The sequence below is a fragment of the Coturnix japonica genome, chromosome 3, assembly GCF_001577835.2.
Source record: "Coturnix japonica isolate 7356 chromosome 3, Coturnix japonica 2.1, whole genome shotgun sequence".
NCBI lineage: Eukaryota > Metazoa > Chordata > Aves > Galliformes > Phasianidae > Coturnix > Coturnix japonica.
The window spans coordinates 56,159,756-56,302,514 of NC_029518.1; the positions used below are offsets into that span (position 1 = coordinate 56,159,756).

The 142,759-nt window shown below is 36.3% G+C and overlaps 1 protein-coding gene across 5 annotated transcripts; it reads left to right on the top strand.

Moving 5' to 3' along the window:
- Positions 1-41,177: 41,177 nt before the first annotated feature.
- TBC1D32 (TBC1 domain family member 32) lies at positions 41,178-112,059 on the top strand. 5 transcript variants are annotated; one of them, XM_015858750.2, is made up of 34 exons: positions 41,178-41,300; positions 43,160-43,314; positions 46,115-46,276; positions 47,064-47,241; positions 47,608-47,679; positions 48,752-48,877; positions 49,780-49,858; positions 50,006-50,106; positions 50,194-50,255; positions 50,721-50,865; positions 51,476-51,535; positions 52,739-52,838; positions 53,129-53,266; positions 54,204-54,296; positions 54,545-54,687; positions 56,231-56,358; positions 58,073-58,274; positions 61,906-61,976; positions 63,577-63,715; positions 64,417-64,507; positions 65,560-65,678; positions 66,611-66,727; positions 69,667-69,755; positions 80,332-80,454; positions 81,460-81,568; positions 82,365-82,458; positions 89,015-89,140; positions 92,905-92,988; positions 101,074-101,143; positions 101,949-102,064; positions 102,947-103,101; positions 104,464-104,604; positions 105,437-105,625; positions 108,731-112,059. In XM_015858750.2, exons 2-34 carry the CDS (start codon positions 43,160-43,162, stop codon positions 108,848-108,850), a joined length of 3,897 nt encoding a protein of 1,298 aa, XP_015714236.1. In that variant the 5' UTR covers positions 41,178-41,300; the 3' UTR covers positions 108,851-112,059. The 5 variants fall into 5 exon arrangements, with proteins under 5 accessions (XP_015714236.1, XP_015714238.1, XP_015714239.1 ...); XM_015858752.2 differs by having other exon boundaries at positions 64,420-64,507; XM_015858753.2 differs by having other exon boundaries at positions 105,565-105,625; positions 108,731-108,844.
- Positions 112,060-142,759: the final 30,700 nt, after the last annotated feature.

The window sequence follows — 142,759 nt, forward strand, 5'->3', positions numbered from 1 at the left end:
AAGAAACCCAGAGAACTGTTTATAGACTCAAGTTTATTATTTCATACATTTGAGTTTAATTTTATTTTTCTGTTCATCACAAGATTGTAAATTGCTTGTGGACGGCCTTTTTCTGTAGAAAGAATATTTTCAGGGTATACAGTTCATGCACATTTAGCTCCATAAACATATTCACTTACCTGCACACATTTTATGTTGGACATTTTAAAGTGTTCTCCCCACAAGAGTGCCATGGAAACAAAGAGGACTGGCTATTTTCTCTCTAAGTTTTTTTGGGATGCAGACAAGAAATTTATGACCTCGTGAGAGAATGGGCTTGAAATACATTATTTAACCAGATTTCTGAAATGCAGAGGCAGGGTGCCTGGGGTGTTCCTGACTGGAAGACAGAGGCACACCTGGTGAGTTTCTTGATGGCATCGCAGGTCTGTCTGTTGTTATCAACATTTCAAGGCTTCCCTCTTATTTTCCAGTCTGCCCCCTTCTACCGTTGCATATATGCCAGCCAGAATAATTTGAGGAACATAATTGCTCCTTTTGTTTGGCATGTCTGCAGGATTAACAGCATTGTAGACATGAAAGGGTCTGCAAAGAGCTGAACATCAAGAAATTTTACGTAAAATCAAAAAAGTGTTATTAATAGGGCTGACAGCTGGTAAAAATACAAACTGATTAAAAAATACTACTGATTAAGGGGTTCCCAGAAGAACAGCTTTGGGAAAACGACTGGAAAATTCATGTACTGAAATCAGCAGTTTCTGTTTTTAATAAGATTTTCCCAGAAAAGAATCTCCTAGTATAATCCCTGAGTCCCTTTCCCAGATGGTAAAGAACATCAACTTCGGTAGCCTGCTCTGAACTTAAGCATATTAATTTGTTTAATTTCTCAGAAATTTTAAAAAAAAACCCCCCCCCCCCCCCCAAAAAAAAAAAAAAAAAAAAAAAAAAGTCATTATGAATGTATCAGCAATTCAGTGGCATGTATGAACTAGGCAACTAGGCATGAAGAATGCAAAAATCCCTGACTTGACAGTTTAGGCTAGGAAGTGCTCGTTAACAATTGCTAACACTGTTGAACAAGCATGAATGATGCATAAAGGAAAAGCATCACCTAAGAAAAAACAATATCTTTCAGTTATTAAACTGTAACACAAATGATGTTATGTCAAAAACATTCTAAAACTGCACAAATCAAAATCAGTGGAATAAACTGAGGAAAAAGTAGTTGCAATGTACTGAGCATTAAAAGAAGGGTTTACTTCTATGTGTAAACCTTGAATAATAAAGCCCAGCAACTTCACAGCTGTCTGAGATGGCATTCAAAATAAAAAATCCTTTCAGTTACCTGCCCTCAACACTAACACTGGTATATTATCCATAACCATAGTTCCTGAAAATGTGATTACAGTGAAAAACAAAATGGTTACCAATAATCTGTTCCATATTTACAGAATATTTTCAGAAGATAGGAACGTAATAATTACTTTATCACAGTCAACAAAGATTCAAACTTGCAAATTAACGTCTGAAAGCTAAGCAGAAATTTGTAGGCAAAGCTGGTCAGATATTCAGACCTATGAAATACAAGTGTCCTTATAAAAGCAAGTGCTTCTTAGGTTTATTTGTGTGTTATGAGCAAAAATGAAGTGCTACTTCACCCACATGGAACAGAGGTGCACGTCTCCCAGTGTCTGACTCACAGCTTTCCTTCTATGATTACAGAGCTTTGTCATTATTCACTGAACCTCAGCAATGTCCAGGCAATGCTTGGAGTGCTTGGCCCAGTGTGGTGCTGACATCTGCACTGTGTTGTGCTGCCCAAAGCCCACTTCTCACTCTAGCTCTGACAAAAACTAGAGGTTCCCCTTCCTCCCTCCCATTCTGCCATATTTTTGGAACAAGTTCTTGCTGGGCTTCCCACAGTTCTTCCCAGCTGAGGTCACTCTTGCCCCAGCAGCGTTCAACTTGCCCGCAAACCCTGCTGAGGCCGTAAGCTTCAAAATTATAGTTTTCCAAGCTGAAGGAAAAAGGACTCATCTTCTGTTCCTGCAGAGAAAGCTGCATTATCTTGGGGAAAGGAAAAAAAAAAAAAAAAAAAAAAAGTAAGAAGTTAATCAATGAAATAATTCAGAAAGAAGAATATGAGGATATTTACAGAATGCTCGTAGGGTTCCATTTGGACCAGAACTTGGGCCCTACACGCTGTTTTTAAAACTACCAATTTTATTCTGCTTTTCTTTGACCATGCCCAGAAACACCAGGAGTAGAATTAAATCTCTCCCAGGGGAACTCTCCTTCATGCAGAGAATGACAAGCCAAAGAAACTCTTTCTAATGACTGAGAGATGGTATTGTATTAGTGCTGCTAGCAATTCAATACCACATACAGAAGCTATCCCCATGGGAAAAACATAGTCTGACTTCTCTTCACCCAGCTAAGTGCTCAAACCACTGTCTGAAAGTGAGGTTTTCACCTTGCAAGTATCTTCTTTCCCCACTGTTTTCAATAAGCTTCAATTTCACTTCAGAATCTCACATTTTCAGGCAGAAAAGATTATACATAGTAAATATAATATTGGATACATATCTGTATATATATTTGGTATATGTATATATATGAATTTATTTTGTGGTCAGAAGTGAAATTTGGGTAACCAATGTAATCAATTTAACCTTTTTTTTTTTTTTTTTAAAAAAAAAAAAACACCTTTTTTTTAAGGTTTCACTAACTGAAACATACCAGGCAGAAATCCAAAGACTTTCAGCACTCAGTGTGACAAGGATGATTTTATACTTTTGAAAATTCAGGATCCAGGACACCAACAACTTACTTTTCTTAATGTCTTTATCAAAAATACCCTTAAAAAAAAATGGGGTAAGTATTAATAGCATGGTGTTGAAGAAAACAAATTTATTTCTGACAACTTCTGATGGGTGCAGCTCAAGCTGATATGTGAGCCTGAGAACTCTCTTTGCTGCCCATTGCATGCTACTGCTTGGGAACTGTGAGATTACTGCATTTCAGATAAACTGTTTTAACCTGTCCCTATTTATACCTCTCTAGGTAAATTCCTTTTCTAAAACCTGAAAAGGAGTCAAAGTATGAAGCCAGCTAAGCTGGTTAGTGCAGAAGAAACTGCTAGAAATGCTTATTAATAAAGGAATATCACAATTTGCCAACTGAGCCAGCAAATGAAGGATATTCCTTGATATAAGAAGGTAACACACTATGAAAACTGCAAGGAAAACGCTAAAACTGAAGTAAAATCTCTTTGGATTATTTCATGAAGTTGCCACATAAGGCACAGATGATTTTATGCATTCATTTAGAGTCAGGGGATAGCAATGCACCTGCATGATTATTTTTTTCTTTCTGTGATTTTTTTCTTTACTTATTCAACTATTGTTCCCTGCCCTCCATACCATTTGATTTCAGTAGGAATTCCACATCAAGAACAAATAGGGTCTCTACTATCCTTTTAAATGGAAATGTAAGAGTCTCAGCGTGAAATTGTAAAAGTCCTTGACATGCAATCTGATTGACCTGCAGACTACATCTGAAAAGAGCTGGCATAAGCGTTACAAGCCCTGGTGTTAATATACCTCCATAAAAAGTCTAACTTCTATTTCTGTTCTCTGCTGTAACAACTCATCATGAGTTTTTAAAAAAAATAATTGTGCCCCAATGGTGGATACCTGTACATTTAACAAAGGACATGTGATTGAGAATTAAGCACATACTGTATATAGTTACTCTGAATATCCTTGAAATTTCATAAAATCTAGGGAAACACTTTTAAGATGATGAGTGCTAATGAAGGGGTGTAACATCTTTTGAACCTGCAGAAGAGCTGAAAACATATTCTTTCTTTTATTCTCAGTGTTGTCCTTAGGAAGGCTTATTGTCACACATCTCAGATTTAAACAGTTTTCAACTTAGGGCTGAAAAAAAGCAATTTAAAAATGAACAACAAATATAGCCTGTCTTATTCCTGAAGATACCAAGAATGTGCAGGAAAGCAATGAGCCTTGTAGATCAGATTTGCAACAGGCACTTAGCACTGTGCTGCAAATCAATCTGATCACAAAAATAAAGAACACCCATCCTCTCCTTCCCCTGTCTGCCTCCCAAAACTATTCAAATCCTTGTTTGTTTGTTTGTTTGTTTGTTTAAATCACTGAAGGACACTTTTCCTTGCACAGATGGAGACATCAAGCAGCTTCATGCTCGCAGTCCAGCATGCTTGTATGCATTCACGGCAGGAAGCAATTAAGGAATTTCTCAGAAAATTAGGTGCCTCCGGATACAGCAACTACTGACTTGGAGCTCCTGGGCTATTGCAACGGTACAGAAAGGCCTAAAACAATTCAGCACCAGAAACTTGTGTGTTTTCAAGCCAAATTTTTATCTTAATTCCGTACGTTATGCTGAAATGTAATCTTTCGTTACATCACTGTTAATTAGTGGTTTTACTACATGCTTGTATTTCTGCGCAGCTCTGTAAAGGAAGTTTGCAGATTGATATTAGACACAGTTTTTAGTTCATGCCAAGAAGAATAACTGCCACTGAGCAAAATGCCTGGAGGTTTAACATCCCAGTCCTAAATGGGGCTTAAGTTTTGGTGGCTTGAAAGAGTATCTTCTGCAGTCACAGCAAATTAACCTGTATAACACTGAAGGGCAGAACATACGAGCCTCCATATTATCCTTACTCAGATTTGGACCACATCTAAATGTAACAAAAGTATAAATAAATAAATGTACACTATAAGTCACTAATAGAATGCTTAAAAAAAAGATTTTTTCCCCCTTTTTTAATTTCAAAAAGCTTTAACACGTGGCTATTTCATATTAAATCATTTAAGAATAAAAGACGGTGTATGATTTTACTTAACAGTAAGACTTAGCAAGAAAGAGGAAGATTAGAAAAGGAGGGTTATGGAGGCTGACTCTTCCTCCGCATCCCGCTAGAGGGAGATGTGAGATAAAGGAGCACCTCGCTCACCCACGGGTGCCTTAGAGTGCCTGCGCTCCGAACGGGCTCTGTGCTACGTGAAGGTCGGGATCCGATTTACTGTGGGTGAAGGCAAACTGAGAGTCGAAGAGAGGTTGTAGCAGTACCTGCGGAGATGCACCCATTGTGGCTGGGATAGTGAATCCTCTGTATATTAAGCCGCATCATACTGAAAGGCACCTTCACAGACTGCTTCACTGCTCCCTTCTACCTCTGTCAGCCCAGTTCACACATACACATACAAACAAAAACTGTAAATATTACATTACTACACATTAAAAACAATATGTTTTTAAATAAATCTATACCAGTAATAGAAAGGATGATGAAAGCAAGAATTAACTGTGAAAGTTATAAAGATGCCACTTGGACATCAGAAGTTTTGGTTCATTCTGGCTAATCTCTCATTTCAGGCATGAATAGCTGAGAATTTGAAAGCTAGCAAGTTGTAAAGGCTTTTACCTGAAACAGTAATGATTCTTGAAATACATTTCCAGGTCTTTAACATCACGGCCTGTAATACCTGTTTGCCATAACATCTTCAGTCTTTGAAAAAATGATCAATCAAGATTAGGTTTGGTTTTATTTTTCCAGTGACTATTCCTCAAGATAAATCACAGAAATGTTCACTTTGCTATCTGTCAGCTTGGAACATATGCAAAATAAAAAAGCTTTCATCAAGAGCAAGTACATTTCAGAAGTCCATAACTTATTTTTTCCTCCTTTTCTGGAATTTCTGTGTCACATATGAAGTATAAAATGTACATAGTGATTTGGCTGGCACCCCAGAGTTTTCAAGGTACAACTAATTAGCTGTCATTTATTGTCTTCCAGGTTCTTCACTATCTTTACTCTCTTTTATAGTGGGTGTTGTTTTTTCCAGGTTACAAGAGATAGGGTGCAAGGAAATGGTCTCAACTTGCACCAGGGGAGGTTTAGATTGGATATTAGATAGAATTTCTTCATGGACAGTGTGGTCAAGTACTGAAATGGGCTGTTCAGGGAAGCAGTGGAGACCCCATCCCTGGAGATAGTCTAGAGACAGGGCACTCAGGGACATGATTTAATGATGGTGTTGCTAGGTCAAGTTGATGGTTGAACCTGGAGACCTTGAAGGCCTGTTCCAACCTAGATGATTCTGTGAGTCTGTGATTCAAAGTAAACTGTAGGAAATGTGTGGTCATTGGCAGATATAAGTAGTGGGAATTTAAAACCTTGTGTAATTACATCAGAGTCATCTACCCACTTATACTGTAGGTAGAAGTTAAGGTTAAGTCATGAATATTATCACTTCCATCAACTGTAAAAGTTTTGTAACAGTGAGGCAATATTGATTGCAATGGCCACAGTAGATAATATACATCATTAACATCGGCATTATATATCCTTCCAAGTAAAATTTGATAATTGTAAATGTTCAAAACAATTCATTTAATTGTTTACACTAATGTATTTTCACCTCAGGAAAGCTCCTGATAGTCATCTTTCCAACTCTTAATTCCATCCTGAGTTATTGGGAGACTGCAGTTTGTGATGGTTTTGTTTTCTATTACTTTATTGAATTTGTCTTAAACCTACAAGGGATTTTCTGGGAGATACTGTGATCTCCTCTAGTTCACTCCTAAAAGAAAGGCTTGTAGAAATAAGACGTTCATTTGATTTTAATATTTGTCTGTCAGAAAAAAATGCCTGCAGATAAGGCTTATCCTCCATGACTGTGTTTAAAAGGCCATAGAAAACAGTGTATGTGTTTTTGCTCAGTAAAAAAGCTACAAGGATACAAGCAAAATAGAACAAAAACTAAACAAGCTTAATAGCTACAGTGCTTATAAGGTCAAAATAATCTAATCTCCTCTGCTGGCTGTAAACTATCTGACCCACTGATGCTAGTGAAGCAGATATGGGTTTTAATTTAAAAATATTCTTTCAAAAATTTGTCCTGTTTCTGTGTTTTTTTGTTGTTTTTTTTTTTTTTTTTTAATAACTCTAATAAATCTGATGATGTTGTCTGCATCTGAATTACAGAGAGACAAATCAAGGCAGTAGGCAGAATTATGTAATGTAGAATCCAAACCAAATCCAGATAGAAAGTGAACTGGCTAAAGGCAAAGTTCAGGGTTTTCCTGTTCGTTGATTATTTGGTTTTCTGTAGGGAATATGAGGGGAAAAAAAAAAAAAAAAAAAAAAAAAAAAAAAAAAAGAAGAAGAAGAAAAATAGGAGACAAACTACTAAGGATGCTCTTAAATGAAGAAAAACCTTTCACAACAATCAGAGAATGGAAACTCTCATGGCTTTTGTTCTGTACCTCCTCAGTCTTTGTGTAGCCTGACTTGTTTATAACTAACTTGGACAAAAGTCCTTTTAAAAGATAGCAATTCTGCAATGGCAAAATTGTAGATGACCAAATGAAAGCTATTTCTAGTTCTAAATCTTCTGTTTTCAACAACCGAGGTCTGTCCTTTTCATTGCAGTGGAGAAAGATGAAATATAGGAAAATGAGAGATGTCTGTTTCTTGTGTCCTCTTTGAAGGCCGTGGAGACTTATCTCAGTGAACTGAACAATATAGAGAGATATTACCAAAGTCATGGGTGATTTTTAAACATCAAATCAAAGAAGGTTAAACAATCTGAAAAATAAATATATTGTATAAAGATTAAAACTGCTTATTTAAAGCTGCACACTGCAGGATGAACATGAACAAACTTGTTCAAGGCACATTTTTTACATGGCAATTTCTGGCTAATTATTGTCATAGAAAAGATGGTGGGATATTTCAGAATTTTCAGTAGCTGGAAACATCTGTCAGAGCAGAATTACATATAATAGTGAGGCTTCCTACAGGATGCTGAGAGTTTTGTGGGTTTTTTTTTGGTGAAGAAAAATGTGCATATATCTGTTGAATATATTAATGACAACAAAGAGATGGAGATATGATTAATGTAGTCTGATTTTGTGCTTGTAGCAATCAGATTAAGGCAGTTGCCTAACTATAGTCACCATACTGACTTAGATTCAATTTGCCTTTGTTTTTGAGGTGTTTTTGCTGTTGTTGTTGCTGCAGTTTTTTTCCCTTCCCTTCCCTTCCCTTCCCTTCCCTTCCCTTCCCTTTCCTTCCTTCCTTTCCTTCCTTCCTCCTTCTTCCTTCCTTTCCTTCCTTCCTGCTCCCTTCCTTCCTTCCCATCTCCTTGGCCATCTCCTTCCTCTCTCTCCTTCTCCTCTCCTCATCCTTCCTCTCTCTCTCTCTCCTGCTCCTCTCCTCTCCTCTCCTCTTCCTGTCCCTCCTCCTCTCTCTCCTCTCCTCTCCTGCTCCTCTCCGTCTCCTCTGCCTCTCACTCCTCTCTCTCGCTCTCTCTCCTCTCCCTCGATCCTCTCGCTTCCTCTCCTCTCCTCTCCTCTCCCTTTTCTCCTCTTTTAATATATTTAGCTTCAATATAAGCAATATTCCCTGCCCAATATTAAGAACTTTACTGAACTATTGCATTTTTCAAAATGAGATGGAGTTTCCAAATAAATTGTACACTGGATCATGGCTCAGGGTGAAGAAGCAGATAAATATATGTGTCAACTGTATTGACTTTGAAAGATAATTGCTAAAATTGTCTCGTTAATGTAAGACTTATTGGCTGCATATAATCAGTAAGAAATGGAGCTCCATTGAGAATTTTATGCAAAGTCATGGAGTGTGTACATGCAGTGTCCTGCCATTAATGGTTTGGGTAGATCTTGCTCATTTGTTTGTCTTTGTTTCCATGTTTTGGAAGTTATTCTCTTGTCATGAAACAAGGTCATATTCTACACACAGTACCTCTGACAGTGTGTGAAAGAAAGATGCAGGTATGAAAGCGGTTGGCTTAAATGACAGATTCAACTTCTTTTTCAGCATTGTACCTCCTGTGTGTAGGATAGATATAATGCCATAAAGCCCACAGCTAGAAAAATCAATTAGGACATTGTAGATAGATGTAAACATTTGTACAGAAGCAAAAGGAGAACAAGAAAGCCATTTGGAGATACCGGTAACTAAACAGGGGAGTATATTTAAGATCATCAGTCTCAGTGCCCTATTCCAAACCTGAAGGTTCCAGTTGTCTCTTGATCTACTTTCTCTTGTAGAATAGCCCTTTCCTTACTCCACTTTGTTATCCAATATCTGCTTCAAAAGCTGTACCTTTGCACTGATGTGTGCATTAATGTGATGTGACAAATGATCAGCAGATTCCTGTCTTAGCACTAATAGTTTGAAAAGAAAACCATTTTACTTTCCAAGAGCAACTGTAAGTAAAATTTCCTTTACATGGCAACAGGTGTGCATTTTTTGTTTATTTATTTATTTGTTTATTTTAAGCACTTTATTGCAGTATCTGGTGAAGTCTAGCAGCTGGTTGCATTACTTGCAATCTTTTTTTGTGTTGTAATCGCAAATAGAGGAATTCCTCTCAGGTATTTTACAGAATAACTTACCTATCAGATTAGCTTTCAGTTTGTTTTCTTTGGTGTTCTTCTGTCCAAAATATGATTTGCCAAAACATATGACTCTTGAATTTTTTTTTCCATCTCAAGCCTGGGCATGAGTAAACATTTGCCTCCTTCATTTTGGAGTTTTCTTACTAATAGTCTCAAGATTCTTATAAATTTGAATTTTGCTGCATTATTAAATAATGCTATGAGGTAACGCGGTTTCATTGTCTGCTAACTTGAAAACATGATGGCAATTTTAACAGTGTTATTAATAGAAATTCATACTGAGACCCAGGTAGCCAGCTAGTACTCTGAACAATTTCTGTCAAACTAAGCAAAGAATACTGATAGCTATGTACTTCAAAGAGTGCAGAACAAAATGAATTTAAACCATGTTAATAAAAGGCACAGCTTTCCCTTCAGCAGGATTTTACTTGAATTTTCTTTCAATTACTTACTAGAATAATTTACTAATCTATTGCAGTTCAATTAAAAGCCAGATTGGACTGAACCCATATTTGGAAGAACAGAACAATCACTTTCTTCTGCTGTCAAAATTCTATTTAATCAGCACTGAAATTTTCAGCATCTACCTTTCCATCTAAATTGCTGCAGCCAGATAACATGCAGTGTCTCCATACCTGTAAAATATGACTTCAATCAGTTTTCAGATTTTCCTTTGTATCTAGGCTGAGTACATTCACAAGCAAAACCTTTACCAGTAGCAAAGAAGCAGATCACAGACCTGCTATATATTCAGATCTGTTCCAAGGCAATGAATCTATTCACTAATTAAGGTGCGCTGAATCCATTACTGTCCCGGTCTGAAAGCAAATCTATTATTTTAATGTTCAGTGTGTTCAGTAGACCCCAGCTGGAGTGTCTGTATGTGTGTGTGCAAGAAAGAGCAAAAGGAAGAATCACTAACCACAGAAACATTAAAGCCCATATGTTCCCAACAGCTGCACAAGCTGGAAAATTGTCAGAAGTTGGGCAATATCGGTCTAACAATGCCATTTGCCTGAGTGCGCAGAGTGCACAGTTTTAATGTCACAGCCAAATTGCTGCATATGCTGCTGTCTCAATAATAGTTGTAGAGCTTTACCCTATTCCACAAGTACCCTTCATCTTCTAAATGGTTTTAGTGAAATAAATAGCATCTTTCTGCAGAGGAACTCCTACTGCATTTCAGTGGGATGACTTTCAGAATAAGAGACTTCTATATTGAAAAAAGTTTGCAGGCTTTGGTATAGTGAAGGAATAAGTAGCAAAAAGATGAGAAAACTGACAATGAAGATAACAGTCTTACTTTACTAAAAATATTTCATTTTCAATAACTTCAGTTATTGAAACATAGAGTAGCTGGAATTAATAACATCAGTAGCTGGAATTTCTGTCTGGGCACCAGGAATGTTAGTAAGGGCAGAGACTGTTGATGCAGGAGCAAGTTCTTATATTAGAGATACCTTCTTCTTGTCTCATCACCACTAACACTTCCTGTTAGTTCCTGGGGTTGGAAGCTGCAGCTGCAGAGCATGGGTTAATTCTTACTGTCAACCCTTGATATAGCTCAGGAACCTCAGTGCAAGAAGTAGAATGCCTAATTTTCAAGTATGATTGCAGATTCTTAACTGCCAGATTTAAATAATTACAACATGAAACAAACAAACAAAAATCTCATTTTGTTGCTAGAATATATATATATATTTCCTCACTGACATATCCTAAAGATGTTTCCTAGGTTTGTCCTTGAGTAGATTAAATTTTGTTCCATGTTTCCACCATGAAACTCCCACCATTTTGATGTACATTGGACCAGACCTCTTTCTAGGTCTGGGTAAAGCCCTAGAAAGCACCTTCAAGGTGAATTGAACTGTGCAGCTTTGAAATATGCTCTTGTATTAGGAACCTGACAAGTATCACATTTCTACCTTGTGCATTCATTCTTTGAAATATAACCACAGTCAGCTTCTAATATGCCAAACACCTAAACCTCTTTTTCCTGTCATCTATGAAGGAGTATTTTCTTGATATAGAAAACTGGCTGTCTATTTTTGTTTGGCTTCCCTGGAAAACAAAAACTGTTGGTTTTAATTTGAGTGATAACATCACTGCAAAATGATAAACTGTCACTGTAGTTTGGAAAATTCACAACTGCTAAGAATAACATACCACAATAGAGATGTAACTGATGAAAAACTATGACAGCAGGTTTTTTTTTCTGTGTTAAAAAGCATGTTTAACTAAACACTGTTAAAACTAAAGTGAACTTTGTGTAAGAAGTCTTAAGATCACATATTTCATTTCAAACATAAAGAAAAGGAGTTAATTGTTTTCAGTTTTCATTTGTTTAACGTCGATGTTCATGCCTTTGGTCCCACACTAGAATTTATTTCCATGTGTCTCTGAAAGTTAAGGGGAAGGAGTGTATTACTGAAAAGCAAATACACTGAACTACCATTTTGGACTTAAATGACAAGGCATTGTTTCATACACAGGATGTAGGAGTCTAAACAGGAGCAAAGGAGTTGTTAAGTATGAAATTAGATGTGTTAACTGCATGTCCTGAAACTGCCCATTTAAAAGATGGCAAGTGCTGTTCTGCAGGTTCACTTAGGAGATTCAAGATAGGATTCGGATCCACGGGGATGAGAGAAAATCATAGACATACAGGAGATGCTCAGCTCTCTGGAAAGACTTGCTTCTAAACTTGCCTTTACTTCATCTTTAATTCACCCTCAGTGAAGTTCTCATTGAAGAAACACGTGGCTTGGCTCAGTGGAATAAAATAGGCATCTACTGCCATTCAGAATGGCCTAGGGCATTTAAGACATCCACATTTGTCTGTCAGATATGACACAAAACAAACAGGATACACTTGAGGGCACCTTAACTGGCACTAGATCCTGTTTTAGACAACTATTTTGCTGTTTATTAACTAGTCAACCAGTTTTCTCCCTAGGCACCACTGGATGTATTACCTTATTCACTATCAAGTAATATATGAATCTAAGAAACTTAAGATGCATTTAGATACCCACATGTAGATATCTAAACTGAGATTTATTAACGTGACACACAACCTCACCTCACCTCCAGGTGCTGTCTCAGGAAAGGATGGGTCTTACACAGATCCACGTGGCTTGTTTAGCTGTATTATGCATATCTCAATCTTCCTAGCACATTTCAAATACACTAGGTTTCTATGTTTGGGCAGCTAAATTAAAATTAGTCCTTTAAAAAATGCCTGTGTAATGAAGTCTTAAACCCAGCAAAAAGCTCTGACTTTGCTCTAGAATTCCTAGGCATGTACATTCAGGCTGTTAGAATTTTCTCTGCTTATTCAACTGGTGTTTAGTGATACACGTCATTGTTGTTCAGGATGTTTGAATTGCCAAAAACAGGCTACAGGGTATATAGAAATCCCTTACCCTCCTAAAAACTTGTATCAATTTTTTTAGGAGGCAAAAGAAGGCTACAATTTACCAATGAATTTTAATGTAAATTTCTCAAAAACAGGGACTGATTTTATGGACAGATTATTTTCTCATTGTAATCTTACTGTTGTTCCAAAGCACACTCAGTACTTCTTCAGAGTAGTTTACTGCCCTCACTACCAATGACAACTTATAAATACTAAGCAACATAGCTTTGCATCACCCAATTCGGTACAGTTGTGTGCTTTGCATAGCCAACAAATTAACACTTGCCTTTATTCCCTCAGTAAGAACCTATATAGGAATGGAAACAATTTTATGAAACTTGAGTTCACAAAACAGAATGGTGTACTTAATTTTTAACTGTACTTTATGTGAAAATTCATGACCAAGATGTAGATAGAATGGAAGTAAAGGCTAGAGATTGTTTGAAAAGCCTCTGAATGCTGGTGCACTTCTGTTTCAGAGAGTCTCTAAGAAGTTACATACCAAAAGAGGGTTAGCAGAAAAACTGTTTAACTTGAAGTCTATGAATCCATGACTTAAGATGGACCACACCCAAGTTAATTCAGTTTGTGTATTCTTTTGGCTCCTGGTTATGTGATTCATACTTAGAGAGATTTTGAAAGTTAATTTAGGCCAGTTCTTTTAGCCAGGACTTCCATCAGTTCCAGTACTAGAAATGAAGGATGACTTCCCATGGACTAATTTACTAAGGTAAACTAAGCAAAAACAAGGGAAAAAATCAAATATTTTTTGATTGCCTGCATGTCTTCTACCCATTTACCAGTATGCTGCTAATCCCTTCCTAATCTGTTATGTTTATTCTTCTTGTTAGCAGCTACTCCATTAAAGAAAGCAATTTTTGCCTTGTTTGTTATTCTTAAACCTCTAGAATCATCTCAAATATGTGGCTTTATTATTTCATAAATCAACTGATTTATACACCACTTCCAGTCTGTAGTTTTCATTAATGTAAATCCTTTAACAAATTAAGGGTTCTTCCTTTATCAGGTCTGAGATTTATAGCTCTAAATGCCTTATTTAGCAGAGTACTTAAAGTTCATGTTAATGTGGAAGGAAAGAATAGAGGGAGTGAAAGGATGCAAATCAATGAGTTTACTGAGTTCAAACAAGTAAATTTAAAATCCTTGAGCACTGAGAAAGCCATGGTAAAATATTAAACTGAGAAGGCTCAGGACCGACAGTGCAACACTTTTGCAGAGACGTGCTAAATGTATGCAAACGTTTTGAGAGTAGAGTGACTGCTAGGAGAGAGCTATTTTATCACAGTGCCAAGCTGAAAAGCGCACAGCAAAGCCTATGAGAGCGTGGGTAGAAAATATTCTTCTTAGGAGTACAGACATAGAAAGGAAAACAATCATTAGAGAGATTATAATCTGACCTCCTTTAGGAAACCACAGTAAAATCTTAAAGAAACTTTCTGCTCCCTCTGAGAACCACCCTGCTTTGTGCTGAGAAACATCAATGTACCATTTCCACTTATCCCACCCCAACCTTCCTGGCCCAAATTGCTGGAATCTGAAAAATAAAACTATTAAAATCTTAAAATCATAGTAGTTAAAAATCACATACCTTGACCCAAGATCTACAATTAAAAAAAAAAGGAAAATGCCAGAGGCTCTTTAAATTCCTTTAGGGACGTCACTGTTGTCATTGTTTAGTATGAAAGACTGTGAGATGCTATGATAATAAGTTGCAGTATAAAACTATATTTTGAGTTATTTTCAAGATAAGAGCAGTGAGACTGGCTAAATCTGATTATCTGGCCTCTCCCACAGATTGTTGATTCTCCCACAGGAAAAAAAGAAAAAAATAAAGAAAAAAAAAAAATATATATATATATGTATATGTACATCTAGAAACACACAACAAAATCAGACAAGCATGCACTAGAAAAAACTCTGAATATCCTGTAGGGGAAAAATCCTTGACAGACAAGAGGCCATAGGGTATGACCTAAAGGGCCACCTTTCAAAGGGTTTTCAGCTTTGGCTGTAAATTGAGTATGCTGCCTGCAGGCACAGACAGGATCTATGCTTGCAGATAAGATTTTGTTATGCTCTCAGATCACTGCTGGGTCAGTCACTTACTTGCTTGCAGTGGATCTGCACAGAGTTTAATGGCCTCTTGTAAAGCTGGTATGACAGGTCATTTCCTCCTCTAATTCAACTGTTTCTTTGACAGCAAATGCTAATCTATGAACAGTTGATAGCATTAATATATTCAGGAATGTTCCATGCTCTAAATTCAGCAAGACACAGTTCTCATAAGCAAATGCAGATGGTACTACACAATAAGTTTATTCCATCAGAAGGCTCACAGCTTTGTGCTACAGGGAAAATTATGATATTATTTATTTATAAGCATAACTTTAATTTCATTGTGGCTCTGTCTTCAACTTACCTCTTTCACTGTAGGTCCTCCAAACCTTTTCCTCTTTTTCTCCTGGTCTTTCATGCTGGTCTTTCTTTCTTCCCCTCTACTCCAAACCAGCAGCATCTGTTCTGAGGCTGTAGGAGTCTGCAGGTTTTACTGAGCTTTCTGGCATCCCTACAGCTATGGCTTTATTTTCAAAAATAGTTAGGACTGGAAGAAGGAAAACCTTTAATCCAGCTTCCTTAAAAAGAAATTTCTACTTTCAATTTGCTGTTGTTACAGACAAGCACCACAGGATATGCTGGCATACTCACAGAGCAGATGCCATTAATTGGAGAGGATGGATATAAAAAGGAAGTTGGAGTGTTTTATTCATAAGGCATGTTTTTTCTTGCAATGCTACAGTGGCTCTTTTTAATTAGTTAGTTTGGTGAGGCTTCTCTCATCTCCCAGAGTCGATGCCAATAAAACTGGGAAACAGAATAGCATATATAGCCTGAGATTTTCAGACGTGTTTGGCAGTGAGGTGTGCAAAGGAGACATGCAGGGAGCTGCAGGGCATGGATGCACAGTGCTCCTAAGCGCTCAGAGGGAACTCTGAAGAACCATGCCTTGTCTCATGCTAGGGGAACCTTGTCCACACACGCCATCTCCAGTGTTATTTGGAATGAGATCTAAGCAGGCAGAAGAACCACTGGGTGGCTTGCTATCTTAAAGGAGCCACCCTGCTCACTTTTAATAACTGATACCACGTAGTACTTTATTTCATGCTGTTGCAATCTCTGCAAAATCCACAAGGCAAAAATGATCTCACCGGTGGAGCACAAGCTCAGCCGCCCTGCCTTTTCTCTGTCCTATCTTCTGTTATTTAGGACACAGATTGTACTTTCTTCATACCCAGTCTTGTCATTAAAATGTATTGAGACATCACTGTGTATCCATAATTCATTTCTGGTTCTCCTTCTCCTCCAAAGATATTGTCAGGGTAAAGCGATGGCTGACTTCTGCATAAGGGTTACAATTGTACTGAACAATACAGAAAACTCAAAATTAAGAGGAAATCTTAGCTAGAAGCAACATTCTAGAATGAGTTAAGTGTAGAAAAGATCACAAAGCATCTGTGTTAGAAATGTTGCAGATATAACTATATACTTCATTCATATGAGAGAAGCAGCAGTATATTCAGGTAGTCATTTAACAAAGCTTGATCTTGAATAAGACAGCATCTTAACAAAATTTGAGATGGCATGGTATATTTAAGTATTTACTGCCTGGAGGAGACTGTTGAACACAATTGACCAGAAGAGCCTCCCACTGAGACGCAAGGTTCAGTGGACTCCTTTGCTTTCTAAACTTCTTGAACCACAGAGGTCAGGAGCTGAGGTGCAACTGAATCACCCCTAGTTCCAGATTTGGCCAACAGTTTGTGTCTAAGTGATTATACATGCACAGTCCATCTAAGATATCATCTTAGTGAAGCACCCAAAGCCGAACAAAATATTAGTCACTTTCTGAGGGTCTGTATTTAGCAAGAAGTCTCTTGGCATCAAGGCATAAGCAATCATACTGGATACTGTGGTTTTGAGATAGATGTTAGTTCCTCCAAAATCGGGCTTAAACCAGACAGCATTCAGCACTGTGGTTAAGCTGGCACTGGCTCAGCTAACTCAGCTGCTGAGCAAGGTGCCAGTTCCTCCACCAGCAAGCTTGAGTTGGAAAGTGACCAGTATTGTGGTCCCCTCCAAGGCTGAGCAAGGTTGATGGTCAAATGTTCAGGCTGGGGAGAGAAGCATGAATGCAAAAGCACACCCTCCCAGGAAACCAAACAGCAACTGCCATGTCTATATAGCATTTTTTAATGAGCAAAGAAAACATATTTTCTCAGATTGCATTTTTTTACATGTCTGTTGTACACTAGTCTGTCTTTTGTTCATCTTTTCTTAAATGAATTCACGGCCTCAGCAGTGTTTTGCATTTGTTTATATCACTACGATGAACGCTGTTTAATGGGAAAGAAAAGCAGCCATAGTGCACTAAATTCACAACACAGGCAGAGCACACATGGCAAGCAAGTTATTAGCTTCATAGCAAGCATGCATAGATTGAATGTTTCACAGTGGGGAGCATTATACTTTAATTAATGGTTTAAGCATTATTTCTAATACACATAATATGAAATTAAAATGTTTGCAGTATATATGCATAGCAGAGGTGTGGGGCAGTATGGTGCTGTGCTGAAGGAAAACCTAAAGCAAAGGAAACACCTATCTTTCTACCAGCACCACAGCATCACACCACAATGCAGAGCAGCTGCTGTTGCACTCACTGGTAATTCACCAGTCAGTACGTGCACAGTCAGTACAGGCCAAATGACTACTGCTTGTTCTCAGATCCATGGCCACAGGCGTTGGCATCAGTGCAGATGACTACATAAGGTTTGCTGTACTATACACAAATCAGGGCAGAGCTCATCATCACCAAGGCAGATGCCCTTTAGCCCTGCTGGGATTCCACCTCTCATTCCTGGAAGCAGATTTTCATTTCAGACACCTTGCATTTAGACAGTGCAGCCAGGATTTAAAGTGGGGAGGGCTTCATTTCTGCAAATAGACCTCTTTATCCTTTGGGTAAATAAAGTCTGGCAGCTTCAGACAGACTCATATTGCTAGCACTTTGTGTATTTCCCCGCAAAAAAAAGTTAGTGTGCCTTGATCTGTGCCTACACTGAAATGCAGCTCAGCTGTCATTGCAGCACCATTTCCAAGGGCCTGGTAGACTTACTGAGTATTATCTGCAGGTGTGCTCAGGAGCACCGGAGAAAGGAAGCTCTTAATACTGCCTGCTCCCAATGAAAATAAGTGGAAAAGATTCTGCACCCCACCCCCCCAAAAAAAACAAACCTTGAAATACAAATGAAATTAACACTGTCTTGTCTAGTAATAATTCAGTATGTTTAAAGATAAGAAATTCTTTCTGGATTCTCCATCGTCCCCCTGGTAAATAAGTAGCTAAATAACTGTGGTTCAGATCTACTTTTTGTCCTGGAGGTCTCAGCAAGTTTTTTTCCCTGCTATTTTGCACAGCCTGATTCCATTCATATGGGAACAATAAATAACACCAGCACTCTTTGAAATGTAGTTAATGTTAATTAGAAAGTTATATTTGAATGTAAAATTAATTTTATTTTCCTTATTACTAAAGCAATGTAAAGCATCCTTCAGTAATGTATTGAAAATAGGTATATAGGATAACGAAAGAAAAGTTATCTATTTTCACATATCTACAGATGAAAACACAGTGAAACACAGTGCCTGTTCTGGAGAAGCATATCTGTGATTCAGAAAGTAGTAGACAGTTTTTACAAAGCAGGCCTATCTGCCATTCTTTCTATGAGGAAATTCTCTGTAAGGAATTAATAAACTTTTTTATTTTTCAGCACAGTTTCAGCCTTTTAACGAAGTTGTGCAGTCAGTGAGGCATCTTGCCACTGTGCTGCAACCATCTTGCTGCCTGTCTTGCTGATTTCATGCCTCTCTGTTCTCCCTCACTTCAGCCGACCACTAGACCACAACCACAGGCACAGTGGGGAAATGCTCCTGTGATGTGGTTTCTGAAATTTGGCTGTTTTTCTTCCCTTGGCAGAGGTTTATTCATTTCCTTGCTCTGAGCCAATCCTGTCCCCAGCCAGAAGTAGCTGTGTGAATGCATTTGAGTACTGAACTTGGCTTTTTGTGTTCAGAAAATTTCATGGTGAATCCAGCTAACTCAGTGCTCATTCAGGAAAATAAATTGCATTTTTAGTAAGTAAAATTGCTACTTAGCAGTTTTCTTTATTTTTTTTTTTAATACATGGGAATCACAGAATCACAGAATGACCAGGGTTGGAAAGGACCTCAAGGATCATGAAGCTCCAACCCCAGTGCCTGGCAAGGGAGAATTTCTGCTTCGCTTTGTTTTGTACTTTTTTCTTAAATAAGGAAAAAAAAAAAAAAAAGAAAAAAAAAAAGCCTCATTTTTAAGAGTACACAGTACATGAAATTTTCAGGTGTGAGTAACATTTGGTCAGTAGAAGTAGATTCTAGTGACTTCTGGTTTCTCATGTAAGTAGCTCAATATATACATAACACAAAAAGCACTTTCTAAGCATCTTTTTCAGAATGCAGTATTTGACAGTTGTACAAAATATATCCACTAAAGTACTTCAAACATCACTGGAGTTATCAATATCCTGGCTCAGAAAAAAAAAAACAGTTAAAACCTTTGGTCTGTGACAGCTCATATGCAGTTCAGGACTAGGCATGGACCCAGTATTTTATTAAAAATCTCAACAGAAATTACAGAAGCATAGTCACAAACAGTTGGACAGGTCCAAGTGCTCAGAATATCCACATCCCAGCCCTAGCAGTCACTCAACACTGAGGCCAGGTGGGGTGCTCAGAGCTGAGCATGTCTGAGTACAGCACAGCTTCCTCAGGCAGCTAAACCCACACAGAGGATGTTTTCCCCTGCATCATACACTTTGAACCTCTTTTGCTTGGTTCAGATGATGGCCCTTGTCACTCATCCTCACACCTTTCATTGCTGTGAAAAGTCTTGCACCTTCTTAACCAACTACATGTAGGCACCAGGGGTGCTGCTGCAGACTTAGGGGAAATACTGTCCATCATCTCCTTCAGGCTGTTTGTATGACTACTACTGATGTTAAACAGAATGTGCCCCAAAGTAGACCTCACCAGTACCCCACTGTTACCAGCCTGCAGATAAGTATGATCCATTAACCACTGTCCTCTAAGACCAACCATCCAATCAGCTTTTTACCTATCTTATTATCCATTCACTCGCGCTGTGATGCCACAGCTTATTTGCAAGATTACTGTAGGAGACGCTACTGGAAGCCATGCTAAAGTCATCATAAATGACACTCTTTGTTCTTTCCTTGTCCACAGAACTGGGCACAGTTCACTAATTTTAGCACAGAAGACAATTAGGTTGGTCAGACATGATTATTCCTTGATAAATGCATGCATGCATGCTGACTGGTGCCAGTCACTTTCTGCTCTTACAAATGCCCAGAAACATGTTTAAGAGGACTTACTCTATGACATTCCCAGGGATAAAAATGTCCTGGAGACTATTCTGTTGGTAAAAATCATATAAAATTCCCCATAAAATATATAGTCTTACATTTCCTTCCACTTCACTAGATAAATTTAAAGCTTAGGCTATGAAATCCCACCAAAGCTGCTGAGATCTGTGCATAAATGAGGGAAGCTTCCTCATGTGACCCAACCAGAAGACAAAGATGAGCATAGTTTGTTCATTTGAATTCACTAACAGAACACTCCCTTCTGTGTCATTTATTATTAGAATTATATACATACATTTATTTGCATGCTACATTAAATGGCTTGAAGTGTTCAGCATGAAAAAGTTAGGAAATACTACCCTTAACATTATTTTATATAGTAATACTATGCTACTATATTCTGTTTAAGGTAAACGTCCAATCCTAATATCCTTAAAGAGACTACTGAAATGTCTGTAAGCTTATTTAACAGGAAACAGTAATGTGACATTTCCAAACTTCAACATTTTTAAGCATTTGGCTTCTTGCTTGCTCCCAGTATGTATATGCTGTGGTTGTAAACTGTGACAAAAACCGTCATTCTGTTCTGTGTTTAGACAGAGCCTGGGGCAATAGAGTTCTGGTGAATGACTAAGGCTCCAAGCAACAGTAAAATTGAGAGATATAAAATAGATGTAGCTTCTAAGTTTTGAGAAGTTTCTAAGCTATATGTTACTGCTTAAACAGATTTTGCCACACATTACTTTCTTCCCTTCACCATACACATATATCTTCACATGACAAAAACAGCAACGGTAATTATCTGGTCTGCCTTTACACAGGTCTGGAAGATAGTTAAGAATAACTTAGATTGCATTTATTTATTTCTCTCTCTTCCTCCCTATCTATATCATACTTCAGGGAAATACATGAATCTTGGTGGGTCTTGCAGAGTATTTAGAGACAGACCTCACTCTACTCTTTTAAAAGTTTATTTGGCATCATAGGTGAACTGCATTAGAAAGAAGAAAAATGTTTTCTGTTTTGGCTTCTGAATCAGCCCAGACACAGAGCTTCATGGTTTGTGAATATTTCAGCTTGCTGCCATATTTTTTTTCTTGTGGTGCGTGGGTGAAAGAAGTAATATCAAGCATTTATACCTCAGTATAAGCCAGTCAGAATGTAATGCAACAAAGAAGAAATATTTCTTTAAATGTGAGCATTCCTTCTTCCTGTCAAAATCCTTCTGCAAATAATACGAAAATGTCTCATAGAAAAAGCTGCAAGAATGTTAATAATGGAATATGTTAAGGCCAAGATATATCATCCCTACTTCACTGGCTGTCCTTCCAAGGTGGGCAGAATCCTAATACTTTGGAGTCATAATGATTTGTGTTTCAGTGTAAGAAAAAGAGACTAACCATCACCATTATGAGATATTTTTCAGCAGTTATTTTAACTATGTCATTAGCCAACACAAATGAGAATGTGCTTCAGCACTATTTTCACCACTGCTTTTCTTAAAGAACAGTCTTCATTTGATTTAAAGTCCAACAGGAATGTCATAAAAGATTTTATAAGACAACAGGTTAGTTTCTATGCCTGGAATAACATAGAGTCAAATTCAACGGTGTGATCTCCAAAGATACTTTTGCTCAACAGCCTTGAAACAAAATGGACACAGCTGCAAAAGATTCTGTTTTACAGTATCAACTGTGCCTTCTATGAATGTCAAAAAGAAGCAAACAAAAAAAAAACACAAAAACCAACCCAAAAACCACAACACAGCAACAAAAAAAACTGAAAAGCTCAGGATGACCAAGAAAAAATTACAATCAGCAGACATCTCCACAGAAAATATTTATTTCAATTCCAATCTCCATTCCTCCATTGTTTTTTTTTCATGTAATCTGTTAATCATTTTTCAGGAATAGGGTTTTAACCAACCAACAAAAACTGACCTAGAAACCAGACTCAAAATCCTGCATCTGTTTGCCTTCTGCCTGTGGATAAACTACTCAGTTTGATAATTCAGGATACCTTGTCTTTGAACATCTTTTGGTTTTCATGACTTTGAAACAATTTTTATCATCTCCCTTGTGCACTTCAGTGGGGTGTCTTCCTCTTGCTTATAAAATACTGCTGCAGGACACCACACAAACATTGTCAGAACATCTGACCTCCAAAAAAGACGGTAATTTAACTTCCCACTTTTTAAAGCCTTGGATTTAGTAGGGACACATTCTTCAAATATTGGTTCTCAGAGTGATATCCAAACCTGAGGCTACAACTGAAATGATATCCAGTAAGGATCTTGAAGCGGGTTTAAAAAACAACAAAGCAAACAAGCAACCAAACAAACAAGAATGCAAAAATAATGGGAAGCTGCTACTTTCAAAAGAATTTCAGAAGTAAATTTGCCCCTAACTAAGAAAGACAAATTGCTGATTTGGGAAGAAACTATAATTATATTTAAAAGAAAAAAAGAGGAACCTTCTTCTATGTTTGTACTACTTGTATCAAACTATCACAGAAAGCTTGGAGACCTACAAAAAGAAACAGATGAAATGGTTCTTAATGAACCACGCATCAGTTACTAAAATATTTAAAATCATTAATAGGCTGGTAGGGTAAGAGAGGAAGACTACTGTGACAAGAACTGATCCTCTCATCTAATCCAAGCTACACTAAAATTTTTGCCAGCGTTTAGATGTACATGTCTGATTAGGAATACATACATACAGTCTTGTTATTAACACACAGCACCCTCCAGAGAGCATCACATCAACAGATTTTCCTCATGAAATTAGAGAGGAGACCAAATAAGTGCACAGAGAAGCCTGGATAGAAATGAAGGATCAAACATTCTAGTGGTCTTTTCATGAGGATTCATAGTGTTCCTTCTTTATTTGGTGTATAGCAACAACAGCAGATGTTGTTTAATGTCATTTCTCAACTCCTAGCGATACAGGTATGAATATGTCTTAAAGCAAGACTAGTAGGAGTCATACTGAAGCTCAAAATTGAGAAGCAGATGGAACAGTTCACCATTTACTGTCTGAATGAGAAAACATCAGAGACCTCTCCAAAATATTTGATTATTTTCTTTGTCTCATTCTCTTTACAATTTTCTTGGACTGTAAATCAAGTATGAAGAATTACTTGACGATGTGGTTTAGACGTGAATGGTTGTGTCTTCTCTCCTGACTCCAGTTCACAGTCAGAACTGAATATGCAGCTAACTATCTGCTACATATCACAATTTTTTGACGGTATAACTTTTGGCTGTTTAAAATAGCAAAATTATCACTGTTACAGCCACTCCTCTTTGACAAAGGATGATGCTGATTTATTTTCTTCTGAACTAAATTACTTTGAGTATATGTTTTGGCAGAGATACAGAAGAAGAAAATCCAGTGTTGTGAAGTCATAACAAAATGAAAACATTAACAATATCAACCAACAAAACACCATTTGTGGACGTGCTCGCCTAGATTTTGTACTGTATTCATTTGACGTAATTTTAACGCAGAGATCCAGCAGATGCAGCCTACAAGGATTAAAAAAGATATACAATTCTAGTTATTTGAAAGAAATAAAAGACCACAGAGACTATTCTGATTTAGTCTTAGAGCCAGGAAAAGCAGCAACATTGCACCATAGGGTCAAAAATAACTGGCAAAATAGATTACAGAGAAGAAGTCTTCAGATAATTAAGCTAAGAACTCATTTATACCCAGGTGTACATAGTTACATGTGCCAAGAATAAAATTAGGAGCTCCCAGCTTTGCAAAGTAATTTCTTCAATAGTTCATTAAAAACATAAATGTCAAATGCCCACCTTGCTGCACCGATTTATCACTTACGTGATGAAATTTGAGTGAGACAACCTGACTAACATTTTGAAACTTTTAACTCTGGGAAGCAGAAGTGTGTTACTGAATGAAGAAGAGATACAGTGAAGAGCAACAGCAAGCCTGAAGGCTTGGACTAATAATCAACTAGAGAATATAAATACATCAATTTTAGCAAAAGCTAATGGGTAGTGCAACTGTTGTCACAGATACTACAAGAAATGTTAACCTCAATATGATACGGATAAAGATATGCTAAAAACCACCAGTAAAAAGTAAAAATGAATACTTTCTGCTTTTCATAATAAAAATTAAGTTGCACAGACTAGGGGATATCTGGTTGGCCACTGCACTAGAAGCAAACAAAAATCTTTTTTGCAAAAGGAGCAAAAATTCTTAATATTGCCACTTCTGAGAAAACAATTTTCATACAGCTCAAGGCCTGATTCAAATAAGAGCTCCTCATTGCAGTCACCATTACTTACCTGAACAAACAAGTGTTCATGGGAGTTAGAGTGAACACTCTTCTCAATTGCTTGACAGAGCTACTACAGTGCACAGAAAAATAAAAATCCTGACCAGCAGAACTATTCATATTGTCTCATGGCCATTATCCAAATATTTCAAATAATCAAAACTCTGTCCAGTGACTTAAATAGACTCTGATGTTCTTTCGTAATGAAATGAACTTATGGCTAGCACCCAAAGCTCAGGAAAGTTCAGAGGACAAGGGACTGACCTTTCTATCCCAACTTAAGGGAAAAGAAAATTAGAATGGGAGAAGACAAGGAAAGCCTTGTAATAGCAACCTTGGGGCTCTTTTCCTTGAGACAAATCTTAATGCTACTTTTTTTTTTTAAATTTATTTTTTATTTTATTTTTCCTTTTTTTTTATTTTCTTTTTTCTTTTTTTTTTTCCAATCTCACAGAATGGCTCTGCAGGTCATCTTGTCCCCTTTATAAACAAGCAGGGACATCCAGAGCAGGTTGCCCAGGACTGTGTCCAGGCAGGATCTGAAGGTCTCCAAATAGGAGACTCCATAGCCTTTCTGGGCAAAATGTGCCAGTGCTCTATCACCCACACAAGTACAGAAGTGCTCCTTGATGCTCAGACAGAATCTACTACATTCTAGTTTATGCCCATTGCCTCTTGTCCTCACACCACGGAAAAAAGCATGGCTCCATCCTCATCCCATTGGTTTCAGCCCAGCTATCCAGCCTGTCCACATCCCTCTGCAGGGTCTTGCTACCCCTAGGAAGAGCAACACTTCCAGCCAACTTGGTGTCATCTGCAAACTTACTGAGGGTGCACCCAATGCCTTTATCCAGGTAATCAATAAAGATACTGAAGAGGACAGGCCCTGAGCACCGACCCCTGGGGAACATCACTCATGACTGGTCACCAGTTGGATTTAGCTATATTCACCACCACTTTCTGGGCCTGACCCTCCAGCCAGTTCCTTACCAAGCCAAGAGTGTACCCATCCAAGCCACAGGCTGGCAGCTTCTGCTGGAGAATGTTGTGGGAGTCAGTGTCAAAGGCTTTGCTTAAGTCTAGTTAGACTACATCAACAGCCTTTCACTTGTCCACCAGATGGGTCACTAGATCATAGAAGGAGATCAGGTTGGTCATGCAGGACATGCCTTATGTCCTTTGTGAACCCATGCTGGCTAGGCCTGATCCCCCAGCTGTCCCACACATGCCTCAAGACAATCTGCTCCATAACCTTCCCCGGCACTGAGGTCAGGCTAACAGGTCTGTAGTTCCCTGGATCCTCCTTACAACTCTTCCTGTAGATGGGAGTCACACTGACAAGCCTCCAGTCTTCTGGGTCCTCACCAGTCAAGAAGGAGCACTAAGAGGTGATGGAAAGTGGCTCAGCTATCACCTCCACCAGTTCCCTCAGCACTCCTGGGTGAATCTCTCATTCAGCCCCATGGACCTGTGGTGGTTCAGTTGCAGTAGTAGGTCTGACTGTTTCCTCATGAATCACGGGGGGTTTTGTCTGCTCCTCAGCTGAGACTACCAGGTCAGAGAGTGGAGTACCCTGAGGATAACCGGTATGACTTTTAAAGACAGACATAAAGAAGGCATTCAGAACCTCTGCCTTTTCCTTATCCTCAGTGGTCACATTCCCAGCCTCATCCAGTAAAGAATGGAGATTCTCCTTGGTCCTCCTCTTACTGCTGATATATTTGTAAAAGAGTTTTGTGTTCCCTTTTACCCCAGCGTCCAGCTTGAGCTCAGGCTAGGCTGTTGCCTTTCTGATTCTCTCTCTGCACATCTTAACAACTTCTTGTATTCTTTCAGAGTTGCCTGTCCCTTCTTCCACTGGAGGTAGTTTCTCTTTTTCTCCTGGAGCCTGAAGAATAACTCCTTATTCATCCACACTAGTCTACTTCTCCGCCAGCTCATTTTGTGGCTCAGGGGGACTGCCTGCTCCTGCACCTCTAATACTTCCTTCTTGAAGAGTGACCAGCCATCTTGGACCCTATTACTCTCTAAGACTGAATCCCAGGGAACTCCCCCTACCTGTCTACAGAACAATCCAAAGTCTGGAAGCCCAAGGAAGCAGTTTTGCTGTTCCCCCTCCTGGCTCCACCAAGAATTGAGAACTCTACCATTTTATGGTCACTCTCTCCAAGACAGCCCCCAACCTCCACATCTTCTACCAGACCTTCTCTGTGAACAGCAGGTCTAATGGGGAAGCTCCTCTCATAGGCTCTCTCACCAGCTGCATCAGAAAATTATCCTCCATACACTCCAGAAACCTCCTAGACTGCTTCTTCTGTGCTGTGTTGTATTTCCAGCATATATCAGGGAAGCTGAAGTCCCCCATGAGAACAAGGGCTGGTGATCGCACAGCTTCTGCCAGCTGCTTGTAGAACACCTCATCTGTCTCTTCATCCTGGTTCAGTGGTCTATAACAGACGCCCACCAGAATGTCTGCCTTGTCAGCCCCTCTCCTGATCTCTACCCATAGGGATTCAACCTTATCATCCCCAGCCATAAGCTCAATAACATCTTGGTGACCCAACAGTTGTAGGAAAGAGAAACTGAGGAAAGTTGAGTCAAGGAAAAGGAAAAAAGACCCTGGCTGAGCTGGGGGGAAAACAACACAAATGTAGCCCTTCTGTGTAGCTCTGAGTAGAGTTGCGAGGATTTAAAATAATCCAAGTACTTTATGAATCTTTCACGCTTTCTTATTCCTATGACGAAAGTTTAAAAAAAATAATCAAGCAAAGCTGTGCAGAATAAGAAGATAAGAAGACAAAAAGGAAAGACATTGCTTCGGTGGTAAATGGAAAGAAATCGGCTGATACTGACAAAAAGCAAATTACAGTCAAATAAAATACATCTTGTATTTTACTACTACAGTAGTATACACTGAAGTACCGTTAACTTCAAGGTTGTTAAGAATCCAAAGTTTCTGTGAACTACATACAGCCTGGAAAGATCAGGAAACGTATATGACAAAATAAATGGAGATGAAAGATAGATTCTCAAGTTTGATCTTTTTCAGTAGATAATGACTTCTCCCCCCGCCTCCTTTTCCCTCCCTTATTCAAGCACTGAAAGCAGTAAATGTTAGGTATCAAAAAGATATATGTCTGGCTTTTGCCCTAAGAGTCTATCTGAATACAGCTCTGGAGTATTAAGGGAAGGGACTTCAATACTTCTTCTGAAGCTTCCTGTCTTAGAGAATACTGTTCTGAACACATCAAGAACTGTATTTGTATCATCCCAACATAGTTCATGGCTTGGCTTTTCCTAAGAAAACGTATAAGGACTAAATAAGCATACAAAGTAAAGAAAACTCACTGCAGGAAATGCAGCTTCTTTTCAGCACTGCTTAAAGAAGATGGAGAAGAGCAGAGACACCCCCAACTGCAATTCATTGGCTTAGAGATATAGCCAGAACCTCAGAGTGCAAATTAATCCCAAAGTTACCAATCAGAGCATCAAGAATAAGAAATAAATGAATTGCAAGTGGCATGCACTCAGTGGAGATTTACCATATGCAGTTAAAAGGTGAACAGTCCCCTCTCTTTGTTGCTACCTTGAGGGAGCATCCTCAGTGAGGCCCAACCAACCTCTCAAGAAGGCCCCACCTCACAAGGGCAGCTTTGCCTCTGCACGTGCCACTGATTGGCACTGAAGCACGTAACACTCCAGTTCTTTTACAGAGTTTAATAGAACTCCCTGGCGTGGAGATTGTGCTTGATATGAGCAGAAACTTGCAAGTGAATCTTCCACTGAAAAAAAATCACATCATAGGTCTTCAGACACCACAGCTGGAAGCACAAAGCAACTACAGACTACAAGCATCTCCAATTAAGTAAAATTTCCACTCCACTGTGATAAAGAGTTTTAAGTTAATTTTGTTGGTTTTTTGTTGTTATTATTGTTGTTTTCCAAATGCATCGATTTATCTAATTCTCTAGATACAATGTGAGATAAAGCTAAAAAAAAGGAACAATTTCAGTCCTTAAAACAGGGAAACCTGTCTGCCAACGAGTAAAAAGCAAAAGGGTCTTGAGTTATGTATAAATGAGAGCTAGTTTTGGTAGATGAAGAAAGGAAGAAATGGTACAATTATTAGTTTCTGTTCCGTGTACTGCCATTGGTGTACCTGAACATGTTTATTAGTTAACACAGAAGAGAAGGTTTTTATTCAGAAAAAGACATTGTGATTTTAGTGAAAGACCTGTAATCAGAAAAGATTATACATGGACATGGAATAAGTAAAACAGTATTAGGGCATTACGCCAGCACACTGGAAGTAGAATGGATTGTCTTAGAAAGGAATTAACCTGAGAGTGTTTCAGGTCTATCAAACCTACTGCACAAGGACAGCTTTAAAATGTGTCATACTAGGATGCAGCAAGTAACAGACTAGCTTTCAACTCCTGCTGTGGCTACAGGCCCTCACCAAGGCACGCATCATCTCCCACATGGCAGGTGTGGCATTCACTAGCAGCGACTGCAGGGGAAGGATTTTGTCTGCCTCCTCTGCCAGCCAGTTCAGCACAAACATTTATTCAAGTGGGATAATCAGCAGAAAACGTTTGGAAGAAACAGAAATTCAGTTTATTAGGACTGTGGAAACAGTGCCAGAAATTTAGAAGTATAATCACACCACTTAAGTCCAGCCATAGTGTTTAGATTTTACTTAATCCTAGCATATTTTTGTAACTTATTTCAGATGAATCAGCCTTTTAAAAACCTCTACATAAACTGTTCTTTGGATTTACATGCAAATAATACCCTTTGTAAGCCTAAAGTGCTGGAATATTTTATTACTACAGTTTACAAGTAGTGTAAGTATTTGCCTTGCAGATTATTCCAAAGTCTTTTGATGATAAATTGCATTCAAAGTAAGGAGTGCTACCTTCTGGTACATTACAAAAATAAACAAGCTTGGGGATCGTCAAAGTCCCTCTGCTAACATGCTGGCAAGAAGGCTAATCCAAACAAGACTAGTTAGCTTGATTTCATTCTGATTATTTGTTTAGTATATGCAGTAAGAACAGTTCTGGCAGTTACTGCATTATAAACGAGATACTTCAAAGATTACTGGTGTGTATCAAAAGTCATTTTTATTTTCTGATGTTCCTGGTTGACTTAAACAGTACTCAAGAGCCTAGAACTGAAGTGAAGTATCTGCTTATAAAGATTTCCTATTCTCTTCTGTTCTGTGAAAGGAGAAAGAGCTTTTTAGTCTCCAGCCATGCTAGAAATATGCATCTACATACTCTCCATGATCACCACAGAGGAAGAAAAACTTTACTCCTATCCATCAGCTTGGAGTGATCCAAAAGGTCAATAAAGTTACGGAAAAAATAGTAAGGACACAGTGCCAGCCAGTTAGATCCCATTCATAGCCTCACCTTTTAAGAGGAGCTTCAAATATTGGCTTATTTTGCTTCAGACTTCCAAGATATTTTTCCACACCCTTTTCTGCAAGCAAGAGTCACGGCTATTTTTTTTCACTAAAATACCTATAATATTCATACTGTATTTTGGTGCAGGCTATAATCAGGTGCTCATATGGGAGGTGTCAGGTCTGCTTCGCTTCCATCATGTATTTGTCATAGGCAAATTCACAAACACTCCCTCTGAGTAAAACCTGTACAACTTGCAGAAATATGTAAATCCCCTTCAGTGACACATAGAATCATTGTTTCATTAAATGCAGAACTGCACCCTTAACACAACTCACACTGTTTTCAGTTAGTACATCTCATATAAATACCTTAAAGCAATATATTTGAAGTGCAAACACACAAGATATAATAATATACCATATCTCAGTATAGTGTAATTTTATACAGCAGAGAGAGAAAGCGTTACTTTCTTACCGACAAATTAAGCCTTGTAAATTGGTACTAAAAAAAATTATAAAAAATTAGACTTAAGAAGTCAGGCATTTTAAAGAGTTAAGATAAATCTCTATACAATAACAAAATTAAAAACAACAAACAAACAAAAAACCCCACAAAAACTAGCAAACATAACAAGGTTTACCTGGGGAGAGTTTTAGCTCACTCCCACATATGCTCTTTAAATCTACTTTGTCCCTTGGTGGTGCAGAAGTAAATTAGCAACATGGGAAAAGTACTAAGGAAAACAGAAGGTGTACAATAATTTCACACCTAATTATTAATTAATTTGCTCAGGCTCTGCTGCAATAATCAGCTCCTGAACAGCTTCACTTGTTCCCAATGAGCTGCTGCAATGCCTCTGTTTAAAATTCCAAGGGGGTCCCAGTTGCAGGCAGCTGAATAGTAATGATTGCAGAGGACTTGATTTTGGTCCTACGTCGTATGCTTTCTGCAGTGCCAGGAATGGCTAGGTCACTAATGGGAAGGCAGATATGATTTACTCCTGATTGTTGTGTTAAACCTGCTTAAAGCTGAAAACAAAAGGGATTCAGGTAATATACTGCTGTTCTTGTGTTGCTGTTAAGTCATAAAAGATTAAGACAAAACTCATATTATTGATATTGGAAAAATTATCCAAGACAAGCAAATTTGCATAACGTACTATTAACCAATGCTTTGGTGCTCTGATATAATCAATATACCCTGTTAAGAAATGGCAAGTTCTGCTAATGTATTAAATAACATACAAATAATCTTTGAGAGACAGATGCTGTAAGAAACTAGCTGAAGTTTGTTGTTTTTTTCATATGCTGCTTCTCTTTCAGATAAAACTACTAAAATATAGTACAAATAAGCAGTTCCTTGTGCATTTGATCCTATTTACCTCTCTCATTCCTTTCTGCATGCTCCATAGCTTATAACTTACTCTAACATCTGTCTCATAAGAAGCTTTTCTTCTACACACACATAAAACAAATTGAAAAAGACTGTATTCTTCACATCTTTATATTAATACAATGTTGTATCTTATCCTTATTATATGTTATCCTTGGTATCAGAAGTTGGTATAAGAACTGCCATTCATCTTGAGAGAACTGAGTTGAGAAACAGATACACATTAAAAAAAAAACCAAAAAAACAAAAAAACAAAAAAAAAACATTTAGGAACAGGTGCAACAAGAACTCTGGGATAAAGAAGATTAGGTAGATTTTAATACCCTAACCCAGGTATGTCCATACTTCAGGCTGCATGCAGCCTGGCAGAGCTTGCCCTGCAGCTGCCCTCTGCCCTGTGCCATTGCGGTGGCAGTTCTGCCTCTGCCCTGCTGAGCAGCCTGCCCTCATCCCTTGGTGCCAACTGAACATTGCTGCACTATTAACCCTGTCTGTGCTGAAACCTGGGCATGGAGTGCAGTGCAGTGCAGTGCCAGCTGAAGTGATGGCAAATAAGCTTATGAATTTTGATGCATTGGCTAAATGTAGTCCTGTGAGCAGCAAAAAATATGCAACTATACACATCCATTTTTAGTCAACATAAATACATTACTTGAGATTTTCAAATAGGATGTAAAGAGTTGCAATTAAATTTGTGATCATGTCTCTTTACCAGACTTTTACAAGCCCTCTATTGTTAGAGAGAAATAACCCTTACTTCACAACCACACTTTATTTGTGTCACTACTTTTTGGTAGTACTTACACTTGCTTTGAGTTGGGAATTCAACACAGGCTTCTAGGAAAGCATGACTTTTAGTGAGAACATTGGGCTGAGCAAGACTTTCCCCTTCCCCAGATGAGGATTTGTGAGAGGGTTCAAGATTTACCAGTGAAGAAGCATGACTCTGCAGAACAGGCTAAAAGGCCTGGGTGAGAGTGAAGCAATGGGACTGAGCCTCTGCTGTCAGGACAAGTTATACATTTTATATTAACCAGTCCTTGGATTTTAAGAGCAGAAACAGGAAAAGTACTAATGCTCCCACACCAGTACTTAACCAAAACACTACACAGTCAAGCTCCATCCTGCTAGAGGAATTTAGCACTGTTTTGGGCAATATCCATTCCCTCTCTGAGGTGCTGAGTTCTCTCAGGCTGGAGGATGTCAGGATGGAGATAGGTAGATCTACCCCAGCAGGTGTCACCTCAGATGTAGCTAAGGCACACTCTGTAAGCCACACTCTGTACGGCTCCCCAGAAGTTTGCAGTCTTTGTGGGAACTTACCATCAGGAGTGGATGTGGATTCTCCATATTGGTAGCAGAGAGCCTGCAGCCCTAAACAAGGCACCCAAGCTCTAGAATGGGGTTAGATGGGCAGTGATTCACTTTATATTTTCTGCTTGCATCTTGCTTGTTCACTGTTTTGAGGGAAGGCAAAAGAATGAGCTGTGGGTTGTGGGTCACTGCCTACAAAATGCTATTTCATTGTCCCTGTTGGGTATCAGGTCCCATTCTGCAATCAAGTCCACAACATGAAAGCCTTGCAGTACATTTCCATAAGGGATTACAATCATTTGCAGAGCACAACTCATCTTAGTAAGCTTAACTAAGACTTCAGGACTCTGATGGATAGGAATTGGTGTGCCCTGGTTTAATTGCAAAAATAAAAGAAAAATCAGCACATGAATATAAAAGAAAAAAATACATGTTTTAGTTCTACAAAATGAGCTTCTTAGCATGCATTACCTTCAGAAACAACTGAGAATGTGCAATAAGCCTCAGACTGATCTTCAAGTAACCTCTGAGGAAAAGCATTACAATCATAAGCTAATTTTAAAAAGCAGGAGTAAGAACCATAAAATTCTTGCAGAGCTTATTTACTATTTTATACCAAGATCTATGTATGTATAAAATATCGTGAAAATTGCACCTAATTTACCACAGGTCATTTCTTGAATAAAAAGTAGGAAGAAAGGGAATAATAATTTGCACCTGTTTTTATATTATTTTCATCATAGTAGGAAACCTACCTGTAATAAAAAATGCAGCAACTCTGTTTTGTAATGCCGTGTTTATGGTATTGAGTTATATGCAATATAATATGCATCAATGCCATATGGTGCATAAACAGTAAAATAAAGTGTATGAAACACAATGACATTACAATTATTTAGTGCTATAAACACTATAAAGCATCAGAGAAGCTAGTGAAATTATGCTGAAAACTAAGCAGCTATGTATTTTCTAAGTTCTGAGAGAACTTTACCAAGATCTATTCAGAGTTAAGTATGTTCTACTTATAATTAGGGGTGAATCTTCCACTGGTAAAGCAGCTTATTGACTATATCTACGCAGATTCTTCTCATGAGCTGCTGCACTGCTCTCCAGTGCAAGCCCAGGAACTACTGTTAAGCAGAAATAGTGTGCCAAATTGACTTTAAAATAGTAATTAACACAATATTAGCATACCTTACATTGCTACCAGAGCTCTCCAAGAAGATTCCAAACAGATTAATCAGTCCTCAAACAAGTTATTACAAGTTCACGAAACACGGTGTTATAGACATTCACTATGTGAAAGGATAGAAGATTTGACTTGGACTTATCTGAACAGACGCATTTGGGTGCTTGTGTTTTCTTCTTGTCCAACTGAACATACAAAATCCAAAATTGCTGGCAGAGCCCTAATAATCCCTGTTATGTCTAGTATGCAGGTAAATTTCCTAATTCTGCTGTAAACCATATGACTTCCATAAAAACTGCATTTTTTTTCCTCAAAATATTAAAATAAACTAAAATAAAACTAATATTTTATTTCTTTCCCATCTTTTGGGAATGAGTTAGTCTAGGACAAAATAGGTATTACAAAATTTGTCAGTTACTGTGGAGGTATATCAAGAAATAGAAGTATTTTTGTTCTTCCTTGCTGAAACACATTTGACTGATAAACCATGTCTCTATTGGAATTCTACTCAAGTCATGAGAGCACTGAAATAAATATCAATGAAGATATTAACTGTTCTGTAAGTTATTCAAATATTATTAGTTGTGTCAGAGAAATGTATTTGTAGATGTATCCTTACTTCATTGGAATTACATAGAAGAGGGTGTGGCCTATTGACTGTAATAGTACAAAACTATAACACATGATTTTTTAACTTCTCCAAAGAAATTACTTTAATTGTCCTAAAAAATGTCTGTGCATTACCAGTCAGATTCCATTGCATAACACATTATGTTACACAACAATCATAAAATCAGTTTCCTTTAAAAGACCTTTTATTTTTTTTTCTTTTGTGTGATGGCATTCAGAACCTATATTATTTTTCATAAATCTTTATTTACTTCAGACACTGTACTTATTCAGATAAGCTCCGAAAACTTTTCTGTAACAATCCCTACCATCATCTAACTGAAATAAAAGAAAAAAAAAAAAAAAAGCGTTTTCCAGAATTTAAATAAACACTGTTGTTACCAAGCAGTGCTTTTATGTTTTCTTTAAAACATCACTTTGATGTTTGAAGCAGTCATAGTTTGCTAGGACAGAAGATATTTGAAAAACAAAGCACACAGTCTGGAAGTTCACGGAAGAACACAGCATGGCAAAGCAAAGGTCAAATTCTGTCTTATCGGGCAAGTATTACAAAAGGCCATAGCTACAAACAAGCAGTGAGGAGGACAACTGTCTTACTTTTTAAGTATTTAACAACATTCCAAATATGATGATAACAAAGATTTCTGCAGGCCATATCTGTCCAGATTAATCTGTGCTTCTAGAAGAAACCCTGAAAACAAGATTGTACATTGTATCAAGTATATAATATAAAACAAATGCTTACAAATTAAATATTTGAATCCCTGCATATATCGGGTTTAGAGAAAGCACCTGATATGATAATGAAGAGAGGTATTTATATAGCAGTATAAGCTGTTGGAAAAGAAAAGCTGTAGAATTTTCTGGGATGGATGTGTTTTTAAGAAGGATGGGAAACAGGATAGAGAAGATGTGATGGCTCCACGTGCCTTATAGAATCATTGAATCATAGAATCATACTATTACTTGGGTCAGAAAAGACCTCAAAGATCATCACGTCCAACCACAGCCAACCTGTGCTGGTGTGAGATACTGCTGGCCTGAATGACTCTAACAGTTAAGATGAAATGGAAGAATGGAACTGAAAGAAACCCTATAGACAGACTATCATCTTTCTTCAGTGATCACAGATAACTTTTGTTGTGTTTTTAAGTGCTAACATAATGTCCCCAAACCAGCTAACAGTTCAGTTCAGAAAATGTACATGATCCAGGCTTCACTGAAGTCAACAGAATGAACAACTTTACCTGTAATCAACAGTACAATGTTAATTAAAATTATTTTTTAGTCATATTCCTTTAGCTTCTAAATTTTTACCAGAAGATGCAGCAATTTGCCACTCCAAGTCGACATATTTTCTTCAGTCTGCACAGGTATTGCATATCATACGTGCAAAACTACAATAACTATGCCATCAAAATTCGACCTTATTGTACTATAAAGTAACAATATATACAAATGCCTTAACACTGAAAGAAATGCCAGGGAGGTCAGCAAGTTCAAAAGTCAGACACACATGCAACTATTGAGTACTGCTGCCACCTTCAGGAAACATATGAGAAAAAACAAACAGAAATACTAATTAGAAAAGAGATGGTAAATAAATCAGATTTATGATGACACTTGCTAATCACTTTGTACTTCTGTACCATTCATTTTCACAATGGCACATAATGATCATTCTATTTTCCTTAATTTCCAAAGAAGTAAGTCCAATGTTAAGAGATTTAGGTAAGGCTATTCTGAATCAGTAACACATATATCCTTAGCTCCTTGAAGTTTCACCAAGAAAGATCTGTGGATCAAAAAACCATTTTATTGACATTTGGATACTAATATTGTTATTGAAGCTTAGTTTGTTTTTTATTCACTGAAGCAGTCATTTTGCATTGCAGTGTAGATTTTATAGTCCAAATCTCTATCCTAGTGGTCACTTATAAAGGCACACACAAAGTATCTATTAATGCAACCTGCTTCATAAAATATAGATGGTAAAATCAGTATCTATACATTCACTAAGTTAAATTTTTAATCAATAACATTCCTGGCTGTTACTGGATAGGATGGTTCTGAGGTGGTGCTATAATGTTATGAGAGTCGTATTGATTTTCTATTAGCTTTCTACTGATAGAAATCAGGAATAGCAATGTAAGATCTTCGGTCTTTATGAAGTATTAGTATTACTGAAGCGTAATCACCAAAGAAGTAATCCTTAAACTCACCCAATTTTTTATTTTTTTTTTAATTTGTCTAAGAGCTTACACAAGGATTACATAGGCTTAGCTCTCACTAGTAAGATTCAAACTCATGTGATATAACTACTGTAAAACCATGATAGTTCAGTTCTCTTTTACAATGGAACTGATGTACATTCTGTGTAGACATGTTTTAACATATGTATTCCAAGTTCACTTGGATGTATTAGATGATCTAGACTGCTATTCTCCTTGTTATTTATTTTAGAAGGAAACATCCAGCAATGGGTAAGAATTTCCCCAGAGAACACAGGGAGGGGAGAATAGATTATTTCTAAAATAGAAAATTTCCTTTGGAGATTATTTAAATAGACTTTCCCATCAGCAGTAGTATTTTAAGCCATTTCCTTTTTGATATTTTTGATTAGATTATCATCTAGTGAACTCTTAAAACATGCTCATTGTTCCTTTAAATCTGGGAAATTTCCATGAATAATGATGTGAGAGGACAATAAATGCCACACTGATCATAGAAGGGTTGATGATGTCTCCATCTTTTATTTGGGGTCTCAAGAATTGCCTATCAGATATAAGTGTATTCAGAAAAGAGAGGTAGGTTTCTTGTGTTACTTCCAGACACAGATTTCACACTACCTCCATTCCTAATATCCAGTTTGTGAAAAGCCGAAGTGGGGATATACTGGCTCCACGTGGCCTCAATTCTGCTTGGGAACTGACTGTAGAAAGCTGATTAAAAATAAATAAATAAATAAAATCTTCTAGAGTTTATTTCTTTCTATATTTATTTTTGCTCAAGTACTGTTTCCCCACAACTCTTAGTTCTTCTTTAGTATGTGCTTCTATGAAAACCTTATCAGGCAAGCAAAAGCATGTTGTCAGCTTTCAACAGATACTGGTTATGGTAACTAATTCTACCAAAAATTCAAAAGCCAAACCCTTTAATTTGCTATAGCAAAGGTTGTACTTATGGAGTTGCTGGGAATCTTAGTTAAACATTCTTAGAGACACTAATGGATGTGTATTAACTACATAATATCTTTATCTCTACAGATCTTTACGTGCCATACACAAAAGGATGGTGGTCTTGCAACAAAAGAAAAGAGAGCACTGCTATCTGTAAAGAAGATTTCTTTGTGGTTTTCTTATTTCTGAACTGCTGTGCTGGAGACACTGTAGGAATATTTTAGACTTACAGAAAGTTCATAGAATCACAGAATCACAGAAACACAGAATATCCCCAGCTGTAAAGGACCCAGGACGATCATCAAGTCCAAATCCTGACTCCATGTAAGACCACCTAAAAATGAGACCGTATGTCTGAGAGCACTGTACAGACACTTCCTGAACCCTGTCAAGCTCCACTTCTCTAGGGAGCCTGTTCCAGTGCCCTACTGTGGTCTGGTGAAGAACCTTTTCCTAACACCCAAAATAACTCTTTTCTGACACTGCTCCATGCTGTTCCCTTGAGTCCAGTTGCTGTCATCAGAGAGCACAGATAAGAACTTTCTCCTCTGCTCCTGTCATGAAGAGCTGTAGGCTACTATGGGGTCTCCCATCAGTGTCCTCTTCTTTGGGCTGAACCAAGAAACCTAGGGACCTCCACCCTTCCATACACATTTTCCTCTCTAGACCCTTCACCATCTTCATAGCTCTCCTTTGGACACTATCAAACAGTTCTGTGTTCTTTTGTACTGGTGCCCCAAACTGCACTAAGTACTTAAGGTGTGGCTGAACCAGTGGAGTAGTATTGAAATTATGGTATTGGAAAATTTGGAATAAACTGTTTCCAAAGGTTGTAATTCAAATTTTGGAATATGAGGAGAGAATTTTATTAATCAAAAAATCATAGAATACTTAGAATTGAAAGGGACCTTTAAAGGTCACCTAGTCAAACCCCTGCAATGAACAGGGACATGTATAGCTAGATCAGGTTGCCCAGAGCCTTATCTGGCCTTGCCTTGAGAGCCCCCAGGGATAGAGCACCAACCACATCTCTGGGTAATCTGTTCCAGAGCCTCACCACTCTTACTGTAAAAGACTTTTTCCTTATATCCAACCTAAATCTTTACACTTGAAGCCATCTCCCTGCTAAAGAGTCCAGCCCCTTCTTTCCTGTAGCTCCTGTTTAGATACTGAAAGGCTGCTATCGGATCACCTTCTCTTCTCCAGGCAGAACAGCCCCAGCTCTCTCAGCCTGTCATCGAAGGAGAGGTCTTCTATTCCTTCAGTCATTTTTGTGGCCCTCCTTTGGACATGCTTCAGCAGGCCTACATCTCTCCTGTACTGTGGACTCCACATCTGTAGTAATCAAATGACTCACATCCCTGTAGTATTTCACATTTTGAAACTTAGATTATATGCTACACATTTGAAGAACTGGTGCATTTGCTTGTTCCTTAAGTTTCTAAAATCACTGAATTTAGCAGCTTGATGTTCTATGAACCTGGAAATCCAAAGAAAACTTGTTTGTATTGCATGTCTTTTTGAGCTTCCTGAAGAGGGTTCTTCCTGTTTGTACTGCTCAGAGAGAACATGTGGAGTACATATTTTTATTGAGAAAGAAGACTTGGCTATAAGAGGCAGTGGAATTTCACCACTGTGAATTCTACATTAATAATTTTAGTGATTTCAACATCTCATATGGCTGATATCCATTTATGTAAATACTATAACATTTCTCACTCTGGAGCAACACCTTCCAAAGGTACTTGCCTGCATGCATGCTAATGATCATGTCTAATGGCACCTGAGATCTGCCAGCCAGCTCTACTCAGGAAGAAAGGCTTCAGCTTTCTGTTGTGGCTAAAAGTATCTGGATGAAACACAAAGTGGATGAGATTAGAAAGGAATAGAAGGGATCTGGAAGCACCACTGGTAGAATAACCACTTCCTATGATGCCACTAGAGTTGCAGTCAGCTGTTTTGTAAGATAGCAAAGGCATGCTTAAAATAGAATGCCTTTCAGTAAGGACTAGGAATCCACAATATTTCAATATCACATCAAAATGCCTTTGCTCTATTCTGTTTTGCATTTATTTGTAGGACAAAATCACAGTATGTGCCCATTTTATAGGGGTCCTACCTCACTCTGGTTATGAAACCAGGCCTCTAACCCATGGTAAAAGTTGACCAGAAAGGTGCTGTAAACCCCATCCCTGGAGACACCCAAGGTCAGGCTGGGCCAGGCTCTGAGCAATCTGATGTAGCCATAGGTGCTCCTGTTCACTGCAGGGGAGTTGGACTAGTTGACCTTTATGAGTCCTTTCTGTAGGGAATATCCAAAAAATTTATCAGGAATCACTGATAGAGAAGATTTTATTCACAATTGCAATGGAGAGCATCCTGCAAGCAGGAGCGCTCGCAGAAAATAGCATTATGTCTTTTATGCCCCATTACCCAAGGCTTATCTCTTCCCCCCTGGTTCCTCATTGGTTGAGTACTTCAGGTTCATAACTGTACTGATATTCAACTAAATGTATGGATACTGGCTAAAAATAAATTTTTGCTAGCTAAGCATAAACCACTAATTATTTAACAACTGCTCACTAACATTTCATCATTATTTCTGGGAATCTGTTTGACCTTGGATAGAAGTAAGTTTGGAAGGAGGGTAGAGGGGATGCCTGCCTGCTGCACCCCAACCTACCCACAGAGTGAGGCAATCCAGCCTTGTGCAGGGGCCCTGCCTGTTTTGATGTTTGTTAAGTATGTTTTTCTTTTGCTAAGGGTCTCTTATCCAAACAGAATAGCCTTACACTATGCTTTCTAGTCCATAATACTATACCTGTACTATTTGCAACGTTTAAAATCTATTGCCGTTTTGCAAGCAATAATGAATCCCATCATTCAGCGACTGTATTTCTAAACTGTGCTACTAACAGAGATGGTATTTCTACTTGTAAACATCAGCCGTTTTTAAGGAGAAGTTACGAAATACAGAATCACAGAATCACAGAATTGTAGGGGTTGGAAGGGACGATACAAACACACTGTGCTCTGTTTCTTCAGGTCAATTCCCCCCTTTTGATATCTAAAGCAGAAACAGCATTCCATTCCTACATGTCCAACTCAAATGATTGCATGACTTTAAGCTACAGGGCACTGGAAAAGATAAATACTGCTGTAAACTGGAGTAATATCACTGAACACCTATGATTCTGATGGAAGACCTGCACAGTACAGAGGGGCTGGAGCTGACAGGGACAGCCAGAGGTGCGCCCTCACATACAGACAAGGACAAGACACCAGCAGCGCTTTCCGCTGCCGTGCAGGGAGGATCAGGGAGGAGCAGGGTGCGGGCTGGGCCCTCCCCGTCCCGCCGGCCTCTCGCGATGTTGCTAGGGGCCCTGCGAGACTCGGCAGCGGGCGCCGCTGGTTGCTACGGGCCGGGACTTGGGGAGACGTGCGGCCGCCGCGAAGGGAGGGCACCGCCGCCCCGAGGTGATTGTGCGGGGCCCGGGGCTCCGTGCGAGGCGGGGCGGGGAGGCGGCACACTGTGCCCCGCAGAGAGCCCTGCTGTGGTCGCGGGGCCTGGCTGGGCCTGGCTGGGCCGCTCGGAGCTTGGGGCTGCACGGGACTGGTGGTGCGGGAGGGGATCGGGGCAGGGTGTTAATCACAGTGCTCTTCTGACGCTTTGAAAAACAAAAGTTGTTTTTGTATGTGTCATGAGAAATCTTGTTGCTCCTGAACCTGATGGGCAGTTGAAGTGATTGACGGTAAGAAATGGGAGAGGTGGGGCTTCTGACAATCCGTTCTTGGTGGGCTGGAATCGGTGATTTGTTGCTAAACGTCCGTGTTCGGTGTCTTGCTCAGGCAAAGGTTTATGTGAAATGTAAGTTACATAAGACATTTCAAAGGGAGCTAGAGATAAAACTGCAAGATTTCCATTATCTGTTTCCGATAATAATGTGAATGATGCTTTGCAGGGATTGCTAACTGGTATTCAGACACCTACACTTCTAAAAATGCCTCCTGGATCCAAGTATAGAGGGAGTTTTGGGTATTTGTGTTTGTTTTTTTTCCCTCCAGGTGTTTAGAATGATGTTAGGGTCAAAATACAAGATTTATGAGAGTGGTGTATATAGGCCTAAAGTGAATTGACTTTGATTAAATGCCAAGAGGCTGTGATTCTTAAAACAGAAGGACTGCAAGCCAGGGAGTTAGAATAATATCACAAAGGATGGGAGGATTTTGGGTTTTTTTAAATCTATTTTAATACTGTTTCTGGTAAGATGCTTGTGTTGACATTGAATTATGTTTGATCAAAATAAATTGTTTACCAACTCTACTATTTGCTACAGAGAACTACAAACTCAGCTACCCCATACCTTTATTAAAGGGTAACTTCTCAAATTGGAGCCAGATGACTGATTTTTATTTTATTTATTTATTTATTTTTAAGTTCCATGAAGTGATTTATTACATTGTCTCTTCCAAGTTTGCATATAGTTTATTCACAGATGTTTGGAGCATCTTTTGATTGACTTATTTTTTTTTCCTAAAGTTCTCTAAAGTATTTTTCCTCAAATAGCTTAGGAATACATAAAGTAGAGCTAGCATTAGGGATTGGAAATGTTCCTTGGCATATAAAGACATTTAAGCTGTGCATGATTTTAGGCTTATTATGTAGTGAACTAGAAATTGAGGGGTTTTGTTTGGTTGGCAACCCTTGAAAATTGAACTAGAATGCTGTCTTCTGGACCTAACATATATTTCCCACTTCTTCTGCTCTTTGTACAGTAGTTGAAGTGTTTAAATGGCAGGACTCTGTCAGGTCACTTTGCTGTTGATACCATGGGGAATTAAAGCATTTATGACAATTTCACCTGGTTCTTGTTACTTGCAAAAGCTTCCAGCACTGTCCATGACATGCACTGCTCCAGCTCTGAGTAGAGGGATAACAAAAATCCAGGCAGTAACAGTGCTTGAGTAGAAGGTGAGAGTCTTCAGGAGGTTTCTCATCAAGATAGTCATTACATCTGTGGAACGTTTTTTTTTTCATCTCTAGTTATGGGGTAGTCTTCACGCAGTTACAAACAAAAGCAAAATACTTGGAATTTTCTTAATGCATTAAGAATGATGCACTAAGATAACAGAAAACCCATTAAAACTGATTTGGTTATATTGATTCCAGGAAGATGGGCACTATCAAATGCTTCATGTTTGTTTTCTTGTGTTTTTGTAGCATCATCTCATGCTTTTGATAACAGGCACAAAAACCGAGGGTTTTATTGAATCTTAAGGTAAAAATGAAAAAGGGAAACAATTAAATCATATTATTCTTAATTTACTTCTTGCAGATGTCTCAGTTTACAAATGAAGATGAAGCTCTGTTACAGTCCATGCTTAGACAATTACTGCAAAGCGTGAAGGAAAAAATCACTGGGGCTCCGTCAGTGGAATGTGCAGAAGAGATTCTCTTGCATTTGGAGGAAACTGATGAAAATTTTCACAAGTAAAAATATTTTTGCTATCTTTAACATGCTGGAGGGAGTAAAATATGTTGAATTGGTATTCAGGGAAAATGTTTGCAGTTTATATCGATGAGTATGAATGCATTTTTTATAGAGAGACTCCTATCAGTAATCAGATATCAGGAGTTGTTAATTTGGAGAGTACAATGAATTTTTTCACTGTTGGTGATACTTCATTTTTACTGTAGTAATTTTGAAAGTTTCTCACAAGCAGCTCCTCATTTACTACGTAATGCACATGCACTCATATGGTGCTAAATACAAATACAAACAGGAGTTCAAAGTCATCCTTGCTGAAGACAATCAGGATGTTTTTGACACTTGCGAGAATAAAGTAGAATTTTAAAAAGCTACCTGACTTCTATATTTGTTCGTTCTGTGTGGCTTAGTTTACCGAACCTTTTGTGTATCTTATCAGTAAGTTTCTAAAATTAACTTACACTTTGCATAAGATGGAATTACATTAAATTTTTTGTTAAGTGAGACATGAACTTCCACGGTACTCTAACATGCTTGCTTTTCAACTGTGGAGGATTCTTAGGATGCGTCTATGACAAGTCAAGGGAATATCAAGCTTAAATGATCTTAAAGATATTTTTATATGGACTTGATTTCTCTTGAGAAAGCTGACTACCTGGTCAGAACCCCTCAGAAATGGAACTGTCTGGAATTTATAAAGTTAAAATGATGCAAATTTTAATGTTGTGAGTGGTAAAAGTTTTGCAAAAGTAATAATTTTAAATTTTAATTTAATCTTAATTAAATTTTAAATCTGTTTCACAAGCTGTATCAATTCTTTTAATTTGTTAGGAGTCTTTAAGATTTTGAGCACCAAATGTGAGACAAACCTGAGAGTAAAAAAAGCTCGTTATAAATATATCAAAATTAAAAATGTGTTTTTATAAGCAGCACACTTTCATTTAGAGGACATGTATTGCAAAATAAAGAACATAACACTAATTCTATTTTTTATCTGCAAAGCTACTAGAGGAATTATCAGGGTGAAGGGGGTAAAGCCTACAACTGGTGGGAGTAAAGAATAGTATTCCAATTCTGAACTCTGAAACTATGGCATCCATTATTATTTCTGGTATGGGAATACACTGGGATACGTACAGATACTTCATTTACGTAGGTGAGGTTTTGACCTAGAATTAATGAATGGGTTGTTAAGTGATGCTGTCAATACAGGATGAGAGCATTGCTTTCTGATTCTTGAATATTTCTGAAGGTATTGGAGTCTTGACACATTCACAACATACAGTTGTGTTGGTGTGTTTTCATTGAAGTGCAAGGAAACTTTCTCCTTGACACTTATACCGTCCATCCAGACTGCAGGCTCCTCTGTTAGCAGCGTGTGCTTTTCCTTTGTTTGCCTCTGTGTTCTCATTATTTCTGTTTTGTAGTTACTGTGTGTCAGCATTTTTACCAGGTTTTGAGGTCTCACTTTAACCTTTTCCACTGTGTTGTGGAAAAGAGAGACACAAGGTCCTCAGGAAGCAAATGAAAAGGAAATTTGAATCAATTTGAAGTTTAAATGCAGTAATAGAAATCAAGACTTTTTTGTTTTGGTAGATTTTTATTGTATAAGTAGCTTATACAGTTCTGATACATATCAAATTTAAATCTTGGAATTTTCTTTACAATTTTTATTTTATTTTATTTTTTTCCTGCTGGAACTTCCTTTGTAAGACCAGCCAGATCAGTGTGATTTACCTTCTGCATGTGAAGAAATATTTTTGAAATGTCTGAAACACTTGTTAGAAAATGTTTTTTAAGGTGCAAAAGGTAATGGTAAGATTTTGAGAAGGCATAAACTCAGTGATTGTTGTGCATGTCAGAGTAAAGCTGTCACTATGTAAGTGTATATACAATGGAAATATTATTGCCAATAAGAAAAGGAAAAAAAAGGAGAGTTTTATGAAATCTATTATTAAATGTAGAGTTGGACAATTTCATTATTGCAGAAGTAAAAAGCTAGCCTAAAACACAGGAGAATGCAAATAAATGTGTTTACATCTTCCTTGAAATGAATTTCCATTACTTTCCTCAAGAACAAAAATGAGATAGGAAGGGAAATAAGCAGGAAATTGAGGGAAAAAAAATTAGAGCTGTTTCACCCGATAGAACATGAGATAGGCAATTGAGTGATAAAGTATGTATCATAATACAAGATAAAATTTTCTGTGCTTTTTTTTTGTATCTTCAGTATAATGTGATTTTTTAATATATCCGTGAAAAGCAAGAGCTGCTAACTTGTAACAGTTGCTTTTATTTACACTATAGCCGTGCCTCTGTGCTTACATGATAAAGTGGTTGGGAGACTGGAGCTTGATAATCTTTAAGGTTCTTCCCAGCCTAAGCCATTCTGTGATGTGGTTTCTATGATTTCTGTTTGAATTTTTCTTACTGTAAATTTATTGTGACTAACACAAAGTAGTTACAGTTCTGCGTTTGATAAAATGAAAATAAGTCAGTGATATATTCATGATGCTCAAAGTAATGTGTTTGGGTTTTTTTGATAGCTTTACATTTGAGATTTCTTGATACTTTGGTTTTGTCTACAAAACCTTAACAATTTAATACTATTCTTTCCTAGATTATGTTGAATATTGAAGAAAAATAGTCTTTATTGTGTATTTTCACAGTTGAGGTTCATTTCTCTTTAAATCCATACCTTAAAGTAAGATACCTATGGGGAAAGGTAGTAATACAATGTTGAAAATGTTTGAGAATGATCTCAAAGTAATGCTGCTTTTCAATTTTGGATGATTGTTTCAGCTATGAATTTGTGAAATACCTTAGGCAATATATAAATAATACCCTGGGCTCTGTGATTGAAGAAGAATCAGAAAAATGTACTTCTATTCAAAATCAGACTGAAGTTTCTGGCTATGATACTCTTGTCCAACACGTTACTAAGAAGACGCGTGAATCAAAGCAGTGAGTATTTGCATTAAATTCACATTTTTAGTACTTCTCGTTCTGTCTTACTTTTAATGATAGGACAAGGGACAATGGTTTTGAGCTCATGGAGGAAACGCTTAGACTAGATGTCAGGGGGACATGTTTTTAGAGAGAGAGCAGTAAGCTTCTGGAACAGGCTGCCCAGAGAGGCTGTGGATGCTCTGTCTCTGGAGGTGTTCAAGACCTGGTTGGATGGGGCACTGGGCAGCCTGGTCTAGTACCAGATCTGGAGGTTGGTGGATGGTTGAGATTGGAACGTGATGATCCTTGGGATCCTTTTGAATCCAAGCCATTCTATGATTCTGTGATTCTATGAACTGTGTTGAATCAGAATGGCATGTTCTTTTCAGGTTCTGTTCAAGGCTTATAACAGGCAAACTGAAGAAACTAACATTAACAATAATTAGAACTGATCTGTTGCCTCAGGCACAGATTTTCCCTTCAAATTATTCACATGGTTCCTGCTTAAGAACCTCTCAAGATAGATAGGATTATACTGATGATGCTCTCCTTGAATGGTTTTAGAAGGGCAAAAGGGAATCTTATTAAAATTTTGAAATACAGTTTCCTGACTCATGAAGGATACCTGCATATTTTGTTGCTCATTTTGGATTTGCATTTTTATTTTCATTGTTGTTTATCCTCTGCATTCAGATCTAAGTAACGTTATGCCATATTCACCTTAAGTGACCTGACTAGTTATGGGGGGTTTTTGAATTTGTTACCTGTGTGCTCTAATATGAAAATCCTCTTTACTTTGAAGATACAGAGAAATGATGCATGCCTTGAAGAATGTCATGATGGTTGTGGTAGAGTCTTTAATTAACAAGTTTGAAGAAGATCGGATGTGTAATAAGGAGCTGGATAGTAAAACCAAGAAAAAATGTCAAAGTGATTATTATACAGACAACTATTCTGACAGTGACTCTTCTTTCAATCAAGTAAATGCATTTTCTCTCTATGTTATGAAGTAAGCACGATACTGCAAAATTTCTGCTAGCAGAGATTAAGAGGCAGCCTTAGAGAATAATTAACGCTTCCTATCTTTCATGCAGTTGAAAATAAATGAAATGTCATTCTTATACCTCGAACTACTGAGCTTACACTAGCTGCTTGACCTTTAGACAGCATATACTAGTGATGAATCCTGTGTAATATTCTAACTATTCTATACTAATTTAACATTAAATTCAATATTTTGAAGCTCTAATTATTAAAAGTCAATTAGATAAAGACTGATGATTTTAATCTTCTGCTATGCAGCTTAATAAAATACGTGAGTGTTCATTGTGTAATGTGTGTTACAGAGTTATACATTCATGAGTCAAGAACAATTGCAGCTGCTTGTGGAAAAGCTTGACCCTATTCAGCCTAAGGAAGTAAGTTTAAAAGAAAAAGGTTGATAGAAGTTAATGTTTATGGCATACTGGAAAACAGATTACTTTGTGAGCATTCATCAGACTGAGATTCAAGTGGAATCTTTGTTCATGTATCTTGAATTCAGTGCTGTAAGTGTGTGGCACTGCAGTATTTCATTCATTGTAACAATCTGTCTCAAAACCTGTAGTTGCAGCAGGTATCTTTATTTTTTTGATCAGGAGTATATGTGTTGTAGATAAGCATTTTTAGTTTATAAAAAGTTCTTATGTGAGAACTTAAGTTGAACCATGCTTTCCTACATTCATAGCTTTTGGTCTTTTTGGTAAAATCCATGTTCTTTGCATTATCCCTCTGAGGAGAAAGATGCCTGCAGATTTCCCAGAATCTCAAATTGAATGTGTAATGTCCAAGTTAGATATGCCTTTCTGTCAGTGGCAGTGCTAATTTGGGTCTCTGACCTCCAGTGAGCTGCTGGTGACTTTGAAACTTGGAAAAACTGGTATAAATGTGATCACGTAAGCCATGTTTTCTTAGACACCTAGGTAATGCATCTGATTTTATTAAATACTGTTGAAATTTCATTTGATTTCAGTCATATGAAGTAACTAGAGATTACAGTTATCTAAAAATAATAAATAATAATATTTAAAATTATTTAGGTTATGAAGCTGATGAAATCAGTTTAGTAATTGTATTTACAATTTTCCTTGTAGACTTTTTAAAGGACAGCTAGGTGCAATTGTAGTATTTGGTGGTGTTTTTGATATATTCCCTGATAGCAAAATACTTGATGACAAACAGAAAGTAAGACAGAAATAAATACAGTCCTTTCATCTAGTGTTAAAAACCTAGTGTTATAAAATGTTTTTATTACTTCATCATATCTATCTTCTTTTTTTCCATCTGACTGACATAGTGTTTTTTCCTAATCACCATGGGAAAGTATTTTGGGACTCCTTATCTGTCTTACAGCCAAATCAAGTTCTTCCTTCCTCCAAATTAAATTGTAAATTACTTATTTGAAAGGCTGCTTTGGACAGACTTGTGTTGTCTATCTTACTGACCCTTCAGGTTCGCCAAGAAGCATTGCAGATGCTGTGCTTGGCCCCTCCATCTGATGTACTGAACTCTGAGTGTTGGCCGAATCTGCGTAAGCACCTGATGATGTCTCTGTCTGATCCTGATGCGATATTCAGTGTAAGTTAGTGTCCTATATGTAGTTATTAGATATATAGCCATAGTCAACAGTGCTGAAGAAGAACAAGAAGTTACATGTATATTATGTGGAGTCCAGCAAGGTCTTAAGAAATTTGTTATTTGTGTATGTGTCAGATAAAGTTTTTGAAGCTAAACAAAGACCTGTATGGTTCCAATAAGTCTTGATTTAAAGGATTACAGCAGGACTTCAGTAGATGTTTAGACACCGCAGTACTCTTTTATGTGTTTTTAGTGAGGGGTGAAGAGGTTTGAATATTTTAAAAGAAATCAAAATGCTGGCAAAAATCTTGTGTAAAACACATTGTGTTAACATTTCCTATTTAAGTCAGGCATATAATCCATGATGATGAGAAAATAATACACAGAAATATGGCACAGGCAATGAAGAGGAAAAAATACACTAGCTCCTTAAAGCACTCTCAGATTATTTATTATGCCAATTAAGCCTTTTTTTTTTTACCCTTCCGTTTCTGAATTTTAAAGTGATTTTCAAATAAATGAATGTTGCCTGAGCTGCCATCATGTATTACTCTTTCAATTTAGAGGATCTATGGTTGTTTTGTTTTAATGCTGTTTACAGTCATTGGCATGTTTAATGACATAAAAAGCATTAATGTTAACAGAAAATTACTGTAATATTTGCCAATCAGCTACTTTGTACCTTAATGTGGCTTTGCTTTGGTGCTGTCAGTTGAAGTGTTCAGGTAACATTTCTAGTGTACTGGTGGTTTCTGTGATTAGCAAACTATATTTATAAAATATACTTCAGATCTGTGGAGACAGCAGTAAATTAAGAATAATGCCAATCGTATTGCTTATTGTGCAGTACTGATACGCAGTTCTGTGGCTATGTAATGCATTGCTTACTTTTTCTTTCTTAGGAGAAAGTTCTTAGGTTTTATGCAAAAACTTTTTCTTCATCTCCATTTAATATGACGAGAGAAGTCTATACAAGTTTAGGTATGTGCATTAAATTACATTTTCAAATTTGTGAGTCATGTACTTCCTGAAAAACATTTACCTTCTGCTGTGAAACTGTATAATGTCTGTTTTGCCACTCTTGTCATGGAACTGGCCTGTTTTCTTTTTTTTTTTTTTTTTTTTTAGCACAGCATTTGGAGCTTTACTTCCTTTCTGGAGAATATTCTCTTCGTATTTCATCAGGTCTGGATGTATCTAACGCAGATGTAAATCATATACTTAAAAAGGTATAAATGAACTTTTCATGCCTTTTGTCTTTTTTGTTGTTATTGAAATATTGTGGATAATTTTAAAACTTATAATATTGTTAACAGGTTCGTCTGCTAAATGAATACCAAAAGGAAGCTCCATCTTCCTGGATTCGTTATCCAGAAAAGTATGTTGCCTTCAATAATCCATTGTTGTTCCTTAATGTATATATTATTTTTGACATATAATTGGATGTGTGTAATTCTAACAAACCATTCTAAAAGGGTGCACAAAGGAATTGTCAGTGGAAAGGAATAAAATAATAGATGAAAAGTGGAATAGGGTAGTTGCATAGGAGTGACCATGGATTATATTAAGCTGTTTATTAAGCTTTCAGAATATATTCAGAATATATTACAAAGCTTACAAAATATGTAATTATTTAAGAAAATACATCTTAATATTGATATTCATTTCTTTTTTAATAACAGAAAGAATCAATGTCCTTATAAGATTGAGTTAAAGATAACTTAGTTGATACTTGTTTTACCTAAACAGCAAGGATTTACAGTAAGTTTTAGGTTTAGAAAAGTATTGATAAATTTAAGTGATTTTTAGGTTTTTTTTTTTTTAATCCTACTTATGTTTTAAGGTACATGGAGGAAGTAGTGGAGAGTACCTTGTCACTGTTGTCAGTAAAACATGATCCTAATCATCCTGCCTCTCCAGACTTCTTGAGTCCAATCTGTTTCTTGGCTCTGTTGGATATCAAGGCTGTATGGTTTAAAAAGTGGACGGTAAGCAAAAAGAAAGCAAAAGAAAAGCCCACCAAACTTGCTGATTTCAGATGTATCTTGAAAACTTTGCTTAGTACTGATATTGTCACAGACCTACTGGGGACACGGATAACAAGCTATAGTAATATAAGTAATGAAATAGTTATAAAGGAAATCTGGGTTTCTTCAGGCATTTAGGTCCTTTGCTCTTTAACACTAGTCCCTCTCTTTCTCAGGAGTACTGTTAAATATTAAGCTACACAAATTGTCTGCTCCAATGTATGCTAGAGATTTTTGCTGTCATTTTTAAACTTACAATTTGCAATTTACTCAACAGCGTAAAACATATAAAATACTTCAGCCTTGTTACTGCTTTTCTGTTTTACTTTATGTTCTGCTGCACGTTCTGTGCAGTTTTCTGTTTTTTTATTTTTTATTTTTAAATTTAATCTACTGCAAACAGAGGCCAGGTTGAATATAATATTAGTTTAAGCAATGAGTTCAATGCATTGAATATATATTTTGCACAATATCCCTAACGGGACAGAATTTGAAATAATTTTGACTTTTTTGATTCAAAAGTAAAATTTGTATATTTGTAATTGACACTACTTCTTCTGTGTAATTTTAGCATGCACATTACAGCAGAACAGTGATACTTAGGCTCTTGGAAAAGAAATATAAATCGTTGGTAAGTATTTCCCAAGGATATTTCTACATGTTTCTTGTTTTTGCTTTGTCCTTTCTGTGAGAGCTGTTCCATGTTCATTGTCTAGATGATGCCCTGGGCAGGCAGGTTGGCAACCCTACCCATGGCAGAGGCATTGAAACTGGAGGATCTTTGAGGTCTTTTTCAGCACAGGCCATTCTGTGATTCTGTGAGCCATTTTTTCCCCCCTAATTTTGTCTTTGATTAAATGTTCCAATTTTTAATACAGAGAAGATATTTGGCCTGTTCTGAGTATTTGAATGAATTTTGAGTGCTTTACAGCGAGTGTTTAAGTAGGATTATTATCTGTTAATACCTTATTTTGCATCCCTATTTATAATTATTTCTGTCATCGTATAAAAATAGAAAATGTTGCATGAAAAATACAATAATAACTCCCTGTTGAATTTGGATGTAAAGTGACTTAGAAAAAAATGGTATTCTTGAAAGTGTCATATAAACTGTTAAGGGTTAAAAGTGTCAGCATGTTGAATCGAATGGCTTGCAGCTAAAAGATTATGACAGGGAGTCCATAAGCAGGGTAGTTTTGTGTGATGTATGAGCATACAGCAGGGTAGTTTTAGGTAATGGTGTGAAAGTAAAGGTGGCATGGTGTTTTTGTAAGTTTTTCTTTGTCAATGTGAAAAAATCAAGAGATCCAAAATGGTAGTGTCTAAACATAGTTCTTCTTTCATGTGCTACATTGTGTTTCATTTCTAACTCCGTGGTGATAAATTTTCAACTTTTATATATAGTGATTGTATTATGTGAGTACATAATAAAGCTAGAAGCACGGGGTAACCAACCTGACATTTTAGTAGACGTAATCTCAATGAAGTTTTTCACGTATGTATAATGAAAATCTTCCATACTAATCATCATGTGGCAATCGTGGATTGTTATTAACTTCTCAAAATGCTTACATGTTCTCTGTATTCTTGCTTGTAGATTAGTTGATTGATTTAGCATGCTTATACAGCTGAAACTTGTGTTAATGTGTTTTAAGAGCTATGTAAACTTTTGCATCCTTTCTTTTACCCCTTTCAAAGCCCTGAAACATGAAGTAGCTTCAGTGATGTGAATTTTTACATTCTTTTATTAAGGGGCAATACTAGGATATCAAAGTAAATACATTTCTTGTAAAATGATGAGTATTGTGTTATTATGTGCTCTTTTCTCCTACAGATTAATGCAGCCGTCCAGCAATGTTTTGATTATTTTGAATTTTGCAAGGCAGCGGTTGGTAAAACTTCCAGAGTCAATGACTTCTCTCAGCAGCATTCTTGTGAGTCTATTGCATAGTCTAATCTATTGCATTAAAAGCTCATGCATTCACATTCTCAGTATCTTTGAGCATGCTGCCTCAAGAGGAAGACATCCTGTTTGTTCTTTTTCTTAATCAAATATTTGATGTCTAGCTTTTGAGAGACCACCAGTAGTAGCTGTTAATTATTTATACTCTCTTTGTATATAAAATGGTCTATATGTATTATAGATGCATTATAGGTAGTAGCCACCTATTGTAAAGTAAATTAATAGAGTCAAGTACTGATTTTGTTGTTGTTGTTGTTGTAGGTAATGAGCAGAAGTTTTTTTATACGGGATCAGATTTGCAGTACATCTGTTTTGTTCATTCACTATGCCTTTTAGGCAGATTGTTGATTTATAAGCAAGGCCGAAATCTCTTTCCAGTACAGCTGAAAAACAAAAAAGGTAAGGGGAGAGGTGAGGAAAATAGAACCTTTTGAGCAATTGTATATTTATATGTATATATGTTTCCACTGCAGTATTGTAGATGTTACAGGATGAGGTTCAGTTTTAGCATTTTTGTGCCTGCCAAACTTTGTTAAAAGATTACGTAGATAATTTTCAGCTTCAGCACTGTTTTTTAATCTTTGATGCATATGGTTGAATAGAGCTTTTTTTTTTTTTCCCTAATACTTAACATATATATTATTTTCATGTTGAAGGAGAGTTGGATCAGTCTTTCTAGCTATGAGTAATATCGTCTGTCAAGGCAGTTGTTATAATTGATTTAAAAGAGAAGTACTTGGAGATTTCACATGTGAAGCAAAAGCAGTACTTCAAACTAAATTTAATTTTACCAATTACTCTGGGTTTGACTTAATTATATAATAAAACGGTATAGAGGAAATGATCAGTAGTTATGGAACAGAGGTGTTAGTAAGGACAGGAGTGATGAGATGGAAAAACCCTTGAAGTCCAGAGAAATCTACACTTAGTGATACACAATGTGATAACAGTCATAGCGTTCCATTACATTAGTATCTCTATTAATCCAATATAGAATTAATTGCATTTCTAGATAGCAGTACTTATGCCTATTAAAGATTTTTCATAGCTCCAATTTGAGGATGAGACCTTAAGAGACCCAGTATAGGACAACTGTGAGTAAGGAACATCCACTCACTGAATCATTTTTCCTTTTTATATTGTCTGTATAACTCCATTTAAGCAATGATTTTGATGATGCTTACTTTTTTTCTCTCCCCTGCAAAAGCAGCAGTCTCATCCTCTGTGTTCTAAGTGTCTTCTGCTTCATGGATACCAACGCTTTCCTCACAAATTGATAAAATTGCAGTCATACTTGAGTTTCCTGAGTGCTCTTTTCTGTTTTTTTTTTTAACAGATTGTGTATCCCTAACTGATCTGTTGGTATTATTTACTCAACTTATTTATTACTCTCCAAGCTACTCAAAGGAGGCTTTGACAGCACATACAGGTAAATGTTTTTAATATATACTAAAATGTATAATATTAGTGAGACCTCTGGTAACATTTAAAGAAATAATAATTTGAGTCTTTTAATTGTGCAGATTTTAATTTTCCCTTTCTCTATAACGTTTTCTCCCTCCCTCTAACTGCTAGAACATGGCTTAATGAAAGTGTTATTTGTATAGCATTTACATAGGCTACATACATATGTTTATGGAACTTAATACATACATTCATAATTCTTGTGTTTTCCAGATAGTTATTCTCCAGCAAGTCTCGTTATGGAGATTCTGCAAGTTTTTTGTGATCAAACAGGGTGTGCTGCTGACTGTTTATACACAGATGAAGTGATGGATGCCCTACTTGATCCTCTTCAAAGTTTACTGAATGGTACAGAGGTTTGTAATAGTCTTCAAAGTAATTTTTAAATGTGTAGTATGTTATAATTTTATATTTTTTCCGAATATATATGTTGTCATGAGGCAACTACAGTACTATTTGCTATTATAGTATGCCTTAAATAGTATATATTGTCATTGTCATTTAACATTTAATGTCATTACCATTTGTCAAATGGTTTTCTTGAAATCTTGTGAATAGTAGAAAAAATTGAACTGCAGTGAGACCATTCCCTTTGGAAACTTCTTCTTTTTTTTTTTTTTCTTTTTTTTTTTCCTATGCTTTTACCTATTTTATATGTTATCATTCTGCTCCACTCTGTCTGCTATTTAAAATGAAACTTGCTTTTATTAATTTTTAAATTTGTCTCACAACTTGAGAGGAAAAGTTTAAAAACAATCTTTGTAAGAACTTTATTAATCTTGTGAAATACTGTCTAACTGTAAGTACTTGAAAGTTTAGTTGAACTTACCTGGCAAGGTTTAAGTTTCAGCCTATCCTGTTGTTTTTGTTTTGACAAAATTTTGTTGCCTTAGGAGACTATAAATCTCAAGAAACAGAAATTGAGGGCCTGGATCTAGTGTGCATTAAGAGCGTGAGCTCTAGTATTTGAGAAAAAGTAATAGCTAAGAAGTTCTTAGTTTCCTGATACTCAAATGTACAAAAGACAGTTCAGATTCCTAACTTTAATACCTTAGCCAGATTCTTAATTTTTTTAATACCCTCCTGATTATTTTTTCTGAGCAGTTTGTGATTTTTTAAATAAGATTCTTGGTATTAATGACTATAAATATCTTAGTTTGTAAAAAATATTCTACTGCTTACAATATTTTCAAGTATTTTAAAGCATTTATATCTATAATGTTTAAAAGTGTACTGCTGAAAATCTTTAGCATGTCAATTCTCTTAGCTCTTTTGCCACTGTCTGTACTGAGTTGAGTATCATCACTTACACGTTTTATTTTATAGTTATGGATTATATAGTTATGGAGCTTTGTTGCAGCTCAGTTGTTCAGTGCTCTGATGTGAACAAGAAATTGGCAGGTGACTTTTGTTTTGCTCCAGCAGGGAAGACTTCCTCATGATTACAGAGCAAGTGGCTGTTTAGGCGTACTGCTGCCTAGATATGAGTTGGATGTGAAAGACATGCCTGTGCAACCGGAATTCCATGTCTTCACAGAGTTTCCAATGCATATGCAGCAAAACAGTGCTTAGTGTGTTTCTCACCTTGACTCAGATAGGAGAGGGCTTATCAAGAATCTTTCCACGTTCAATGTGGGAAAAGAGTTTAGAAATGTCTGTTCTTTGTATTTTGTAGTCATTAGACTTCTTCCATAATCATTAAAAGTGGCAATTACTGCCTTCTGTGATGTAGATTTTTATGTGATGGCATTTGAGCATAGTCTGCTTGCCTTTTGTTTAAACCATTGAGCAGACATCAGAAAGGTGACCTTCATTCAGATTCTGCATATATAAGCCAGACTTGAATAAACAGCTTTTACTAAAGCAATGAATTTAAAACTTTTTTTGGCTCCCAAACAGGTATATATAAATTGCCCAGAAACCACTTTAATTGATTTAGCTGATATTTTGGCAAGGATTGCTGCTGCAGAAGATGGTCTTTCTGTTCTTCTTTATGGAGGAAATAAAAACTGTGCAAAAGAAAATAGGTAAGAAGACATGAGTGAATAACATTAGTGGGAAATCTAATGAATTGCAGTAGTCTTATGAAGAGAGACTCAGTTTTAAAAATTTATTTGTAGCATGTTTTGTGTTTGAAGTTAAAATATCTCCTTGTCAAATAGGAAGTGTTTCAGAGATTGTATAAGAGAGATATTTATGTGTGTAACCAGGTAAAAAGGACACTTTAAGATATATATGTGTTGCTCCAAAAGCAATACCTCCTAGTTATTTTCATGGAAACTAAAACAGATAAACAGAACACAATAACACTATTTGATAGAGAAATTCTCAGCTACAGAACTCTAAATTTCAACACTGTCACTATGATTAGCAATGCATTTTCACCAGTGATGAAAAAGAACCTGCATGCTGCACTTGCGAAGGTCTGCATGGCTGTATGGAATGTGGTTTGTCTTTCACACCGCTGCTGCCACTGCTGAAACATGCAACTACCCACCATCTCCCTATGCAAACATCCACTGTTTTGTCTCCATAAGCACTCAGCAAGCATTCTTGAATGGCAGTGGGTGCTATATTTTCCACATGGAGGAATCCAGTAACACACTTTTGCTTCATACATGCTTTCATATCAGACACCATTTTGTCAGACTGCCCCTCTGCTGCCATCTCTTAACAATGCAACAAAATATGGTGGAATGCTGATGGGAAGGTTCAGCCTCTACTGTCTTAACAGCAGTATGTCTCTGACATCAGTGGCTGACATTAGAGAAAATAGGAGGCATTGTCTTTGGATCTGCTATTGTATGTTTGTTAAGGAAGATTTATTTGTTTTAGTCATTTTTTTTTCTCCATGTGAGAGCCTTATTTTCTCTAAATCTAGTTCCAGTACATTTGTAGTACTCCTTTTCAGGTCAAAGGCCTCTATTCTCTATTTTGCTTGTTTTTAGAATAAATATAAAAAAAAAACAAGTCTGCAAGCAACAGCCTAATTTGATGAAAGAGTAGCTTTTGAAACATGTAGGGGAGACAGGTCTTGTATCAGAAACTGAAAGTAACACTATAGCTATTTTGGGATCTGTGTAGTACTGTAGTACTATGTGTCGTACATGTATGTGGCTCAAGTGAAACGGAGCACTAAAACTGAGACTAGCTTTTAAAAGTATCTAAACTGCGGGTCATGAAAATAAGGTTAAAATCCATGACTATCCGTTATTTGGAATATATATCTTCTGAAGCGGGGGAAGCTCAGAAGTTGCATTCATTTTTAAGGAGGTAAGAAACACAAAAGCTTTTCAGAGAAAAGTTTTGGAGAAAATTTTCTCTTTGGAGAAAGAGTTGTTCTTTCCATTACTAATCTAGAAGTCCGTTGTCAAGTAGGAAGACAAATTTTGCTTCATGAGTGAAAAGTACTGATATCCTTAACTCTGACAAGCTAAGACAATCGTCTTGTAACTTCCTCCAACAGGGCTTCTATCAAAAGCACAGTTTGTGTAGTTCATGGCCATTTGGGCTAGATATTGGACAGTGATTGCATTTTTGTTTTCTGTGGACCCATAGCTAAATTAAAATCACTCGCTCTACATCTTTTATTTGGACTGCTGTTGGAAGTACCCTCCATGGTGGGTCATAATTTCTTTCCGCTACTCCTAGAAAAATTTAACTGAGCTCTGACAGTGGATGTTTTTCAATGCTCATCGAAGACTACAAACCAACATTTTAAAAGTGTTATTTTATTTCCAGTCCTACAGCTGTTCATGTAATTGTTCAGTTTACAAAGAAACTTCTTCATGACGACATTTCTCTTTTATCTGGATCCGAGCTTTTGCAAGTTGTTAAAGGAGCTTTCATTTTTGTATGTCGTCAGATGTACAGAACATGTGAAGGCCTGCAGATGCTAATTCCTTATGGCTTGCATGAATCAATTGGAGAAGCCTGGAAAAAGGTAAATCTTACTTTGGACTGGGAAGTTGAGAAAAATCTTACCTTGAGAGGTTTAGCTCAGTTTTTCATTAGTGTAGATTCCTTTTACTTAAGAAGAAGTGAGATAAGAATGTTTGGAATTGTTCTAAAAGTGGAGTTCTACTCTTCAAAATTCCCTTGTGTATGTAAATGTAGCAGAAACTTAATTTGAGACTTATGTGTCTTAAGATTAAACCAGGAATTTTGAAGATGTATAGGTGGGCCTGTCATTCATTGATCAGCTCATTGATGCTAGAAATCATCTAATGTTCACTGTTTGTTTGCTTGGATTTTACTAAAGCATTGATGCTGTTTCCCTCAGTATTCTGGAGAATGTTTTCATAGTCAAGCACTAGAACAGTCTACCTAGGAAAGTGGTGGTGGCCCCAATCCCTGAATGTTTGATAAGTGTGAACATGCTACTAGGTAATGTGGTTAAGTAATGTGATTTGGTAGGCCATGTTCATGATTGGTCTTGGTTGATTCTATGATTCTGTATTTGTCAGTGTCTGCTAGAGATCTGTTCTACATTCCTGGTATGAACCCTTTTGTGAGGAAAAACTCCTGAGATGTGATCTGAATATTTAAGTTAAGCCAATTAGTTTTGGTGGAAAGTAGAAAAATATTTGATAAATATTTGACTTAAATGGTTGACTTAAATGGTTAGATGCTACTGAGATATTCTTGAGAGACTGTAATAAGGTATGCAGTCTGGAGTTCTTGTCTTAGAGTATACACTTTCACTTCCATCTGATTACGAGTCCAGTGCATTTTCTGCTTGAAAGATCATGGGACAACTGTGAAGTCTGTTCTGCTTTCTGTTATAAATTTACTGTACAAGATATGTAGATCCCTGCTTTATTCACTAATTTTTTTCTATTTTTATTGCTCCTATAACCATATGCAGTGTGAAAATTCTTACAGATTATTATGTAGGTTGCTCTGAAAGTAATGCCTTCTATTTATTTCCATGGAAACTGCAGCAAGTACAGAGAGCATAATAACAGTATTGTACAGAGCAAATTCTTAGCTACAAAACACTGCTTTTCAGCATTGTCATCATGGTCAGGTATGCATTTTCACCAATGATGACAAGCCTGCATATTATGCTTGTAAAAAATCTGCATGGCCATCCGGAATGTGGCTTGTTTTTCACACCACTGCTGCCACTGCTGAAACGCACCACCCACCACCTCACTGTGCACATATCCACTGTTTGATCTCCATAAACACTCAGCAAGCCTCAGTGAATGTCAGTGGGTATAATTTTTTTTGCATGGAAAAATTCAGTTACACAGGTTTGTTTCATATGCACTTCTATGTCGGACACCGTTTTGTCAGACTGCATTTGCTGCCACCTGTAATAATGCAACAGAACACAATGGAATATTGGTGGGAAGTTTCAGCCTCTTCTGTCCTACTGCCAACATCTGTCTCTGACATCAGGGGCCAGCATAAAATAAAATAGAAGGCCCTACTGCTGGAGCAACCTTCATGTTATTATCAAGATGGCTGAATGATTCCAAGTGCTGCTTGGAAAAGCAGTTTTCAAAAAGTTCACATTGAAGTAAAATTCAAACAAGTGTTGAAATCATGAAAGTAACTTGGGCGATATTTAGATAACGTACAGAACTTATGTTTTGGTTTCAGTCTAAGCTGAAACATTGTATTTGAACTATAGATACTAAAATCCTTAGTGGAAACAAATAAAATTAAGCTGTATTACTTCGATTTATAATGAAAGATGGAATCATCTTCTCCCTCCCCACCAGTGTTTGTAAATATTTTCTTAGAGGAGAAGGATCAAGCCAAGATGGAAATAAAAATTTAGTAAAAGACTAAAGACTTTTTTTTTTGGACACAAGGAAGCAGGAGAGCAATTGATTACAAGGGAAACAGAATGGAACGGCTATTCTTGCCAAATGCTGTATGCTTTAATTATGCTTAGAAATGATCACAATGTATACTAAGGCAGAAAATATCAGATAAAACATGAATAGAAGACTTAAATCATTAGCTTTTGGATATTTCTCACTGCTTTCATGTAAGGGTATTATCATGGAAGCATAAATTCTGATAGAAAGTAAAATATTACAACTATAATTATTATATCACAGGAAAAATTCCCATTATAAAATGTTGGTTTTGAAAATTACATTCTTCTCTGCCTGGAGAACTTCAGAATTTTATTGAATTATGGAGTTTAGTTCAATTTAACCATGCTGTAATTTGTATAACTAAAAAATCTGTCAGTCATTTTATGCTTTCTTGTTATGTGAGCAGTCAATTCTACTTGAGCTAACCTGTTTATCTATTTAATGTTTATCACAGCCAGGCTGGCATATGCTTTTGATGGGCACTTCCCTTTATTTGCTCTAAAGCATCACATCAACCATGCAATTTCAAAACTTGTTTTGCATATTAAAAAAAGCTTTATGATGATACAGGCCGTCATTTAGACAACTTGTTTTGACATACAAAAGGAAAATAGCATGAATGCTTAGAATCAAATTGTGAGTCATCTAACTGGCAAAATTCTATTTCTTCACTTTACTTTGAAGGTCAGAAGGATTCTATGTATTCAGGACTTCAGGAATCAAGATTTTAGTAAAGCAAATTCTCACTGCTATATTGATTATTTTTTATTTCTGTCATCGTTTAATTTTAGAGCATCTACATTTTGGATCCTCAGTAAAGTAAAAATAAAAATGAAAAATTCGATCCCAGCATTAGTTACAGGTGTTTGAAAGAAAGATAGATGATTTATTTACATCTGCCTTACTTGTCTTTGTGTTTTAAGACTGATGGAGGGCAATTTTTAGTGAAATTCTGAGACACAAGCTAGCATTTTTGTACAGATGATGATAAAAGGGAAGCTTAAGCTATCCAGGATAGGTAATTAGTTTAATGTAGGAATGTTTTGTGTATGTATTAGATTATAAGAGAATAATTCCACTGTGCTCACTGAAATTAACAACTGCTCTCATTTGAATGGTAAAGTGTACTCCTTATCTTGAGAAACGTTGCTAAGTATAAAGTATTTTTCACAAGTTATTTTGGAACAGCTTTTTAATTAGAAATCTCACCAAATGTATGTGTTTGTGTATACACACATACATAGAATCTTTGTTTGTAGCTCTGCATATATCCATACCTATATATATGATTTAATATAATTCATAAGTAAAATAAAAATTGACAAAATTGCTCAATAAATTTGATACTGAGTTATTAGTTCTGAAGACTGCTGTTTCTCTTACTTGGAACAGAAGCAGAATAAAAGTCATTTCATTTTTTTGCATGACACTTTTTCTACCTAGGAGTCTAATTAAATAGCAAAGATATTTTTTAAGGAGAGTTTTTATAATTAAAAAAACGTAATAGCTTTAAGTTAGTTTATATCTGAGGGAAAAAAATAAAAACAGCACAAAGAAAGAGCATTCTGAGATAAAAAATGTAAGTGGTGTGGTATGTTTTATAACAAAAGTCTAGACTACAACCTGATCACTGGTGTTTTTTGATGTATTATGAGAGTGACCAAGATTTGGAAATTTAAAATGGAGTAAATAAGCAGTAAGAGAGGTTGTTTATTATTATTGTTTTTTATTTCACAGGCAAGTTTGCTTTCAGAAAGAGCTACTGGTGCAGACTCCACATCATCGATAAGTCTAGACTCAAAAAATATGTAAGTGTTTGATATTTGAATATGTACAAATATGAATGCACGCAATTATTTCATTTGGAATTGAAATGTATTTTTTTAACACTGTATTTTTTAGGAATTCTTCCAGAAGCAAACTGTGAGTGATGTCATCCTAGGATTTGTATCAGTTGAGTCACAAAATTGTTCTTGACCTTTAATGATTTTTTTGGTTTACACAGTTATGTCTAATCTGTGTTAAGCTGACTTACAGTTGAGTTGATTCTCTTCAACTTCAGAAATTGGTTTGAGGAAAATGTGAATTAGAAAGCATAAAACAAAATAGCTGTCAGAATTTATCTAATGGCTTTGACATAGTGTTAATTTAAAGCTCTTTTTCTGAATCGTATCTGTGCTGTCAAAACGCTGTGTAGCAAAATTGCCTAAATTCTTGCTCAAAGTCAAGTATGTGTTAAGATTGATGTCCTCGCTTTTGTACTGAAATATATTGTGCCTTAGAGATATTTGTGCATTTATCATCTGAAAACATACAGACATTTGCGAGTCTGAAAATTCAGAGCGATGGTGAAGACCTGGTTAATCAAGATTTTTTTGTTTATACTTATCATGAATTTAATGTATAATCTGTAAATATACCACAGCAGTTAATATTCTGATCTTTAATGGTAGTTTGTGAATTGACTATAGCAATTCAAAACTAGTGATAAAAAGAAATTCAGAGATGTAGAGCTCTGAGTGAAGAGGCTATCACTAATCAGTACCTTTGGCATATGTTGCAATTTTGTTCTGTCATCTAGATTTTTCATAAGTAAGAGTAAGTTAAGCTGATGTATTTCTAGGTGAAATTTTTGCTACTGAACACAGCATGGCAGGGATTAGAAGAAGTGTTTAAATTTTGGGGTAATGGATGATTACTATGAAAAAAAAGCTGCTTTCTTCTGTTAGTGATAGGAATCAAAAGTGAGAAATGAGAACTAGAGGTGAGAATCCTGTAAGAAAGTGCTTTCAGTGGAGGAGAATCATATGATTCTAGTGATGCTTGCAGCTATTGTACTTTGCCAAAGGACATTGATTCATTTTGGTTTGGGGCTATAGACTACTTTGTAGGGCAGAAGATATCACATTTTCTTCTTGTAATGGCTGTTATTCCTACCAGATTTGTAGGAAATGTTTTCCTTTTACTGCTCTGTGTATAAGAAGCTATTACAAATATGGTGCCTTATTTTCATAGTTCTGTACTAATTTCTAGCAGGAGCTAGAATGCAAATTTTTATTAGTTCCTCACAGTGTTTTTACATCAGTGACAAATTCCGTGCCAACTTTGCCTATCTGTAAATGCCGCAGTAATGCCTTAAAAGTCTTAAGAGCATGTAAGAATGGTGTGTCTTTTTGGGTTCCCCACTGCATTATTTTGTCTATTCTGTATTCCTTCCTTACCATTTAACCTAATCCTTCTGTCAGGATGAGTTTGGTTGTTTGCGCAAAGTAAGAGTGTTATACATAACTTTCCCAAATGTACTTTTTTTTGTTGTTCAAAGGAGAAAGCTTTTGATTTTTAAATTATGTTTGTTTGTTTTTAAACATGTTATAATGTCTTTTTTAAATTATTGTTTTCTTCTTACAGTTTGTTGTGGGAAGAGACTTTGCTTGATGCCTTGTTGAATTTTTCAGCCACACCTAAAGGACTATTTTTGCTTCATAGTACTGGGGCCATGAGTGACTGTGTGAGCTTTATGTTCAACAGTTTATCAAAAAAACACCAGGTAAGAGTTCTAGGACAGGTACAGTGGTTTTATTTTTTTAATGATGATAATAACACAAAGAAGAAAGAACATAATAAGAAAACAAATTGAGAAATCATTTTGTAATTTAAACACTGTGAACACTTAATTTAAATTGTAGATCTTCAAATTTGATTTTAGTGTTACGTACATTTAATTTTGTTGGATGTTAATCATCTTAAAATGCCAGGTATACGTTATTTATTTTTACTAACTTTTTTCTGTAAAGACTTTTTTATTCTTTGAAGTATTCTGTTCTTTTCTAGACCATACAGGTAAATGGTTTTGAGATCTAAATGTGGTAGGCAGCACTTGAAATTTTAATGTGTGACCAAAGATCAGATGATACGCTTTTTTTTTTTTTTTTTTGGAGAAAAATACTATGTCCCGTACATCCAATTGAATATGTGCAAAGAACATAACAGTACTAACGCTTTTATTCTTTGATGTTGCATCTCCCAGCCATTATATTTTTCATTTAAATTTTTGTATGATTGTTTACTTGATAAAAGTGTTTGGTTAGGAATCTGACCCTGGCAAGACTGTAGAGGATAAAATGTGAACTGTTCAAGTCTGATGATACAGTGGATTAAATTCTGTAAACAAGTGTAGGAAAAATCAATAGCTGCAGAGATCATTTGAGTTTCATGCCCTCTGACATACTAATGTTGTGTTGTTTCTAGCAGACAAATGAACGTGAAGAATTTGGTAATGGAGTGATTGTTGCACAAATGGCGACGACACCAGCAGCTGCAGTAGCTCTACAGAGTTCAGGTAATTTTAGGGAAGATGTTATTATGAGTAGCTAGATGCTATAGCCTAGCACACTGGGGAAAAAAATGATGAGAAAGATACTAAAATTGTTGACCGTGTGGAATAATCATGCACTATTAGCAAAGGCTGTTTAAATGCCTGTTAATTAATTAATTTATTTTCTTGATGGAAATGTACTCCTTCAGGCATTTAAATAATTAGCTTGATGCAGATTTTTTTTTTCCATACGTTACATAAAATCTTTATTTCATTGGTTTGGATTTCTAGAAATTATGTGTTTGTACATGGAGACATTGAAGACTGCTTAAATAAGAAAAAAAAAAGCTGTTAATAATTTGCAAATATTTTTTACTGATCTGCAGATCAGAATTATGAAGCATTGGTTCCTGTAATTTATATGTGCTTTTCCAGGGCTACGGACAGCTCAGAGTGTGAAACTGAGCTAAATGTCATATACTGGTGTGTCACTGACACTCTTGTACAAGGGTGAGATGGAAGTGAGTCTTTTTGAACTGATGGTTCTTCATTTGTGTCAACCCATATTCCTTCAGAACTGTGCTTAAAGAAATGAACTGGTGTTGATTAGGCTGTGTTAACTAGATTCTTATCAATAAAGTAAAGCTTGGCTGAAATACTGTTAGAGATGCAGGGAAATTCTACGAATTCAGGAAGCTGATTGTTAGTTATTCGTTATGCCTCTGGGATCATTCAGAAAGCAGGGAGCAGATCTACTTGAGTAACTCCATCTGTCCTCATTAAGTTTCTTAGCCAGCTTGCTTCTTATGGGCTTTGGCATCAAAGAAAAATGGTAGGCCAAGAATAATCTGTATCGATTTTCAATGCTAAGAGCAGGTTGAGTAAAGTCTATAAAGTTTATACTTATGCAAACTTTATGTTTGTAACTTACACTTGGAGATTTTAAAGATAAGTGGCTATTTCTCCTTTCCTAGAATTGTGGTGTAATTTTATTTATTTAGTTAGTTACTTTAAAATGAAGACTGTTTTTCTGGTATTCTTACTTTTTTCATGGCTAGAACAAATATTTATTTTAGGGTTTATAAAGGCATTTGTAGCTGAACTGTGGGCTCTTCTGGAGTGTGGAAAAGATGATGTGAGAATAACTCAGCCCAAATCTACTCCAGTTGACGCTATTGACCAAAGCTGTCAGAAGGTGAGAACTTCATTAATAATCATTTTTACTTGCTATCTTTGATAGTTTTCTTTTATTATTATTATTGTATCCATACCTACTTTTTAGTGTGTGAGGCAAAATTGCTGTAATATGCTTGTCAAATAATTATTGATTGAAAAAATTCTCCCGTTGCATGGTAGGTCATAATGCTAAAGATCCATTTAAATACAAGGTAATAAATGACAAGAATGACAGAAAAGAGAGTGTTAAAATTCTGGCTTCCAGTTCAAGTCTCCAGTTACTGTAGTAAGGTCAGAGAGAATAGTGTGTTTTAGAGTATGCTGTATTTCAGAATTTTAGAATTACATCATAATGCAAATATTACAGTAATCAAGTATTTCTAAAGTTATTTCCAGAATTGTTGTCTGCCTGCACTTGTATAAGGCCTTTGGCATGGTTGCACACAACTTCCTTATCTTAAAATTAAAAAGACATGGATCTGAAGGCTGGGCTATTTATTAGGTGGATGAAAAAATGCTTCAATGATCATAACCAGGGGGTTGTTGTCGACAGCTCTGTGTCAGAAGTGCTGTCCCCCAGGGGTCCATCTTGGGACCAGTACTCTTCAGCATCTTTGTAAATTACACAGACAGTGGAATTAAGTGTACTCTTAGAAAGTTTGCTGATGAAACTAAGCTGAGGGATGCAGTTGACACAGTAGAAGGGAGAGATGCCATCCAGAAGGACTTCCACTTGTAAAATGTGATAATTTGTAAGTATTCTCCAGAGGCTACGGCCCTTTTAGATTGTATATACACTTTTCAGTCTGATTTTGTAAGCTCTGCTCAAGTCAATTTAACAACAACAAAAACAAAAACCAAAAATAAAGAACTTAAATACTTTTTACATATATTTGTTTATGCTTACCTGACTAACAATCACTCCTCTCACTTTTGTTTTTCTTTCTACAGTCTTTTCTATATCTGATAAACTTGCTCACTTATCCTGCAGTTTTTGAGCTATTGAGTAAACAGGATATACCAAATAAACCAATGTATTCACACCGTGAAGTACCTACAGACATTATTGTAAGTATACTATTTATTTTGGGGGAAAAAAAAGTGTATATTTTCTGACTATAACAATAAAATAAGTTACAAAGTTATTTAAGCTGTTTCTTCTCTTTACTGACTTTGAAATTTTCTGCATTTTGTAATATATACAGCATGAGGGCAGTATATGCACATATCAATTCACATTAAACAAAATTTTCATTTTGAAATGCTAAAGATAATATTTTATGCCCAGTTTAAAGATCTTACTTCTTTGCTTGCACAAGGATGTATCATTCCATAGAATAAACTGGCATACATAAGTATTTCTGTGTGCACATAGAATTACATTCTAGAAAATGTCAGTATTTGTTTTTTCTACAATAATGCTTAATCATACTGTGGATTCAAACAAACAATCAAAAAAAAGTAGAAACACCTCAAGCTTTCTTAATAGTATAGATTATGCATACAGAAGTGCAGAATTGGAAAATTACTGATAAAGGCATATTTCAATCTTAAGAAAAATAATATTACTGTAGAATTGGTTTGAGTTACTTCATTCATCAGACACAATCTTTTTTCTCTTTTGCAAAGCATCGGCAAATTTAATCTGTGACCTTGAGTGACAGTTGAAATTAGATCTTTGCTAAATGAGCTACCACTTCTAATCACTGTTGTAATTTAATGTTTGCTTATTCTAAGCTCTGGATTGGTGACAGCTTAAGTTGTTATTTAGACAATGTATATCATAATTGTGTGTGTTATGTTTGGAAGTGATTTTAATTTCCTTTGTAACACTGTTTTGGTGATTTGAGGAGCAACTGGGGTAAAACGTTTTATTTTTTCAGTCCACTCAGTATTGGCATGTACACTGCTCGATTTTAAGGTAATCTAAGACACCAGAATCAGGGGAAATGTATGATGGAGGTGGTAAATACCTAAGAGATTTCATGCTAAAGTAGATCTTAAGTAGTGGTTTTGTTGTTGTTTTTTGGTTGTGGGTTTTTGTTTTGTTTTGTTTTGTTTTGTTTTTCCCCAGTTTTGAGGAGCTTCCTCTAGTTTGGTCAAATTCTAAATGTTTCTAGGAATAGCAACGCTGATACAGTTATTGAAATTCCCTGAACAAAATCAGATAAAGATATTTTGAATGTGCCTTGTCTCATTTAAGTGCTTTACAAAAATGTGTATGTCGAAGTTAGGAACCTAAGGTTGTATAGTTAACACAAGAGAACCAGGCAGTTAAGGGGCGGATCTTCATCTAATATATAATATATTATGTATGTATTTATTTATTTAAGTTATTTTTAGATATATTTCATATTTAATATAGTATAATAGCTGAGTCTAAGTACTCAGAAAAACTTTTGGTCTTTAGCAGGCCTACAGATTTGTTGAAACCACATTTTTTGGGCAGTTTTTGATTGCAAAAAGCTAAAGATTAAAAAAAAATTAAAAAATGGACCAGATAGAACTAGATTTGATTAGTAGATCCTACTGCCTTGTGTGTGTCCTAGTTTTGACTGGGTTAATTTTTTTTCATAACAGTTTGCATAGAGCTCTACTTTGGATTTAGGATGAAAATAATGTTGATAATACGTCTTATAATCATGTCACATCACCATAGCATCTGACTTGTAATATATATGCTGAACTATATTAGATATTGTACAGAACTTGATCACCTTCATATGCTTTTTATTTCATTAAATATTTAAGCATTTTTTCCTCCTTCATATTATTGGCTAAGTAGTTACATCATCAACTGACCAGATTGCCAGTTGGGCCTTTATTACTTTCAGCTTTTTAATAATAAAAGCTTTTGTTTTTTTGACTTTAGGGAAATAGAGAAGACATATGCATTTTTTCTAATAAATACAATTTTTTTGTTTGTTTTTTCTAAAAGTAAGTTTACCATATTAAAATATTTTAGAAAATTGAACAGATAAATCAGGCTCCTTCTACCCTTGATTCCTCTCCTTTTTATAATCCTCGTTTAAATACTGGAAGGCTGCAGTTAGGTCTCCTTACAGCCTTCTCCAGGCTGAACAAGCCCAACTCCCTCAGCCAGTCTTTGCAGGGGAGGTGCTCCAGCCCTCTGATCATCTTTATGGCTCTTCTCTGTGCCCTCTCCAACAGCTCCACATCTTTTCTGTACTGGGGGCCCAAGATCTGGATGCAGTATTCCAGATGGGGCCTAACAAGTGCAGAGTAGAGAGGAACAATCACTTCCCTGTCCCTGCTGGCCACCCATCTTCTGATGGAGCCCAGGATACCATTTGCTTTCCAAGCTGCAAGAGCACACTGCTGGCTCATGTTCAGTTTTTCATCCAGCAGGACCCCCAGGTCCTTCTCCACAGGGCTACTCTCATGGAGTTCTTCTCCCAGTTTGTATATGTAACTGGGATTACTCCAACCCAGGTGCTAAACTTTGAACTTTGCTATGTTGAACCTCATTAGGTTCACGTGGGCCCACTTTTCAAGTGTGCTGAGGTCCCTATGGGAGGCATTCCTTCTAATGTGTCAACCGCACCTCTCAGTTTAGTGCTATGTTTTGAAACATACAGTACTAAACAGTGTTAGCAGAGGTGTTATATGTAAAGATTTGATGCTTTTTCATTAATTTAGATGTATGCACATTTCAGACATTAAAAAATCCGACGACAGTTTGATGTTTGTGTCATGATTTAATACTAAATAAGAGGATATACCAATATGGTAGGATTTATTTGTATGCTTAATTATTTAATTTTTTTTTTTCTTTTTCTAATTGTAAAGTTACTTCTTTTTCTAACCTTGTGCATGGTTTCATCTTAGCATTGTCTTTTTATTTTTATTTTGGGGGGAAAGCACCTCTTACTGCTGATATAACTTAAAATATATCTTGTTTTATTGTAAACATTCCTGTGGAACTGTTATCTTTATGAAAGATAGAGTTGTTGTTTTTCTTTTTTACATTTGTCTTTCTTTGGCAGAATATCATTGACAGAATTATAATCTTGAACTCAGAAGCAAAAATTCATTCCTTATTCAATTATGAACAATCACATGTCTTTGGTCTACGGTAAGATACTTATTTTTTTTATTCACTGTTTACATTAATGAAATAGTACATAACATGCTTGAATGTGTTGATTCTGAGAAGATAATATTGTTTTGCTTTATTATTCATGAAGGTGAAATGCCACCCCCATATCCTCTTTTTTTTTCTAACGTAAAAAGATTGAATGAAAAATGTCATACAAAATGAAAATATCAATGACTTTAATCTTACTACCTGCAAGTAGTTATATTGTAATACGGTAAGCAATATTAAAAATTGAATGCTCTTATTCTTTATAGCTGTTTGAAAAGAATGTTACATCCATTGTGTGTTAAAAAAAATTCACACTAAAGTATTAAAATAAGTAAAGATTTTTAAATTAAACCACCAATTTCAGCAAAACTGAAAATTGCTATTGATGACATATTTCAAGTACCTGAAGGAACACTTAATCTTAGAAAGCATGAGTATGACATTGAGAGCATATTTAAAATACTGTGTAATATTTTAATATACAAATTACAGATTCAACATTTATTTATTTATTTTTCCTTTTTCTAAAGTAACATTAATTGAAATTAAGTAACATGCAATTGAAATACAAACTGTATTTGTAGTATGGAAGATGCTGGCAACTGTGCTTGTGCAGAATATAACCTGGATAGGTTATACATGGTTGAGTACTGCAGTATTAGCTTTCTGCAGCTATATCTGTTCAATATTATGGTAACATTATTTCATATTATATATGAAGAAACATAAGATACGGTGTGATCTGCTGGTAAGGGTGACTGTGGAAGGGATGAACAATGGTAGAATTTGTGTGTTTTGTCTTGTAAGTCAGGAGTTATAAATGCTGTTTTGAGGAAATCAGCAGTTAGACAGGAACCATCAGTTCTAAGATGTTACTTGACAAATAATATGCCATTAAGCATTTAGGATTATTGTGACTCCATAAGAATCTTGACAGAGCTTGTGTTGATTTAAGTAAAGAAAAAGAAAAGTGAAATGTTTTAAAGTTTAAAGTAGTAGTTTGTGCTTAGATTGTACTTTACCTTTCTGAGGTAAAAAAACATGCTTTTTGTACCATGATATCGGGAAAGCTTTTGGTTATCTGCAAAAATTAATAGTTGAATCTGAACATGTAAACAGTTGACTCCTGTGCTGTATTATAAATATATAGATCATGCAGTGAAGTTGTGCGTAATGCTTAAAGCATTTTTAACATGGCTTCTATCATGTGAAGTGACAGAACTATCTGTAACTACAGATACAAGAAACAATAAGTTCATCTACTTAAAATAAGCCATATTGTTAAACAGATAAGAGCTTTGGAGGTTATTATGGTAATGACATTTTCTGTTGAATACAGGCAAAGGAAAAACATGGAATGTCAGATATTCCCCTTTTCAGTTCATATTGAAAGCTAAACCACCAATTCTGGTAGTGGGTTTTTTGTTTTTATTGTTCAAAAGCCCTTTTCCTTTCTTAGACCTTTAATGTTTTTCCTGTAAAAGAAGATGATGCAAGTCTAGGGATTCTAATATAGTCCTATGTATAAAAATTATAATATGTATTTCTAATGACCTAATAGCTTTCTGTTAGCATGTGGGACTCACTTTATAGTTATTTTTTCCCCCCAAATAATAGAGAATTAGCACATACAGTCCATGTATTATGAAAATTCAGCTGCTTGCACAAAGAGAATTTAACCTATCATGCAGTTATTAAAAATTCCCTAGTGGTATAATACACAAATTCTGCATTAAACTTGTATTTGCCATGCTTACTATATTGTTTGCATTATTAAGGCTTGCATGGAAACCTCAGCCTATTATTTTAATATGAGAAGTATACAGTTACTTTTGAAACTGTGTTCCATGACCTTTTCTGTGAACCCTGCTGAGCATGGACATGTGTTCTGAAAAGTAAACTTTGTCTCATTTAGTTGGTATGGTCTTGACCAAATAATATCCAGATTGTCAAGTTCATCAACACTTAGATGAAAAACAATATCAGAAGTTGATCAGATTTGAAAATGTAGACAGCTGGCTAGAGCAAAAGAACTACATTTCTCATTGCTGCTATGTAGAAATAAAATATGTAAATGATTGTGATAACTGAAAGACTGAATAGTTTTGTCACAGTATGATTTTGCTGATTTTTCCACTAAATTTAATACTAATTATACAAACTGCATTCCTTAAAATGTTGCAGTATTTACATATCCACACAGATTTTCCTTTATGTAGTCAGGTATCGTTGTAGTGTAGCTGGTCCAGCGCTGAGTGCTCAACTACAGTCTGTTGAACTCAGAGGTTATAGACTGACCTCCTGTAAATTACCCTATTGTTCACAAGTGTATAATAAAAGTGTAATTTACAACTCCATTTTTTTCCATGTGTATACTTTATTTCAGAGATTGAATATAGATTTGTTTATTAATTGTGTAACTGTATAGAATTTAAAATATGCAGTTGTTTTCTTAGTTAATTTAATCCAAAAGCCATAGGTTTTTCTATTTGTCTTTCTAATGCTAAAATTGAATTTTTTGTTTTGTTTTTTTTATTTCGTTTGTATTGAGTAACTGTGAATTCTAAACTGTCATCTTGAGGGGGAGTTCTTCAGAGTCAGCTTTTCTTTCCTGTTTGTAACATGTGCCGATAAACTGTTCCTTAAAAGTGGGGTTTTGAGTTTGTTTGGGTTTTCTTTTTGTTTTTTTTGTTTTGCCACTATCTCCTGCTTTTGGCCATAATTCATTAGAACTCCTTGATGTTGTGAAGTCAGATCTTTTGCACATAAATTCAGAAGTAGAATAATCTTTGTTGAGAGTGCTGTACTTGCTGCACTTGTTCACTGTTATACCTCACAATAGTAGATACTAAGCAACAGTGACAGTACTCTGTTCAACAGTTTGGATTTCTGAAGGAAAGTATATGGAAAACTCAGAGTCAAATGCTTTTCTTTCAAATTTTCAAAATTGCAGCTGTTTAATTTTAAAGACAGAATGTGCTCACTTAGTATTAGGTACTTCTTTTTATTTTATACAATAATAATTTAAACAGCAATAAAAAGATTTGTTTTAGGTCCATAAGTCTGAAAAAGAAGTATGTATACAGTGCTCTGTATAATTCTTCTAAAAGTGTTTATATAGGGTTAGAGACAAATATTAGTCTTAAGTAATATTCATCAATATAAGCTTCAGGGTTGTGGATCTACAGTACCTACTGCAGGTGGAAAAGGGGTATTGGATTATTAGTTTCAGTTTTGTGTATTTTGACTTTTTCTTGTTGTTTAATAATATAGCGAATAATAATACAGCGAATATGTTCTTTCTTATAATACTAATTTTTTACTTGCTGAACTGCTTCAGGATATTATAAAAGAAGCGTTAAATCTAGGTAGGTTTCTCCAAAAGTAATGCCTTCTTTATTTCCATGGAAACTACAGCAGATAGGAAAAGCAAAGTAACACTATTTGATAAAGAAAATTCTCAGCTACAAAACTCTATTTTCAGTATAATCGCCATGATTAGCCATGCAGTTTTACCAGCTACAAACAAAAACCCAAATACCATGCTCATAAAAATCTGCACCAGTGGAGGTGAACCACTGACTCTGTCACCATTGCTGAAATGCACTACCCACCACCTCACTACGCTAGTATCCGTTCTTTGGTTTCCATAAACGTTCAGCAAGCATGGAGGGGTGTCAGTTGGTACGACAGAGGAATTCAGTGACTGCCCTTTGCCACATCAGATGCCATTTTGTCAGGCTGCCATCTGTCACACTGCAACAAAATACAATGCTATACTGGTGCAAAAGTTCAGCCTTTACTGCCATACCACCAGCATCTGCCTCTGATGTTCTTGTCCAACATCATATGATAGAAGGCATTACGCTTGGTGCATCCCTTGCATTTCCACTGTCCTACAAAACTAGGAAGGCAAAGATTTATGAAAGAGAACTTTGATGTACTGACATCAAAATCAACCAGTCTCCTGAATTTTGCCTCAGTATTAGTCAAAACTGAGAGACAAACAAATATGTGATTGTTAGGTGTGAGATAGCATAGGGCTCTTAGGAAACAGAGGTAGTAAACACCACTGTATTCTTTTCAATCCCTAAAATATAATTGCATTTTAATAATGAGGCTGTGGTATAGGAGATAATTTGTTCACTTTAATTGTACTTACATTATGTGTACTGTTAATGAAGAGCATGTGATTTGAAGGAGTATTAATTATGATGCTTTATAATTATGGGAGATATGAACTGCAATCATTCTTTTTCCTCAGGTAACCATGCTATTTAGATGGGCCACTTTTTCTATTTATTAAAAAGCATTATGATTAGCAGAAGGTTTTTGAGATGTTCTAGAGTAGTTCTTTAAGAACTTAAGATTCATTATAAATTGAAGCAAGTCTTTTTATTTTAAACCAGTCTCTTTATATAACTTTTATTTAAACAAATTATATTTCTCATTTGGAAAGCATTGCATTCTTTTGCTGGTTTCATGTTTGCTTTCCACCTTTCTTGTCTCTCGTCTTCCTCATTTCTTTCCTTTACTTCTCAGTACTGCCAGAGTTGATGAACAGTGTTACATAATTTCTCTAAAATCTTCTGATCACTAACATTTTAATGACATGGCTCAGATATCGACTCTTGCAACAGATTTTGGGATATTGGCAGAATGTACTGAAGAAACTTTCCACATGCCACATCCTATGGCTTTTGGCATCATTATGCCTTTGGGAGTTAAAACAAGTCATGTCCATTGAGTTCCTCCTCTTGAGGAGCGGGGAGAATATGGTAATAGCAAGGAGGAATTGTGTCTTGAAAAAGACACAAGGAAGGAAGAAAGAAAGAAAGAATTTCTTTATTTCCCTAATTCTACCAGAGTCAAATTCTGTAAGTGTGAAGACCTAAATAATCCTCCAGTTATTTTCTACCAACCCTTTTGTTGTTTCTGTTACACAAGAATTGATTCAATTAACGTTAATTAACAATTTATTAATTTCTACGATTTTAAGCATGTTTTCTGTTTATCCAAAGGTAGACAATTCTTTAGAAATCAGTGTCTTACCACTAAGTGTGCATACTGGAGCAAGGGAAAAGACTTTCGTTACCTGGAAAGTTCACATGTCCTACAAATCATTGACTCCTGTTTAATAATCCAAATATAAAAGAGTCCACATTACTTGTGAAGTGGAACTGCAACAGGATTGTCTGCTTTCACGTATAATTACACGATTAACTGGTTTTTTTCTTTTTATTTATATGTTAGTGTATTTGTTAGGTTTATGTCATGGTTCACCGTGGTTCAGCCTACTCCTGTGACAGTAAAGCAAAGGCACCCATGGATCCATGCCCCTAGAAAAGGAGAGGGAAGGGAAAAGATAGGGAGATGGGTCTGGACTAAGTATAGCGGTAACAACAAACTAAGGAACTTGATTTACTAACTATAGTAGTGGAACCTGAGAAAACACAACATAATACAATATAATTAGAATTGAAATTAATCATTCAGTTGAAATGAGAAAGTGAGTCTTTCCAAAATTGAAGTCCTTGCTGTAATGCTGTAGGTGGAACGACCACGGTGCCAGGAGGAAAGTCTTGTGACTCTCAGTCAGTTTTATCTTTCCCTCCAAATGGAAAGTGGAAATGGAAAAATGAAGTCTTCTGGAAGTTGTAGTTTATTCTTTTCTTTTGAGACCAAGAAACTGGAAATATCAATAATCCATGGAACTCTTGAACACCAAGTACACTGCACGATATTGTGATGTGGCTTTGCTTTCAGTGGGACTGTTATAAGCTTTGGTCGTTTAGAAAGAAGATGTGTGGAGGCATGTTCTCTCATTATTATCAACTTTCGTTCAATCTGCAAAGGGAGTGTGAAAAGCTTTACATGGTTGGTGCTTCCACGAGTCTGTTATGCTCCAAAGCTAACTAGGTGCCTTTCAGTTTCTCTTTTTTATAGCCGTTATCTACTGATCTGGCACTCATGATAGTAATTGTAACTTGCTTTTTGGATTAGTGTTCTCATTGGAGCTCAGGGAGTTAAAAAGGGCTCAAAGCATAATAAAGAATAAAACAAATTTATAATGTAGGCTTTGATGTTAAGTGTTTTGAGGTTATTCCCCATGATGACAACGCTGGAATTATTTCATGAAAATTTTGCTTCGGGCTTCTCTGGTGGTATTCATATACATTTATCATGAAGGAAATTTTCCTATGAGGTCCCAATCTTCATTTTTCCCCTCATGTTTTTAGTATTGATTTCTGAGAGAGAAGCAAAGACCGTAACTTGTCCCATAACTGAGCTTTCTACAAAGCATTCTGTGTATTATCATTAAGCTGAATCATCCATGCCTGCATTTATAGCTGGCAATAATTGCAGGCCAAGAAAAAAAAACCTTTTCTGGAAATGAGATTAGTCCTCCATTTTGGGGTCACATCACTAAAATGCCTTATAGACAGCATATGCTTGCACATTTCAGGTTTGGTCAACAGTTGCACACTGCCTGAACAAACAGATTATTGAGATAATGGTATAGATTACTTTGGATGTGCCAGATTCCTTTTTCTCTGTGGTGGATGTACCACTTCTGCTTATAGCATTTTGTTTTATTTTCTGTTGCTGGAACTATGCACTGGGTCTGGCTGAGATGAAGGTAATTTTTTTGTTTTTTATTTGTGGCTAAAATAACGTTGATAACACACCAGTGTTATGGCTGGCACTGTGCAAGCGCTGCTCAGGAATTGGACTTTCTCTTTTTCCTACTTCCCAGCAAGTAGGCTGAGGTATGCAAGAGGTTAGGACAGCTGATCCATATTGGCCAGAAGGGATATACCATATAATAACGTACGTGGCAATGAATGTGCCAGGATTTGGTCTTGAAAGTAACTGTTGCTCAGAGGATGGCAGAGCGCTGATCTGCTTGTGGGAACTGTTGTGTGACTACCTTTCACACGCTTGTGTTTTTTTCCATCTTTACTTACTAAGCTGCCTATCTTGACCCATGTGTTTTCTCACTTCTACTTTTTTTCTTCTCTCTCCATCCCACTGGGAAGTGAGTGAAAACTGTGCCACTGCTTAGCTCAACCCGCTACAGACAGTGCAACGACAGTATTCTACTCTATCCAACATTATTTTGCATCCTTGGCTGCCATCTGAGCACTTGCAGGCACCTCTGAAGTGAAGAGTATCAGACTGAGGCTGGAAAGTGTATGTTAAGATAGTGAGAAAGAATAATCTATGAGGGTCTAGTGAGAGATGGAGAAAACCAGAATTGAGTTTAACAAAAAAAAAAAAAAAAAAGGGCGGTGTATCATTTGAAGTTGGGAGAACAAAAGGCTGNGTATGTTAAGACAGTGAGACAGAATAATCACCGACCGTCCAGTGAGAGAAGGAAAAAAAAAAAAAAAAGTTTAAAAAAAAAAAAAAAAAAAAAAAAAAGGGCGGTGTATCATTTGAAGTTGGGAGAACAAAAGGCTGAGGAAATGTGAGTAGAAGGAACATCTAATATTTTGTGTTTTTAAAAGGAAATTGTATGGAAAAAAAAAATTAGAAGCACAGGAATAATCTGTCTTCATAAACTTTTTAGTAAGTCAGAAATTTTAATGTTTATGAGGTTATATTCTTTTCAGGTGAGAAAAACTTAGAGATTATTATTACTATTGGCATCTAGAATTATTTACTAGCTGTTTTATTTTCCATAACGGACCTTCTCTTCTGCCTTAATTGTGGAAGTCATTATAGTCATTAACATGCTTTTTTTCAGACCAGATATTTCTGCTTTTAAGTAATAGTTGAGAAATTATAGTTGAAAGCAGATAACCCAGGAAGCACCCTTCAAGAAAGACAGGTATCACATAGGACAGGAAATGCAAAACTCCGAGAAGAAATTATTTATGTTGCCATATTTTCACAACTATAGCATGTGTTCAGGTTTTTAGTTACTGTTCTATAAAAGACTGTCCTCTGTTGGTTGCTTTTTTTAAAATTTAGTCTGCATTTGAACTTTCTCAATTGTACAAATGTTTGGCATTGGAAGAGACCTTGGAGACTGTCTAGTCCAACTGCTCTGCTCAAAATAGATTCTGCTGGAGAGCATTCCTTAGAGCTATATCCTGTCTGGTGCACAGTATCTACAAGGCATGTCTAGGTAACATGTTTCACTGTTTCACCACTGTCACAATATGTTAAAGTAGAATTTTCCGTGTTTTGACTTGTGTATATTTTGTCTTTCATTGAGTCCACTGAGAAGAGTGGCTATATGATCCCTGTGCTCTCCAGTCAGCTCTATTATATATGCTGATAAGATCCCCACATTGCCATCCCTTCTTCAGACTGAACAGACGCAGTCTTCTTAGCCAGTCTCCTTGTTAGATGGCCTAAGACATTAACATTTCATTTGAATGCCCTAGCAGGGGCTGCTTATTTTAGGATCTGTCATATTTTGTCACTTATTCTTCTACCAAATTCTGTTTGATTGTGATTTGCTGTTTTTCTGCTTTGCCTTGTGTGTTGGAGATGTTCTAAGCATCCTTAGCCAAATCAGTCTTCTCCTGGTAACCATTAGCTGCTGGAAACCTCAAACAGGTTTATCATATCATTATCATATTTAATAGAAGAAAAGGTCTGTTTTCATGGTCATGGTTTTGTTGGTTTACTTTTGGTGGAGTTGGAAGGGACCATTAAAAGGTCATCTAGTCCGACTTTCCTGCAATGAACAGGGACATTCACAGTTAGATCAAGGTGCTCAGTCTGGTTCAACCTGACCTTGAAAGTCTCTGGAGATGGGGCATCCACCACATCACTGGGCAGCCTATTCCAGTGCATCACTGCCCTCCATGTAAAAGACTTTTTCCTTACATCCAACCTAAATCTACCCCTTTAAAGCTCAAGACCATTTATCTTTGTCCTATCAGCACAGATGCTGCTAAAAAGTCTGTCCCATTCTTTTCTGTAGCGCCCCATTAGATACAGGAAGGTCACTATCAGCTCACCTCAAAGCCTTCTTTTCTCCAGGCTGAACAGCTCCATGTCTTCCAGTCTGTTTTCATAGGATAAATGTTTCATTTCTTCGATCATTTTTGTGGGCCTTCTCTGGATGCACTCCAACAGGTCTGTGTCTCTCCTATGCTGAGGGCTCAGCATCTAGATACAGTACTCCAGGTGAGGTCTCACCAGCACACAGTAGAGGGGCAGGATCACCTGCTAGCTGTGCTTCTTTTGATGCAGTCCAGGAAACTGTTGGCTTTCTGAGTTGTGAAGGCACATTGCTGGCTTATGTTCAGCTTCCCAAATGCCAGTAACCCGAGGTCCATTTTGATAGTACTGTACTCAATCCTTTCATCCCCTAGCTTGTATTGGTAGGAGATATTGTCTCAACTGAGGTGCAAGACCATGTATACTTGGATTTATTGAACCTGATGAGATTCTCCTGGGTCCTTTGCTCAAAACTGTCTAGGTCCCTCTGGATGGCATCCAGTCCCTTGGGTCTGTTGACCTCACCACACAGCTTGGTGTCATCCACAAGCTTGTTAAGGGTGCACTTGACCCCACTGTCTTTGTCATTGACAGAGCTATTAAAGAGCATCATTCATAGCACTGACCCCTGGTGGCACCACTCCTGAATGATCTCCATCCCGGAAATTTATATTATCTTGGGTATTTATTCCTTGGTCACAGCTGTGAATTTTTGGGTGTTAAATAATGCATGGAATGGCCTGTGAATTTTTGCTATTGTCAGTAGAAGCATTTTGCAAATTTCGTGGAAGAAACAAGCACTGACTAATAGACTACAAATTTCGAATAAGACATAGCTCATATCAAGTCTTACATAAATGCAAACAATAATTTTGATGATAATTTATTATGTGTTTTATGATAGTAATAAAGGTATATAAGAATAGCAGCGAGAATGTTTACTTGTATCATTTTGCATGAATGGGAAGCCTTCGATGAAATTATTCTGTTTCCGTATTGGTATCAACAGTTAATTATACAGAAAAAGACAAGACCACAGATTCATATGAAGTGTATTGGATTAGTTTCACCGTTAATTTGAGATTTTCAGAAATAAAAATGAAAAGTAGCAAATTTGCTGGCTTAGTTGGGTGTTAAATATTTTATTGCTTTTGAACTGTTGTAAAATGTGATCATATAGAAGTGCTTATGAACATGTTTTCTAAAGGAAAGATGTTTTTTTATCGTCTCTCTCCAATCTCCGTTCTGCCCAGAGTAGCCTGATTTTAAATTACCTTACCAGCCTATTATTGAATAATTTCTTCATGTCACATAGAATGTTTTATTCAGTCTGTGCCATTTCTGTGATATAAATTGAAAATCAGACTGAGCTGACCAATGAAAAATCTGCTAGGAACTATTCCCTTTTTGCTCAAGGTTGTGACACTTGAGTGGTTTAAAAGGCTATATAAGAGCATTTCTGACCCAGTTCTGTCTGAGTGTTTTTCAGATACTGAAACTTCTCTCCCCCACAATGAGATCTCATGAACGTGTTCACCTTTGTCTTATCCTGCATTACTGATATTCTGACTGATGCACATCATTTTGATGTGTCCTTCTGCAGGTTGTTAAATGTGCTATGCTGTGAGCTTGATACCCTTTTGCTCTTGGAGACTCAGTATAAAGTGTCAGAAGTTTTACTGACTGCTCAGAAAGAAAATGTCACAGAAGCTTCAGAAGGACCAGGGTGAGAATTGACCAATGTAAATGCTACTTTTAACTGTCAGACTTTTCTCCTCAGAATATGTGAGTAATGCAGAGGCTTTAAATATACTGATGCTCTCAATGAAGTTGTCATCTAATCTGTTTTTTCTTATGCTCATGCTTCTCATCAGTCTCAGATTAACAAAAGATGCAGCAAGCTTGTTCTGCTTCCTACTTCCAAATCAAAAATGTAAATGTGAATGTATTTTTACTTGCATTAATCTTATTTCTTTTGTTAGTGTGGATGTAAAGACACATTTTTAATTGTGTTACTCTTTTTATGTGTATAATATTATTTATGTTCGTGTACTAAAGGCACCAGTACTTTGATGTTTTTGAATTTACAACTTAGTTATCTCTCTCCAGCTGCTTTCTGCTTTCTGCTGCTGACACGTAAATAAAAATGCACAGTGCATCTTTAAGAAATGAAAGCTTATTTGGAGGACTGAAGCTTGACGGTCATTTAGTCCCTGACACTTTGTCCTTTCTGTTAACATGGTGGACATTAAGAACTCAACTCTTACTGTCTGCCATATAGGGCCAGTACAGAACTTGGATCAAATGGTATGGGCTAAATCTCAACACATAAATGTTTATTAATGTAATAATAATTAACATTATTAATGTTCAAAGAAGAGACCCATTATTTCCTTGAACAGTAGCTCATTACCATGTTCTAAAAAACAGTGTATAAAAACTGATTTTTATTGCATTTAAAAATTATCCTGGGCTGCACAGTGACTTCAGACAGCGAGTTGTGTGTGCCTAAATTCTGAGTAATTACTTATTTGTTAAGGTAGAAATTTGCTGTGAGGCAAAATAAGAAACAAATTTTGACACTCTATTCTGCCCCAGTTACTGAGCATGTGAGTATAATGAATGTGATGTTTTCTGCTCTGTTTTTTTTTTCCTAATTGCCAAGATGTGACACTGATAAATTGGTTCTGATTTTATTTCAGTTATTTTTGATTGTTGTTTTGTTTTCCAGAGAATTTATCATTGATAGTCTCTCAGTTGAGAGAAACCATATTCTTGTCAGAATAAATCTTATTGGAGGACCACGGGAAAGAATTTTGCCTTTGAGAGCACTAGATAAGGTTAGAACCCACAGTTTACCAATTTTTATTTCTCTAACTCTCATCGATTGAGAATTTTCTTGATATCAGCATGTGGAAATTATTTATCGTTAAGAAATAGCAGTCCAGCTTTAGCTTTATAAATGTTGGTCTACCACCATCATGGAAAAAAATTGTTTTTACTGTCTAGGTGTTTTCATGTGTTTGGGACATGCCACATTCAGATGAAATTTTTCTGTTGCTTCATTTTAGTGTGTTTTTTTCTCACTATAAAAATGAATGCAATTTGTCTATTTATCACTTTTGTATTCCTGTATTTTCTTCATTGCCTCTTCTTTTTTTACAGTCCTTTTATGTGATGTTTTTTTCCATTCTTGGTTTTTCGTATGTAGTATCTAATACCTTGAGCTTTTATCGATGTTCTAAAAGTACAGTGTTTGTTAAGCAATTCCTTTAAGTGTTCTGCTTCTTACTGGCTGTTGCTCTCATGAAGACGAAACATGAATTACTGTCACTGCAGGAAAGCCGGCTAGAGTACAAAATTGGAAATGCAGTGCTTTTCTGAGAACTGCAATTTCCCTTTTGGTTGAAAAAAGCAACACAGCATCAAAACTGTCAGTGGTATGCATCAGAACAAGTTCTAGTTCAAACACTTTGTGGGTTTCATGTCCTTTAACTTTTCTTTTGGTTATGAAGTAATTCATCTTGCGCTGTAGTATCAGGTATAATTTGGTTGCATAGTTCTGGGAACCTGACTTGTAGTAATTGAGAAAATGCTGTTAGTTTATCTCCTGTTTACTTTTTTTCCGCTTCCTAGGGCAATGATCCATATCCTTGGCCAATGTTTTCCTCATTCCCTTTGCCAAAGTGCTATCTCGCTGAAGCTCCTAGGAAAGATGATTTCGGACAAGGTACATACAAAGCATGCAAATACTTTAGATGTTGAGCAAGCATCTCTGTCAATTTATTTTTGTGTTGTTTTTTTTTTTTTCTCCTTAGATGATAATCTCATGAATATCTAAGGATTTTTTATTGTTGGCTGCGTTTGTAGCTAAATAACTCAGTTTGGTTTTGCTTGTCTAGCTTTGTGCAACTGTCAATCTGCAAAGCTCTGTTTAGAAATCTAATTCCTATGCAAACCTCAAGATTAACCTTTTGGCTCAACTCAGGTGGGTGACTCATGAGATATATTTATATCATTTCTATAGTAACTGAAGCAAGACATTATGGTTAAGCTACAGTTTTTTTGTACACTGTTTCCTTGATTCACATCCCTGTGTTTACAAAACTTGGTGGTGTGTGAAATAGACAGCGTTTAGGATAGTCGATTTCCACATTGAACATCAATTTAGAATGTGGGCAGACTGAAGAATCCTTTGAAGAACTATCTAGGCAAAGCAATTTAATTCATACAGAGAATCCATTTTAAAATTTCAATTTGCATAGACAATGCAAATGAACATGCTGAATGAGTTACAATAAACAAATATTTCTTTATATTTGTTCATGTTCATTGTGTGCTTGAAATGTAATTATTAGAACTTATTCTTAAATTTCCTCAGCAGATGCTGATTTTTAGAAGAGACAGAAATTCTACATTAACAGTAATCTAAAACATGTGTTTATAAATATCTAGAAAAGTAAAACAGTTAACAAATTATAAAGAATAGATGACTCTAATTCACTTCTCTAAACAAGAGAAAAGGCCATATGGTTATAAACTAAAGGAAATGTCTTTATCTTTAGTATTAAAGACCGAACATAATTGTCAGCTTAAGCTAGTGGGTTGTGGGTACTGAGGTCTACAGAAAGCAGATACATTGGAGAAATTGTAGAGCAGAGCTACAAATTGCACCTTTGGGGTATGTTATGTGAGTATATACTGAAATCACAGAATTTTCTGAGTTGGAAGGGATCCACGAGGATTACGGAGTCCAACTCTTGGCTTTATATAAGTACCACCCAAAATTAAATATCTGAGAGCACTATCCAAACCTTCCTTGAACTCCAGCAGCTTGGGGCCATGACCACTGTGCTGGGGAGCCTATTCCAGTGCCTGATCACTCTCAGGTTAAAAAAAATCTTTTCCTAACACCCAGCCTGACTCTTTTCTGATGCAAATCTATGCTGCTCCCTCAGATCCTAAAAATTAATAATTGCATGTGGTCGATGCTGAAAAGACAAAGGTAATGTAAGTCGTTCTTGCTGTAGCAACTGCATTTTCATGATTGCAGGTCTGGTGTAGCTTATAGAAGTAGCTAAGATAATGTAAGTTATAGATAAAACTTACAGCACAATGTTGATGGTGGTCATCAAAAAGAATTTAATCACGTTGCATTTGTGATTTTAAGAAAACACTTTTTTTTTTTTTTTTTTTTTTTCCTGTTCTTTTTAAGGACAGTGGTAAATATCCAGCAGTGGGACCGTTTTTGCTTGCACTCTTCAGTTGAGTGTCAGGTGTTCAGGTTTAAACTGACATGTGGCTCTGCACCATAGGTATTTGCTTACTCCCCCTTTCCCTGTGGGATGGGTGAGAGACTGGAAGAAAAAAAGTAGGACATGGGGGCTGAGATAACTCTATTTTCTAGCATCCCTTTGGCCAGTTTAAATAAGCTGTCATGATTCTCTTTCTTCCCAGCTTCCTTCACTAAGAACGGCCTTGGCTTTGTACAGCTCTGCTGAGTGGCAACTGTAAACATTGGTGTGTTATCAGCATTTTTTTTCTCCAAGAAGCAAAATATAGCATCATAGCAGGCACTCCAAAGTAAACTATTCCATCCTACCTGAAACTGAGAGAATGGGGGCTGCAAAGACTGATTAGCTGTAAGAGAAAGAGTGGTGCCAACTCTGCAATACCAAGGCATGACACCTGCTTCTTAGAGAACTTTTGTGAAACATTTTTAGTGACTCATTATGCCACAAACACTGGCACCTGAGTACTTTCTTCACTGAGTTAAAAACCATAATTTATGCTGATGAAATAACTAACTGCATTCCTCCGTTTCATAGTTGTACTTTGAATGGGTAGATTCTCCCTTTTGGGATGCTTCTGGAAGGTGTGGACTGCGTTTGAGTAAAATCTGTGATGCTTCATTTTATAAAAAAGGCCTGCTCTGGTTTTCTGGTTTTGCAGGTGTTTGCTATTTATGTGAATGATACATGTAGCTGTAGGAAAAACAAACTTTATGAGTCACAATTGAGTATGCATTAGTTATTTCAGACAATGTTTAAAGTTGAAAAACTATTGGATAGCTGTATGTTAATATCTCACCTCTGTCAAATATAATTTATAGAGAAGCTTCAAATGATTTATACACATCATTATTTAAGTGTGGAAATTAATTATGCTACTTCAGCCTGTTTACACTGCAGTAAGATATTGTTGCTTTTCTTTTGTCTTAATTGTTCAATTATTATTTCAGTAACGTAATTTGAGGAAGAAATTTTAAGAGCTTTTCTAAGAGTAGTGTCATTGTTTGTTATTCAGAATAGAGCAATTAAAAATAATGGATTATTTACTTATAATGTTAACTGCTGTAGTGACATGAAGAAATCAAACTCTATAACCACGAAGTAGTTATATAAGCAGGTATGTTTAATCAGCGCTGCACACTGGGTTATTACAACAAGTCCCCAAAATGATTGACATCCCCACCCTTTGCCCCAAGTCTCAGCTCTTTTAGATACGTGTATCTCTCAGTGGTCTTTCTGATGAAGGTCATTGTATTATTTTCTTGGACTTGGGTTAGGATGGAGGATGCTTGGCTGGCTCTGGTTGGTTGTCTCATCGGCCACAACTCTGTCCACCAATCTGCTGCTTCTTCGTTAATTTGTGGTTTGCCATTTATCTTTCACTTCTGTTTGCGCAGACAGTAGGTGTACAGACTATCTGTAATGTGTATAGGCTTTCCTGAAATACGTGTTCCTATAAGGATTTGTTTGCACGTAATGGTGCAATATGACACAGTCAGGTTATTCATTATCTCTGACAGCAGATTTTTAATGAGATACACATGAATTTACAGATCTGAAATACTTTGTCACGGAAAAAGAGTTTTGTCGTATCCACAATTAAGTAAGAAAGGGGTTGATCTTACAGAAAGTTATACTGTGGTGGTTCAGATTTCATGTGCAGTGGTACTGCAGGTTCCATGGCTTTGTGAACTGGTAAATGTGTTTATTTTTTTTGACAAGGCTACACAAAGCAACCAGTGCTAGCACAAACAAGTGGGTGGTATGGGAAAATGTAACCAACTGCATGTAAGGAAAAATGCAGAATTTCAGGATATGAATTAAGTTGCATAGCTTCTCTTCCATGATTTCTTGTTATTGTTGAGCCTAATTAATAGCCCACTATCATCTGAAAAGGAAGGTCTTACTCATTATATAGAGTCAAACTGCAAAGAAAAATATGGGTCAAATCAAGAAGCCAGGAGGAAGCAGCAGTGATGGTTATGTCATGGTCTTGAAAACCAACTTCCTTGAAATTATTGCGGGATTTTTGTGCAGTTTTATTTTCATTAATAGAATGAAAATTGCATCTTGGTCTGTTCAATGACTTCATTCCTTAAGTCTCAACTTGTAGTTTCTAATCCTCAGCTGCCCAACTGAATTGCTGCTGTCCTTTAGGTAGTGAAAACATGTATAACTTGTAGGAGAGTTTTCTGCAGTCCTGAGGCTTTTTTTCAATAATATTAACCTGTTAAACAAACGGCAGGAAAGGAGAGAATCCTATTGATAATACTCTAAGAGTCAGTCCTTCTTTGCATTAATTTTTCATATTCACATAAGCTGTTCTAAGCATCAGTGAATGTTATTTGGAAAGATATTAACTGAGGATTTAGTTATTTGAGGATAAAGAAGAATTTTCATGTTAATTAATTTGGAAGAGTCGTTAATGCTAATAATTAAATTGCTATAATAAGCTTTTTTTGAAATAGTATGTTGTTTTAATACATTTAGTAAGAGGAAGACAATTTACTGATTATATATCATTAGGGGCTTTAGACCAGCTTAAACTATATGCTTTATAGTAATTCTTTTGAAAATACTTTAATCAGCTTAAAATAATAAGATTATTTGAAAATAGTATTTTTATTATAGAAACAATTGAGTTGTGTTTGAAAATGCTGGGCACATGTGAAATTAATGAAGGGGTCTGCAAAGAGCAATAGATTGGCTCAAAAACTTTTTGAATCTTTAATGAGAAATCACCTTTTAAGACAGAATTCAGTTCTACAGTGGTTGGTGGTTTGTTTAGTTTTATTTTTTCCAAGACACAGAAACAGGGCAAAGGAGAATAGCCCAGACTGTGATCTTTTCATAATGATAGGAACTGCATGATCCCACAGAAACGGGATTGCTCACAGTTGGAGTCAGTTCATGTGCACTTACCTTGTTTCAGGATAAAAAGTTGTTTTTTGGCCTCAAGTTAACCAGAGAGCACACAGCACTCTCAATTAATCTGGGAACCAAATAGCCTGAGGAGAGATGCTCTTATTGATTGCTTCCATTTTTAATGGACAGTATTTTATGCTAGAAATCTGAGTTTGATCATTTTTCTCTTACATATGATTATCTTTATAAATTACATAACTTCAAATTTGCTCTGCCTTCAGAGGAAAGAAGAAATAAAAGAATGAGCAGATGAGTCAGTTTTTCTGTAATATGTACATTTTTAAACAATTCCTGGATTTTGAAAGAAACTATTTGCTCACTGATTAGTCAAAGCATGTGGATGCATTCTTTTAATCACTACTTTGTATGCACTGTTCAGTATACTGCTTCATCATGTGACCACATAGTTTCCTAATATTCATTGTTCAGTCTGAATTCCAAAATAGAAATGTTAGGCTCAGAAGATATTTGAGTTAAAAATGAATATATTCAGACTTCTAAGTACAGGCACCATTTTGTCAAAAGCCACCCTAGCATTTCCATGTCTGATACAGGGTGGTTCCCCATTTGTCAGTGTGTTTGTTCAGTTTTCAGACTTCCATTTGGACTTGACAGGTTGTGAAACGTACTGCCTAGACTTGTGATGTTTGATTCCAGAAAAAATGATAGAGTATATGTAATTTCCTCTAACTTATTTGAAAACAGAGGGAAAAAATAACTTTTATCCAAGAGAAAAGAGTGAGTGTTTTCTGTCCTTTTGTCATTGCATCAGTAGCAATATTAACTTGGAATACATGTTTCTGTATTGTAAAGAAAAGGAATATGGTTTTAATAACAAGATAAGAGGGACAGTGTGGAGCAGTCTTTAAAATTCTCTGTAATAAAGAGGATTCTTTCATGAAGGTTTTTTTTTTGTAAACAGTAGCACAGATTTGTTTTATAAGCAGGCTGAGCATGTAATAAAAAATGTTATATCTGCTATTTTTGTGATTTGTGTACCAAAAGACTTTAATTCAGTGCTCAGGTAAAATGTCAAGCACTCTGAAGTTAGAAAATGCCCAAATTATTCTTGGATCTTGACAGCACCACTGAAGAGCCTGTGGCTGTGGCTGTAGAACATGTTGGGTGCATTTAGCTTCTTCAGAGAACAGTGTGAAATTCTACATCTCTTTCTAAATATTAATATCAAATTTGCAAGGTATCGGGTCATATTTTAGTGACATCAAACATAAGCATTCAGAGTGGTCTTTTGCCCCATTTCTGACTCCTTGTACTGAAGTTGGGAAGCACTGGGCATTATAAGCACAGCTATTATAAGAATTGTCATACCGTTTCAAATCCGGTGCATGTTCACAAAATTTACTTGATAGGTATGCGTCAGAATCTGAAGGCATACATGTATATACCTTTATATCCATCCGCAGTATAAGTGTCTGAAAAAAAGTTGCTGACTGAAAAAAGAAGAAATTTTCTTTGGAACACTGTTGCCTTCCTATCTGGAATCCTTCATTTAGCCTTCCACAAAATAACGCTAATGCCTCACTTTTAGTATTAATCCAGTGATGTTTGGTGGATGTTCTTTGCATGTCTTTATTATTTTAGATTCTATGGTGAATTTTTTTATTTCAGAGATGAAATTACATGGAAATATCAATCTTATCTCTTTAAAATAAATTTGCAATTCTTTTGACTTTTGGACAAGGATGTAATAAATTTAGTGCAGTTACAGCATATACCACAGAAACAACTTAAATGTTCAAAACATGTCAGTAACTAAAATCAGCCATTCTGTTCTGTGTAAAATGGAATGTAGTTAGCTTCAGAGACTAGCTGCTCCTCCAGTTTCTCATACAATAAGGGATACTTAGTCTTTTCTTTGTAACATGTGACTTCTGTAAAAAAAAAAAAACACAAAAAAAACAGGCAATAGCTATATTCGACTTTTCTGATATTTGTTATGGATCTACTTTGTGTTGCTCTGTATCAAATAAAAATAGTAGCAGAAGAAGAAGAAAAAAACAAAACACCAAGGTTGTCATTGCAGAATAACACCAATTTTATTTTTTCTAGATAAAGACCTTGACAAGCTGTTATCAATCCTACAAAATCCAGAAGAACAAACTGAGTGGGCTGAGATTTGCAGGAGACAGTTCTGCAAAATCATGAAAACTAGACCAGATATCATCAGTGGAGCAAGTGAGTATGACTTACTGAGTTTAACAAAGTAAGCAAAAGGAGGCCTTTAATAGGCAGCTGTTATTTAAAGTTTCTTTGAGAGTTATGTTGTCACGGAGTTATCTAGATCAGTCTGTCCATGACAGGGGGCAGCAGGCCCACCAGCCCAAAAAAGGAAAGGAAAAAGCAGGAGGGAAGGGAGATGGGAGCTGTCGTTCACTCATGGCAACATCATCAAGTACCTTAGTAACTGACTTGTAAAAAGATATTATACTTGTATAATAACAAAGAAGCTAAGTGTTGTCAGAAATTGCTGACTTCCATTTCAGTAAAAATTCTGATTATGTTCAAAATAGTGTAATATTTTGTTTATAGATGCCAAAGACTGGATTCAGAGACACTGAAATACTCTTTTTAGAGTCTTTAGTATCATACTATTGTTTTTCGTAATAGAAAAACTTTTAAATTTCAACCCTCATTTGATATCTCCAAAGAGGGCCTGACTAACTGCAGAGCAATTTTCCATATGTTCTCTTTTGAAGTATGTGAAAGAGAATTTTCTAGAATGTGATTTCCAAATCAGGCTATAACCGCATTAATTTCACTTCTGAGTTGATACCCAGAGAAGCCTGTTTAACTTTACAAAAAAATAAAAATAAAAATCTAGGTTCTTTTAGCTGAATAAAATCGTTTTTGATTTTTTTAAGTGTGGGTCATGTCTCTTGCCTCAAAGATCTTTCAATTCGATGTAGATTCTTTCTACTTTCTGCTCTTATTTTGAGTATAACCAATTTCAAAAAAATATTCCATTCACAACAGAGGGTTTTAGAATAATACAAAAAAAATGTTTTTACCTTATTGCGTTCTTACTTGATTTTTCAAGTATGCTTATTTCAGAATTAAGGAAACAGCAGGTCTTCCACATCACACAGGAAGAATAATTACAGATGAGAACTCCTATTCTGTCCCGCAAAACAGTTTGGACCACCTTCCAATCCAACACCATACAATAACTATAGGATTTTTAAAAATTATTTTCCTCTTAATAAAAAAGTTACAAGTGCATTGGTGTAAGATATGCCACCTTCATCTCTAATGGAAGTACTGTCAGAGTTTCTGTTATCTTGTTTTCTTCTTCTCAAACAAAATGCCAGTTATGCCTTTGCCATTTCTTTGCAAAGTCTCTGAAGTCTCTCCCATTGTCTTGGGAATTCATAGAAGTCCTCCGGGGTGTGCCATTAGGAAGGGAGTTTCTTGCTGTGTTTACTATTGATTCATTTAACTGAATTATGGTTGATGGTGTTGAAAATTTCAGATGCTACATTTTTAAATAAGTGAATGGTCCATGGACTCTTGTTAGTAGCATCTGTGATTTGGTATAGAATATGTTCCAATAACACTAGTTACTTAGAATAAAATATTAAAAAATCTAATATTTTCCACTGTTATTTTTATGTTTCTTTTTTTGCTTAAATTCCTCAAAGCATTATTAGATAAACTCTCCTGGTTGGTACATGGTAAAACAGTTTGAGACTTTTTTAAAATCAGTGTTCTTATGCCGTTTAGAAAAAAAATTGTATTTCCTTCCTTTTGTACGTTCTTTAAGGGAAAAAAAGCATCCTGCAGGAATACAGCTTTTTGTTTTGTTTTGTTTTGTTTTTAATGAGCATGCTGTAATAATTTGGTTGATTTTAAAGCTCTTCCATTAATTTTGTATATTTTTACATACTCCTAAATTAAAATTGTGTTTATTTTGAATATACAGCTTAAATTTGCATGAGGTAATTGTCAGTCTTTTAAAACCTTCAGTATTTTTACTGTCAAACTACAATAATGCATGAAGATAAACATTACCAGCAAGTTGTTAGGCCATGACACTCTGTGTATCTGAACATAATCTCTGCATCAGAATGTGGGTTATTACAATACTTACTCTACTGTACAGTGAACATTTCTACATTGTGTTTGGCTGTTTTTCCAGTACATTGCAAATCACTGAGCCAGTTTCCGTCTTTTTAAAGATTACCAGTGTGTTTACTTGGCAGCTAAGTGATACAGCATTAAAGGATAAGAATTATAATAACTCCTTGTCATTTAGCATGAACGTTCTCTTGAAAGAGACAATGTCCTGTGAAAACTATTTATGTATTAACCAAATCTGTGCTGATAAACTCTAATGTGTCTTTTCCTTGTTTAAAAGCTTTTCCAAGATCCTGATAGGCATGCAAATAAATACTGCCAAGTGGTTGAAATCAATTTTGTGCTCAAGTTTCAAAAAATAGCTTAGCAGTTGTTGAGCTGTCGCTTCTCCTATTAACTCAAGCACTGAACTGAAATATTTGACTGTTAGGTCAAGTGTGTGGATGCCTTCCAACAGAAAGGGAAGAAAAATACAATGTACTAACTTAATTTATATTTTCTGAATTATGCAATATTTTATTCCTTTAACATAGCTCCTGTTTGTTATTGTAGGATTGCATATTTCAGTTATCACAATATTAATAGTCACACAGTGGACATATACCTGGTTGAAAGTTTGTTTTCCACGGGCTTTTGATTTTCTTGCTTTATTTACACAATATTTTTTACATTGTTTGTGGACCAAGTTTCACAGTGTTTGTAGAGATTTCCACTAAAATGGTTTATTTAAATTTTCCAGTTTTAAAACAGAGAAACCTCCCATGAGTGCACAATGTTTTGTGAAGGAATGAATGAGTAGGGGCTGAAGATTCAGTGCTATTGGACTGAGGTGATGCCAGGGAAATTGGAATGTTCAGACTTAAAAGAGAAAATTCCACGAGCAGCAACTCTTGTTACTCTCCAGACATGTTTCCTTGCTTTGTGTTGCTGCAAGAAAGAGTTTATATAAATAGTCTTTAAATGGGGCTTATGGCAACAGCAGCTAGATTGCAATAGCATTTACTCTTCAAAAAATGTTCATCATTACTATATGTTGAGTTCTTAACATGTCTCATTTCAGTATCAGCATCCTCCATGCAATATGTATAAAGGCTTCCTTGGATCCTGTTTAAGTCTGTGAAGTGGTAGTGTGTTCACTTGAAGGAGCCTCAGACTTGCAGAACTGCAGAATCAGTTTTGATTTTTTTTTTATGATCTCTCATTGAGCTGTCACTAATTTCCCCAGTAACATACCATTAAGGTGGGAGATACAATTTCTTACAAGTGGTTTATCTGTGTATGGACTCAAAGTTCCATGGCAAGAACTGAAGAACGCTGTAATAATTATCTTGAAGTGCAGAAGTTCCAAAAGGAAATACTCCTGTTACCTAAATTAAAGTGTGTAGTTTTTTTATCTTGTGATGACATAGATGGTTTTATGTAGTTTACCAGAACCAGGACTTAAAACATCATTTACTTCTGTCAGAATCATTTTGGGGTGGCTTTTTTGTTTTGCTTTTACAATCACAGAAAAAAAAAAAGAGATAAGACACATTAGTTTAATAATAATTAATTTTCATTTTATATTGAAACCATGGCATAAATTTTGAAATTGTCCTTCAAGGATTTAAAGATAATGTGGAAATTACTTTCGGTTTTCACAGAATATATTCTTGGTAAGCCTGTTCAAATTTAATTTAAGTTAGGAATGGTGTTGGGAATGTAAAAGTAGATTGTATGCTTTGAATAGTTCCCACATAAAAACATGAATAAACATCTAGAAAACCAAACAGCTCTAGTTACATATAGTCATTTTGTTAGGCGGTGTACATCTCTCCATTTTGTTCATCACCTTTAACACTTCAATGTTTTTCTTCTTCTTGCAGTTTTGGCAGAATTAATTGAAAAATTCGTTTTACGTCTTTCTGAGAGTCGATCGAATTGTTATTTCAGTAAGGGAAGATATGAAGGTCAGTTTCCTAGTAGCTTACCGCTGCGCAGTATTTAAATGTATGTATTCAAATTGATTTAAATGTGTATATTTAAATTACTTTCATTTAAAATGTATCTAATGGTCTTGGTGTTATTGAAAAATTTTCTTCAACATCTCAAAAATTTATTATCTGATGGGAAATACCTAAGTTAGGAAGAAAGTACGCAGTACAGACAATTATTGGTCTTTAGATGCTTTCACATTCCTATACGCCTAATAGAAAGGAGATTCAGAACAGTCAAGGTTCAGAGTATTTGTTTATACTTATTGCAGGCATAAAAGATTTGCAGATCTGGTGGCATAAATATTTAAGGTGTCATAATTAACCTGGCTCATCTTTTGAAAGCCCTGTATTATATAATCCACCCCAAAGTATGCCATTTATATTGCATTAAAGAATATACATTGCAGAATTGAAATAATTGACAGAGTAATCTGTGTGTTAGTTTCATACGGATGTCATGCTTACAGCGAAGAATAAAGGAGAAGTGATAAATTTAATTTATTCTGAATGTGAAGTAATATATTTTAATATTTTGAAGCACTTGCAAAACCAGAAAATATAGAAACGTTGGTGATATCTGCTGGAAAATGCAGTTTCATTCTTTATTGTCTGTGAAGACTTTTCTCTTAGGTTGTAGTTTGCTCATTTGGAGTATTCAGTGTGCCACTAACTCTGGAGAACTGAGCCTGCTTTGGGAAGAGCCAGTTATTTATACTGTTATTTTTACCTGTAATTCTTACAAACACAGCTTGCCAGTACAGTGTCCTTGGAGACTTTAGACTTCCCTTTGAAGTTTGAAAGCAGAAAACCCCTTTAGTAATTTAGAGCTTCTCTTTTATGTAGTAACCTTGCCATTTAGCCATCTACTGTCTGAATGCTAGCTAACAGAATAATCTTTATTTGAGAATCATTAATTTAACAAAGAGTGTTGCCAAGTGCCATTTGTGTCATTATTTTATTCCTCCTTAAAAGCTCAGTTCACATAAAGTTGCATTGCAAGATTCTTCTTAGTTCTGCTCATTAAGAGTTTTTTCTTGTCCTGCATCACTCAGGAGGCATAACAAGCAATAAAGTACTTTTCATTGACTCGTAAAGTTTGCTTTCTGTGTATATCTGACACTTTTCAGTGGAAATGATGATTTCAGTGGTTCTGTTAAAAGCCTACATAATGTCTTCATGGCATAAAAGATTTGACATCTAGACTGCTCATCTTGCTTCTCTCATTATTCTTTTTAGGTCATAGTTTAAGGTATGACATAATCTCCAATTACATAGAAGGCTCAGGTGCAGATTCTTTTTCTGCTTTGGGTAATGTCTATCTTATTTCTCTTAAAGGATAGTGTAGCCCACAAACAACTTTTCAACAAACCAAGCTACAAACAAATTCTTTTTGTTAATATTACTTTTTTTAATCAACCACCCTGGTCTGTACAAAATGCCTATTTGTATTTCATTAATCTTTTAATTTTCATGCATACAGGCACTATTGGTCATTAATTCTAAAAGGACGTGTATGCTTACAGTTCTCAAACAAGTTCCATGATGCACTGTGTCCTCAGTGCATTAGTTGCAAAGTGGAAAAAAGTGAATCCCAGAGTTCAGTGATATACAAAGTCTCCCTTCTTTTCTTTGGGAAGATTTTTTGTTTTTCCTACATAATTTAAAACAATTGGTGTTATTGGATACCTCACTCCCTCCAAACATATTTTCATGTGCACTTATTATGAAGAATACCAGTTTAGAAATGCTAAATGCTAAATTAAATGTAAGGTGACTGAAAGTAAATAACAGGAGTTCAAAGCTAAAGTGTAAATATTCAAGTTTAAAAATTAAATATAGTACTTTCTCTTTCACGTCAAAAAAAACTTCAAAGGCTGGTTGATGAACAGTTTTTCATCACAAATGTTTTTTGTATTCCCTGATATTCTAAGAGAAGCTTAGAAATTGGATAGTGAGAGGCCTTCTGAATGATAGTAACCTGGAGCTTAGTTAATCATATGTAATGCGGGTGAAGGTCAGGTGTTTTCTTTTTGCTTTCTCTCCCTGTCACTTCTACCATTATCACACTTTTACTCTGTGAGGCTTTCAGTCCAGGAAGAGTGTTGTTCAGTCAAACAGCATGATTCATCAAAGGTTTGTTTTGCATTTGATATGAAGGTAATTACTAAAATTTCATACTGCATTTCTCAGATAGTTTACAATGAGTAGTGTCCAGGAAACCTAATTAAGAAATAAATTCATCCTGATTGACATGAAAACGAAACAAAAATCTGTTTCCAAAACTGAATCTGTGATCAAACATCACTCTGGAACAGTAAATGGGCTTGACTGTATAAATCAGTTGAATAGCTCAATTGGCATTCACTTCTGTTTCCTACTTCATAAAACATATAATGTGGTTTTCTACGAAGACAGGGAATGTGCTTTGAGAACCCAGATCTCTATTGCACCTCCACTGTTTGTACAGAAGGAACAAATAACACCTGCAAATCTTTATCAGACTTTTCTTACACAAAATTACTTTTTTTATTCTCTCACAGACTGAATAATGTTTGATCAGATTTATATATGTATTTCCGAAGATTTTGTGCTAAAGTATGTCAGAGGTTGGAATTTCTCAAAGGAGAACAATTCTATCTTGAATGACTTGTTCTTTCATATTATCTTTCCTCTGTACTCATGTTGTGGTTTGACCCAGCAGGTGGCTAAGCGCCACACTAATTGTTCATGTGCTGCACCCCAGTTCCTTGTAGGGTCAGGGAGAGAATTTGGAAAAAATCAACAACAGAGTAGAGCTGTAGAGCTTGTAAGTTCATATAAAACTATTTTCTAACATAGAGAAAAGGAAAAGGATACTAGTTATGACTGTATATATATATGAACGTATATAACAAGGGATTCATAAGCAATCACCACCCACCAACTATTGCAAAGCTTGCTCCTCGAGCAGCAGAAGAGAGCCAGATGAACTCCCACTGCCTTCACAACTCCTTCTGCATTACATCATATGATATGGTATGGAATATTCCTTTGGCCAGTCAACTGTCCTAATCCTCTTCAATCCCAGGTCTTCGGGCCCTTCACTGAGAATGGCCTTGGGTCTGTGTAACACTGCTTAGCAGCAGCTGTAAACAGCATGTTATAAATGTTATTTTTCTCCTAGAAACAAAACATAGCATCCTACCAGACACTCTAAAGAAAACAATTCCATCCCAGCTGAAACTATGACAAGTGTGTTACCAAAGCCAAAATCTTAAGCTGCTGTTAGAGATAGTGTTTTGAATTGGGTAAAGCTAATGAGTTGTTAAAAAGCAAACTATTATTCCAGATACATCTTTCTAGCTCCATATCTAAGTAAGCCAAACATGTTTGGCAATTGCATGTGTTCACCATTCTGTCTCTTGAATAAACTGAAATCTGGAGAAACAGTTTCTAACAGTTGTGTAGTTATAATGAAGAAAGCTGCAGTATTCATGAAAGTGGATCCAGTTTGTCAGTAAAAGCATAGATATTCCATGTCTATTGTGTTCCTTAAAATGGAAAATAGATTATCTTAAAAAAAGGACAGCTTTCTAAGCCCTTAGGTAGCTGTAATTAGAATAACGCAGTCATCCATCTGCTGTGGAATCCCTCAGGGTTTCAGTCTATTGTAAAATTTGCAAATATGGAAAAATCAAATTAGTTTGAGTTCTTATCATTTTGAAGATAAGGAAGGAAAAGTAACTGATAAACTGTTTTGCATTTGCAGAGTTTAATTACAAACAGAAACACAAATCTTAAAGTTTACTTTTATTTATAGCAGCATTGATACTACTGTGATATGGATTCAGACGAATAAAGTAACATACAGTATGTACGTTATGTATTAGTGAACTCTGTCCATCCTCTTTTCCAAGCTTAATACTTTACAGTTTGCTTTTATTCTGTAAAAAGACACAATCGTTGATGCCTAGCCTAATACAATGATCCACTAGATGATGTTAAAAGCCCCTTCCAACCTGTGCCATTCTATGATTCTATGGCAAGGATTTGAAACTTGCTATAGCAGCAAAACAGGCATTATGTCTTGGGGACTGTGAACTAAAATACCCACTTCTCTTCCTGTTACTAGTAAATTGCAGTTCATTGAAACAGAAATGTTTTGTTGAAATGTATTAGTTTTCTCAGGATTCCAACAAACCATTTATTTAAGGTGCAGTATCATCTAACCCGTTAATGTCAGAGTCTCCACCATATGTTGCAGACCTCCTGAACTAAAGAATGCTGTGACTTTTCAGAGTTTACTGTTCTTTTGGTACTTCTTGTTTTGCAGATGACCTTGTAGTTGAGTTCTCCACTCAACTTTATTTCTGAAACAGATGAAGTAACAGAATTTCAGGTATTTCAGGCCTTAGCCATAAAACAGATACAGTGCTGTGTTCCTCGTCCCTCGTCTAGTTGAGACTTAGTTTGCAGGCTGAACAAAATCTCATAGGAGCTTTCTACCAATTAGTAAACTTAATTGTCTAAGGGTCAAGTGAATTTGATGATGAACTAAGAAATTTCAAAAACGTCAATAGGAAGCTTCTCAGAGGGAGCAATGAATGAGAAATACAGGACTACACCACAAAATGGATTGAAATGGAAGGAGAAAGAAGGGCATTATTTCCTTCCTCCTGCATCATTTGTTGAATACGCTTCTTTAAAGATGGATGCTATTAGCAAAAAGCATTTCGCCCTTTGCTAGTTCTTATGTAACTGATATGAATAATCATTTCATTCTTAATGATGTTGCTGCTAAAAATTGGTTTGAGTGTTTATGATGAGTAATACTCAGAGAAGAAATTCTAGATATAAATATTTTGTTCTTCTGCTTTTAGGACAGTCTTTCTCATGATTTAACAGATGCTTTCAGAAGTCAAGGTGGAAATATACTTGAGATTACTTAGCACTGATGAGGAGCCACTGTCTCTCTCCATTCACAGTTTAAGTCCGATAATAATAATACTTTTCTTTGAAAAATGATTTTTTTTTTAATAGACAATTCAAATAATGAATATGAGATTCAGGCTCTCTGAAGTGCTCTAGATGAGTGATTTTGTGAAGCAGATGACACCATCAAGTAACAGGAGCAAAATGTCAGAAGAGAGCATTGTGAGAAATGTAGGATTTCTGTTTTACTCCAACTCCATAAAATGTTTTAAAATAGCTTTCATAAGGCTATCAGGAGAGAGGATAGGTACTGACAAAGCACAGTGTTTTACACTAACTCCTGTTCCTGCCCACTGACAATGTCACTGTCTAGACACCTGATGAAGAATCGTAGAATGGCTTAGGTTGTAAGGGACCCCAAAGATCATCAAGTTCCAACTCCCCTGCCAAGGGCAGGGCCGCCAACTTCCAGATCTGGTACTAGACCAGGCTGCCCAGGGCCACATCCAACCTGATCTTGAAGACTTCCAGAGATGAGGCATCTGCAGCCTCTCTGGGCAGCCTCTTCCAGCACCTCACCACTCCCTCTATAAAGAACTTTCCCCTGATATCTAATCTAAGCCTTCCCTCCTCAAGATTAAATAAGAAGAAAAGTAAGTAAAGAGAAAAGTTAATTTTTAATTAAATAAAAGATTTCTCAGTTTCACAATTCCACCCAATTATATGGACAAAGCCACATACTAGAGATTTGATAGCAAAGTAAAACATGTGCCTTTGTAAAGGAAGGATTGGACTGTGTACTACTTAACTCAGTCTGAAGTGTCTGTAGCTACAGACTGAGTTTCATATTTAATTGCCTTTGCAAATCATGCTTTGCAGTACATCCATTTTAATGCTTTTGAATCCTACAAAACTTTGGGGAAGTACTCTGCATTTTCAAGTACGTGACCAGAATTAATGCAACTGATCAATCATAACCTCGAGGGAAGAAAACACTGGGATTGCATAAAGAATTGGTCCCTGTCTTCTCTTTAGCCTTTACTTTCTGTTCTTCCTAATCTTTTGGGAAGGTATGTCAACCAAGGAATGGAAATTGCAATGAAACAAGAGGCAGATTTGAAAGTGATAAAGAGAAATAAATAGAAATAAAGTAGCATGGGTAGCCTACTGTTGTTGAGTTTTTTAATGCATTTAAGGAAAAAATCAACTTTCAATTATTATTACTAATTTTTATGTTGTAAAGCTTTATGGCTTCTAAAGAAATACATGGAATTCTGACATCCTTCAAGTCAATAGTTTTGATTTGTGTTAATTTCCATTTTGCTGTATTTTTTATTTTTAAGGTAAGTGTTACAATCTTTTTCATCGTAGATTTTTGTTTCATTCAGTAAGTACAAAGAAGTTGCTAATGCATATTAATTCCATTTAATAATAGTCACAGTTCTGTATCATGTTCTTATCTAATTCACAGTTCAGAGAGGTGTTTTGTCCTTTGTTTGACAGTAAATGGCATTTCAGTTTATAAAGTTCATTCATTAATACTTCCTGTTATGAAACTCACTGTTTTTCAGGAGTTTGTTATAGTGTATTAACAAATATCTGTCTAATGAGTTGAAAGTGAAGTGAAATCTGTAGTGTCATGAACATCATTTCAGTAGTGCAGCCACAGTGTACTCATGTAAGCTTGCTAGTCAGCTTTTGATCCACAGATGTAATATGTTGTATCCTTGTTCAGTTTTCCCCCTTGTTTGTTTTACATCATGGCTTCTAGGATGTAATATAGCTCTGATATGCACAATTGCAAATAGTAGGAACCTGGAAGTTAATTGACTGTTAGTATGGTAGTTGCAGCTGAATAAAAAGGCTGCTTGGTATAGAAGCTGTAAAAAGATAAAGAATGTTTCATACATCTCCACAGCATTTTCACTGACATTCCATGTGATTTTATATATATTCTTTTCAAATATTGTTGTGGGTTATGCATAAAATGTTTGCACTTCTGAGGTAAGAAAAAAGCCTTGGACTTGCCATTAATATCTCAGTCTCATTAGCTTATTGAAGAAATCCATTTTACTGAAAGATTCACTTCACTTTTCTTATGTATAAACATCTGAGGCAAAAGAAAAAGTTTAATTTCTCAGGACCTTAACAGTTAGATCATTATCTTCCATTGAGGTTGTGATACTGTTTTTCTGTTTCTTATCATAATTCCTCTGCTCAAATTTATTGCTTCATTGTCAACTGTATTTTTGTTGTATTGTTTTATTCAAGACAGTTTCCATCAGCATATCTGTTGTTTTTTTTGTTTTCTTTGACCTGGTTAATCAGAGGCTTAACTTCTTCCCTTAGCCTGTAAATATTTCATTGTTAATAGCTTAGTCCCTGTTTGCTTACCAAGAACGTGGTGTTTACCTGAATGGATAACCAGAGAATCCTTCCATTTAATTTCTCTATCTGATGGAGAAGATAGAGAAAAAATGCATTTCTAATGCATTTAATTTTTCATTAAGTCTTTCTTTTTTTTTTTTTTTTTCCCTTCTTTATTACATTTTTTCTGAAAGAAGTATATTAAAAGTTTAAGCCCTCAACATTTAACTTATAAGTTTGGTTTAATTCATGATCTATCAAACTTTTTGTCTAACTTCATTTTTTAGTGTAAGGACATGAAAAACAGGTCTGTACTACAGTGTGTGAAAGTAAAATTCATGAAAATACAAGATATAAAGATATTCATATCAAAGCTGCATTTTGTTAATAAGGTTAGCTTTAAAGGTAGGAGGCTTTTAAGGCCACTGGGATAGAAGAAAGCAAATAAAAAATGCTGCATTGTCTGATTTTTTGGCAAAAAGGTGTGAAGTTCTGCCAAGAAATAGGTCTGAAAAAGATGTTTGTTCTCAACATGCTTTAAAGCTGATAATCATACTAAAAGTGAACATTTTGTTGTCAAGGAAGTGCTTTTAAGTAGAAAAAAATAAGTGTCTGAGGAATACAGTTTCTTAATGCTTCCACTGCAAACAGCGTTAAACTCACTTCAAATATGAAACAGTTCTCCAAAATTGGTATTCACGCTTACAAGCTTTATATTAGTATTCAGTTAAAATCATATATTGTATAATATTTTATTGTATTTCTTTTCTTTTATTTTAGCCACAGATGCAGACATGAAGAAAGAAAGCCTTTCATCAGTGCAGCAGCTTGGTATTGAAATGACAGTCAGGTACATTAGAGTATTTACCCACTGTGTTTCTAGAATTTGTTTGATTTTCATGAGGTGACTTTAATGATATTTAATCCTTTAACTCAGTGCTTTATACCATCTAAATCTAAAGATTATCTTTTGAGATAATGAATTCTAACTTTCCAAATGAAAAGCTATTAGTACTAATTAAATTATCTTTACAAATTATATAGCTTATTATCCTTGATTGTTGCAAAGGCTAATTGTAACTTGTTAGTAAGATTTACTGCTTAAATTAGATTACCTTGAGTTCTGTTGTTTTTTTTTCTCTTCATGTTGCTTCTCTGTTGGGTTCTGTTTATGTCAGCTTAGTCATATGTCATTAACACATATTGCTTGGCTGGTACTTTGCAGAGCTATCATGATGGAGAAGTTAATGTTTATGTACTTCCACAGTTTGTTATCTGTAGCATTAATATTGAATTCTGAACCAATAACTACCTATAAAAATGGATGGAATTCTAAGCAATATATATGAGGAAAGTGAATCAGGAAAGCGTATCATTAGGATTCTTGCTCTTTCCCACCACAATTTCTGAATTTTTGAATGAAACAGAATTTAGGTGAGGAATTTTAACACCAAGTAGAAAATGTTTGAGGTGTGTCCTTCCCAAATTAAGGATAGTAGCTTTTATTAAACCATTTTTATACATCTACTGCTCTTTCTGATGTTCAGTACTATAACTTCTTATCTTTAACAGGCCTATTAAATAAGAGTTTTGTTTCTGTTTTAAAAATTTTTAAATGTATTTACCTTAATTTCAGTTTTTACTTTCTTTGTTAGATACGGAAAATATCTGAACTTGCTAAAGGAACATGCTGAAAATGAGCTGTGTTTTGTGCTACTGAATTGTGAGCAGTTTCTGAAACAACAGCAAAGAACTGTGGTATCCTCGCTTCGTATCCTTTCTTAATGGCAGTGGAATTTGAACACAGTTTGGTCTTTTGATGTATGTGTAATAAATACTGCATGGACAGAAAAAAAAGCACAGATTTTAAAATGTTAAAATGCACACTCAATGCACTCTATAAAATCCGTCGTCATCTGCTCCATTTCTTGTTAAAGTTGTGTCTCATTCATTTTTGTTATGCATCTTTCCATCTGCGGTAGGGAGTCTTGAACAAAACATCTTTGAGCATTAATAAATATTTTGGTGTTTCCACAATGTCTACAGTGTTAATGATATTTCCTGTGTAATAATCTGTGCCTGTAATTTGATCAGCAAAAATGTTAATTAAAAAAATGTTCCATAGTAGATCTGAAAGTGTCAGAAGTCATAACATAGACCTTTCCAATAAGCTTTTTTCTTCAAGCACTAGACTTACATTTCACTGCATAAGTACAATTCAGGCACATTGGTCAGAATATAATTAAAATCTTTTCTGAAAGTTTTTCTTTCTTTTATCTTCTCAATTCCCATTCTCCTCCTTTCTCCACCATTCTTAGTTTACACACTGTAGGCACACTTGTTTTTGATGTAGAGGGTTTGTATTTACAGATTTCTCTTGGGTTTGCTTTTCTTTTGCTGATTTCTTCGGTTACTTACAGTCCGGGGGGAAAAAAAAAAAGTAGACTACAGGGAAAATAGTTCAAATAATGCTCTTATTTTATCTGTAGAGACAGGTGTGCCTCTAGAAGCTGATTTCTGTGCAGCTCTATTCCCCTGTTACTTCTATAACAAACCAGCTCTTAGTTTTGCTTGGTCCTGGGGGAGGAGGTCTGCAATTCCTGAATGGTGATGCAGAGTTCTTTACCTGAGTTCCTTAACTGAGAAAATACAGGCTGTTTGCAGGGTCGCTATGCTGGCTATGACTGGTTTGCATCTTCTGTGTTCCTCATAATGTCAGGGGATGGAGAGAAAACTCTAACTTTTCTTCAGCAATTTTCTCATCTTCTTGTTTCAGCATTTCTCTGGATACCAAGACTGCACATGTCTGTAAGAATGTAAAAGCTGATTCCTTCTGAAATGAGAATGTTAAACTTCAACTGTTTTTTTTATTATTATTATTTTATTTTATTGCTTTAAGTTTTCATTAAAGCTCTGTAGCTGAATGTGTGACATGAAAACAAAATCTCAGAATAATAGAGATTTGACATTTGCTTATAAGGTTGTTTGCAAGTCCTGAAATAACAGGTAGACTCATGGCAAGACAGTGTTACTGAACTTTAAAGATGACAGTAAAATAAACTACAAAATATTTGTTATCTGTGAGCTCTGTATTTTGCATCTTTTCAGAGATGCAGTTCTCTGTGAATGTGAATTGATGAGTCTTTTCATGAGAAATAACTCTAATGGTCTACTCACAACATTGAGTCCAGCCTTGAACCTGCTCAACACAAGGCACTTTTGCTCAATTCTGTGAATGTAATTGTGCTGAACATCATTAGTACTAAGAACTTGTCTTCTGTACAAGGTCTAAGTAGCATTGCAGGGTTGCTGCAGCACTAAAATTCATTCTCAATACTTACATGATGTCTCTTTCACAATATATCTTGAAGAAATAAAGAGAAAATTGAATCATTAACCTACTTGGAGAATTTTCACAGTGTGAATTAAAATAAAATGCCAAAACATGAATGAGGTATTATGCAGCCATTAGTCTGTAATGCTGCCTGCTTCAGAAAGGTGGAAAGCTCCTAAGGATGTACGTTAACCTTCTTGCATTTAGCCAAGATTCATTAGCTAGAAACCAAACACAATATACGGCTAACCTCTGTTCCTTTTGTGGCCCAAAAGAGTGAAATTCACTTACACCAGCTGTGCTTACTGAAAAAAAAGCATGCATATAGGAATCGATCCACTTTTTATCCACCATTAAAAAGGCAAAAAATCTAATAAAAATTAGTATTTGTTTAAAATACAGTAACATTTTCTCCATCCTGTCTTTGAAAATTGAAGCATACGTTCAAGACTTAAATTTCTAATGCAAACAAGTAATCAAGATGTATAAGACTTTCTGACTTTGGAGTTTTCTTAGCTTAACAACATGTTTTTCTAGCTGATGATATGATTTAGTGGAGGGTTTTTAGAGTTAGGGTACTGGTTAGACTGCAGTTGGACTTGCAGTTGAAAAGACTTCAAGGTCTTTTCCAACCTGGGTAATTCTATGGTTCTATGATTCTGATAACATAATCATTTTCTGTATTTGTTTATTTTATTTCTTACCTCTAAAATAATTGAGATGACTTATCTTACAAGTAGTTTTATATTTTCTTATGTATTATTCTCAGAAAGGTATTTTACAGCTATACATTTCTGTGATCTGATCTTTTTCTTCAATGTTGTTGTTTTAATTAGATGCACCTGCCTATTACCACAGTGGAATCTGGTATCCATCCAGTCTACTTCTGCAGTGCTCACTACATTGAGATGTTGCTGAAAGCTGAGTTGCCGCTTGTCTTTGCTGCCTTCCATATGTCTGCCTTCACTCCATCCCAGGTAAATGAAGAAATATCAAGGTATCATCAACTTTTCTTCCAGAATAAATCCACAAAACCAACGAAACTCAGAGCTGAAGTTGGAACTACTGAGTTTTTTTTCTGTACGGCACTTGTGTGGTGTTTATGAAACAGCAAGAGAGAATGTTGAATGCATAGTGACTTTGAGTATTTTAGCATAGATTTCAACTGACTTTTGTAAAGCGTACTGCAGCTAATGATCTTCCTTTACATACTCATCCAGAAAATCTGGTCAAGGTGAAATACTAGAAACTTTTATGTATCGTTCAAAATAATAAGGATGTCTTATAATATTTTAAAGATAAATAATCTTATAAAGACTACTTTTAAAGTCAGGTTAAAAAAACAAAAGCAAACTCATTTATACTAATGAGACGTCACTAGGGAATTTATCTGTAATGTTAGCTTTTTACCTGCTTACTGCAGTAAGTACTGCTTTGGAAATATAGAATATAATTTACAGAGCATTGTGTAAACCATAATCATGTTGAAGCATAAACTGTTTCGTGCAACAAAGAGTTAGGTTGCTGATGCAGAGGATCTCTCACCACAATAAGGGAGCTTTTATTTCTGTTCCAAAGAAAGAAAAATACAATACTGAAACACTATTTGAGTCTTTGATTTAAAAACAAACAAACAAATATAGTGATTCTCGGCCTCTTCTGTGTTTTCATCCTGTTTCCTTTTATAAGTAGGTTAATGTTATAGGAGGAAAAGGCTGTAGTATAGAAAAGTTAGAAGATAGTGCTGATTAATTATCTAGACTGAATGTCTAGAGTGATTTAATTATATACAATTTCATTGTCGTCTAGATTTGTCTACAATGGATAACTCAGTGTTTCTGGAATTACATGGATTGGAGTGAGATCTGCCATTACATCGCTACATGTATTTTCCTTGGTCCTGACTATCAGGTTTATATGTGTATTTCTGTGTTCAGACACCTACAGCAAGACATCCTGAAGCACACCGAAGCCCAAGATCTCCAGGTTTTTCTTAAAGTAAGGATTTCTTTGTGATTTTTTCTTTCCCAGTTGCTGAATGGAAACAAAGATCTCTGTCCAGAAAAATGATATGCTTCTTTATCTAAAGCAGTTATTTTCTGCCTGTTTCTTAAATAATACTTAAAGAATCAAGATAAGCTAAGCTCCATTGGCGTGACTGATTATACAAAGTGAAAACCATTCTGCTTTTTAATTTTTTTTTAACATGACAGGCAGGTTCACATGCAGAATATAATAAAATAAATTGCTTATATTCTGAATGACACAAGACTCCGTACATTTCCTACAGATGACTAATATAGCTGAGAAAGGAGATTCTCCATCTCCCATGAGCAGTGTTATCACTTTGTGACTACTCATTAATAGGATGGAAATGGTTTCATATCAAGCATGAGCAGATGACAATATAAAGTTCTAGAAAAAAAACAACCCAACAAACAAAAACCAAACCAAAAGCAAAAAGGAGGAAGCAAAAGTCTGCACTGGATTATCATCCATTCTCTGTACACTTCACACATTATCAACCACTCAGGGACCTCCCATCTCGGTGACTGAGACTAGGACAGATTTTAGTTGAAGTCATACACTTTTTTTCTTTTTGTCCTCTATATTACATATCTATTAGTCACTTCAATTAAATGTATACTTTCCATCCATATTGAGTCATTAGAAGTCTCATCTACCTTAGGGGTTCAGTGGGCTTCTATAGTACAAAGTAATATTACTATTACAAAGTAATTCCAAAACTTAATGTCATCATTAGTATAAGTACTATATTTTGAAATTTCCCTTGTATTGTCATCACAGTAGCTGATAGAAGTCTTCTTCCTGAGATACTCTTAGTTCTTTTTACCTTTTTGGGTTTTTTTCTCCAGTCAGTTATTTTAAGAGCTATGTCTTTGCATCATAGTCTTCTGACTAGCATACATCTTACCGTTTTAAACATTGAGTTATATTAAGGTACTTGAATGCATCTGGAAGAGGGCAACAAAGCTCATAGCAGGTCTGGATGGACTCTCCTTTGTGAAGAGGCTGAGGACTTTGGGTTGTCCAGGCTGGAGGAGGCCAAGAGCTGATCTCATTAGTCTCTGCAGCTTCCCGAGGTGGGGAAGCAGGGGGAGGTCCTGTGCTGTGCTCCTGGTCACTGATGGCGGAGAAGGAACAGCAGAAAGCTGAGCCAAGTGAGGTTAAAAGAGAAAACTCCTTTAGCGTGAGGGTGGTTAAATGCTGGAACAGGCTTCCTAGAGAGGTGATTGATGCCTCGTGCTTGTTTGTGTTTAGGAAGCTTTTGGACAGTGCTCTTAGTAACATGCTTGAAGTGGTCAGGCAGTTGGGTTGGGTGATCTTCGTAGATTCCTTCCAACCAAACTATTCTGAATATGAATAGTACATCCACTAAGTCATTTTTCTTAAGAATGTTTGGTATACAGTCTAATGAGTGCATCATTTTGTTTGTTTTTGATAGATGTACAAGCTTAAAAACAACTTAATCTTGTTGGCATTAAACAGCATGGTTGATGTAAATTATATATTGCACTTTGCATACTGTCACCTATACTGTGAACAGGCTAGAGATTTGTCGTGGTGCTGCTAAATTAAAAAGAAATAGTGTGTATTAATTTAGTACTGGAATACTTACCATTCATTGAGAGAACTGCAGCAAAAGAGGAGTTAGTGATATACTTTAATAACACTCTTCCTTTTGATAGCTCTAAATTTATTTCAAGATGAAAAAAGTTACTCTGACATTTTATTCAATTCCAGATGTAGCATTTGTTTCAATATGGGTTTGCCTGGGTCCAATACTTGCAAAGGCATTAGAGAACTGTCCTTTGGTTGAAATACACAAATTTAGGTTTGAGTCTTAGCCTGTAATTTCTCAGCATAACATTCCCAAATGTTGATTACTTTAGTGGAGCAATTTCCTCAAAAGTGGGAATTTAAACCACTCTAAGAACATACACCAAGTTTCAGAAGAAAAGAAAAAAAGAAAAAAAAGCCCCTTGAATATTAATTTTATGTTTTCTTTAGCTGTGTCACAGCTTGAACGTCATACTGGCAGTGATCATTTGCTCTATGAACAAGTTCATTTGCCTGTTTTCCTTACAAGAACTGGTAGTAATTTGTTTTTAAATGTTTCACATGCATTATTGATGTCATGAAAAGATGATTTGGCAGAGAAGAGCTGGTTATAGCTGGCTGGTAAAATCAAAACCAAATATTTTCTTTTTAAAATATAAATGTACTTTTATTTGCACTTAAAAGAACTTGGAGACAACTTTGCTGTCAGTTCAGATGATGTTATGCCTGAGACTTGAAAGAGTGAGTGTTTTTAACGTGTTCTCCTAGTGACAAAACATAGCTGAAAAACTCTCAAAGACCATCTTCTGTTACTCTGTATTTTGCCAAGAAGAAAGTAGAAGTAATGAACTGTCAATGAACACTTTTTTCTCTTTTCTGGGTTGGATGGGGTGGGATATTTGCAGTTCTGATCCTTCTGAGGTACCTTAACTGAATTTTAAATTTATTGCTGGGCCTTTTTTTGAATCCTTTCCAGACATGATGAAAGTGTATAGCTTTATGATTTCCACATATGAACCAAGAACACTGTAACCCGCTACCTCAGTAAGCCCATCTTGGCTATCTTGTCAAGCAGAAGTATTTATCCCATTTTTATTTAAGCATTCATCTTTACTATTGCTTATAAAAATAGTACATAACGTAACATTCCTGGTTTTATTGAGAACCTCATTAGATACAAAAGTCACATTAATAAACTTCAGTATACCATGTGCAGGTATAAGTCTTGAAAAATAATATTTTAGTACCTGACTTGCAATTTTTAAAGCTCACTTTGTTTTCATTATAAATCATTATATCTCTTTTTCTCCAAAAAGGAGATGAATAATGTTTGTTACCACGAGGTTAATTGGAAAGTACTGTCTGGGAGCAGATATGCTTAATTATTAAATTAGATGTATTAAAATGTGTGTATAGTACTGTAAGCAGTACAGAATTAACTCTCTTTAGCAGCCTGTAATTCTTTAAGTTTTAATAACGCATATTGTTTTCTGAGCTAATTTTCTGTATCTATTTGTGCAGGAAGAAGCACTCCATGGATTTAGAGTGAGTGATTATCTAGAATACATGGAAAGCTTGGAGCTGATCTACAGACCAGCGCTAATGAAAGACATGAGGAACATTAAAGTGCAGAACACGTAGAGCGAGCATGACAGATTTTCAAGCTTTGGTTACATTCTGTAAAGGAATGTTGATTATTTCATATAAAAATATGCACTGAAGTCAGACTGTGTATATGTACATAGTGTGAAATAAATAAGGAGGGTTTTCAGAATATAGTCTTCACTGAAATTAAATGACCTAAAAATACAGTATTTTCCCAGACTGATTGCATGCATAGCCTCATTTCTGTTTGGCATAAAGCAGATTCAGAACCCACCTGTAGATCATTGACTTTTCTTCTTTAAAATGCCTAGAACGTGTTTGCAAATCATTTCATTGCTGTCATATTCACGAGAGTGATTCGTATGCATGAGAAGTGAAGAAATGAAAAATAAATCTCTGTCCACAGCTTTTTGTCTTTGTGAATCTGGTTGAGAAAGTGGAGTGATCAAATGCATGGAAGGAAAGAAGGCCGATAATCCTGCCTTACACTTTTTACCGGTGTAGGTAAAATTTCAACGCTGTTGAAGCTGACTGAATTTTAGAGCAAACATGGTTTTCTTGAAGAACACTGTATCCCATTTGCTCTAGGAAAGACAGCTAAGTAAACAATCTAACAGCTTCCTTTCCTGTATTACATTACGTCACTGCTAAGTATTATTTAAGAAATCAAGAAAATTAAGAACTGTAAGTAAAGTATTTGTGCACCAATTAGTAATTGTTTTCTGAATCCATATCTTAAAGCACCCAACTTGACATTCAGTCAATAAATAACAGTAAATTAGATAGCAATATGGGTATAAAATTAATAAATATCATTGTTTTTGATTGAAATTATGTCCTATAAGTGATAATGTATGTTTTTGGCAAGGAGGAGAAATTCCTTGAGCATTTGCAAGTAGGTAGGCTATAGATGGAAGACAAGCAGTTTTCATACTGTCCTGTAACTGTTTTCCATACGGTCATCAGTTCATCATTTCAATAAATGAATGTATCATGTAGAAATGTTACCTTTACAAGGCAATGCCTACATGAGGTGAGATGAAAAGTAGACTTTTAGGATAGATAATGTTTTACCAACTACGGAACTTCACAGTCACATGCAAATAAAACCTAATATTCAAATAGAATAAAAAATCAGGTACAACTTTTGGTAACCAACATAATGAGATGGATGGGGAGGAAAACTGGTCTGTTCAGTATGTAGCAGATAACAGAGTTCTCCCAGTGAAGAAAAAAATTATGAAACAGTTTTCATTGTATACCCTTCAGACTCACCTTAGCGGTCTCTGTCGACTTTGTTTCATTTCCCCTTTCTCTTTTTACTACCCCCACCACAGCAAATGTATGTAAAGCACATCCTAGCAGTCACCAGCTATGAAGAAGCTTCCTCTCCTGTCTCAATCTACACCCTCTCCAGTATCTGCAGATTACTTACTCTTTCTGCTTTGCAAGAGTTTTACTTGCTCACTTCTTGTGTGCTCTTCTGTTCAGGCCTTTTCATCTATGCTTTTAAGAATTCTCTCAGTAGACACATAAATTCCCATTGCTCACAGTCTCTCTCTCTATTTTTTTTCTTCCTTCTCTACTACAAGTAGCATTGTGGTGGTGAGGACTTTCATCTCTTTCTTACATACTACCTCATAAATATAATTTTCCACTATGCTGACTTCAGTAGATTCAATACCCTTTTGTGCAGGTGTAAGGCACCCATCTTTTCTGAAAGTAGCCAAGAAAACAATGAGATGACATTTTCTAGATTGTCTATTAATGATTTTATACCAGGTGATAGAACAGTGCATTAAAAGGCCCAAAGTCAGTCTGGATAGGTACCATAACTGGTCCATAATTGCTCTTTGTAACTGAATAAATTCACCAAGGAAGCTTGTCCTGTGTTGTGAGTTTGCTCCCAAGCTGTTGTTTAGGCAGTTCCTGTCATTTTATCTTCCTGTTTTAGAAGTGGGAAGCAGTCTGCTTAGCAGTCTGAGATAATGGAAGAAAGAAGTAGTGGCTTTATTAAGGATTTTGTATGGAGGGCTTCCTCTATATATGCCCTCTACACTAATATTGAATGTATCTTCTTATTAGGACTGCTTCCTTTCTTTGAATACCAGTTTAGGTTCAGCAAAAGTGTTGCAGTGCTTCAGTTTTATAATGAAATGCCCTGCTCCTGTAGTTATCGTTAAAGAAATTTTTGGTTATGGTATTTACTTCATCTAGCAAGTCAGTAAATTGCTCTGTATCTTATATTTGGTATCTTGATATTTCCAACAAAGTTTCTTCATTTAAAACGAAACAAGATGCATCATCTTTAGCAAAAAGTTACTTATGAGCTGTATTCTTACCAGAATAAGTCTTTTTTGGAGGGTGAAGACTGTCTAGCTGCCATAATTGGTCAGCTGTCTTCTGCAGGAAGTTTAAGCAGTATAAATTCCCCAAGTGTGTGCTAGTTCTGTAGGCACCATTACAAGGTGATGTTCCATAATGAAAGTTAAGCATGAGGCATTCCTTTGTTTGGTTAAAGAACAAAGGAAATAACTACAGTGTCTTAACACCTTCAGTAACATTCTCTTTACAGAATGTTCAGACTTTCAGAAATACTTTGAATAAAATGGGGAATATGATAAATCACAAGACAAAAGAAACAAGAAATGTAGATTTGAGACTTATCCAATATCATCGCTGAGTTACACTAAGCAGTACTGTGAAGTTCTTGAAGAACAACTTCACTAGATAAGTGAATATAAGAACACATGATATTCAGATTATGAAATACATTACAGTCTGTGGTGATTTTATATAATTACGTGTAATTATACCAGAAATATATAATACATAATATACCACTTATAAAACCAGAGAGCTACCAGTGCGGACGAAGCTTTCACCACTAGTTTCTATTTTCCTGTCTATGCATTTCATAAGCACATGGGGTTTAACTTTTCCTCTCTTCAAAAAAGCATTTTGCACATTTTCGTCCTTCTGTGAACGGTGCTGCTTTACTTACATTGATAAAAGAGTCTGGAAAGTATGAGGAAAGAATTGTTAAAACAGCTGATGGAACCCAGTATTTGACACTATGGTTAAAGTATGTCAAGAATTGCATAAATCTGTTCTTTTAACCTTTATAAAAGTCTCTTTTTAAGAAATAACCATGACTCATATTTGGCATATTTTCTAAAATAACCAAATTACAAAAATACAGATTGTGGATAAGCACTGAATAAATAAAATATGTGTTTTTATGATTTCTTTACATTTTTTTGAGAGATTGATATTGGTTGTCTACAGCATTCACAGAGTCAGAATCAAAGAATATCCCAAGTTAGAAGGGACCCACTCCTTAACTCCTGCACTCAGGGCCATGCCCGCTGCCCTGTGCAGCCCGTTCCATGCCCACCACCCTCTGGTGCAGCCCCTGTCCCTGACCCCCAGCTGCCCCTTCCTTGGCACAGCTCCATGCCATTATCTCGGGCCCTGTCGCTGTCACACAGAGCAGAGCTCAGCGCTGCCCCTCCACTCCCTGTGTGTAGCTGCATCCGCCATGCAGACTGTTCCCCACCTTCACAGCCCTCCTTTGGGCGCTCTCTGTTACATCCTTCTTATGTTGGGACACCCAAACCCTCACCCAGTGCTGAAGGTGCACAGCACAGAGGTAACAGCCCCTGCCCTCACCCAGCAGCAGTGCTGGGCCTGGTGCACTGCAGGCTACAGCTGGCACTTTGGGCTGCCAGGGCACACTGCTGGCTCACATTCAAACTTGCTGTGAACTAGTAATACTGTACAGTATCTCAAATGGAAAATCAAAACCACACACACATTCACAGTGCAACTTAAATAACCTGGATGTTGAGTGTTATTGAATCAAAAGAACTGCATGAACGTCTTTCAACATGCAGAGCTGCCTCAAATTTCAGAAATCTATTAAATTGAAAGCCTCCTGTGTTAAGTAAGTGGCTGCGGATAGTTAGATTCAAAATAACCAATCTTTTCATGTTCCATAATTAAACCAGAGATCTAAATCGCTGATCTTGCACTGAACTACTGCTAATTCTTGACTTCATTTTAATGTAAAGCTGAAGCGGGATCAAATACATTACATCAAGAACTTAAAAGCCAAAGGAATGTGCACCAGTCTCCTTCCAACTTGGTCCTAAATACTCAGCACAACAGAAAGGAGGGAAGAAAAAGAAAGAAAGACAAGAAACAAAAGGAAAAAGAAAGGAGACATATCTTCATTTAGATTCCAAGTTGTGCTCCCTGTCTTCCCCCAGTCACTGCACAAAATGCAGTTCATGTTCCTGAAGAAGGGCAGGTTGTACAGTAATTGGCACACTTTCAAAGTAACACAAAGCTCTGTGAGCTTTGTGCCACATCTCTTCAGGCTTCACTGGGACACCACTGTGTAAACCCACCCTTCTGGAGAACTTTAATAAGATCAGGGACATATAGACGGCACTGAATCAAATGCCTTAGTGCTTTAATGTGGTTATTTATGTTCCAACAAGGGGAGGTGATCAGAACAATATGCAGGAAAGCCATTCACTGGAAAATACTACACCACAATGTCCTGCCAGAATGTAAATAAAATTGAAGTGTTATTATTTCACTCACTTAAAATCAATATGTGAAATTCAGGAAGCACTTTAAGAAGCATTTTAATTTTCAGTAGAGAAAACTTTGCTTCCCTTCACCAACTGGGGAAAAAAAAAAAGAAAAAAAAAACCACCAAAAAAAAACCCAAACCCAACCCCACAAAGAAATCCTTACTTCAATGAAAAACCTGGAGATCTTGCTGTAGGTGTTTGAACAGAGAAATACACATAAAAACCTGATAGTCGGGATCAAGGAAGGTATGTGTCACAATGTAATGTCTGCAGATCTCATTCCAGTCTGTATAATTCCAGAAACATCTATTTATCCACTGCAGATATCAATTCCTTTCTCAGCAGCTGATACTTGTTAGGAAATACAGCTTCTATGCTGTACATTTTGGATAACCCTGGGACCAGCTAAATTGCTGCCACTGTATTCTTCATCCCCTAGCAAATGAAGAGGTTCTGCAGAACTGACCCTTAATATCAACGAGTTTCAGCAATATTGCATCACATCAACGCAAAAAGGTACACTGCACAATAATGAGGAAGATGAGTTGAATACAAATATAAAGCCCCACAGCCCAAGCACTAAGTGCTGCTACTGACAATAGTGCTTATTACATTGCCTCCAGCTATTCAATCAGCTGCAGTTTCCCCATCTGCAAAACAGCTCCAGTAGCATACAGCCCATGAAGGAGCTGAAATGATTAATTAGAGAGTATTTGTAAAACATCAAGTGCAGGATAATTCTATATAAATGCTAAACATTAGTACCTGATAATAACATAAAATTCTATTGTGCACTGTAGGAAACAACATCAACCATGAGTATCTCCTTTGGATCAAGCACAGACTAGAGACAAATGACCATTTTAGCGACAGATATCCAAAGACAAACAGATGCCAAGTTACCTTTGGTTTGAAGACACTCTCACTCAGCCTTGCTGGCTTATATGTACTTGCAAATTTCTCTGTATTCCAAACTACACATTTTTACTTCTTTTTTTTTTTTTCAAGGAAATAAACATGGGAAAATTGTAAAATGAATAGCTTACTTCGGTATCTGTAAGCCTTCTAAGATGTCTACATTTTTTGTCTCTTTGTCTATTTGTATTTTTTCAGTTCCTACAGTTTCTTTTTCGCTAAATTTCATCTTTGTCATATTTACCTTACAGCCTTTTTTTCCCTCCTCTTTGTTTTTAGATGTCATTGTCTCCAATCCTTGAAGTGTCCCCAGTCTGGGCACTGAAAGATAAGGGCTTCCATGCTTGTAGCTAACAAGTAAAACACATCATGATTTAAAGGAAACAATAAGAACAAAAAGAAACAGGGGAGCACTAAATAAAACCACAACTTGGAAAAACTGAGGAGCCAGCTGTAGGCAAACACAAGACCCCAAATAAGCTATCAGCAGTCCTGACCTGGTCTCCTACTGCAGGGAGCTTGCAAAGTACTGCTGTCTCTGCTTCTTGCACCCTGCTATGCGTGAGCTGGGATGAGACACTGAATCAAACATTTGCATTAAGCTTAAGAGACATTTCCAGACCACCTTCTACTGCCACTTCTGCAGCATGACTCAGCCATTTGGGATGAAATCAGCAGTGCACAGAAGTAATTTTCATTGGTTCGTGTCTGTCATGATGCCTTTGACAGTTATTTTACTCCTGAAAACTCTGAGCATCTAAAAAATGCAAGTAATGTTCACCTGGTTGTGTAAAGATGACAGATCTGTAGGTAGAAGCAGTCAGCTTCCTAATTACCATATATTGTGCTCATGCAACAAGGCAAATATCAGAAGTGGAAGTAACTAAAAGAGAAAAAAACATTGCTTGCATTTGGTTAGAAAAAAAGCAATCCTGGATCAAAGTCAGGACGGTTACACTCTGAACTCCATTTTTCATTGTTTTAAGATGTCCAACTCATACAGTCACTAGGTGAACAGATAACCAGTCTCGGCTCCTCTAAATCACTTTGTGTTGTCTTAATGCCCAGATAATCCATAGCAATATTCCACTGATTTCAAAATAAACTAAATTTGGTTAATGTTAAGCTCAGGCTATGGCAGGTCCCTCTTTCATTAGATTGAGTTAGAGCAGCTGCTTCCTAGGGAAGAAATCTGTGGGTCTACGAAGATGTGCGAACAAAAGCATATTAATGGACATCATTACTAAATAACAACCCCCGAAAGCAATTATTTCAAACTACATTTCCTAAGGAATCAGGCAGGCTCATCAGGCTCATCTATCTGCCCAGGGCAAGGACACCTAACAGGACCTGAACCAGCAGAAACTGAAACACAGCCAGTAATATAGGAGGAATTGCAACACCCTCCTTAACAACATTTCCAGATGACCCAAAAACTGATGGAGTGGTAAATAAAGACTAAGACAAGTAGGTCGTGGAGATTTATCTGGGTCAGTTGGTGAAGCAGGCTAATTAGGATGCACGCATCTTGATATAGCCAACAGCCAGACTGTTCAGGCAGAATTAGCACCAGGTTTAAGCATGAAGGACTTTGTTGTGAAGGGTGGGGGATAAGGCAAATTTGCTATTCCAGGTTCTACAATCCAAGATAACTCCATGGCAAGAAGACAGTAATAACAGAAAACGTTTTTCATTTCAAATTATAATATATCCCATATTGGGTTACAACTGTAGGTACAATTTGAACTAATCTGAGCAGATAGAAAATCAAAACTTGTTTGAAACATACAATCATTATATTAGCATTTATTTGCTGTAAGGAAGTCATTTGATGAGCCGCAACATTTGTACCATTTCTGCAAATCAGTGAATTACATTCATGACGCCATTTCTGGCATTTTATCTATGAACTGACCACACATAAATATACAGAGGTGCAACTCTTATTTCAAAGCTAGAACACTGCAACTAGTTTCCAATTATTTCAAATTCTGTTCCCAGACACATAGGGCATGTACTTTAGGATTCCACTTCTGATCAAATTTAAGTTAACACAGAGCAAGTCTTTTAATTTCAAATCATGAGTAAGTATCAGTTTTATTGCTTCAGCCAACAAGGACCATACAGAAAGAGTCAAAATGCTGAAATGCACCTTCCCTGTTTGTACAATATCAACCAACCAGTAAATTAAAGAAGCAGTTTGATTCTATTTCAGTAGGGAAAAAAGTATCTTAAAGCTTAAATACAAATGTACTTGTGCACAGGGAGGAATCAGCATGGCTTGAAAAATTAGTTTAGATGGGGTTAAATTGGGCACTGACACTTGACTAATATTTCGTCAGGTTTGTCTCCTGCTTAGAAATAGGACAAGACAAGGAGAACACATGAAATTACCCTAGAACAATGAATGGGGAAAGCAGGCATTTCTATGGTAGACCTTTAAAGAAATAAACATAGCAAAAACAAAAAAATCTCCAATGAAAATAAACCATTTGAAAGAAATGCATGTTTTTCTTTTCTCTCAAAATCTTTTATCCGATCTTGGTTTGTTTGTTTGTTTTTTTTCCCATGTTCTAGGTCAGAGAACATCGTGGTATCATATTCATCCATTTTGTGGGAGCTATCTGCATTTAAAATGGACCCTGCTTTAAAAGTGTTTCTTTAAATTAATACAGGCACTCATAAACCAACACAAAGATCTGTATACACAGCAGCATCCCTCTGTACCATGCCTACATGTAAGGTCACTGCTGTAAGAAAGTAAGATTTCTAGTAAAACAGGATTCTGAGGGTCTAATCATGCTGGCAAAGTTAAAATTAATTGAAAGGAGAAGGAGGGCTGAATAACAAAATCCATATGTCAGCTGTTCTCTAAAGCTGAAGATGAAAGGTTCAAGCAAAGCAGTAAAAAAGATGAAAAAAGAGAATATAATCATTTAACTAATTGGGCCCATTTTGTCATATTTGCATTCATCTAATTGAATTTCCCTCTTCTCTAAATTCTCGATTGTTTAGATAAAGTACCTTTCATGGAATTACTGTGACAACATCCTGCAGCACAAGTTTCATTGACAAGTCTTTCTTAGATTAACCTTTTCCTGGTTTGTATGACCTCATGCTGTGAACAACCCAATATAGTGCCACAGCCTGCGACATGGACCTTATAGCTGCAGCTTTAATGTCCATGTGCACTTATTCCCCACTTTGATTTGAGGTGGCATTTAGTTATGATGTCTCAATTTTGCTCTATCTATCTATCTATCTATCTATCTATCTATCTATCTATCTATCTATCTATCTATCTCTAAATCAACAAAGACTTCTTAGAAATTAGGAAACCAAGGTTTGGAATAAATACAGTTTTGGCAAGGAATTCCTTCCAAGGACATTATGTACCCATGAAACCAGTTGGACCATCTGTCTAAACCACCTGGGAGTAATTCAGATACTCTTAGGAAATTCATTATGTACAGATCATGGAGGCAAGGGGAAACCATAGTCTTTTGTAGGCACTTTAAACTTCTTGGAATTCCAGGAAAATAAAATCTAATGAGTTTTCAGCTCATTTGGAGTCAAACTCTATTATCTCTTACTGAAACTAATCTTATATCTTGAATAATTGTCATCACCTTCAACGTGCAGCAGACTTGAAGCTTCCAAACCATCCTGCACTGCAGGAGTGGTGGAATCTCACCATCGTGCATGGCAGCTACTCATCTGGATTTATGGTGCATTGCTGCTGCAGACTGCACTGGGATTTTTCTCAGTGCCAACTGCCTTTCATCAAAGCTTCAAGTAGCCACTGACAACATAATGGAAAACTGACATGCTATGCTGAGGAGTATCATCCTCCATCTGCAAGCTGCTATCTCTATTGGCCCCAAAGTAACACTATATTAAGATACATCATTACCTTTAACAAATATATATATATATGTGTTTTGATAGTATTGGAACAAGTGGACTCTTAAGATCTCGGTTTTCTTCTAATAGAGTTTAATCTTAGGTAAAGTTCCTAGTCAGACTTCAATATGGAGAGTAAGAGCTTATAACATTCAGCAGAAGTTTTAGCAAGCATACTGTGATCACTTGTGAGGTGACTGTGCAGTTTGATAGATTGCAATTATTATCAGTTAAATGTTCAATTCTTTCCACAAAGTAATCAGGCAACAAAATTGAGCTCATTATGCAAATGCAGACAGTGAACACTGCGTGCACAGTGGTGTAGCAAAGATGCTGCATTGGCAGCAAGATTCTTAAGGTACTGAGAGAAACCAGAATTTAAAACAGTAAATGTAATAATAAAAAACAATTAGAGGGAGTGTAAACATTAGGTCTGAGAATAAGAAATTAGAAAAGAAATAACTATCAAATTAGTATGCCAGCATGAAATTGGAAAGCAAGGCCCTTCATAAAATAATCAGAGCACAACAAGGACAACCAGAATTTAAATTTGCAGTCCCAATAGATAGGAAAGTATCATCTACTTGCAAGAAAAAATCCATGCCAACGGGTATACGAAATCAGCAGAGCTTTCACCCTCCCATAGAATAAAGTCTTCTGTGCAGTGCTGTCTTGTGTTTATGCAGCTGACAGTTTCTTGATAGAACCATTTTGATAAAACTGACAGTGTGTTGAGCCTCAGGCATCTCTGCAGAAACATCTTAGAGAGAAGAGTTTTCCGTAAACCCAAGGCAGATATTAAAAACCCTTGTTGGCCCAACTGAGATGAAGCTCTTCTCATTCTCCCAGTCTGGCTGCTCTGGGCAACATCAGCAGGAGCGAAAAAGAAAGTACTCGTCTTGTAATATTAGACAGTGATGCCAAGGCTGTAAGCCAGCAAAGTATGTCTCGGTCATGCCTGGGAAGACCTTTAGAGACACAGAGACACATGAGGCTGTGCTACGTTAATACAACCTCCTGGCGTGACTGGTCATCTTTGTGCACATCTCCATGTCAGTCAAGCCATTTCCAGCCTCACGAAGAGCAAGCTCTAAACACCTTCTTACTATATAGAAATGCTTATGTAGTTTCTGGTATTAGAAAAATAAAAGACAAGCAAACAAACAAAAGGCCACCAAAAAACAACAACAAAAGAAATCAAACTGATGTCCCAGCTCAATTCATCTCTTTAGGTAAAGGAATTCCAACACCACTACAGCAGATATCACATCCAAGAAGCCAGCTTAAATGCAATCATTTCAAAGCTTGAGCACCTAATACCTGGCATCCAATTCAATACAATGCATTCAATTTGCCATAATCACTTAGGGCTTTCCACACATTTGGAATGACCTAAGATGCAGATTTTACACCGTGGGTGGGTGCCCTCAGCATTTGCTTACTTTCATTTAGATTTTCTGGTCATTTACCATACTGCTTTTCAATACAATCCACGAGTTTAATCCACAGACAACCAACAATTTATCTCAACTGCTTTTTTTTGCAAAGCAAAAAGCGGTGAAAAAAAAATATAATTAGACTCACTCACACAATAGTGAAGAGTTAATTCAGGAGATTTTGTTGCTGAATTCTTTCAAAGAATGACTAAACTCAGCTCCTCACTTTGTTTTTGTGCATGTCTGCAAGAGCTGCTTTTTCTATTTTTGTGAATAGGGAACACAGTTTTAGAAAACCTTTTCTGAAATGCAGCAGTGCAGCACTCCACCTGCTCTAGAGCTGAAAGGTGCAATAACTTGTAGGCAGCGGAGGCCATTCATCAGAAGATTTCACAGTAGAAAAAGATAATCAACATCACGCACCAAAAATAGGGATTAACTAGGCACAAAATTTAATAAGGAACATTTTTCCTTACTATTTTTCCTTAGTAAAGTGAAAGCCAAATACAAGCTGTAGAATTTGGTATAGCTCAGATGTTTAAAAAAGAGGGATTATGGAGAAGTTATCTTAATTTCTCAGATTTCCCAAATAATACCAAAAATTAACTGATGAGGGAAAGAGGGAAAGTTAATGAACAAGTAAAATAAGCAAATAGAAATCTACCACAACAAAAATAAATGTGTCCCTCCTCTGCTCCCTCAATTAAACAAATATAGGTAGAATACGTTTTCTCATTCTCTTCTTATAAGAGCTTCTGTTCCACTCCTCAGCCAAGAGGAGAAAGGTATTTATACCTTACATTTGTGAAGATATTATAATAAAGGCAATTTCCCACAACAACAAAGGACTTAGGATGAAGTTTATGAATTGTTTTGATTGATCTGCCTTTAATTCTGTCAAGATCTCTGCTGATCCAACCCCGTGGAGGCTTCAGGCTCTGAAATTTCAGCTGAAGAGTTTTCCAGACTGAATCCAATTTAATTGAAACCCTTGCTTGAGTCAAAAGATGCAAGCTGCAGCCAAAACCTTCCTACAGTTTTAAAATCTACACTTGTCCTTACCATAATTCCTTATCCTGTACTGTATTATTCATAACTTTTAGATGTAATCACAGTTTGCCCACCTGCGGACAAAAGAGGTCATTCTGAAAGGAATGCCTTCTATTTATTTCCATGGAAACTACAATGGATATAAAGAGCACAATAACACTATCTGATGGAGCACATTCTCAGCTACCAAACACTATTTTTCAGGGGAGCCCTTGGATAACAGCTACTCTACCATTACATGTATAATATTTCTAAAGAAATTCTAAGGATCCATTTTTCACAGCCTAAGGCCCTTCCTGTGTTACTACAGTTAGTTTTTCAACTTTATCTCTTTTTTTCATACTGCTTGTGCACATGACACCAGTCCTCATTTGCGCTGCTTCAATTTCCATCAAGCTCACTTCGCTTGTAACAGCAGGGTTGATTTGGGCTCACAAAGTCTTGCAGTAAAAGCAGCAGAAATTCACACATTGAAAGCTGGAGTACTCTGGGGTTAACTCTGTATCCAATGATGGATCCAAAATTATATGAGCACTTCGATAAATACTTACTGAAGTAACATTTCTACTCATTCATTTTCTGCTTAATATCCAGGAGACATCATGCAGAGCTGTAGTCTGTGAGGCTATAATTCAGTAGGGGCTCCGTGATGGTGCATGCTGTTTCTGACATGGATTCAGCCCTGCTGAGTTTCCAGTAGATCACTTGAAACATGAAAGTCCTTAGTTTTTCAGTAAAATACCTTTTTGAACCTTTGCCAGATCTGAAGTAGACACTTTGCGTTTGAAGCTAAGGTATTAAATTTGAAAAGCAGAAAGGAAGGCACCCACCGCCTCCTACAGAAAGCACATCAAGAACAAAGCAATAAGAATATTTTGGTGATCCCTCCCAGATGTCTACATAAATTAACACTGCAGCTTCTTTTTGTCTGCTCAGCCCCCACATCTCTCACTCTTCTTCTATAGAAAATGCTAAAAGTTCTTGTTTTCAGTCTTTGCTCCTTGCAACATCCCTTTCATGTATGTACAGAGAGAATTTATTTAATAGTGACATGTGCATGTACATTAGCACAGTACTGATTATCAGACTGATTAATTCTGCATATTAACTTCTGAACAATGGTACCAGTGAACTGCAGTTTGTCTTGCAGACTTACAAACACAATCCGAGCACAGCTTCATCTACATAATGACTTATAGTTAATTTCCATATGCTGATACACGGTTCTGCTCCTGATTAAGTTACACGAACCCTCCACACACAGCTTATCGTAAGATCTAACAGGAAGCTTCTGGTTTACATTACTATCTTTCACAATATAAAGGAGTTGGACTCTGGATATTCTCCAGCAGGAGATTCCTGTTTGCCTCAACACTCTCCAGGATCACCTCAGCATCTCTCATGACTTTAATCAGCACAGATAAGCCAAACAGGATGCTTTTTTGTCATGATCTATAATCGGTATCTCCAGCTTGCATTTGTGCTAATCCATAAAAAGCAGCTGTGTGCTTATAGTCTGAGGGCCTCTCATGTTGTCCTGCAACTGCATTTTCCAGGCCTTTGTTATCACCCCAGGACAACCAGCTGATATCCTTAAGAACCCTAAAGGATGTTTCCTTAGAAGCAGTTACCTAAAACTCTGCGCAGCTTAATGGTGACTGGTACACACACTTGCTACAGGGCAACTGAAAAGTCCATCTGCTGCATTTAAAGAATTTATATAAACAACATCTCATCAATTAAACATTAGAAATTACAATGTAAGTTTCTGAAGTATGTGGTGTTTTTGTCAGGTTATAACATTCCTCTCCTCTAGAAATGCTTCTCCATATCTGTGTACTATACAGTCAGGACAAACAGTGCAAGTAGATTTTGAGATTTTTTGGTTAGCAATGTTTGTTGTTTCACTAGAATATACTTAAGACCAAGCGCTACATGTCGCTATAAGCTGGAACTTACCCTGTTTCTTTATACAATGCACAGGTTGCTTTTCTGCATCCATTTCTGAAAATAAAGTAATAATTCAGTGCATCATCTATCAGTACTAAACTTTTGCAGAAAATTTATATTTAATTACTTAGAAGTTGCTTTGTGGCACATACTTACCATTTACATTGTCATTTATATGTGTGCATTTGCAAAGTCAAAATTTCCCCAGCCTAAGAGCAGTTAATGGCATTCAGCAACTTGTGATTTACAGAGAATACCTGGAAAGCAGACATGACACTGGTATTTATGTTTTTTCAAAACACTCATCAACCAATAGAGTTTAATCTTAACTTACAATGAGTTGGGTGCACCCTGTCACAAGGTTGGTTGCCACAAACAACTCATGGGAAAAACAGAAGGCTCTTACAATTGGTGTCTCACTGGATATGGATACAGTTCTTCTGTTTTAGAGGTATGTTACTGATACAAAATCTTCTGTATCAAGCAAAGCACACCACAGGAGACCTTAATGCTGTCTACAGAGACAGCCCCGGGGGAGCCATTATAACATCCACTGCCACAAGACCAGTGATTATGGTTCAGGAGGATTCTTTCCCAGCAAATGGATCACATCAAGTATTGAAATAACATGGACTAGCAAATTGCCTGAAATCTCAGCAGCATTATTCTTAGTCTTCTCCTCTCCTTCTTTCCTTTTCCTGTGAATATAAGAGCAGTGGAAACACCTCTTTGGATATACTCTTGAATGAAAATGGATAAGCTCTACTTTTGGACTTCATAAGTAGTCTACCATTGTCACGTAAGTACTAGTCACATTCTTCCTCTCTTAGAAAAAAGATAATTCATAAGGCAGTTTCAGTTCCTCTGTTTTTATTTCTCCTTTCCCTTCCCTGCTGTCTCCATTCAAATAATAATAATAATAATAATAATAATAATAATAATAATAATAATAATAATAATAATAATGGAATCTCTTCCAGAGCAAATTCAGTCCAAACTATGTGTCCATTGCAATTTTCTATGTGGTGATGGCAAGGTAAAGACAAGTGAAGGGGATTTAGAGAGATATGCTGAGGTGTGTGTGTCAGCCAGTCTGATGTACCTTCAGTAGCTACCACCAGTCGTGAGCTTTCAGCAACTGAGAGTTCATTCTGAGTTCACAATGGCCTCTGATAAAGTCAATATAGTTTTCCCAGCAACTTTAATCAATAATTCACCTTCCATTTCTCCTCTTTTATTTTTAAGTAAAATATAGGACTTAGTGACACATCGTGCACATGCTCAGATACAAAGTGGAAAGAGTAAAGATGTTTTTTGTTTCCCTCTGTCACATCATGGTGGTTTTTTGTTTTATTTTGTTTTTCTTTTATTAACAGCGGAGGTACTTGCTGCAAGAGGAACACTAATAAAATTAGGAAGAAAAAAGGAATAATCATCACAGTGTTATCACTATCTTATTTTAGCAGTTTGCCAAGAGTTACACACATAAGTGATTACCGAAAACATTTCAAATCTGTAACATTACCTTTTGCTTCAAAGAATCCAAGCAACTCTCACTAATTGCATCGATCATTAGAAAAATGCAATTCCCAAATTAGCAACTGGATCATTATCAGTAATTTTCACCTTCCAAGCAAAGCAAAATCTCATTCCAATAAAATTAGTTAAAGATCTGAATCATCAGAAAGAATTACTTAGTTATTAACATCTCAGTTTCATTTTACTGCTACTGGTTGTAGCAATAGGTCAGTTGCAACAACAACAACAAAAAAAAAAAAAGCCACAAACATTAAATCCTTAATTATTTAGCACAAATTTGTTTTGCTTTATCTAAATGACTTTTTTTTTCTTCTCTCTGCTTTGCAATGCTGCCTGCAATGATAAACTCGGTGCTAAGCATCTAGCATACCATACTTCCATGCAGACCAAGGACTGGATTTTTGAAGGCCCCAGAGGGTTAGCTCATCCCAAAACTTTTAGTGTCATCCTACCTTGAGTTTATTATATACCGTGGTGTGAAATATAATGGTCTACTCATCCAGCTGTGAAGATGCCTGGTAATCCTACAGTATCTGTAAGTAGGACAAGGAGTTCATGAGCTTCATCAATAGACTTCATTAATGTTGGCAGTGCATTTGTCAGGGAAATGGACATTTGGTTCATGCTGATTAGAAGAACTGATCATTCTTCAAACAGAGAGAGTGACTTGGTGCTTTAGCCTCTTTGAAGAACTTAGGATGATTCTCTTTTCTCTCAGAAATGTGTGAAACCTAATTTCTCTTAAGTGAAGTAAAAGTCACCATCTTGATCACAGTCTTCTACATAAAGATAAAATCTAACTTGTTTATTTTGTCTGACACTCCAGTCTTGAGCAATGACTTTTTAATACATGACTGACAGGAAATGAGACTCTTCTTACAGTGTCACTGTCAATGAATTGATTTGGTATTGCAGAACAAACATAGCTAAAAAGGCAGATGAGGAAAACAAGTAACTAACTGTTCGTATTGTTTTCTCAGCCCATTTAGGACTGCCACAACTCTCCGGAGAGCCTTCCTTTACAACTTGTCAGTTACTTGCTGTGAACATAGCTGACTTTTATTAAATCAGCTCTCTTTATCCACACTCAGAATCAATCTGATTTTATCAAATATATAGAATGATTACAATTCTGTAAATGAAAGTAATGATTCTGAACATTTATGGTGCATGAAGAAGCCTTTACAGTGTATGGGTAAAAGCCTCAGAAGTTTAAATTTCTTTTCGTCCACTTGTATGTTACCAGAAGTGAGAACTGAATAAAAAACAATGTATTTTTCCATTACTGTGGAGTTCTGATTTATTTTGGTAGCACTTAGGAAGCCAATGGAGCCATGGCCCCAAGTTTATCCCATACAAGCTGAACCTATGCAAAATTAAAAAGACTACTAGACATTTAAAAAACTTCACAAATCACCATTTCAGGATCCAAATTTCATAGCTCAGATTTTTTCCAAAGCAGTGCTCACCTCAGTCCACATCACCTATGCAAAAATGAATTCCACAGCTAGCATAGGTGACTCTGGATGTCAAGTGATAATGGTATACTCTTAAAAGCAAAGAAGATAGAAAAAAAAACAGACTTCATGAAATAGGCTCCCATCTTATACTTCTCTTTCCAAAAAAATTTAGCACATTTCTACATGCCTTACTTAATTCTGTAACGTTCATGATTCTCAACTAAGCTACAGAAAACTCTTTCATTATTTGTTAATTCCTTATGCATTGCAACCGACAACGTTGATCCCCTCACCATCCATTCAGCAGTCTCAAGAGTAAGACACTTATAGGGTCATCTTGGAAGGACCTTTTCTGAAAAACTATTTCATTTCATTCTTCAACTTCAGTAAAAAATAAGAGCAAACCTCAAAACAGAGCCTATGGTGTATTCTAGACCCCTTTTAAAAGCCTTTCCTGAGGCTAAGTTATTGCTTCCTGCTCTAGGCATTACATTAGGCTGACATATTCAATAACTCGCATTTCCAAGTATCCCTACACTAAAACTTCTGTCACTTCTTCAAGTAAGTATATTTAAAGGAAAAAAGGGGAAAAAAATAAAAATAAAAAGGAAAAAATATAACCAAAACTTTTGGTTGAGCAACCTCCAAGCATCAGAACTTTTTATAAAGCACAACGCACTGGCATGAAGATCTATTTCAGTATAACCTTTTGGGACAATGTAATTTCTATTCCACAGCAGCAAAGGAATGATTCGCTCATGCTGTCTCCCAGTAGTGTTCGTTATACTACATCTGTTAAAGCTGTTATCAGCTCATAGGGAATACTGATGCCTTTCTCTTCTGGCTATCAGAATTTGATGAGGAGATCCCTCTTTCCTGAATTTAATCCAGTCCATTGGCATTTTCTAGTACACTGAGCAGCCACTTTTCTCATGGGGCCAAATCTGTGGACAGAATACAAGTGGGGTGGCTAAGTGCAATTGCCCACAGCTTCCTCACCCACTGCAGTATGAACAGACTTACAAAGACCTTACAAAGACATACGTTTGCCCCCTTCATGTGAGACAGGTCTTTCCTGAAAAAAGGAATAAATTGTACAGCACTGCAATGAATCCCTATTTCACCTGCCTATTATGGCCAGATATCTCAACTCTTATACACCATTATTCCTTCATCTCCCCATCTCCTTCTCCATCTGAAGTCAATCCTACTGTGATTTATAGCTATTGAGGATATTGTCTTTTCCTTATTTTTCCTTCAAGAAAAGATGAGAAAACTCCAGGCAAGATGGATGAAACATTAAATCTGAGCAGAGCAAATGCTGTATTGACATAAAGTTGCCACTGCTTCACCTAAATTCATGACAACCACAAAAATTAATCCATCTGAAGATCTGTTACATTGGCTGCAATGAGGATTAAACTTGAACACTGATTTTTAGCAATAAACAGTGTGAACATACATAAGCAGGTAAATGACTGGGTAGTCTAATATTAGATGAGATGCCTTAGGTGAAGAACAAAAAAACAAAAAAAACAAAAAAACCCCCACCAAAACTCAAAAAAAAGCAAAACAAAAGTTCTATCTGCCTTCCTCTGTGACACTCATATTTAATGCAGTCTGGCTATCTCAGAGATAGCTTGGAGTATAGGTGGAAGTGCTACATAAAAACCGAAATAAAGCTACAGTCTGAAAAACACTTAGAGTAGGAATTTTAAAAGCCCATTAAAGCTATTCAGGAAATCCTAAAGTGGTGTTCTGCAGACCTTACCTTTCAGTCCCAGAAATGAGTAGCAAAAAGAGCAAAAGGGCTTATCTTTTCTGTCCTCAGACTCACTAGGAGCTTTATTAGTAAAAGCCTAGTATTCATTCTAGAATTATAAATTGAATTCTGCTGAAAAGATGTAGTGCATTTGGCCTCTGGTTCCCTTACACTTCATAAATTTAGGAAGTTTTAACTGCTGCAAAAATTGTTTCAGGCCACATCTAGAAAGCACGGCCCATGTGGCAAATGTTATTTCAGTATAAAAGCCAGTGTTTTCCCCTGTTTTTAGGGGAAGAGATGTCATAACTTAGACTCATGTGTCACTTCAGATTTTACTGCAGCGGGAACTATAAACCCAAGCTACACTAGTCTTATAAAGAAATGAGGCTGATTTACTCATTGTTTCTTCATTGCTCCAGAACTGAGACCCAGCCTCTGGATCTGGATGTGTAATGCACAGACCTGCAAGAAACTAATCTCACTAGAGAGTGAGGACAGCAGAGACTATTCCTTTTTTACCTCTTTAATAATGATTCTTCCCTCCTGTGTTTTCTGTCAGGAACAAAATGAGTAACTTTTTTCTATTTGAAGAACAGATTTTCACCTTGATTGAAAGGAAAATTGGATGAATCTCATCAATCTGGAGCTAACTTAAATGGCAGTGGAGACCATGTCTTTTAGTACCACTTAATCTGTGGCTGACAGTTCTTCACTACCTCCGTTGATGGCTGGACACATGGGAGCTGCATACAGAGAAGTGGCAAAGTCCTTGCTAAAATGAAATCTTATATCCTAGGTATGATACTAACCCCCTTCTATAGAAATCTTTCTGTCTGCAATCACTGGCTCTTCGTTTATATTGCTGGGGTTGAAATAATAATTACATCAAATAATTACATCAATCAAAGACCATAGTTTTGTTCTGTTTTGGCACCAATTTACCTGCACAGACAGCACTTGGAACAAGGGGACATCATCTCTCAAGTTTACTATCCATGATGTTCTTGTTCTATTCCATGGTGACAGCAAGGAGCTGGATTGAGATACTTCTGCATCTGCTCTACAAAAGTTAATATACGTGGTAAAAAAAAAATCTGCACTTTGCTGCTGAAGATCTAAGTAGGAGATGTGACATCAAATAATAGGAATACAAATAAATAAGGAAAACATGCTGGTTCTGAATATTTAGACAACTGTTTACACACCTCTCTAGGGCTCACTAGAGGCCTTTCCTCATTCCTGCTCCAAAAGTTAGAATGAGAACCATGCACCCTGGTCCTCACCTAGTGATACACAGAATATACTCTTACTCTTTAAAGGGCCAAGGAAAAGCAACAAGCATGTCTCAGGTTACAATCATCTGTTTGGTACCATGCTCAGGTCTTCTCATCACAAAGTGAAAGAGCCTGAGTATACACAGCATGTAGTCTCTGTGAACAATTTTGAGGAATTAGGATGAGGAATTTCAGTCAAGAACATTCCATAAAGGACAACTTAAATACTTGCTGTAGATAATCTGAGGATTAAAGGGAAAACTCTTTTACTTGGAAATAATTCAGGCCAAATAAATCATTCATGATTGCATACTGCCTTTTTATGTCAGACAGGCCACATCTCCCCTACTGATATCTCCTATTTGACCTGTATCTCAAAGTCTTGATTTAAAGTGCAAGCATTAAAGAATTGTCTTGCTGCTTGATAGACATGTTCAATAGTTATCCTAAGATAAGTGAAAATTAGCAGTTGATTTTCTTCAAAGACATATCTTGCAAAACTCAGCCCTTCTTTAATATTTTGCTTTTTTCTATTACTTTAATAAGCTACTCGCTTTCAGAAATCACAGCAGCTAGGTGTCTGTACTGTGGTCAATTCATCTTTTAAGTCACTTTAAAATAAAGCAAACACTAAGTTCTTTGGGCTTCTTAAATCTCTCACTAAAGTGGAGTCCATACTGTTGATTTTTTTTGTTTGTTTTTTTCATTTTTGTTGGGCGTTATATTTCTTTTTTTCCTTTTTTTTTAAAATTTTTTTTAAATCTCCCTGGGAAGAGTATTTTAATTGCACATTGGAAAGGTTGAACTATGTTCCTAAGTTTGCTCCTCAGTTTGTTGTTTTGTTCTTCCTTCTCTCACGTCTTTTGAAAAAAATGTGTAATGCAAATGATTAGTGGATTTAATTATTTATAGGTTTACTGCTATAATAAACGTTTTGTTTCCTTGATCTAAAAGGCAAAAATATCATCTTCGTCCTTTCATCTTTTACAGTGAAGCAAAAGCCCACATTTGATAGGAATTATTCAAAATTCTATCTGCTGCTTATTAAAAGACATGACATGGGAAGAGTTTCTTCAGTACTTTCTGTCAGTATCCCAAAATCTGTGGCAAGAGCCGATGTGCTAGCCCTGTCATTCAAATATCAGAGATTAAAAGATTTATCAGAGACATTAGGTAACACTGCTCATGAGCTCCAGCAGTAAGTACATTTAAAGGAAAGGAATGTGGAAGACAAAAGATACAGCAAGGAAGGTGGAAAGCAAACATGAAACTAACAAATAATGTCATGTTTTCTAAAGGGCAAGATAAATTTCTTTAAACAAAAGATAAAAGTTATGTCAAGTAACTGGCTCTAAATAAAACCTCTTGCTTCAATCCATAATGAATGAGATCTTAAAGAACTACTCTAGAATATTTCAAAAGCCTGCTAATCAAAATGCTTTTTAATAAATATAAAATGGCCAATCTAAATAGCATGGCAAACTAAGGAAAAAAAAAAGAATGATAATGATTCACATCTATCACTATAAAACATGATAATTAATGCTCCTTATACTGTATTGCAATCAATAAAATCATATGCTTTTAACTAACAACACACATAATGTAAGTACAATCAAAGTGAACAAATTATTTCATCTACTTCAGCTACCCCGTTATTAAAATGCAATTATATTTTAGAGAGTGTTTACAATGCCAATGAAAATAAGAATGAAAAGAATGCAGTGGTGATTATTATCTCTATTTCCTTAAAGATGTAAGTTATCCCCTGCCTAACAATCTCCCATACTAATATATAATATACTTATATTATATATATATATATATATATATATATATATATATATATATATATATATATATATATGTAAATTATACATAATTAGTTATAACTTTACTTATAACTAGGAGAGTGGTTAGGCCCTGGAACAGGCTGCCCAGGGAGGTTGTGGATGCCCCGTCCTTGGAGGTGTATAAGACCAGGTTGGACGGGGCCCTGGCAACCTGATCTAGTAAAGGTGTATGTTTGGTGGCCCTGCCAGGCAGGGGGGTTGGAACTACATGATCCTTGAGGTCCCTTCCAACCCGGGTCATTCTGTGATTCTGTGATAACTATATAAATATATATATAACTAATCAAATTTGGTTATAAAAAACTATAATCAAATCTCCCAGGCCCTGTAGGATTTAATTCATTCACTTGGATTTCACTCATCACAATTGTGGAAATTTTGACTAATTTTGTGGCAAAATTCAAGAGGCTGGTTGATTTTTACTTCAGTATAATATAAGCCATTAAAATTCTCTTTCCTAAATCTTGTCCTACAAAACTAGGAAGGAGAAAAGAAACACAACATACAGAGTATAGATAAGGAGTTCTGATAAAACTTTCTGACAAGAATCATCACTCTCCAACATTTTAATCTATTAAGCAATACGAAGGAATTCTCCCTAGAAAATTTTTTGCAAGAAGGTAAGAGGAATAACAGCTTATATTTTTATTTGTCCCTTAGAGATGAGTTGAGATCCTCCCCTATGTTTACAAGAGGCAGAAAACAGACAGAAGTCTAGTCATGCTCAAGAATAAACAGTTAAGCAGAACAATATTTATAGTCTTTACTTACCATAGGCTTGAACTCTTTGTGCAGTTATCCCAGAGTAATCCTTCTGCTACATGAGTAAGTCCAAGGCTACAGCACAGAACATTCTGCCTGCTCAAATGCAATATAAATACATTGTGATTTATTCTTCATCTTTCCACAGTTATTGACAAGGCCTGAAAGACCACAAAGAGAAACTAAAAAAGACAGTTCTTTTTTAGATTTTCTTTTATATCTAAATATTTTCTCTAGGAGATTGCTTCACTGCAACCTACTGAAATGCATGGTTTCTCAGCAGCCAATAAATTCTCTTTCACAACATTCTATAATCTCAAATTTTGCAGGTTAGGATTCAAATCTTTGGAGGGGAGGATGGAATAGCTATATAAATATCAGTTTGAAATTGCATAGATACTTGATTCTATACTGAAACAACATCTTCTCTATTCATTCATAGAAATACAGTTCACCACAGCTTCCAAGAGGCTTTCAGGTGTTAATCACTTACTCTGATAGAAAGGACTACCAGCTGTGTAAATAATGTCCACTATTTCAGTCACTTCCCAGAGAAACTGATGCAAAATATTTTGTTTTAGAGGTGCCTGGATTTGGGTTTTCCTTAGTGAACTGTGCCATGCATTCAGTTCTGTCTGTGATCAGGTTTCTGCCCTTTGCTGATCCAGCAGCCAGTGGGTTCTGTCTTCAATGTGGACATGATCAATTCTTATTGCAGAAACCTCCTCTATGCTAATCAAGTTGTTGATGGGTTTTTCATGTTGAAGATGCAGATGTCAGCGTACAGCTTAGAAAACAATCTGGAGGATGCAGAATCCCTGAATTTGACTTGATGTTGTGTGGAAATTCCATATGCAAATAATAATAATAAAAAAATTATAATGTAATAGGTGCTTTGAGGGCTAACTCCTTTGCAGGTACAAAAGCTATTTCATCAGTTGCTATTCTTCTTGGTGAAAAGAGGGGCACTGAAGGAGATAAAAGCTATAAAATGAATGCCATTTTACAACATTGCTATAGTTCTGCAAAGCATACACACTAAATACACTGTCTGCTCTATTTGAATTAGGTAAGAAATAGAGATATGTTACTGTCATTGTGCCTCTTGTCTACCTAGCCTTTTCATAAGTAATTCATCAAGAGGGTTTTATGTGTCCCAGGGTGAGGGCCAAGCACTGTGAATGTCAGAATCTACTGACAAGGCAGATAATGCAATAGCTTTTAGTGGGACAACAAATAAATTATTGTGCAGCAGGTTTGAGGGCAGAAAACTTCTGCCTTTTGGATGCAGTCAGTATTGCCAGAGTATGGCATTTAAATGAGGCAGCTGATTTAAGGCATTTCAGCAGTCCAACTTAAATTACATTTTAGGCCTAAATAAAAATAAAAGGCTCATAGGAGAAATAGACAGGCAAGACATCCGTAAGCCTAATTTCCTCTCTCTTAGAAGATCTATGCTGATATGTCTGTATATACAATTATTCTATACTTTTTCTTCATAGGTGTTAGTTACTAACTCTGATAGAATGAATGAAGATACCAAGAAAACAGGTTCTGTGAAAAAATATCAAAACAAGAAGCAGAATTACCGAGTGAATTTGTAAGTATTTCAAGAATCCTTGAAAGGAAGCAGTTTCTTGGAATGTCTTCCCAGGAAACTACTCAACAGATGGTGAACATTACAGAAGCAAAGTAGAGACAAAAAACACATTAGAGCTCTGTTTAATTAGACACTAAGCCATTCCAGAGGAAAAAATAGAAAACTCCAACAGGAAGAAAATAAGATAAAAAATCCTGCAGTTCAACTACTCTGATTAAAGGAAGTTCTTAGTTATTCCAGTAGCACGTCAACCTCCTGCGTGCTTGCTTTTTTTGGTGAAGATGAGTGAAAACTCAAACCATGTTGTTAGTAAAGGTTCAAAAATGGGAAATGAAAGAGTAAAATTTTAAAACTTCCCAAATAGTTCTAAAAGCGTCTCACTTGCTGCCTTTGATTTAACCACTGAAAACTATAATCAAGATAAGTGCAGAGGAAGTTTTACTTGTCTTATTTAGAAGTGTGATGTAACACATCAAACTGCATCCCAGAAGTCATGTGGAAAAACTGCAGAACCTGAAGACAGAGATCTCAGCTCTAGGCCTCTAGTAGGGAGCAAAGCAGGGTACAGAAGTCTGGACCGAAAGCTGTCAAGAGTCCCTCTATAATCTCTCTGCAAATTAATTGTATCTGACCAGGGAAGCCAATATGAGAGCATGAACAGTTCTGTCAGAAGTCACCCAGGTAGCAAAGAAGCAGGTTTCAATAGAAGAGGGTCACTTTTAGGCATTCCACTAGCAAGGTAGCTCAGGCCTCTTTTATCAGCTATTTTCTTTCCCTGATGCTTCTCAAGGGAATCAAAGTACTATTTCTCTATTAGTAACTCTTGATGCTGCATGTGAAGATAACAGATTAATCCTGCCCTCCTTTACAGTGCCCAGAAGGTTTTGTATATAGCTGCCATTGCTGGTTGCTTTATGACCCATTTAATGTTTTTACACCTCACCCAGAAGCACCTCCAAATCCCTCTCTCTTCTCATAAGAGTTAATTTCACTGCAGACTGCAAAATGAAGAATCACTGTACATTTTAATCTTTTAACAATGGCAAATTAGTGCTCCCTGTGCTAAAAGACAGCAGTAAGCACTCTTTAAACAAGTTTCTTTAATCTTTAATTCCCAGTATAATGGAACAACTACAGTTAGCAATAAGAAGTCACTTTAAAACAATTGTGTAAGAACACAAACTCATCAGCAGGATGAACTCATCAGGTTTATGTGATTTATGGAAGCCTCAAAGCCACGAAACTGCATAACCTACACAATAAAAAGGGTAATTTTATAGCCTGAATGCATGATAAGAACATTTTGTTTAGTAAAATGAGAGATGCAATTGTGTAACATGTCAAAAGGCCTGTCACTAAGTTAGGACAGAATATAAAACATGCAGGATCTGAGCAATGCTCAGTATTTTTTTATTTTTTTAGTAATTTCTAGATTAACATTTCCATTATTTGAAATAACTTATAAAGTCCATCTCAGCTAGAGATTTAGCAGTCGTAGAATTGTGGAATCATAGAATGGCTTAGGTTGGAAGGGATGCCAAGGATCATTGATTTCCAACTCCTTGCCACATGCAGGGCTACCAACCTTCATAACTAATACTAGACCAGGCTGCCCAGGGCCCCATCCAACTTGGTCTTGAACATCCCCAGGAGTGGAGCAACCCTTCCTCTAATATGAAAACCACATTTCTCAGCTTGGTTTCATCAGCAGACTCACTGAGGATGCACTTGAGCTCATCACTGATGTCACTGCTGAAGATGTTGAAGAGCACTGATCCCAAGACACACCTTTGGGGGAAATCACTCATCACTGGCCTCCAAATGGACTGAGTGCCATTCTCCACAGCCTTCTGTCAATGGTCTTCCAACCAATTCCTTATCCACAGAATTGTCCACCATGCACATCTCTATCTCCCCAATTTAGAGATAAGGAAGTGGTGGGGAGACATGTTAAATGTCTTGCACAAGTGTAGGTAGATGACATCAGTTACCTTCCCTTTGTCCACTGATAACATCACACCATCATAGAAGGCCATCAGATTGCTCAGGTATGATCTTCCCTTGATAAAGTCATGCTGGCTGTCTCAAATCAGTCATTTTTGCCTTCTTACTTCCTCTAAGGGGGGGGGGGGGGTAATAATAGTCCCTTTGACTTTACCTAAACACATTACTAGTGCTGTCAGTGTGTTGATAATAAGTAACAAAGCGGTATAAAAAGAAACAGCTGTCTCTCTAGGCTGGGAATCAAACACCATCTGTGGATTCACACAGAATTTTACATTTTCAGAACTCTGTGGATAATTATTTCTTCAAGAAACATGTTTAGGAAAGCTAGTATGTTGTATGTTTCTCTCATTCTTAAGCATGGATGCAGAGACAGGTAAAATGGTTAGCCTAAAGTCATATGTAACCAAGTGAGCAGATGCACTGTTACTAAGGAATGCCTTCTGCCCAGCTCAATAGTTTCTTCGCTTTGCAGCTGCAACCACCAGGAATTATAAAGCTTTGCTCAATTGTAAGGGTCTTTCTACTTATTTGCAGAACATTTTAATCTATTAAAAGAGCCTAGAAACAGCAGTTAAGTAGGGAATAGCTTATTTGACCTTTATATTTCAAAGGTTCAGGTCTAAATCCCTTCCCTCATTAGTATACACTGCATAGGTGGGAAAAACTTGTTCATTTTAGAGAGGGACTATCAAAAGCATAAGCAGAATTTTTGAGAAATCTTAGACTTTGCCACAACAACAGCTGAACTGAACATTACAAAACAGCTGTGCTGTCTTCTTTACCCATTAAAAGTTCAGCAACTTGAATATATATATTCTTCCTTTATTTTACTTTCTTTCTGAAGAAAGTATTGATCCAGGCACACAATGGTAAGATTCACTTCAGTCTTGCTTCAAAGATCACTCCACTCATCCTGATGGAAAAAAGTACCTGGATTTTCAGCTTGGTGAGGAATTTCTATTTATTTATTTATTTATTTTACTTTCTCACAAACTTCAGAAATATAAATGCTGTAGTAAAGGTAGCCTAATGGGTTAAACCCCCCACCCTCATGCTCCCTTTGGAACCTTAAGCAACCTGGTGGAAATGCAGTTCTATGGACCCACAAGGACTCCTAGAATACTCAGCTGAGCTGGAAACAAACAGAACCAGATCTTTGCTTTTATTTTATTATTATTTTTTTTAAAAATAATATTACTCAGAGTCCATTGGCCAGAGGCAGATCAGACTACTTACCAAGGTATGAAAGAAACTCTTTGCTACAAACAAGAGAAGAGATGAATCTCAAAAGGAAAGTTTCAAAATTGTCCTTAATACTCTGCAAATACAGTGAAAAGAGCAAAGTGCTCTCATTTCAGAAACAAAACATGCTAACAATTCACAAATGGATTTCTTTCTTCAATTATGGTATTACAAACTCCTTAGACGTGTCATCCCATCTACATTAGGGCATTTCAACGCATGTACTAAATTTCAAGTTTAGTTATATGAGAGTCTTTTCAAGTCAATGAACCAAGATCAAAAGCTCCAGAGACCTCTTGTGGACTTCACTTCTTTCTGCAGGCATTTATCTTCTGATTCTTATGTGAGATCTGGTCACTGGGAGTTCCCTACTCAGTACTTCATTTAAGCATCCAGAACTGAGGGGGATGAAACTGCTCAATTACATGTAATGTACACTTCCACCAAAACATTAAGTTTGTTGTCCCATTAATGCATGAAAGAGATCAAAAATACAGAGTTAAATGCATAGAGCAAAGGGAAATTGTGCAGGCAATTATTCATATATCATTCCTTTGTGATAAAAATCTGTTATTGAAACAATGTGAATCACTTAGGTACAACTAGCAGCCCTAAATATCAAAAGGTAATGGGCTCTCTAGATCCATTTCACTGCACCACAGTGAAATTCTCAGGATGTGTAATAATGGCATTTCCAATTTCTTAAATAAAGTAATCCATAAGATACTTTACCCCTCTTTTCCCACTGGCTGCCATCAACACTTACAAATGGATTGTTTTGAAGCCGGGCAATCTGGTGCAGCCTAATCCAGTCCAGTGTAAAAAATAAAAAAAAAAAAAAAATACGCACACACACACACACACACACAAAAATAATAATAATTAAAAAAAAATAATTGCAAAATACCAGATATGCACAGATGAAACGAATAAGAAACACTACCCATCCCAAAGATACGGGATAACTGGCAGATGATTACTCAAAGCAAACCTGTAGTGTTATTGTTAGTGGTATTGCTATATTGGGTATTATAGATTCTAATAACTTGAAGCTATGGAGGAAAGCCACTGGAATAGAATATTCCAAAGCTAGAATATTTCAAAATTAGTTCTCAGTCAGTGTACACAACCCAATCTCCCCACAGTCACTCTGTGACTGAAAAGGCAATAAGTAGCTTAGAGCTCCCCGTGGAAGAAGAGAGAAACCTAAAGCTCAACATTCTGCTAGTAGCTGCAGAAATGGCTTCATTGTAGAGCTGGGCAGGTTTTACCTTGCAGTGTGCTGGCCAAGATTCTCTAAGTAATAAAATCTACTATAAAATATATCTTGTCTATGCAGGCAGGTGAATGCTGCAAAGCAACCAGGTGTGATTTGCTTCCAGGGAGACAGCCCAACAGCAAGGTTAGCACAGGACTCTACCTGATCTAGCAAGGGGATAAGTTTGTGCAGCTTGAGAAACATGTCACTAGTTTAAGTTCTCAGCTAGACTATGAAATGTAAGCTGTTTGGGAGGTTAGATGGTTCCAATATTTTCAGTAAGACTGCCCTTGATCTCACTGAGAATCTGGCTCTTCTTTTTATTAACAGTGCTTCACTTTTGAATCACGTTAACCAAAAAACAGTAAATGCAGATTTCTTATCCAAGAATTGATCTTCACATCAATAATTTATGCCTTTTTAGACAGACATGGCTATCAGATACTGGTTTCTGAGTTTAGTCACAGTCAATCTATTATACACGAATTAACAAATGAGGTCTTATCTTCCATCGTTGCATACCATAAAGCTCATTATCCTGAATGTTTCAAGTCCTAACTTCGGATGTATTAAATATATACATATATATATATATATATATATATAGGTTTAAGGCTTACTTTCCTGAATATATATCAACAGATTTCACCTTCCTTTCCTAAAAAGGCTTAACTTACCTTTCACTGTTAAGAGTCAAACACTGAAAGTAAGAAAAAAGTAGACTTACGCTTGTAAGAAGTCTAGGAACAACAAGTTTTTGCACTGGATATTGTACTTTAGTTCAAGTACATAATATTTTGGAGGGTTAAGGTTTTGATATTTATCATTAGCTGTTGATTGTACCAGGATATAAAGTTTAATAGAGGCTACTCTTTCTTCCTAAATTTTTTTAAAAACAATGCTTAATTAATTTAACTCCAGATATTAAGATAAAGAGGCAAAAGACCTTGCATTTATAAAAATAACATTTACAAAGATACCTTTGTATGATATTTTTGACTGAAACTTTATGTACTGTAAATGTTAAAATTTAATTAACTACAAGGAATGTGGTAATCTCATAAAATTACTGGAAGTCTTCCAGGGCACACATACTTTTACATGGCTGTTTGTTCCTCATGTTGGAAATGAAAACAAAATAATAGAAGTTCTAGCCTGCTGAAAGGCTTTAGATTTGAACCAGGACCTGATGTCAGATCTACAGGATCTTTCTTGTTCTACACAGTCCTTCCCTAGTTATTAATGAATTTATATACTTCAACAGCAATTCAAAAGGTAGTGCAAAATTACTTCTGTCCATGTGGTTCTCCAAATCCTTTATGCTTTACATCTTGTGCCTGCCACTCATGCCTGTGAACTTAACTTCAGCCCTGACTGAAGATTGCAATCATTTTAATGAAGGTAGAGAAACAGCTCTTAACCTTCACAAATATGTGACAGCAGCTTTTGGACAGTGGAACTTGGCTCATTCAACAGATATTGGGATTGCAACACCTTCTTTACAAGTGATTTCCACTTATGCAAACAGATTTTTTTCAGTCTAGGGGACTGAGGGGGAAAGTTTATGTTAAGTATTTAATAAGACTGAAAACAATCCCTCTTTTGACATGCTGAAAAAGAGAGGAAGCGAGAGAAAGTCTGCCCTACACAACATCAAGTTCTTGAGAAAAGTACATCTCTTTAGTGCTTTAGAGAGAGAGCTGTATGTAAGTCAAGAGAAGTCTGAAGTTCATTCGTTCAAATGACATCTTGAAAAACATCCTTGGGGATGCCACATGGTGCAAGATTTTTAATAGAGTCTGCCAATTTTGAGAACTGAATAAGGAAATTCAAATTCAAAATAGCCACAGAAAACATACAGTTCTTCATCTCGTAGGCTCTACCTCCATAGAGATGTCATCAGTTTCCTTAAGGCAGTACTAGATTAGTCACATTGTTAGACACTCCTAGTAAAGGATGCTGTACCACCTCCAGCTGATCTTTTTATGTTCTGAATATTTTAAAAGATAGACAGTGAGTAACCACTTAGAGCAGCTTAATTTTTGTTCGTAGCGTACTTTCTTGCATAAAATATTTTTAATATACTACACTAATATTTGCTTTATCAAACTTCTAATACACTATTTTATTCATTTTATGCACTGTTGTGAACATCCCTGTATTATTTTCCTCATTCATGTTCTTAACATTAATTTCAGAAGCAGTCGGAAATGATAATGCAAAAGCAGTAAGATTCATGAACATGCCCTGTGAATGGAATGAGAATTTTAGGAAGTCTATTTTATGCTTCAGATTCAGTAGTTTATTGCTAAATGCGCTCTGAAGCAATGTTTTTTTTTTCCAGTGTGACACATAAAAATAGAGCCTTGAGTACTCTGTTCCTGTGGTAATGGATAAAAAATACAATAATGTTTAAATTTATTCTGCCACTTGGCTACCCAGTGAGCAGGTCAATGTTAAATGCATTTGGGAAAATGCTGCAATACTATAAGTACGCGGAACTACATATTCAAGCTGTTACAGGCTTACCTAAAAGGATGTACAACAATAACTTTATGATTATTTCAGTAATTTAAATGCATTTGCTTTTCCTACCTTTGAATGAAAAGAATAATTTCAAAAATTTGTTGTTTCCTAACAGGAGGGCACCTCAAACCAATGCAAAAATGAAGGTGTCTGCTTTACATACTGCAAATGTAAGCAGGCCAAAAAGTCAAAGGAGTCGTTTACAAAGAATATCTCAGTGACAAAGGACAGATTTAGGAAAGATTCTAGCTATTCACAAACAAGTACAGAAATGAATCTAAACTAGTTTTACTCATTAGTTGATCCTTTCTTTTACAGATGTCATGAAAATATATTATACTGATAGGGAATTTTATTGTACTTGTTTAGTGTGTTGTTTACTATTTTTTCTTGTAATTGGACTAAAACCAACTCCACCAAAGTAAGTGAGGAAAGAAGTCCTGAGCAGCTCCAAAACACTGCCCTATTATCTCTGGTAGGGATAATAGCCCATAGTTTTATTTAGAATATGTTAAGAAAAGAATAATCACAGGTACCCTCACAGATCAACTAAGGGTCAGCCAGAGGATCAGGTCTAGTCAGCATGGGTTTATGAACGGTAGATCCTGCCATACTAACCTGATTTCATTCTATTACAAGTTGACCTGCTTGGTAGATGAAGGTAAGGCTGTTGGTGTGTTCTACATGGACTTCAGTAACTTTGACACTGTCCTCCATAAGATTCTGGTATAGAAGCTGGCTGCCCGTGGTTTGGATAGGCGCACACATTACTGGTTGAAGCACTGGCTGGATGGCTGGGCCCAGGGAGTTGATGTCAATGGAGTGGAATCCAATTGGTGGCCAATCAAAAGCAGCATCCCTCAGAGCTTGGTGCTTGGACCGCTACTGTTTAACATCTTCATTCATGATCTGGATGAGGGGATTGAGTGCACCCTCACTAAATTTGCAGACGACATTAAGTTGGGAGAGAGCACTGATCTGCCTGAGGGAGAAGAGCACTACAGAGGGACCTGGATAGACTCAATCGATGGGCCAAGGATAGCTAAATGAGTTTCAATAGGACCAAGTGTCAGGTTCTGCATATTGGTCACAACAACCCCAGGCAACCCTACAGGCTTGGGGAGGTGTGGCTGGAAAGCTGCCTGATGGAAAGGGACCTTGGTGTGCTGATGGACAGCCGGCTGAATATGAGCCAGCAGTGTGCCCAGGAGGCCAAGAAGGCCAACGGCATCCTGGCTTGTATCAGGAATGGTGTGGTGAGCAGGACTAGGGAAGTCATCCGGGCCCTCTACTCAGCACTGGTGAGGCCTCACCTCAAGTGCTGGGTTCAGATTTGGGCACCTCAGCACAGGAAAGTCATGGAGGCACTGGAACAGGTCCAGTGAAGGTCAACGAGGTTCATGAAGGGCTTGGAGAATCAACCCTATAAGGAAAGGCTAAGTAAGCTGGGGCTGTATAATCTGGGGAAAAACGAGGCTGAGGGGAGACCCTATCGCCCTCTTACAGAACCTGAAAAGTACTTACAGTGTGATTGGGGCAAGTTTTCTCACTGGTGACAAGTGACATAACAAAGGGAAAGGGGCCTTAAGTTGCGCCAGGGTAAGTTTTGGTTGGACGTTAGGAAACACTTCTTTACAGAAAGGGTAGTCTAGTACCGGAATAAGCTACCCAGGGAGGAGGCTTATTTGCCATCCCTGGATGTGTTTTAAGAGCCTTTTGAATGAGGTGCTCAGGGATATGATTTAGCAGAGTGTTGTTAGAGTTCGGGTACTATGGTAAGGCTGCAGTCAGATTTGACAATCTTCAAGGACTTTACCAACGTGGGTAATTCTAGGATTCAAAGCAGTCCTATGCTTTTGCTCCAGGTTGACGTAGAAGAATTCACTCACAGTGATTTGATACAGCAATCACTACATAAAAGAGTAAACAACACGTTTTTAAACTCAAACTAAAAAAGACTACAAAAAAATTATAAAAGTTCATTCTTCAAATGTAGGCAGAAATGCTTCTGTTAAAAATTACTGAGACAAAAAGACTTAAAAATACTTAGCATAAGATTAAAAGCTTCATAAATAGACAGAATTGGCTGCAGGTAACATTTATTTAAGAATTGAAATTTTAATCAGATTGAACACAGCTCAAAAGAATGACAAATATGAAGGTGAAAGCCAAATGAGCAACAGGGCAAAGGGTTAACTATAGGAAAGACCAGAGCCCTGCTTACAGGGAGGTCGCCCAGCACAAAGCCGGCCTGGTCACCCAAGGCACTGGCAACGTTCAACTCAATTTGGGACTATGCCCCTGCTAACAGGGAGGTGCTTTGCCCAGAATGCCTTTCTCTTTCCCCCCCGCATTTGCAGGTTTCCGCTTCCAACTCATAATCTCTCCTGCTTCCCAGCACTCTGCACCGCGTCTTCTTTCTCCGGCAGCAGATCCTGAAATACGAGGCACGACACCATTAGACCCGAGCAGCAGCAAACCCACCACCTGAAGGAAGCAGGGAAACCCAACATACCAAAGGAACGCGGCACAAGACTGCCCAGCCAAGGGGCAAGTCCGTGCATCGCCCCCCTCCCCAGTCCGTTCCAGCCAAAACTACTTAGAGCTGCTTTTCTCACCTCACTGGCGCGCTGCGGAGGCTCCAGCCGGTGCCGCAGGGGATCGTGGAGGCGGGCAGACTGGGCAAATAGAGCTGGGCACGCAAAAAGCAGCGGACAAAGGAGTCGCTTCCCTGCTTACAGGGGACCCCCAGCCACCGCCTCCATTGCAAAGGGCCTGGGACTCGGGGACACAGTCGCTCC

Bases quoted from the DNA above. Each gene is read 5' to 3' on its own strand.
- TBC1D32 (XM_015858750.2), top strand. From the start codon at position 43,160: ATGTCTCAGTTTACAAATGAAGATGAAGCTCTGTTACAGTCCATGCTT. The intron at 53,267-54,203 runs GTAAGGGGAGAG...TTTTTTTAACAG, and splicing joins ACAGCTGAAAAACAAAAAAG to ATTGTGTATCCCTAACTGAT. The intron at 69,756-80,331 runs GTAAGATACTTA...GTCCTTCTGCAG, and splicing joins TCACATGTCTTTGGTCTACG to GTTGTTAAATGTGCTATGCT.